Below are 144,179 nucleotides of genomic sequence, written 5' to 3'. Positions count from 1 at the left end.
TATTTACATGGCTTATAAATCATTCCAACTGCAGCCAACTCTGAATAAGTTTCAAGTGCCTATTAGCATGGCCACTAATACTGGGATGTCATGAAGTTAGTTAGGGCAAAAACGTTTAATCTAATTTAGGGGCTCAATTTATGGAGTGACAAAGGTGTATTACTTCTAAAGGAGGTTATACTGCTCCTGCTTTGACCCTTATTTTGATCCAAACCTTTACTTATGGTGTCAGCAATTTTGCCACTGAGTAGTGTGAGCTGCAGAAGTTCTGGGGATCACAATAGGGTTAGGGGACATGTCAGAGACCCATGACATGGCTGCTCCTGCCTTAAACCAAGATTCATATTGCTAAGATAATAATAGGAATCTTGGTTAAGATTCCTTGGTTAAGATTGGCTAAGGTGGATAAACAGACACCCAAATCTTGTCAGTGGGAGTAAGAAAGCCAATTGTTTCCTTAGACTTTAATTTATATAAATGCTCGTGATGTTTCAAGTTTTACAGAATGCCAGAATTATCTAATGCCAACAGCAGCATACCCATGGTCTTTGGGGCTTACTTCATTATTTCAATTTTGTTCAATTCAAATTAACACAGAAAGGGCCAGACATGACAAAATGGAAGCTATACGTTTCTGAAAAGGAGTAAAGAATACATATGGGTAATAGGAAATACTTGAAAGTTTAGAGCAAATAAAGAATGGTCTGTAGGAAAGGGGAAAACAAGAGTTTCTCTGTACTAATGGCAGAACATTAGTCAGGGTTGTGAGGTTTCTGGATTAACAGAAAGGCATACAATACCTTCTGGGTTTAAACTGATTATGGGTATTTGAGTTTTTCAGCTACAGTGGGGAACTTATAAAACAAAAACGCTCAAGCCTTGTCCAGTGGCCATCTGGAAATTTGTTTTGGGTTATGACTTCATCTCCCAACTCAATGCTCCCACTAAAAAGCAATTATAATCTCCCTTAAAAGGAATATGCCTGGGATAGAGCTTCTTTGACTGACTCTATTTGATAGCATAGTTTTTCAATGTATTTCAATGTACCCGGTTTCCCCAAAAATAAGACATCCTTTGATAATATTTAAACGCAGAGCTGGAAATTGCGTAAGACGGCAAGAGGAGCCCCGTCTTGCTCCACGTACCCCAAAATAATAAGACCTCCCCGAAAATAAGGCCAAGAGCTTATTTCAGGGTTCAAAAAAAATATAATTTTCGGGGAAATACGGTATTATACAAGATTGGTTCCATTGTATACCATCTCACTTATGAATATTTTTCCCAGTACTTTCCCTGATTTCTACCCTATCTATTTCTATCTGACTTTAATTTTAGAAAACAGAGCAAGAGAATATGACAGAACAAAAAGTCACCCTTCGGGGTGGATTTCCATCAGTACGCTGATGACACTCAGCTGTACATTTCCACCCTGGGCCACCCCAATGATGCCCTTGAAGTGATGACCTGGTGCCTGGAGGCCGTACGGATCTGGATGGGGAGAAACAAGCTCAGGCTCAACCCCTCCAAGACCAAGTGGCTGTGGTTTCCGACATCCCATCATAGTCAGTTGGTTCCATCACTGACTATAGGGGGTGAGACTTTGGCCCCCTCAGAGAGGGTTCGCAACTTGGGTGTCCTCCTGGACTGTCAGCTGTCTTTAGAAGACCATCTGACAGCTGTGGCCAGGGGGGCTTTTTATCAGGTTCGCCTGATCCACCAGTTGCGCCCCTTTCTGGACTGGGACACCTTGCGCACAGTCACTCACGCCCTCATCACTTCCCGTCTGGACTACTGTAATGCTGTCTACATGGGGCTCCCCTTGAAGAGCACCCGGAAGCTCCAGCTGGTCCAGAATGCAGCCGCGCGGGTGATTATGGCGGCGACTCGGTGCTCCCATGTAACACCGCTCCTGCGCGAGCTGCACTGGCTCCCAGTGGTTTTCTGGGTGCGATTCAAGGTGTTGGTCGCTACCTTTAAAGCGTTCTATGGCATAGGACCTGGATATTTACGAGACCGCCTTCTGCCTCCAATAGCCTCCTACCGACCAGTACGCTCCCACAGAGAGGGTCTCCTCAGGGTGCCGTCAGTTAGACAGTGTCGACTGGTGACCCCCAGGAGGAGAGCCTTCTCTGTGGGAGTAACTGCCCTCTGGAACGAGCTGCCCCCGGAGATTCGTCGGATTTCCGACCTCTGTACCTTCCGCCGCACCCTTAAAACGCTATTATTCCATCAAGCAGGGCTGGCCTAAAATATTATTTTAATGGGTTATTGTATTTTAGATGATTGGCCAAACTATCTAATAATTTTAAATTGTTTTTAACCTTTATATTGTTGCTTTTTATCTTGGCTGTAAACCGCCCTGAGTCCCTTTGGGAGAAGGGCGGTATAAAATTATAGATAGATAGATAGATAGATAGATAGATAGATAGATAGATAGATAGATAGATAGATAGATAGATAGATAGATAGATAGATAGATAGATAGATAAATAAATAAATAATATATTTTTAAAGTTTCTACAGTATTTTTCATAGTTGCAGAAAAAGATACCAATGAAAACTGTGTCATAGGCTGAGAAGACAAGTTAAGGTGCTATTTCTAATGACCAGGATGCTAAGAGTTTCCCTAGGAGGCCATCTCTCTTCTGTTGTCAGCCCTTTGAGGTAGACTAGACTAGGAAATTAAAGTCAAGAATGCTAATACTATTTTTATTGGAATATTTTTGTTGTTGTTAGTTGTTGTTAGTTGCGAAGTCGTGTCCGACCCATTGCGACCCCATGGACAGCATTCCTCCAGACCTTCCTGTCCTCTACCATCCTCTGGAGTCCATTTAAACTCACACCTACTGCTTCAGTGACTCCATCCAGCCACCTCGTTCTCTGTCGTCCCCTTCTTCTTTTGCCCTCAATCTTTCCCAGCATTAGGCTCTTCTCCAGTGAGTCCTTCCTTCCTTCATCAGAATTAAGGAGGGTCAAATCTGAAATGCTTCCTCAAATTACATTTCTGCCTCAGACTGAAACTTGTTTTGTCTAACTATGACCACTCTTTTCCTGTTTCTCAAGATTATTCTTGTTGCCCATTGTATCTACATCCTTACTAATTTCTACCATTAATGCCCATGCTGGACCTGTTGATGAACTGCATTAACTTGGTTAAATTTCCAACCCTTTCCCTGAACAAAGAGTTTTACCATAACATATTTCAGATGGAACACAGGGGCCAATAATTGATGTGGGTAGTTATGGAAGTTGTACATACCTGGCAACAGGGTAGCTACATTGTTGTTGTCCTCGGTCCCACAGCTAAGAAATACATCAACAGTGTCTTGGTCAGAGAGATCCAACATGTCCATCTGTTCCAGCATGTCGACATTGACCTCCATGGAAGAAATGCTACCTAGGGGAGCTGGAAAGATGTAGGAACTATCAGAGATCACACTGCATGAAGAATTCTCATAATAGCACAGGGCAAGACACAGCTTGATAATGGTTTATACCAGGCGTGAAATCCAGCAGGTTCTGGCAGGTTCTGGAGAACTGTAGCGGAAATTTTGAGTAGTTTGGAGAACCGGCAAATACCACCTCTGGCTGGCCCCCAAGTGTGGTGGGAATGGAGATTTTGCAATATCCTTCCCCCAGGAGTGGGAAGGGAATGGGGATTTTGCAGTATCCTTCCCCTGGAGTGGGGTAGGAATGGAGATTTTGCAGTATCCTTCCCCTGGAGTGGGGTGAGAATGGAGATTTTGCAGTATCCTTCCCTTGCCACGCCCACCAAGCCACACCACGCCCACCAAGCCACGCCCACAAAACTGGTAGTAAAAAAAATTGGATTTCACCACTGGTTTATACCTACGCTTATTATGGAAGAAATGGATCTCCATTTCATAGCTTGCTGCCCAAATTAATCACAAATAAATTACAAATTTACTGACTGTTCTCATACAAATAACACACAGTTTTTCCATTCAGTACCATGAAACAGGATAAGCAGCCTTTTCTGGAGCCTGGGGACTAAACTGAATTGCACAATGATGTAGAGAAAGCAAGGCTGCATCATAGCATGGACAGGACTAGTTCTTATTCTTCTAGGATTTGTATGTGATGTTTTGTTATTTTAACAGCATTGAGCCTATCTGAGGGCACATGATGTTATTTTTATAGGGATTTTTGGGCGCAAGGTGGGAAATAGCTGCCTTCCTGCTGAAAAGCAGTGGTACTACAATTGCTATAAAGTGTCACAAAAAGAGATTTGGAGTAGAACACTGGTACTTGATGATACAGGATGCCCATGTAAGGTCTATGAACATGACACTTGAACTTACGTCTCCTGTGTTCTATCTGCAGATGTGATACTGGGAAGAAGAAATCAACATCGTGCTGGAAAACTTCTTCAAAGAATCTCTGCCTTTCCCAAAGTTTAAGCTGCTGTTGTTGCATCTGCTCAGGGTCCAGCCCCCGCTGCCCATTTTCAATATCAGCTGAAATGAAATCAGAATGAAAAATTGAAATATAGAAGTGTTCTCTCCTGTTCCTTCCAGAACCAAAAATTGTCCTTAACAATATGCAGGATAGAAACACATTTCTTTAAAGAGAAATGATAATGGTTTGAAAAAAGTTTCACTTCTGTGGGGTTTTGCACAGGACAGGAAGCTGGACTAAAATTATCTCCAAGATTCTTTTACATTTTTACATACTTCAATGCATGATTCTATAGTTTTGCTTTATTATCACTTCCTGCCAAGTAGGAACAAACCCCAGTAAAGCATGTTTGGTAGTGGTGAAAATCAGAAGACTTAACACTTTGTAACTAGTATTTATTATTTTCTCTTTTCAAGCTACCTTGAGTTACATGAAGAAAGCAGACCCAACAATTTCTGAGCTGCCCAATCAGCTGGACTATTTTCTACAGAATTGTAACGTGATGCAAGATGATGCAAACTAAAGCTTATATTCAGACCAGCTAATCCTCTTCACTTTCCAAAGTCTCAAATAATTTATAATCCTTTCTAGACTGTATTCATACTGCAGCACAGTTTATAGCACAGAATTGCTTTGCGGAAAAAAAGTACTGTGTACACAGCCTTGAGCTCTTGGATGCATGGTGGTGTAAAAATGCAATGAACTTCCTATTTGTGATGTTGAGAAAGAAACATTAAAAGTTTGCCCTACTCATTACAAAGCAGGCCAGTTCTGTAAAATACACAAAATGAACCAGAAAACGACACTTATTAAATTACCTAGGCTACAGGAATCAGCAAGAAAAGCTACCTTCAAAATATTGAATTGATTGATTCCTTTTGATTCATTAAACCAAATAAAAGTTCAAAAAAATTACTTTGAAAGGATGCTGGTAAATACTGCCTCAGAAAAGGATGTATGTGAAGGCAAATTTAATCATTATCCAATATGAAACCATTTTGACATGGTGGGAATAATCTTCCTTATTTCCCATTTCAAAGGTCTTCCCCTTTTATGTAAATAAATAAGTAACAATAAATAAGTTTTGATGTTTTCTATTAATAATTATGATTTTAGGTATTTATTTATTGTTTTTATGTGCTGTAAACTGCCCAGAAGGGCTTGTTCTGTGAGATGGGCAGCTATATAAATGAGAAATAGGATAAAAAGGCAGACAAGCAAACAGACAGACAGACAGACAAGAAATGTTATATAAGAAACAAATAGCACAAGAAATAGTTTGACCCTGTGACTCCCGAGGACATGGACAGGATTCTGGGGAGGCTTAGCGCTGCCACATGTTTGTTGGATCTGTGTCCCTCCTGGTTGGTGCTGGCCTCCCGGGAAGTTACACGAGGCTGGCCCAGGGGATTATTAACGCTTCTTTGAGTGAAGGTTACTTCCCCCCCTTTTTGAAAGAGGCAGTGGTGAGGCCTCTCCACAAGAAGCCTTCCCTGGACCCGGCTACATTAGCGAATTATCGCCCAGTCTCCAACCTTCGCTTCATGGCGAAGGTTGTTGAGAGTGTGGTAGCGCGACAACTGCCCCAGTACCTGGATGAAGCCGATTATCTAGACCCGTTCCAGTCGGGCTTCAGGCCAGGGCACAGCACGGAAACGGCATTGGTTGCATTGGTTGATGATCTCTGGAGGGCTCGGGACAGGGGTTGTTCCTCTGTCCTGGTCCTATTACATCTCTCAGCGGCTTTTGATACCATCGACCATGGTATCATGCTGCGACGATTGGAGGGGTTAGGAGTGGGGGGCACCGTGTTGCGGTGGTTCTCCTCCTTCCTCTCCGACCGCACGCAGTTTGTGTTGGCAGGGGGCAGAGGTCAACCTCGAGGTGCCTTGTTTGTGGGGTGCTGCAAGGGTCAGTCCTCTCGCCTCTTCTGTTCAACATTTATGTGAAGCCGCTGAACGAGATCATCCATGGTTTCGGAGTGAGATTCCATCAGTACGCTGACGACACTCAGCTATACATCTCCACTCCGAACCACCCCAATGATGCCCTTGATGTGATGTCCCGGTGCCTGGAAGCCGTGCGGATCTGGATGGGGAGAAACAGGCTCAAACTCAAGTTTGAGCTGTGGCTTCCGGCGTCCCGGTATAGTCAGCTGGCGCCATCGCTGACTATTGGGGGTGAGATCTTGGCCCCCACAGAGAGGGCTCGCAACTTGGGTGTTCTCCTGAATGCATGGCTGTCTTTGGAGGAGCACATGACAGCCGTGGCCAGGGGAGCTTTCTATCGGGTTCACCTGATGCACCAGTTGCGTCCCTTTCTGGACCAGGATGCCCTGCGCACAGTCACTCATGCCCTCGTCACATCCCGTCTGGACTATTGCAATGCTCTCTACATGGGGCTCCCCTTGAAGAGCACTCAGAGGCTCCAGCTGGTCCAGAATGCGGCTGCGCAGGTGGTTATGGGTGCGACTCGGCGCGCCCATATAACACCCCTCCTGCGTGAGCTGCACTGGCTCTCGTTGGTCTTCCAAGTGCGATTCAAGGTGTTGGTCACCATCTTTAAAGCGCTCCATGGTTTAGGACTGGGATACATACGAGACCGCTGTGAAGTTTCTGAAAGATGCCCTAATTAATTCATGAGCCATGAGCCAAACTTCAAAAGATATACAGTCATTTATTAGGAGCACCATTTCGGCAATATTCGGATGCAGTTAGAACTAATCCCATGTAGATTTACGTTCCCCTATGACCCTGTCTCTCCCCTCCTCTCTGGCCATGTCATAAGTCACATTCTCCAATTAACCACTTTGGCTGGCTGTGAAATCCAACACCCTCCTTCTGATTGCGGTCAGGAAGAATGTATGGAATGCACTTCAGTTAGGGAAATCAATCAGCTCTATCAGTTCTCCCTCCCTCCTGCTCATGGCAACTTGAAAGCTTTGCAAATTGACAACCGCCTTCTGCCATCAACAACCTCCCACCAGCCAATACACTCCCATAGAGAGGGGCTCCTCAGGGTGCCATCGGCCAAACAATGCCAACTGGCGACACCCAGGGGGAGAGCCTTCTCTGTGGGGGCAGCAGCCCTTTGGAATGAGCTGCCCCTAGAGCTTCGTCTTAGCCCCGACTTGCATACTTTTCGCTGTGCCCTAAAGACCTTCCTGTTTCAGCAAGCCGGACTGGCCTAATATGAATTTTAAGTGGGTGTATGTGTGTTTTAATTTGAGGGCCAAATTGTATATATTTGTTTTAATTGGTTTTAAATTTTATAAATTCATGTGTTTTAATGTGGCTGTACACCGCCCTGAGTCCCCTGGGAGAAGGGCGGTATAGAAATCCAATAAACTATAAACTATAAAAATATAATTCATTTAAATGTATTATTTCAGGATAGAAGGGCCTGTATCAAGAGAAAAGGGACATATTGATAATAATAAAAAAAAAACCTTGTGGGCCACAAATATGATTTATGATAACTGTAATTTATAATCTATGACCTATCACTTTGTTGCTTGTATGTACATTGACAGCTTATGCACCGGAGACAAATTCCTTGTGTGTCTAGTCACACTTGGCCAATAAAGAATTCTATTCTATTCTATTCTAAATGTTGAATGGAGCTCACAGAAGTGAGAAGATGAATAGACAACTCTACCAATATTTTTATGCTAAACAAAGGACAAAAGCTTTGTTAAATCTTTGCCAAGAACATTAGCATACCTTCTGATGTCAGTTTAGATTTAGCAAAGCTAGTCTTAATTAGTTTTTAAGGTCATTACATTCTTAGTTTAGTGTTCTGCTTGAAGCTAAGAGTTCAGGTTCTGCTTAGTTTATGAAGTTGCAGGAAACTATTTGAGCTGTGCAAAGAGACTGTCTTGTAGTCTTAGTGGATTCACCTAATACACGGTTTGTATCAAAGTGCATCACTCTGACCAGTCACTGGACAATTTGTTTATTTTTTGAATTAAAAAACTGTCCAAAATAAATTGAAATAATGGAGCCCAATTCAGAGAGAAAATAAACCAACCTTTTGGGGTGACTTCCTTAAAAAGAAAGATGGCTAAATCTGCTTCTTTTCCATGGGATTAATATGAATGAAATCCACCCACATTTTCTTTTTTGGATCCTATAATCCCTTCATAATTTTTCTCCAGCATATACAATAATTGGTCCTTGAACACAGATAAAGATAAGCAAGTCTTTCCTTGGGTTTTTTAAAATCGATTTTAAAAAATTATTTCAAAGATGCAACTCACAAAGAGACAAAAAGAAACCAGATTCAATCAAGTAATTATAGCCCATTATAAAAAAGGCTGAATCTTGAGAAATCTCTTTCTTTTTTTTTTCCTGGGGAAAAAAATCCACATAATCAAGGAACAAAGGAACAGCTGGAATAAGAATGGCTCCTTGACCTTATCTAGGAGATTTTCCATAGCAAATATCAGATGCTTTTAAAAATTAAAGACATTTCAGCTCCTCTAGTCAACAACTGATGATGCAGGGACTGGCTAGACTGACATAAGGAAAATGTGATTACTAAGCTGGGCAGTGCCATAACCAAGGGAACAAAACAAATAGTGAAAATTGTAATTGTCTCAAGTAGAACAGTCTTTTCAATTGCCTCAGGGGAAATTTCAGCTCAACAGCAACAACTGTTAAACTTCCTGTTATGGGAGGGGGAAAAGGAAAGAGGGAGATGAGGCAGTGTCTCTCTGGTGTGGCCTATGAATTCAGCTCCAGATTTGGGGGGGGGACCCTAAATCCATTGATACCGACCAAAATGACATAATAAATATGCAATTTTGAGTTCTCCATAACTTTTCGTCAAGCAAGTCACTGAATTCAGGAGAAGTAGGAAGCTACACTCCTACCATTTGGCTACTCCTAAGAAACGCATCACCCAATGTTTTATTTGAAACTATTTTTCCCATGTATCAACTTGGCAATGGCAACCTTTTATGTTTCAAGAAGTAATTCAAGAACCTCTGCAGCTAAACTAACACAATAAAAGAAGGTATGTTAAACCACTAGATAGATATATGGCTCATGTACTATTTTAATTCACGTTCATCAGCCAACCTGTTTTTCTACCTGAGCAATTACTCAAGAGCAAATTTACCCCACATGCCACCCTTCAAATATGTTGAGATTTCGAATTCCAGAATTTCCAGCTAGCACAAGTTTCAATTAAAAAGGATTCGGTAGCAGATGATGAAAATAATGTCTCTCCTATCCTGGAGGCTTACAGTCACAACAGAATAGTCCAACCAGATGTGTTGAACCATAATTGCCAATCAGCATGTTCAAAAGCTAAGTATTATGGGAGTTTTTGTTGTTCAGTTATTCATTTACCTGCAATTTGCCCAAGCATCAAGATCTTTTCCAATGACCCTTCCCTTTCATTATAGGTGCAAAATATCTAAGCTTCAAGGTAAACAGCTCCAAACTCGATTGCAGAAAATATGATTTCAGTAACAGAGTGGTCAATGCCTGGAATGCACTACCTGACTCTGTGGTTTCATCCCAAAACCCCCCAAATTTTAACCTTAGACTGGCTACTGTTGACCTCACCCCATTTCTAAGAGGTCTGTAAGGGGCGTGCATAATAGAACCTAATATTTCTTTTTACTCTTACTCTTTTCATGTATTCAAATTATGTTTATACTTTTACCTGTTATCTTATATATGCTTGACAAATAAATAAAATAAACTAAAAATTATTGCTTTCAGTGAGCAATCTGTTTTCACTTGATCTAGTATTGAATAATTTGTTCTTTCTCCCTTCAAGGGTATTTTCTGTCATGTTTTTCATTCAACGTTTCTTACTGTGTTTCCCAAAAATTGTTAAAAACTGGGTCCTTTTGTTGGCATCATCTTTAATGGAGCTATGAATTTCATTCCAGAGTTCTTCAGGCAACTCTATTTTATCAAATCTAATCCATTTAATTAATCTTTATATTTACTGCATAATCATATACCCTTTAAATAAGTTTGACTGGGTGATTCAAAGGAAATAAAAACAAATGTCTGTGTAATATTGTACTGTAATTTCTATAGGGACATATAGAATTCTTTCTTTTTGCCTTTTCTGTGCCAGTATCCAGGATGAACACATTATTACACAATAAAAATAATTCCTACCTTCTGATTGCCAAAAACAGTTATCTTTTAGGCAGTTGGATGAAGGTATTTGCTATAAACATTGATTATTTATCAAATTTATATAGCCCCGCATATCACCCAAGTTGACTTTGGATAGCTCACAATAGATAAAAAGCAAAGGTATAAAATATATTGGATCAAATTTAGTCTAACCCCATGCCCCCTAATGACCTGACTGTCATATATGCACAGCTGGGGGTGCACATTCCCACTGATATAGTTCAGAGCATCAGTGGGAGGTGCAAGCCCTTCACAACTACAAAGGAATGATCCAGAAAAGAACCAAGATATCAAGACATCAGCAAAATAGGGGAAGGTCCACATGGTCATGACAGCTTTTGTACCCAGGTCTGCAGTATCAAAAATATTTAAGTATAGCTATTGAATACCTCTTCAGCCACTCTTCAGTGGAATACCTCTTCAGTGGTTCCTCTTTATTCCAGTAAGATCTACATGTTATTCTGGAATCCTTTATTAACAGACACAAATAGTCAGCTGCTTAACTGAGTTTTCCAATAGAAAACAGCCAGCAATTAAAACAAGAGCAAATGTTTGATGAAAAAGGATCAGATTTTGATGGCTGAGGCAATTATTTCTAAACACTGGAGGTGCACTTGTTCAATTTCCCAAAGCTTTTGGGTGGTAAGAGCTGGCATAAGCTGAGGCTTTACTTCCAAAATGGCATCCTCAGCAAGACAGTAAAAAGTCTGCAATGTGTAAATTGTCTTAGTTTTGCATTGGTTTCTGCTTTTCATGGAGTTGAAAAGCAATTTAGGTACAACGGTTTACTCTCAACACCGTTTATACTTTGAAGTCCATCATATGGATACTCCAGAAGTTCCAGAACCTCAGCTCCCACCAGCCTCAGCCACTATGGCATAGAGTGAGGAATGTTGGGAGATGCAGTTCAGGAAGGCCACAGGTTGTTAACATTATACCTGGAGACTTACTTCAACAAAACATGAAAGGAAAAGAAAAAAACCCAATGCTTGCAGAGCTCATTCTATTCTTTATCAATTGCAGCAGCAGATCCAGTCAGAATAGGTTCTGATAATAATGATGTCATCTTTCTGAGTAATGGACTCAGGGAAGTGAAAAGAAGGACTAGGGGTAACATGAGAGCAGTATGCCAATATCTCAGAGGCTGCCACAAAGAAGAGGGAGTCAAGCTATTCTCCAAAGCACCTGAAGGCAGGACAAGAAGCAATGGGTGGAAACTAATCAAGGAGAGAAGCAACCTAGAACTAAGGAGAAACTTCCTGACACTTAGAACAATTAATCAGTGGAACAACTTGCCTGCAGAAGTTGTAAATGCTCCAACACTGGAAATTTTTAGGAAGACATCTGTCTGACATAGTGTAGGGTTTCCTGCCTAAGCAGGGGGTTGGACTAGAAGACCTCCAAGGTCCCTTCCAACTCTCCTCTCCTCTCCTCTCCTCTCCTCTCCTCTCCTCTCCTCTCCTCTCCTCTCCTCTCCTCTCCTCTCCTCCCCTTCCATTCCATTCTATTCATGTCAGGACTCAACACTTTGCTCAGGTTCAAAAGATCCTTTATTGAGTACATCATATTGGCACTTAGAAAGGTGAAGCTAGCTCTAAATTATTCCCGTGCTTAGGGTTAGTTAAAAGAATGATACTTCCCCACCCCCCTTTATCTTTCAGGTCACATGGGCCAATCAGTGCAGATGTAGGTTCCCGCTCAACTTCAACAGCTGTCTGTTGACGTGACCTTGGTTCTCACACCGGCTGATAGATGTTATAGCCAGCTGAGGTACCACATTCCTGAGTCCCCCCCTGCTCTCCCCTCTCCCCCTTGAATGGCAATCAAGAAATGAAGCAGAAGTAAGCATGGCTTCAGCTGAAGTCATTTTGCATATCTGAGAACTACATATCTAATCTCTTTAAAATCATAGAGAAATGCTGAAATCAACACTGCACAAGGGAGCCCACTGCCAATTTTAAAAATTCCAAGGTGTTCCTAATATATTCACTTTAATATAATAAATATTTCGGAATCTGGGCTTGAGCTTCAAGGCTTATTGCAGACAAAGAGGAACTTTCATCCAGCTTAGATTCTGGCTGACACCATCAGCAGAAAAATATTTTTGGACACAGACACAGCCAATACGTATAAATTTTTCTGTCTTCAGGGTGTGACAATGAAAGCCAAATACACAACTCTGTGACCCTGTTTAGAGCTAGGGTGCAAATATCAATTAGCCTGTGAAAAAGTGCTCAGATCAGTCATCATTACTTAACTTAAAACATCCGCAGTCGAGATTTTCAAAGTGGAAGCTCCATGCCTTATTTGCATAATATTTCCTAAACCATGGGTTTAGAAATCATTTCCATTTATACACTTTCTAATATACATATTTTTCCTAAGGAAAAAATGTCTTTAAGGAAGAAAAGACAATTAACTGGTATTTTGATTGCTAAAGCTTACTGTAGGTGCTATCTCAGTTTGGATGTAACATTCACTATGACCTACTTCACTAAGTTGTTACAGGGATATTGTGCAAACAACGAGGGAAAGTATTGTATATAGTGCCTATGAATTATCTAATGCTAAAAGCAAATAGAACAAATATAGGTAGTCCTTGACTTAAGACTGGTCTTTTAACGACCGTTCAAAGTCCGGATGGACTTACCTGGGGGCCCAGAATCGAAGTTTTGATGATTTCCTCCCTCTCCCCCCACCCCCCCATGGATGTTCAGCAATCAGACCACATTTAGGGCTACTTGCAGCACCCCATGGTCACGTAACCTACAATTTATAACAGTTTTGCAGAAAACTGGCATTTACTTCTGATTTTTGGCAAAACCAGAGAGAACATTGGTTTGCTTAATGACCAGGGCATTTGCTTAAGGGCTGTCATGGCTACTTAATGAACACTGTATTCATTTAATGGCCACCACAAAAAAAAAGGATTGTAAAATTGGGTCAATCACGTGATTGATCTGCTTTGCAGCTGTCATGAATTACACCCATCAGGGGCAGGCTCCATTATGGGCATAACTCAAAGTCTACCTGTACAAATAAAACATTTCTAAATTCTATGAAGTATATATGATTGCTTGAATTCATACTTCTTAATAAGACATGTCAAGAAAATATTTTTGTCATTATTTCTTCAATATTTATCTATTAATTTCTCCATTAACAGCATTAAACACAAAAAACATAAAAGTTGCCCAAGGGACTAGAGCTTTCCAATGAGGACAAATTGTGACATTCTAGAAAGTAGGTGAATGAGAAGGGACATGATGGTGATTTATAAAATTATGTATGGTGTAGATAAAGTGGGCAAGGAGAAGCTATTTTCCTTTCCCAAAATGCTGGAATCAGAGGACATCCAATGAAATTGATTGGGAAAAGTTGGGATGGACAAAAGGAAATAAATTTTTACACAACACATAATTAAATGTTAGAATTCAGTACTCTGGGATGTAATGCTGGTACCCGCTTGGTTGGTTGGAGCAATTCATGGAAGTCCTGGGATCAATTACTCCTAGCCTTGATGGTAGTGGGACTGCCTCTGAAGTCCATCTGTTGGGAGACTAGTTGGCTTCCTAGTACAATTGGCTGGCCACTTGAGAACAGACTGCTAGACTAAATGGGTCAGGGGTCCAGCCAGCAATGCACTGCTTATGTTCTTATTTTCCTCGTCAGATATTCCTCCCAGCTCCCTAACATATCCACCCACAATTAGAATAGATATACTGCTTTACATACACCACCAAGTGATGATAGACACATTTAAAGCCAAAGTTAAAGGCTTTAAAATGGGATTGGTAAATTAATATTTAACAAGGGCGTTAATCTTAAAGACTCATGCCTCCAAATACTAGTTACAGGAGAAATATGATGGGAAAAGGGTGTATTTTACACCCTTTTCCCATCATAATATTTTGCTTGTAAGTATTCCAGAATTATCCAGTTGGCTATAGTGAGAAACAAAACACAAGACAAGGATGAACCTTAGCCTGAATGAGCAAGGCTATTCTTATGCTGTTGCGTTCTTCCTTTTCGAAGGTGCCGTCTTCTCTTTAAATAACCTTCACCAACTTTGGCACCCTCCAAATATGCAGATTTTAAGTCCCAGAATTTACCAGCAATCATGGCTAATGTAAAGTTACATTTTATTTTGGAGTGGGATAACTATAGCTTCTCAGATGTTAGTATGCTTCTCAGAAATTATAGTTCAACAATATCTGAAAGGTTAAAGGTTGCCTATTCTGTCTCTGATTACATTTAAATCGATATGTGCAATTTTATGTAAACTTGTTCTTTTGTTGTTATTGTTCATTTTTGTTGATTTGTTTTCTTGGTGATCTGTAACTTGCCAATCTACCCACAGTGCTCTGATAAATATTATCAGGTCTCAGTCATGAATTCATTTGACATAGAATTGAACCTTATAACTTGTCTGAATGCTGTGGTCTTTAAAAAAACAGCACTCCTTTCTTTTCAACTAAATATCCAGAGCCAACCCTTATTCTTACTGCTTGAGAATACAAGGTTTAGTTTAAGCTCAGAAAGAAAGCTTTCTAAAATTAATTGCAGTTCTCATTCCATGATGGTGGTCTAATTTAATACTGGTCACTATGCTGAGTCTCCTCTTCTCCTGGTAGAACAATTCTAATGTTTGAGCAAACACACTGTGAAACCAAGCTGAAGAAAGTGATATTAGGCATCAAGACAAAGAGAGATGGAACGGATTGGTACTGTGTAACAACATGCCACGGCTTGGACAGAATGCTTTATGTTAGAGCCTGAATCAAAAAGATGTGTTGGGATTTATTTCCCAGATAAATTAACAAACCTGCTGATAGATTCCTGATGAAGTTTCATTAGCCAGCTGGGTAGCTGGCCACAAGCATGAATTGCCATTATGTAATTCTTGGTGATAGTCAGCTGCTTTGTTGAGCAGCTGGTGGCGGGCTGGACTGCATTAAGACAGGAATTGAGGGCCAGAAATGGTGCCATCTTCTTTATCCCACCTTATATATCTTGGGCAGACAAGAAGGCAACAGGATTTAGATACAAGCTTTTTTTGCATCCTTCTCTTTGGCTTCTTTTTAGAAAAGAACAGAGCAGATGATTTTCCTTCTCTTCAGGACTGATGGGCTGTCTCACACACTGCCGGGTACTAAGATTGCCTCACTAGGATGGCATGTACCCCATGACTGTTATGTATTCATTCACAATGCTTCCTCTTGTGGGCTGCATTCTGTGTTTAAGGAGAGAAAAATACCTGCTGCTGCATTTTCTTTCCCAGGGCATTCAACCAATAGGGGCCTGCACTCATTCACAACTGGGGGTGGGGTGGACCGTGCAACAGTGCTTTCTCTTGAAATGCCTGCCCCCCACCCCACCCCCAATGCGTCTGTTACTTGGGTTCCAAAAGCACCAGCTTCCCTATTGCCTACTAATCCTTCCGGCTCTCACTCATTATGCACTGAAGTCTGGGACTGAATGTGAAAACAAGGACTGTAAGAAAGAAAGGAATCTGGAAATGAAACCTGTAGATTTGCTTCTCATTCATCTATTCATTATTTACATGAAAGGTTTTTCAAACAAAGAGAGGCTTCCCAGCAGCTGGATTAACCTTAGCATCAGGTGCTGTACCTTTCTCTGAAGGAAGAAGCATATAAGGCCTCCAAAAGATGGATTTATGTGGTTAGAAATTTTATTGTTGATGGGCAACAGATTTCTACTGAATATATTCTGCATAAGAGTTGGTATTGCATAATTTCATTTGAAATGATGTGTATTAATATCTTCTGGAGGTAATTTTAGTATATAAGTCAAGAATATTAACACTGAATGTACGGCATATTCACATCACTTAGTATCAATACATTAAAACTCTTCTATCGTATACAATAGACTCTCTTGAAAGCACTGTATTACACTTTCTAGTGGTATTTATTTAAGTTGAAATTTTTCAAGAGATTAGATAACAGTCCAGAAATTAATACTAATATAGCTTTATAATCCATTTGTCTCAGGAAATCTATAAAATGGTCCAACCCAAGAAATTTAATGTTCATTATTAGCTGCAAATTTACAATAGCAAAATACCAGGAAACCAAGAATACTTTTTGTATTTAATCATATTTAAAAGTGGTAAATTGCATCAGCTGCTAATTTAACAGAATGTTAAATGTCATTTACCAGTAATTAAAAAAAGGTTTTACTCATGTTTGTCCTTAACTTACATTAGTCAATTAATTCCTCATAGATTACCTCTATCTACACAAATGTACCTTTTGGATAGAACAATGGAATTTTGAAGTTCAACTTGACTTTCTCAGATTTTAATCTATTGCAATAATAACTACTACTAAGTTGATTACTGAAATCTGATTAAGAAGTAGGTTGTCATGGTGACAACATAGGTCTACAGCATTTATATGGACAGGATAGAGTCCATAATAGATGAAGCTGATAATTTTTTCCTTCTTTTAACAAACATTGGTTTGCCAGGGGCAAGCTATTGTAGCTGGATTTGTACATGATTATATGCACTATATTTCTTAACAGATGTTTTATTCCCAAATTATCTTGATGCTTCTGCAACTAAAATAATACAAATGGTCACATTGTGTGGGCCCAGAAAATCCTTATATCTAGAGTATAAAATTATCTAACCACAATACTGTGGCTTCTCTGAATCTCTTTTCTCAAGTCTTAGGCGCCTAAGTTCCACAACCAGAAGGGCATGAAAAGTTCATCTCAGAAACTCGACTTTGTTAATGATTCATACTGCAGCTCCCATAAAGACCCTGAATGTTTGTCTGTCTGTGTCAAGCTCCAAAAGCAAGAAAGATATGCTGAGGTTCCTCTAAGGAGTTTCCTTTATTGTTCCTCACCTTTAGGCAGAAATCTTGCCAAACTAAAGTAGACTGCTTGCACCGTTAAACATATAATCTAAGAACTCCCAGGGAGGAGCTGTCTTAACTATTTTTTCTCCCAACCAAACTATTGAAACTTTGCTGTCTTTTGCTCCTCTGGAATGTGATCCATCCATCTTGGGAATCTGGACCACATTCCACCACAGACTGTACTATAAAAGTAAAGGCCTTTTCTGATTCAAATGGATATGTTTATGTAGTGTTCTTAGAAACAAGGCAGGTAATCTTTGATTTACAATCACAATTCAGACCAGAATTTCAGTTGCTAAGAGATACAATTAAGCAAGTCATCACATGAAAGAGCCAATTTAACAACCTTTTTTTATCATGGTTGTTAAGTGAATCATGTGGCTATTAAGCAAATTCCATTGTCTTTGCTTGTTGGAAGCTGGCTGGGAAGGTCACAAATCATGATAATGTGACTGCAAAATACTGCAACTATCATAAATGCAAGCTGGTTCCAAGCACCTGATCAGGAGGTTCCAAGCACCTCATCAGGAGCCCTGGTGGCGCAGCAGACTAAAGCACTGTTATTAACATCAGCTGCCTGCAATTACTGCAAGTTCAAATCTCACCAGGCTCAAGGTTGACTCAGCCTTCCATCCTTTCAAAGGTAGGTGAAATGAGGACCCAGATTGCGGGGGCAATCAGCTGACTTTGTATAAACATATACAAAAGTATGAAGGCTATTGCTTAACCCATTGTAAGCCGCCCTGAGTCTCCGGAGAAGGGTAGCATATAAATCAAATTTAAAAAAAAAAAAACCAAAAAAAAAAAAAACCTGAATTCCTGTCATAACTTTTAACTGTTGTTAAACTAATGGTTGTATGTTGGCAACCACCTGTATGTCAATGGTTTGTCATTGCCTTTTTTCTAGTTCTTTTTTTAATTATTAATTTTTTCAATCTAGTTTACAGCTCTGGTTTATCCTAACACACTCCTGTCCCAAGTATTAACCAGATCTGTCCTTCTTTAGCTTTTTGAGATCAGCCAAAACATCTTAAATGACTTCCTCTCTCTTACGTTGCTTGGTCTACTTCATAGATTGAAATGTACTGATAAATAAAATTACTCACTATTTTGAATTAACATGGTCAAACTATGAGGCCCAACATAAAAGCTGAAGATGATTAATATGACGATTCAAATCCCATTTTAGATATGAGGTCACCAGGGGATATGATACAAGTTACTAATCTCATGGCTATTTTACATTTGATTGACTGCAAAATAAGAACAGTGAGCTATTGTACATAGTTATGAGGAAGTGTAACATAAAGATTATGAGCATGAACAAAATTCCAGAGTTGCTGAGGTCACACAGGTAAGCCACTCCAAATTCATTAATTGTTAATTCTAAATACTATTATCATTTAGATCCAGGGTTTCCAATCCTGGCAACTTTAAAACTTATGGACTTCAATTCCCAGAATTCCCCAGCCAGCCAGCCTGTGTCAATTCTTTTAATCCAGTATTTTGTTCTCTATCTTGATAAACCAATAAATCCGAAATGAGAAAGTACAGCATTATTTGCCTATGATGTTGTTCCAAGTAACAGATAATTAATGAGGTACTGCTTTTCATAGAATAATAAAGCTTGAAAAAGCCATTGAGGAAGTCTCCTATTCAACACACGAATTCAAATGAAGTATCTTCAGCAATTGTTTACCTAACATCTGGTTGCAAACATCAATTAAGAGAAGCTCACAACATCCCTTCACTAATTGGTTTTAGCATCAAACTACTTTTGCTATTGTGAAACATTTTCATAACATCAAATGGAAGAATCAGCTTTCCTGAAATTTAAACGTTGCTTTGGACTTGCATTCTGAGGAAATTTTTATTTATTTTGACTCTCCTGGTTCTTGAAAAGTACTACAATCTTCCTTTCACCTGTCTTTTCTTAAAGAGTAAGCATAGATCCTTCAACCATTCCTGGTAGGGCAGGAATCATTCATCTTTATCGCCTTAGCTTGTATTTCTTTAGTATAAATAAGGTGTTATTTTAGTAGTCTTGACTAAATCAAAACACAAAATGAGGACAGCATAGACCAGCCTTCTATAGTCTGGTGCCTTCTAAACTCATGGCCATACTAGCTGGGGAATTGAAATCTCCACACATCTGGTGGCTACCTGGTCTAGCAAGGCAACAAAACTGTTTTTTAAAATCTTCAGCAGAAATAAACTTGCAAGAAGAAAACCTGCCAAATCTGGCAATTAAAAACTGCAGAAGTGTCAGGAACAGAGGATATATTTAATCTAAGAGTTTTAGGGCAGGCTTAGATTTTACTGGGCTGTCTTGAGAGCAGGAAGTAAAGTCTTGTTTTGGACAAGACTTGTCAGAACTGTTGGATTGGATTTCAGCTGGGAGTGGTAGCTTTTGTCATTCTTTCTTGTCCAGTTAGATCCTGAATACAAAACGGCTATTGTGAGGCAGGCAGCATGAATGAAAGGAGATGGAAGAGGAGTGCTGTTACCATAGGCATACATCCAAGAGACGATGGTGGGCTTTTCTTCTTTAAGACAGGGGTCTCCAACCTTGGTAACTTTAAACCTGGAGGACTTCAACTCCCAGAATTCTTAAATTCCCAAGCTTAAAGTTACCAAGGTTGGAGACCCCTGCTTTAAGAGGCTCTTAAAAATCTTTGAGTCTCAAAATTTCCGTAAGATTAAAACATCCCGTTTGGAAGAGTTACCTCTTTACCTTTCACCAGTACATAACATCTGGAATTCTTTCCAAGCCAGATGTAAATGTTAGGTTCAATTAGAATTACTAATGGTTCATGGTTTGAACTCTCAGCCACCATATAAAACAAGGGGCTTGCACTTGTATGAAAAGGAGTTTTTTGAGCCTATTATTGCTACGCCATGATAAAACATTATGTTTACTATTAATGTGCATACAGAATTTGGTTCCCCCACACTCTGAGACATTTCTAAAATTTCATGGCTTAAAAATGGGAAATTGATAATACAGGTAGTCCTCAACTTACAACAGTTTGTTTAGTGACCGTTCAAAGTTACAACAGCACTGGAAAAAAGTGACTTATCACCATTTCTCACACTTACAACCATTTCATCATCCCCATGGTTCATGTGATCAAAACTCAGATGCTTGGCAGCTGACTCATATTTATGATGGTTGCAGTGTCCCAGGGTCATGTGATCAACTTTTGCAACCTTCTGACAAGCAAAATTAATGGAGAAGCCAGATTCACTTAACAACTACAATGATTCACTTAACAACTGTGGCAAGAAAGGTAGTAAAATGGGGCAAAACTCACATAACAAATGTTTCACTCAGCAACATAAATTTTGGGCTCAATTGTTTTATTTATTTATTTATTTGTCAACAAGTATAAGGAAAAAGTAACAGTATAGACATAGACATGGACTCATGAAAAAAATTGGCACAAATAAAAGGATATAAATAGGCAAAACATAGCCATAAACACATAGAATGATTACATATAAATGGTGACAGTAGGAAAGAGACGGTAGGCACGCTGGTGCGCTTATAATTGTAAATAAAGGACTACCTGTATTCAGTCAGGAAAATCCAGAAACTAAACAGGGTATTAAGGTTGGTTCTAGATTTTGGTTCAATAGCATGCATTTTTTGAATTAGAAAGAACATTTTCCATACTGCATGTCCTGCCTAATATTACATTGCCAGAAACGGTCAGCATCCAACAGCCAAACAGACAGCTTTGTACATGTGTTTTAAGAAGATCAGTTTTCCCAAACTGGGCAATAATTTTAAAATGTCATTGATCTAGCCCTCTTATTTGGTAACTTAGAATTTCCTAAAGGAGGGTTTAAAGTGCATATAGTCAAGGCTATGGTTTTCCCAGTTGAAATGTATGGCTGTGAAAGTTGGACCATAAGAAAGGCTGAGCGGCAAAGAATTGAGGCCTTTGAACTATGGGGCTGGAGAAGACTCCTGCGAGTCCCTTGGACTGCAAGGCGATCAAACCGGTCAGTCCTAGAGGAGATCAACCCTGAAGGCCAGATCCTGAAGATGAAACTCAAATACTTTGGCCTCCTAATGAGAAGGAAGGACTCACTGGAGAAGAGCCTAATGCTGGAAAAGATTGAGGGCAAAAGAAGAAGGGGACGACAGAGAACGAGGTTGCTGGATGAAGTCACTGAAGCAGTGAGCTTAAATGGACTCCAGAGGATGGTAGAGGACAGGAAGGCCTGGAGGAACATTGTCCATGGGGTCGTGATGGGTTGGACACAACTTCACAACTAACAACCACAACAAAAGGAGATAAAGGAAGCCTGATACTAATATTACCAAGAAAAGGCATTTCTATAGATTATTCCATCCTTTCCTTTTCAACAACAAGCATGGAGGATGTGGTGAATAAACAGGAGAGAACTAACAAATGAAACATAACATTGTCTGGATACAAATATGACTATAAATTCCATGAATGAATGAGCTAGGGAAATTGCAAAAACTTAGTTTTAAAATTTTAGTTTTTATTTCAATATTCTACATAACAATTCAACTTGATTATTATATCCACATTGCAGATAGAAACTTAACTTTAAAACTGTATGCCTGCTTAAGGGATAAACTCTAACACCATAGGCCTGCTAAAGTGCTATCTATCTTAAAAATTCATAATTCAAGTCATATTCTCACATTTTCATCTCACATCTCCAGTTTCCAGGACTGTGAGAAGTACATAGAACCACCTGAGAGTTATCCAAATTCTTCAGGCCCCAAAGATGAATTCTACATATAAATGGTATATATTTGTTCCTTTTTGTATAATTTGGTGTATTTTTGCAAGTCATGGGGGATTTTTCCTTTTCTTTTTTCCCTTTTGAGAAAGATTTGACTCCTGGTGCCTGCCTGGACAAATCCCTACAGATTTCTAAGCATCATTTTTAGAAGTGATTTGCCATCAATTTCTTCTTCCTAAGGATGAGAGGGAATGACGAGCCCAAGAACACCCAGATGGCAGAACTATAACTCAGCTTTTTATCTCCTAGTCCAGCACTTTAACCATTAGACCAACCTGGCTCTCATTTATTTCCAGTGGAAGAATGCAAAAGCTTAATCATAGCACTGAAAAACAACGATAGGTCCTCGTTTCTGTTCTTTTGGGATATAGGAGAATGCATGCTCTGACTAGTTGGTAATTCTGTACTGCAAACTCAACACATTTTGGAGGTCTTCAGATTAGTAATGCTGACCTACAGGAGCCATAAATTATTTGTCATCTGGAAGTAAATCCCACTATTAAGGTTATTCAACACATTCAACATAGCTACTTTCAGGAATGATTCTAGGTTTATTGCATGAATATCAATGGATTGTTGTTTGCTACATTTGCATGATACTATAGATAGCATTTCTATAGGTGCAGAATGCTTTAATTGTACTGCATGGAATTGCAGGTATTTGGATTAAGGGATAAATTTTCTTCAGCAAAGGATGTGATTTCCATCTACAGTAAATCTGACCTCGGACACCTTTCTTTCCCATCCATCCACCCTTCTTTTCTATACACTCCTTTTAGCTCCTGATTTAATCAAATCCACGCCACCACTGTTCCTGCAACCAAAATAAAATATTCAAGAGAGCAGCAAAAGTTGAAGAACAGGAAATCCTTTTAATACAGAGCATACTTCAATCATCTAGAGAATTAAGACAGTTCCGAAACTGAAGCAGGCAAGGATGCTGGCTTCATAGCTTGGTTCAAGCATGACAAGGAAGCTGCCTCCTTTTGTTGTCCTTGGGGTTTTTGAACATCTCTTGTCCTCCCATCAACCTCTCTAATGTGCTCCTGGTTTTATCCTTCTCGTCGTTCTATATAAAGCAACTCGTGGCCCTGTAAATAGCCAGGTCTTATGATATTGTCTCTGCTGGAGAGAGAGCTGTGGCCTGTGAAAATATTTTTAGCTTCAAGACTCAAGGGATTTGAGGGTAGGCCAATCTAGCTTTCATTATGAATTTGAGACAGTGGGAAGGGTCACAGGACAACGTTTCCCCACCTCACCCTGTTTTTCTCAAATTACCAGCTTTTTGGTCTTCCTCCCTCCTTTCCTCTTTTCCTTGCACTTCACCTCCCCGCAGTTTGAGTTATGCTTTTACTGCAGTGTCACATCCCAAAGGAAGGCTGAGAGGAGCATTCAAATGGGAGTTGTGAATGGATTTTAAACCTCCAATTTCAGGCCACTTCATCTTTCCATACATGTTATTCCTAAAACATGCTTATCCGTTATCTCCTATGGAACAGAAGGGTTTTATTTTCTTTTTCTATAAAGGAAATCTACCACCGATCTTCCAACTATTTCCAGTAATCTGCCATAGGCTAATAGATCTCACAAAAGCCAATGTTACTCAATTTCTCTTCAGAGCCTAGGGAAAAAGACTTTAAACAGAGATCAAAAGAGACTTGTTTTAGCAACCTCATCTAAAAACGAAGGCTCTTCAGCCAACCAGGGGAAAAAAAACCCAAAGCCTAGAGATAGAACTGGACATCACATTAAATGCATCTTTGCATTAAAAAAAATACATTTATATTTTTAAAGGAATTAATATTGTTAATATCAAAGGTTGATTGTAAGTGAAGGATATCTAAAGAAAAGGGAATATAGTATATTTGGGTACGAAATGATGCAAAGATAGATCTAGCTTTTCTCTTTTGCATCAAGAAAGTTGGCAGTGTAAAAAAATGGCATCAACATAAGAATCATGTAAATTCATTAGACTTAATATTGAAAGTACATTCTGAAGAAAGATTGCAGCAGAGGATGCATTTCTTAGGAATAAGAGTTTGTGCATAGCTTTTCATGGGGGTGGCAAGTATCTTGTCAGGAACATGACATCACTATCACACCAGCTCAGGCCCCATCACCCACTAGAGTTAAAAGGTCTCCTTAAGTCAGAGCAAGGGGATATCATATAAAGAGCAAAGTTGAAATTGCAGGGATGATCACACAAGAAGCCTAACTTCTTAACTGCAGGGTATTTTTTTAGAAAGGCATGGGGGAAATGGGGAGGAGGGCATACTCTGACTAAAACGAGGGGGAGGAAACGCAGAGTGGGCTTGTTGCTTTTATTATCTTGCTGTCTCATAGCAATTATCCACCACTTGCACCTTGTGAAACTACACATAAACTCCCACTGAATTTGCCTATGAGAACAATACTTTCTCTTTGCCAGGGAAAAAAAATAATAACTTTACCATTTGTGCTCTTACACTGATCACAGAGGAAGAGAGAGTTGGTGTATCGAATGTATTTTTCTCAGCCAAAACATGAACGAACGAACGCATTTATTTTTGACCATAAACACCTCTCAAATGTAAACTAAACACCTTATACAGACTTCATAGAAGGGTGGGAAGTGGGGAGCCACTGTTTAGATCTGCCGATAGGTATTTCCTGAATGCAAATCAGGAAGAGACTGGACGAGGCACAAAGTCCAAGGTTAGCAGGAGAGTATTTGTAAGCAAGAACTAATAAGCATGGGGCTTTCCAGAGACTTTGGACCAGTGGTGGGTTGCTCCCGGTTTGAACCGGTTCTATAGAACCGGTAGTAAAACTGGCGGGAGGCTCCGTCCACCAACCCTGACGTCATCAGGAAGCTTCTGTGCATGCGCGGCCCCGTTACGAACCGGTAGTAAAGGTAAGTAGAACCCACCCCTGCTTTGGACCATTCTGATGCTGGTTGGGGTTGATGTGAGTTGTAATTTCTTAAGAAGCGGGAGGGATTCTCAACAGCATCTAAATGATGTAGTCATCTATATTAGATTGAAATGGGGGGAGAAATGCAAGCCTGTGAGTCAGATTGTCTCAAGAAAGAAATGCTGTGGGCTGTTGTTGAAGTGACAAAATTCTAAGAGATGAACTGCAATTAGAGGGCAATGGTTAGAGTGGTTTCCTGCTGTTAATCAAGAGATGTGGATCCTGGGACTTGTGCCCAAGTTATTCCCCTGCTCCAGAAATGATGGTGTAGTCAAGCTACTTTCCCACAATAACTCAGGGCAAGAAATTGGGGGGGGGGGGAAGACCCGCTCTCCCATAAAAGCTCTCGCCCCCCCCTGTATGTATTATATGGAGAGAACCTGGCCCCACATCCCAGTTGGGAGCAAGGAAATCTGGGGTCTGGGGACATTAAGGGGAAACGGGCTTGCCTTACAGCCTGGCCCCCATTACTCCAGGCTAGTCTACACAACCCCTTTACACCTGCCGGCTGGCCAAGGCGGGGAGTTGTAGCACGCGAAGTCTGGAGAGGAGTCGGATCCTGGAAGGTTGAAAGGAAGCCCTATTTTCTCACCTCCATGAATTTCACCTGCCAAGCGCCTTGGGCCACCCTAGCCGGTTCTGCCCCGGCACTTCCGTTCCTCAGAAATGCCTGATAAAAGTTTCGGTGGGAAAAACGGGGGACTGGGGACTGGAGAGGGGGCGCCCACCCCTGGCTTTCCCCGGGCAAAGGACGGACTTACAGGGCAGCCTCCGGTTGTGGCCGTGATGGGCTTCGGGTCCTGACATCGCTTTCTCGGGTGGGCAAGTACGGCGCCGATTCGCCTGGCTAGTCCACGGCCTGCCCGGGCAGAAGGAAGGACGCTCTCACAGCAGACCGGCCGCCAAGACTCCCGCCGTTCCCAAGCGCCTGCTCATCTTCCCAGGGACTCCACCGGCCGTAACTCCGGCTTGTCTGGCTCCGGCAGGGCGGACTGGGACTTCGGCAAGCAGAACGTACCAAGTGGCCGGGATGCCAAAGGGGTGGAGCCGCAGATCGCGGGGCGGCGTGTGTGTGGGGTGGGGGGGAGGGGGGTGTTGCTCTTCGCGCTGATTTCCCCTCCGCCTCGTTTGGCGAGGTCGGAAGTGGAGGACGAGACGAGGAGGCTGGAGTGGCGGACTCGCCCCGTGGGGTTGTTTTTTTTTTTTTTTTAATGTATAAACGCCGTTTTTCCCAAGGCCGCTGTAGGCGTGAAAAACGGACGGGGATTAAAGGAAGAAAGGCCAGCAGTCGGAGAAGAAAAGGCTGAAGGCTGCAAAGATGGGCCGTCTGGCGGGACTCTAGGACCGATCAGCTCACTTTACCTTGCAGGGTTGTTGCTGTGGAAGGGGATGAAGGAGGAACTGTGCTCTAAATAAGCACCAAAGACAAATTCCTTGTGTGTCCAATCACACTTGGCCAGTAAAGAATTCCTATTCTATTCTATTCTATTCTATTCTATTCTATTCTATTCTATTCTATTCTATTCTATTCTATTCTATTCCATTCCATTCCATTCCATTCCATTCCATTCCATTCTATTCTATTCTATTCTATTCTATTCTATTCTATTCTATTCTATTCTATTCCATTCCATTCCATTCCATTCCATTCCATTCCATTCCATTCTATATGGGAGCCTGGAGCTCCTAGAGACATATGGAAATATGAAGAAAATGACAATAATACCGCTGACGTAGCCTCAAATGTGCCTTCAGACACCTAAATGTACCTTCGGACACCTGAAAGCCAGCAGGCTATTTCTTTCCTACCAAAGGGAATGCAGGTAGAGGGGTGTTTCTCAACCTTGGCATCTTTAAGATGGATGGGCTTCAACTCCCAGAATTCCCTAGCTGGTTGGTTCACCAGGGAATTCCAGCCAACCAAGACTGGCTGGGGAATTCTGAGAGTTGAAGTCCATCCATCTTAAAGATGCCAAGATTGAGAAACACTGATATGGAGAGTTTTGTTTTGACGGAGTCTCTTGTGGTTTCGATAAAGGAACAGGGAACTGGAAATTTCAGACTTATGCATACTAAATGGGAAGTCCCTGTGTTTTGAACTATTTTGCATTTATGTGGGGAGGTTTGATTTAACAGATTAATAGAATTGGAAGGGACCTTGCAGGTCATCTAGTCCAACCCCCTGCCCAAGAAGGAGGCCCTACATCTGCCTCTACCTAGGATTGAACTCATAACCTCCTGATTGCAAGGCAAGAGCTCCACCTCTAGGCCTCAGCAGTTGGGTGAAACAGGTGTTTCCATTCCCTTGTACCTGCAGAAGGAACCCAGGCAAGGAGGGGCAGGCAGTGCAGCAGGTATGATAAACTAAATTCCTTGCTTGTCTGGAAGTCCCTTTTCTGCAAACAATTTTGTTATTAAAAGGCCTAAGAGCACTTTATCAGATCTTTTGCTGCCATAGACTAACACAGCTCTCTTCTCACAGTTTTTCTTGTCTGATAATATTAGTGATGAATGCTTAAGGATTCAGAAAAGCGTGTGAGGTATAAAGATCAATGCTGCCACACAAAAAAAAAAGCTGCTTACGCAGCTAATAATTCTGTGAGTCCAATGTTACTTAATCCACTGGTAGTGTCTAATGTCTCCCTGGCACACAGATTTTCTCTCCGAGATATCTTGTTGCTGTGAAATGATTTGATCTGTTTTGATCTATTATTAATCAGTTGGAAGTACTCCTGCACATTGAGCACAATTAATTGATGGGATTCAGTGTGCTACTTAAGATGCAGTTGCGGCTGCTAGCTCGGACAAATTAAAGGATGATGCTATGAATGGCTATTAACCAGGATGGCTAAGAGAATCACCTTATGTGGGACAGATATCTGTGGGGGACAATCCTGCCAGATGCTACTGTATGTTTCTCTGCTGATGGATAAAATGTCACCCAAGGTGCTGAATTCCACTCTAAGCAACAAATACCTGATCTATTCACGATTTAGTATTCATTTATAGTGCATCCTGTAGTTCTTAATTAGGCAAATATTAACCAGCCCTTTATGAGCATTGAAAATAAGATGCAATAGTCTTTTTCATGTATACATTTTCTAAACCCTGACTCACCAATGCCTTAAAATTGAAGAGCAACAATATAATACTTGAACAATGGATATAATTATAATCTCCAATATCTAGGGGGAAGGAGGATCCATCACAGCTTTTTACTGATCACATTTGTCCACCTCCCCCTCCTTTGTCACTTTTGGAACCACTTTGAATGACTGACAGATGCATGTCACTACAGCATGTGTAACACCTAGGTATTGGTTCTTGATTCCTGATGCTGCCATGCAAATAAATCAGAGCATGAGAACTGCACAAAGTGTAATTCTGCTATGACAGCCAGGGCACTTCAACTCTGACTGTATAGTAGCCTTTCCAATTTTACCATTTGTTCATTCAAGTGTCTTCTTCTTCCAGAAGGTTGACTTTGAGTCTTTATTGTCTGCTTTGACTCACAGTTGACCATGGAAGAGAAGGATGTGGTAACAACCAGATCTCTTCCACATTCTATGCCATTGACCAAATCAGGCTAGTTGTTCCTTTAGAAAGGATTTATCACCTCCAGCGCAAGAGAGTGCCCTACAGACTCCTTCATCCAAGTCACCATTGAACATAACCTTGGCTTCCTCCACCAAGTGGTGTTCAACAGGAGTCTATTAACATCCATAATCACAGAGCCACTTATGGAAGGTCTTAGGGACTATGGTGAAAATATGGACCTGACTTCTCCCTCTTTCAATCTTATTCCCCCCTCCCCCCCCAAGTTTGGAATGCATACAATTCCCATCTGGAGGATATTAAATTCAAGGAGGCTGTCCTTACATTGTGTCTGCGTGTTGTTATGTATAGGCCATCTCTGCTAAACAAATAATTCCCTCAACACTGTCAAACTATTTACTAAGTCTGCACTTCTATTAACCTTCTCATCGTTCCCACCACCCATCTCCTTCCACTTATGATTGTATGACTGTAACCTTGCTACTGGTATCCTTAAGATTTATATTGACTGTTTCCCTATGACTATCATTAAGTGTTGTACCTTATGACTCTTGACGAATGTATCTTTTATGTACTCTGAGAGCGTATGCACCAAGACAAATTCCTTGTGTGTCCAATCACACTTGGCCAAAAAAGAATTCAATTCAATTCAATTCAATTCAATTCAAGTCTAGTCTAGTCTAGTCTAGTCTAGTCTAGTCTAGTCTAGTCTAGTCTAGTCTAGTCTAGTCTAGTCTAGTCTAGTCTAGTCTAGTCTTAACTGGCTTGCTTGCCTTGTCTATTCATGCATTTCTCTTCCACTTCAGGTTGCCCCTCTGATTTTAGATCAATCTTTTTTGTCTTTTCATTTGGGATCACTTGCTATTGTCCTTTTCCATACCAACTGTTTCTAACTGGGTGACAGAGGACAGGTGATTATATTGTATAGATGAAAAAGTGACAGTTTCAAGAACTCATGCTTGCACCCATGTTGGAGGAAAGATGTTAGGGAAACCTAAACGCTGTTGAACAAGAACTAGTCCACATGTCCACTGTAACTTATATATAATTTAGCAGCATGAGGAGGGTCACAGATCCCCTTCCCCAATCTTAGAACTAATAAGGTTGGAGTTATGTATGGATGGGAGATGATTTCCAAGATAGAGAAATTCTGGGCACATCTGGGTTTTACTGAATTTTCATGCATTGTTTTTGCAATCCTACTTACGCACAAGAGAGCTATGTATGGTTGTTAATGAAAGAATTATTTTTTAGAGTCAGAGCAGCAGTCATCAGCAGTGAATTGATTCACTGCCAGTTTAGAAGGTGGAATTCAAATTGGATTTTATTTAAAGCTGTCCTTCACAAAAGGAACCACATTGCCAAGTTGCCTGCACTTTTTAAATTCAGGAAGTGCTCTTGGAATAATTTGCTGAACATAATATACGGTTTTTGTCTAAGTATGTGTTCATGAAGCCCATTATTGTAGCTTTAACATTCTAGTCTCCATCCTCCAAAGTAGGAACACTCACCTCTGAGTCAAACCTTTCTCTTATTAATTTTATGGACATTTTTACATAGTTTTCTTAGCATAATATGGCAGGAGTTTGCCATCATTTTCTTCCAGGGAAGTTTTAGATTTCTCAATTTAACCTACTGCACTGCAGTGGTATATTCTGGCAGCCTACCAACCTATGCTAACCAATTAACAGTGCTAATTTTGTTTCATTTAGATCAGTGTTTCTCAGTCTTGGCAGCTTCAAGGAGTATGGACTTCAACTCCCAGAATTCCCCAGCCAGCTTCCTTGCTGGCTGGGGAATTCTGGGTGTTGAAGTCCCACATCATAAAGCTGTTGATTGCCTTTGATCTTAAAGCAGAAATATGACCCTTTACCCAACTTTCCTGTTGTAGAAATGTAATATAAATGTCATTCAAGTACTGCATCAGCTATCTGTGAGACACTTCAAGTGTTTATTTTAACAGGTTCATGAATCAAGATGTTAAATGCCAGACAGCGGGTGGACTAATCATTTTTATTACTTGACAGTTCTGTTAGAAATAAGGATGCAATCTTCCTTGCCTTATCTGTCCTGCTTTACCGTAGAGTTTCCATGGTGATTTTAATCTGAGCAACATTGCCCCCTGCTGATAAAATACCAAAGCATCCTGCATTTCGTAATAATTTCATGTTAATATTTTTAGTCTTGTAATCAGTTAAAAGAAATTCAGCTTGCTTGATAATCTCATTCCTTTCTAATCTCGTCATTCATTGCATCTGAGAACGATTTCTTTCTGTGCTTCTAAATAAGGTGCAGTGTCTAAAATGAAGAATGGGATGTCAGGACTCAATAGCACATGTGAGGCATGACTCCCAAATCTGTAGAAACATCTTTTTTTAAACAACAACAATAACAACGACACTCTACATGCCTAGGGTATGAATAATTGGTTAGCTCATTCTGCTCTAATTATGAAAGTAAACTATAATCTGAAAAAAATATTTTTGACTTTTGGTTCCAGCTGTCTCCCTATTTATTTGTTTTCCTCTCCTCTTAAACAAAGCAGGAGCTTCTTCAGAAAGATTAAATAAAAAATTTCAGGGGGAAATGCAGATAGAACACAATCTAGTAGTACCTTCTGAGTCAGAAGAAGCTAAATACAAGTTGCTGGGGAACAACTACCCAAGCATATGATCCAGGGGTGGGTTCTACTTACTACCGGTTCGCAACGGGATCGCGCTTGCGCGATCCCTTTGCTCGCACGCGCACCTTGCTTCTGTGCATGCGCAGAAGCTTCTGTGGATGTGCAGATGGCTGATGATGACATCCAGGGTGGTGGGTGGGGCCTCCCGCCAGTTTTACTACCGGTTCTTGAGAACCGGTCTGAACCGGGGGCAACCCACCATCGATGTGATCCATCCTGTTATCTGTGCTTTTGTGATTTCCTTTTAACCAGAGTGTATCCCAGAATGATTGAATGGGTGGTCCAATAGATGTCTTCTTATGCTTTTTCATACTGAACATCCTCCTTGCTCCCAAAAAACTATGATTTATGCCTGCAACTTTATTAAATTTCCTCTGGAAAGGCTAATGGTTACTGCTTAGTATTGACTCTAGCACACAGTGTTAAACTTGCGGCGTCACATTGCCGTCACATGACATATCGCAACGTTTTCCCAATTCACGGAGCTGGGATGGGCGTGGCCTGAGCATGTCGCATCCAGCCTGTGGGCCGCCAGTTTGACACCCCGCATGTCAACAGCTGAGGGTTATGTAATTGCCATCTATTATTGTACATTTTGTGCAATGATTACTTTGATAGATTTTTGAACTCTTGATTGTATGATAATTCTGTTTGTCAGTTTTTTCAATAACACTAATACCAAAACTGACTACACCTTAAAACCCATTTTTCAATATCAGAATTGAGTCCTGAAAGTAAGCAATTAAATGGCACCCTCAGGAATTCAGGATAAACATCTGGCAACTAGGCCTAGTGACTCCAGTCCCATCTTTAGGCATGAAAGGTGGCTTGGTGATCTTGGACCAGTTACTCACCTCAACCCAGCTCACCTCTCAGGGTTGTTGTTGTGGAGAAAATAGGATGGGGAAAGAATATTGTATGTGTTCACCATCTTGAGTTATTTATTAAAATAATTTAAAAGGTGGGTGAAAATAAATCAATAAATAAAACTTCCACTCTATCATATATTTCCTAGCTTTTCTCTTTGAATAGCCCCAATAAGAACAATCTGCACAAGACTGTTCTTCACATTTACAGCAAGTTCTTGACAACAGAGTACCCAGACAAGTGCTTCTAAAAATACCTCTGTATTCCAAAAAAGGTTGGAGCTGAGACTAGTGATTTAGAAGGTCTCATGAAGTCTAACTTATAGAAAAATTTCATAAGATCTTCTAAATCACCAGCCTAAGCTCCAGCCTTCTCCATAGACACTCCACATCTGAAGAACAATACACTGAGGCTGTCCTAATGTAATATGAAGCAGTTAGAGCTACTCCTTCCTTTGGAGAGCTACTGGTGCTCTCAATACCCTCGGCTATGTTGCCTCCCATCAAGAAAAATATTTGCATTTGTAGAATGATTTGGAAGGAGGTGTGATGCTGGCACTTCCTAAGCTTTGGCCCCATAAATCAGGGGTCTCCAACCTTGGCAACTTTAAGATTTGTGGACTTCAACTCCCAGAGTTCCTCTGCCAGCAAAACTGGCTAGGTTACTGCCTACTCAGCCTTAACCTAAAGCCAATCTGAGAATTCCCTTATTGGAATCTGTCTCAGCCTCTCAGAAAAACAACAACAACACCTCAGGTAATATTTCCAGTTGTTTTCCATAATCCTGCTCCTCCCACCCTTTTCTCCAGCACTTTAATTTCTCTGCCATTACTGTCATGGTTTCTGATGTCACAAAGAAATGATGTCACAGCATCTGTGCAGCTTGAACATCACTCATGGCTCCCCAAACCCAAGAGGCCCAGTAGCTTCTCAGAGCCAGAGGGAGCAATCACCTTTTCTCTCAACTATCTTGCTTATGAGCTACAGGCCCTCCTGTGAAGCTCTGGCTGAACCACCTGAAAGAAGATGAAGGCTGTTGGGAAGAAGAAAGAATGTCTTAATGTATTCCCTCTTGAGGCATTTTGAATATTATGGACCTAAGTTTCATTTGAAAGTTGATTATCATTTTAATAGCGACTCTAACAATTTCCAGTTATGGAATAATTATTTGTAACTTTGTAATACTAAGTTCTATTTGAAATATTTTATTGCATTATGGTTTTGTGCACTGATTTTGATGGGTTACGTACATTGTTCTTTTCAGAAGTAAGATTAATTAATATCAACAAGCCATAATGTTGTAAATGTGAAGAAGAGATGACCTTCCAGATGTTGCTTAACCATATATTCTGTGATTCCTCACCATTGGCCATGTTGCCTGGGGTTGATTGCAGTTTCAGTTAGCAATATTTGGAAGATCCTATGTTTCCCATCCTGGTATACAGGATTAAAACCTAAGTTATTAAATAACTAATAAAAGGAAGGAAATAACTTGTTCTTGGGGAAAAAAGCTAATGAATCATAGTATGCAAACTAATTTGCTAAAAATATCATTTTAAGGCAGAAACATTGAATTATCTTCTATAGAAGCAAAACTGAGAAAGGCCTCTTTCCACTGTTCCATCAGTGTTATATATTGACTTTAGCAATTTGCTGAACTAACAAATGATATTTGTCAATCTAACAAATGATATTGCAGCAATACTGTGTATTCCAAATCCTCAAAATCATGGTTCTTATTCAAAGAGCTTGATTATATAAATTGGATTATCAGCCAAAGGTGAAAGTCATTTGGAGACTTCAAGGGTAGAGGAGATAGCCAGAGTAGATGGTGGGTAGTATATACCATATGTCAAGATTGAAGGCCTTTCTGTCTCTACCATCCCATGCCTCAAAACTGAATGAAATTAAGCTTCATAAAAGTAAAACAGTGATTATGTGATATCCACAATTTGTAGGTCTCCCAGTTCAGGTCTAGAAGCTGTTTAGAAGAGATAGATGCTTCCAGTTGACTAAGATTTGACTGGTCGTTTCATTGATCCATAAGAAACACTTTACTGATACAGATGGTCCTTGACTTACTAAGCCCAAAATTTATGTTGCTAAGTGAGTAATTTGTTAAGTGAATTTTGTCCCATTTTATGACTTTTCTTGTCACATTTATTAAATGAATCACACTGCCGTTGTAACCTTAGTAACACGGTTGTTAAGTGAATCTGGCTTTCCCATTGACTTTGCTTGTCAGAAGGTCACAAAAGGGGATCCTGAGACCTTCTGGGACATTGCAGCCGTCCTAAATATGAACCACCTTGTCAAGCAACCGTAAATCACGTGACCACGGGGATTCTGCAATGGTCATATGTGTGAAAAATGGTCATAAGTCACTTTTTTCAATGTTGTAACTTTGAACAGTCATTAAATAAACTGCTGTAAGTCGAGGACTACCTGTATACACCTTGCCAATCATAAGAATGAGTAGTCGGTATCTCATAATGAGTATAGATTTTACTCCTCGTATATATCTATAGATAAGATGGACCACACATAAATAAATAAAATAAACCTAACTTTCAAAATTTCTCTTGGCAAACAGTTATAGATGGCACTTCCATCTTCTGCCAAGGTAATAGCAACTTATTGATGGAACTCTCCCTCTAAGGCAGCTCATATCATATCTATTTCAATGATTTTCAGATGCTAGATGAAAACATGGGATGCTTAAAGAAGCAGTCAGTGCCATTGGTCTTTAGGACATTTTTGCTAATTGTATTTCTCAAGTTTCTGCTATTTTTGCTTTTGTCACATCTTATTTTAATCAGGTTGGATCCTAATTTAGCTCTATTTTTGTCACAGACTTGCTGAAATGAGTGCAGCTACTGCCTGATATTTTTTAAGCCTATTTCTGATGTAATAATGCTTAACAAAATTTGGTGAATTTGGTGTCTTAATATTTCCAATGAGTTAGTCCTGTCTGTAATTTCTTCCACATGCAAGATTCGCACTGATCAATTATCAGTAACATTTGCTTTTGTCTCCATGTTGCCATGGAAAATGTGTGTGTGGGATTAGCAGCTTCTGCTTTAGAGGATACATTGGAAAAGCTGATTTGCAGCATTTTCTCTGAAGCTATTTAGCAATCTGTTTCCTACTCAAAGTCCAATCACACCCCACCTCCTGGATTCCATGACTTCCCCATTCTCTCTTGCATCCAATACAAGTCTCCTAGGTCCATCACAACACTGTCAAATTAACTATTAAGACTGTAGTTCTTCTCATCCTTATTAGTACCTATCTCTTCCCACTTATGGCTATATCCATATTGCTTGCATCTTTACAACTTACTGTATATTGTTTTTATTGTTTCCTAGTATGATTTGATTGCTTATTAGTATCCTATGACTATCACTAAGTGTTGTATCTTATGATTCTTGACAAATATATTTTATTTGTTGTTTATGTACACTGAGACCATATGCACCAAAGACAAATTCCTTGTGTGTCCAATCACACTTTTCCAATCTCTTCAAAAGATGGCACTGATGATGCTCTCTTAAACAGTGGGCAGTTAGGAATGCTTTTCTTAGCTGAAAAAAGGAAATGTTGTTAGGCATACATGGGTTCAAGGTGCACATTAGTTGCTTTTGGGGCAGGGTCTTTATTGGGCAGCTGGAGGGAGTGCTGGTCAGGTATATGAGCACAGCAATTGGGATGATGGTGTAATGGCATGGAATGGTTGATGAAGATAAAAGAGACAAAGCAATGACTACATAGAAGAACCATAAATGTGCATCTAAACCATTATATTTTTAAAGATAGAGACACTTTAAGAATCTTGCATTGGAGTGTGCAGCAAAATATTTGAATCAAAAGATAGACTGAAACAAACAAGGCAAATTAAATTGTATTGAACTCAAATGAGAAGGTAAACTAAGGCCAGAGTTTCTCACCCTTGACAGTTTTAAGATGTGTAGACTTCAATTCCCAGAATTCCCTAGCCTTCATGGCCTTTGGTCTTTGGTCACAAAGCTGAGCCATCTTTCTTTATTATGTCATGTATGTTTTTACTTACAGCTCATCTCCTGTAGTTTTATCCGACATGGCATCCTTCAAATATGCTGAGGATTGCCAAAACCAGGCTGGTTCAGAAGTCTGGAGTTTTTTTCAACAGAGCACCTTGTTGGGGAAAGCCATTCTATACAGTCATTTCAGAATATTTATAAGCAATTCTATAGCAAGTTTCATTAAAGATCTAGGACTTCATTTGCACCAAATATTAAGCTTGGATATTTTGAACTCTTTCATGCTATTTTTGGGAGGGCTATATAGTTTTTTCCCTCTTACTTTTGTTCTTTAGTTTTCCTTTGTGCAGCGAAGTTATAAACATAAACAATTACATTTTTTATTCTTATGAACCTTTTTCTGATTTGCCCTTTTTTCAGGTTTATCTTTCACTTTTTCCAACAAATCATGCTCACTATAGATGTAACCTAATTTGCAGCTATAGCCCTTTGGGTTAGTTTATGTTCCAATGTATTGTGTTAGCTCAGAAACCTGATTAACTCAACAACTGTGTTAAATTTGTGGGACACTTGTTCCTTAAGGATATATGTAATGCAATATTTGTGCTCTGCATTCATAGCATGTAAGATTAGAAGGGATAACTTGGGGATCACTGAATTCAATCTCTTGCACAGTGCAAGAATCCACTTTTATATCCTAAAAGAGGCTCTTTATGACAATAGATTATCAAACTCTAAACTAGCATGTTTTAATTCATCAAATTCTCAATAACTGTGAAAAGCCCCTGTTGAGTTCCATCTAGTTTGCTTACTTAGACACATAGTTTCCACAATTCTAAAATGATTTATCTAATCCATTACTCTGGCCAGTTTCAGATCTAGTAGATTTTACATTGAGGGTGCAGATCACAACCATTTTCATTCATCTGAGTTAGTTCTTATTATATTGATATCTATTGAGGCCACTTGGTTGTGTTTCACTTCTGAAGGCCCAAGATACACCCAGCCTTGAATACTGTGGATGTTGTAATCCAAGGACTTTCTAAGCATTGCCAGCAAAAACAGTTATATTGGTGTGATAGAAAAGAAAAATGATCAATTACACAATAGTAATAATATTTGCTTTATTTATTTGCATTCTTCTCATTAAATTTAAATGTAAATAAAATAGATTAAAATTATATTTTTGCCTTGGTCAAGGTTACTTTTCAGATTACAGTTGTATGGCTTTAAAAAGTTGTACTAATATGGGGTCATTTGATATTATAGAATTAGCCTAATTTATTGGATGAGGTTGTTCTAATACTTTATTGCTATTAATCATGTGTCCTTTTCTCTTATCCCTATAACTTCCTTCCTTCTTTCTTTCCTTCCTTCCTTCCTTCCTTCCTTTCTCCCTCCCCTCTCCCCCTCCCCCCTTTCCCTTTCCCAGATCATTGATGTGACTAATGAAGTACCACAGATAAGCAATTTAGTACAAGTAATAAGCCAACTCAAAAGGGTAAGATGGCATTTCTTCCTTTCTCCCTCAAATTTAATTTAGGTTAGATAGCTGTATGATAGCTAGGAATCACAATATAGGGGAGAGCATGAATGAATGAGGGACACAACCATCCCCCCCAAAGGATTTTCAGCAGTGGTGAAATACAAATTTTTTTACTATTGGTTCTATGGGTGTGGCTTGGTGGGTGTGGTGTGGCTTGGTGGGCATGGCTTGGGTGTGGCAGGGTAAGGATACTGCAAAATCCCCATTCCCTCCCCACTCCTGGGGGAAGAATATTGCAAAATCTCCATTCTGGGGCCAGCCAGAGGTGGCATTTGCCAATTCTCCAAACTACTCAAAACTTCTGCTACCGGTTCTCCAGAACATGTCAGAACCTGTTGGATTTCACCCCTGATTTGGGGCCAGCCCACTCTGGGGCCACCCAGAGGTGGCATTTGCCGGTTCTCCGAACTACTCAAAATTTCTGCTACCGGTTCTCCAGAACATGTCAGAACCTGCTGGATTTCACCCCTGATTTTCAGGGACTACACATAACCTGTGGCCTACTCTTGGTAAAATTATGAGTCAAATCCTGAATTAGGCAGAATGGTTTGGGAAGAAGCAACTTTTATTTGTTAGATTACAAAACAAAACAAATACCTCATTTCTTCGAGGTCTTATAGGATAGCAATGACATTTATATATCGCTTCATAGTGCTTTACTCCCCTAGGAAATTCACATCACACTGACATCTGGTGAGGTAAATTGGACTGAAAGACAGTGACTGGCCCAAGGCCACCCAGTGAATGTCTGGCTAATAGCAAACCCTCCACTCCTCATCCAGGATCTTTTGTTTTTTGTTTCATAAATGTTCAGAAAGAACAATATTGATATCTGGGACATATAAATCAAGCCTACATCAAGAAGAATGTATTTGGTCTCTTCGTGATGAAGCATACTGGTGGCACACCATTCTTTGTGGCAGTGGGAACTTAATTTTGACAGCAAATCTATATAAATTGTCAGCAGCCATCTCTTCCACCTTCATAATCTGAAAAGGATGAGCATAAATTCTATGATGTGTTCTCATATCATGATAGCACTGTGTAGCATCTCCAACAGTTGTCAGATCCTGACATTCCTTGTTCACACTGTTCGTACTGTGAGTTCCACTGTGAGAATCTCAGGGCAGCCTAATAACAAAGTTTTTCATCTTTGGAAGAGAATTCTCATAAACCTGTCCACAGTATACAATTTCCTCAGAATATTTTTTTAATCTTCTTAGCTGAATATAAAACACTAGAAATAGGATTTTGCAACAACATAGTTAGGAGCAAACCTATGCACCCAATAAAAAGTGGTGTTGGATACCCTGGACTAGGAAGGCATCTCCCAACATTTTCATACTCCCTTATGGTCTCATCTCTCTCACAGTCATCAGAAAGGCATTCAACTACTACAGTCTTAACCACTACAACACACTGGCTCAGGAATGTGGTCTATTGTTAAGGAAAACATAGTTAAGATCAGAAAACAGTAGAATGCATTTGCAAATTTACCTTGTTTCTCTCTGAACTCCGGTAGATAATGAAGAAATTGGTTCTACTCAAAATGTTCAAGAGCCGAAACCGCAGAATTAAGTGGCTTTGGGAATTAGCCAACAAATACCTGAAAATGCTAGTGCTTGAAAAGCCATCAAAGAGATCCACTTCCATTTTAGGGTAAGTGAGAATAATTGAGAAATTTTTGTGCATGCATTTTGCCCAAATGAGATAAAGTTGGATCATTAAAGTGAAATGTTTTTAAAACTTGCTATCAAGAAAAGTAAAGACTCCCTTCAGTTGAGCTGATGATAGTTTTCTTGGCAATAATATGGAAATGATTTGCATTATCTTATTCTGGGAATGTTTTTTGACTTCCTATAGACCCGAGATATCCTGGTGATTTCTCATTCAAATATTATTTCATTGTTGTGACATGGTTATTTACAAGCCAATTTATTATTTGACATTATGGTGGCCACTGGGTCTCAGGGAAGGATGGGAAAAACACATGATCAATTCAAGAATTGAAAGAGAACTTCATCTGGCTCTCCCCATAGAAAGCAGTAGTCCAAAAGATTTTCCCAGTTCAGTCAGAAAGGCCATGCCACAGATTTCAAACTCATTAGTGAAAATATACTATTTTAACCAACTTGATACTATCAAAATTTAGACCAGCCAATCTGGTAAGTGCAAGTGTACTGGGATTACAGCGTAATGTTGGCCAAGTTGGCTTAGAACTGTAGTCTTAGTACTTCCAGAGGATACCAGTCTGTGGCATTACATTATTAGTAAATCCAAATATCAATTCATTGGGTGGTTCCAGAGGAACAAACCAACAATTGTTTCTTCTATATTCCGTGGTAGAAAGACAGAGCAAACCAGAATGCAGATTCATAATAATGCTTCCATTCTGCTTCTATGACAGGATGAGCGTCTCCTCTGCAGATAGTCTGAGTTCTAATGCTGATATGGTCATTGAGCCTGTCATAGATATTACTAAGGTGTCTATTGACAAAGAGGTTGAAGATGATTGTTTCCCTGAGACATCCTTGAAGGCTTCAACCTCAGGATGTTATGAAGCACTCTGCTTGAAAGGCCTCCCTCACCGGTTCCACATGCCAGCACCCAGAATGCTCTGTAGACCTTCAGCTCTGAGATGGACCAAGCCCTGCTGCACCAGATCGTGTAATGAGTCTCTGGAGCACATCATCACCATCAATTATTCAGAATGTCAGAAGTCATATTCTGTGAGCAACCAAACTTCAATTATTGTTGCCTAGGGTACAGAGTCTCTTAAAGAAACTCAGGCCTGCCTAAGAAGCCAGTTTTTGTCTAAAAGTCAAGCTTGAGTATCTTTAGAGTCTTGTCAATAGCTTCAGCACTTTACTCTGAAGCAATCAGGGAATATTTCCTGGTTGGTACAATGTCTCTATGGTGATTCCCATCCTGCTTACTCTTGAAGTGAACAAGGTTAGAGACTCAGAAATTGTATAAACAGCACGTTTCAAAGTGCTCATCTTATCTAATCGATTGAGAGGAATTGGATTCATAAAGGTAAGGGGGGGAAAGCCACAGCAATAGCTTGGGGTCTATTAGAAATGAAAACACAATGTTGTGGCCCACCAGCGGCCAGTGGAGCTGGCAGTAGAGTCAGACAGTGAGGAGGTTGGGGAGGAACATGGGTCAGTCCTGGGGGCTGGGGAAAGCTCGGACGAGGGCTATGCGTCAGAGGCAGAGGGAGATAGACAGTAGCAAGGCAGAGGAGCAGGTGGAGCCCATTCCCAGTGTGCACATGTGCAGAGCTGTCAGAAGACAAGAACAACTCAGAAAGCAGGGTCGACTTGTAAAGCCACATCTTGGAGATGATTGGCCCCTCCCATAGGAAATAAAAGAGGAGCGAACATGGAAGGGGCTTTTGCAGGAAACAATTCGTTCATTCATTTGGTCATTTAAAGAGTGGAAAGTTCTGTTTGTGACTTTAAGAGACTCTGTGCCAAGTTTTGCCTTACTCTGCATTTGGAAACAAGTTACATGGCAGCTTATCAAGTGAGATAAGGGAGCCTAGGTCAGAACACACAAAGAACAGAGTTGCTGACCCAACTGGCAACCAAAAAGGGGAATATCTTTGCCTGCTCAGATTGAGGAAGCACATTTACAATTTCATTTCTTGCAAGACCTTTTGCATGGAATTAAAACAGAGAGAGGCTATTTCTTTGGGACTGGTGGTCACAGCTAAATTTTGAGAACATCTTGTAGTCATTCTCCCACAAAGAATTACATTGGGTCAAGGCCAATTCCTCCCTCCATCAATCTCCCCTCCCACACACACACAACATTTAGCAGAAAGCGAACTGGTGGGGTCCTTCTCATTGACTTCTCTAGTTCTTTCTCAAGACCATTGCTATTGATCTCCAGACAACTCATTTCTTTTTCTTTTACCAAGTTGATTCACATCCAAACAAAACTGAAGATTGGGCTTTAAGTTACCTCCAGTTTTATTTCTTAGGAATATCTCTCAGATTTATGTGATATTGTAGGACGAAGCTTTACTCTGCAAGGTGGTAGTCTTTTACATTTTTTTAAAGTTAAAAACTAGTTGTTGTTTTTTTTAAAAAAAAAGATAAATAAAATCAGGTGGGTTTTTCTCCCCAGATTTAAAAGAAAGGCTTTGATGAACATCTTTGGGATGATTAATAGAGTGATTTTTATAGGTCTAAGTAGGTGGAACATATGTTTGCTGCAGGCAAAAGAAAAGAACAGAACAGGAGGGATTAAATTTCAACATTAATACTAGTAATAAATAGTAGCAGTGGTATAATTTTGGAACCTTGGTTTGAAAGTCTCACATGTGAGCATCCTTATTACTTTTTTTCTCTTTTAAGAAACTGGCTTGACCGGACTGACGCTCATTTCAGATGCTCTGAAGATACTGTAGTAAGAAGAATCCTGAAGAGATAGATCTATTAAGTGCCCTATTAACTCATATTCCTGCAATAAATGGGATATTGATCATCCTTCAAACACAAAACCTGTCTGGACTTGGCAAAGAACTGGGCATGCTTATTCAGGCCAAGGGAGGGGAATAATGGTTATGGGATTTGTATTCCAGATGGGTCCTTAGGTTTTGCCTATCCTGACCAATAACCAGAGGTATCTACAACACTATTTATACCCTTTCTATTGCACCACAAATAAGAGACCTGGCATCATAGCTAAATTTTTCCATTCAGTCCACAACAACTTCATCTCATCAATCTCTTATCTCAGAGACTCTAGGAGTCTCTGGAGGCTGGGGACAGCAAAAAGTGTTACATCCTGTCCAACCGGGAGTTGGGAAATGGGCTGTTTCAGGCCTCCAGAGGACCTCCGAGTGGGTAGGGAAGGCTGTTTTGGCCCTCCCCAGATGCATAGAGAGGATCTGGAGCCAGGTGAGAAAGAAAAACAGGACTTCCCCACCCCCACTCCGAGGCCCTCCCTTCTGGTGGGCCCAGAAGGCTCGAAAATCAGCTGGCCAGTGCACATATGTGCGCCGGAGCTGAGCTGGCATGGCAGGTGACATGGCTCCATGTGCCACCTGTGGCACGCGTGCCATAGGTTCGCCATCACGGGGCTAGATTCTAAGGTCTCTGATTCTATGAAAACATATTTCTCTTAGTATTCTGGTTTTGCAAAATAACTTCCTTGATCTGAAAAAGTGATATAGTTTACATATTAAATAGGCTTAGTACTCATCAGTGAGTATACAGAATAAAAATGTCTGCTCTCTAGGGTTCACTCGTGAATAAATAACCTCAGAATCCTCAATGGGCCAACATTTTAGGATATTTATACACAATAAACTCTAGTGTTTTTGTATGGCTGCCTTGTGCAATGTAATCATGGCACCAGCTGGAATGTAGAGATGATTTCAGCATCATTTACATGTAACAGAAATTATACTGGAGTGGCTAAAGGGAGCTCTTAAGCACCCCCCTCAAAAAAAATATGCCCAGAACAGGGTTGTCAGTTGGCCAGGAAAGAGCATTACTCTAATACAGCAGTCTTAACTGAATCAGGATTTAGTGATTAATCCTAATTGCCTCTATTTGTGCAACAGCGAGCCAATCAAATTTTAGCATTGTGTAGGAATGCTAAAATCTCTTAAGCTTTTGTAGGATTTTAATAGCATATTATGAGGACCAGTTTGGTATAGTGATTAAAGTCTAGAAACCTGGAGACTGTGAGTTCTAGTCCTGCCTTAGGCATTGAAGTTAGCTGGGTGACTTTGGGCCAATCACCCTCTCTCAGCCTTAGGAAGGAGGCAATGGCCAGATGCTTCTGAAATCTTGCCAAGAAAACTAAACGGTCTAGTCCAGGCAGTTGCCAGGAGTCAACATCGACTTGAAGGCACAGAACCAATATAATATAACGGCACACTTGAAAATGATACCCTGTTTTCCCCAAAATAAGACATCCCCTGATAATAAGCCCAATCGGGCTTTTGAGCGCATGGCAATAAGGCCAAACGCATATTTCAGGGTTCAAAAAAATATAAGACAGGGTCTTATTTTTGGGGAAACATGGTAGTTGAAGACTTTCTATGCATATCATGGTGGCCATAAGAAACATAAGCAGCTACAGAGCACTGATTTACTAGAATTCTGTCTAAATCTTGACTCCCCACCCATGTACCCTACCTGTTTACCTTTTCTGCTTTCCTAGACAAGTGTATACATTTCTAGCCAAAGGATTCCACTGGATCCATTCATCTAGAAACCTCTTAGAAACAAACTTGATGTTGAAGATTGGCAGTTGGGAGCCTTATTTCAAAAATTATTAGTTTATTTTAGTAAAAAACTCCAAAAGTCAGATAAAGCAAGAAACTAAAAAAGTTGTTTACAGGCACACTGGCACACCAGGGCACAAATGCTGGGAATATCTAGGACAGTGGTTCTCAACCAGTGCTCCACGGAAGAAAAGGTTGAAAACCCCTGATCTAGGATATTGTGCTCTTCCAGCCAATGACCTAGGAGTTCCTGCCTTTCTAATAGTTCGTGTCAACTTTGAATTGGATCTGGCAGAAGCCATTTTTCTATTCCTCAGTTGCCCCTCAGAGTGGAGAGGGGGAAGGAGGATGAAATACATTGCTAGACAAAACACAGAACTTTCTCATGGGAACCAAGGTCATCTCTACAGGGAGGAGTGCATGGAAATCCCGCCAATTAACCTAATTGGCCAATGTGACCTGTGACTTTTGGGGAGGGAATTATTTTCTATTTTAATTATACTGAAACCGCGGGAAACATTTAGAGTTGGTTTTCCATTTGATCATGCCAATATGATGTATCCAATAAAGAAGTTCTTAGAGGAAGACTTTAGCCTCCGAGTTCTGATTTGCTTGAGTTCATTAGTCAGGATCATGACAGTTTGATTTGATTTGTTCAAGAAGGCTGCAAGTTAGTTGGTATCACCTCTTGCCACTACCTCCTTACAAATTGAGCTGCCATTTAAAGGCAGGTACCAGATCCAGCAAACCTTCCCCAGAGCTGTGGACCATGTTACAGCTCAGCAGGATGCATGCAAAGGATGCTCTGAAGGAGACCCAATTCAATCAACACCAACATGTTTTGTGAGGATCAGAAACAGAAGACAAAAATCAGCCTTAATCTTTTGCTTTAACTGCACTGAGCATGCTGAAGTAGGGTTTCTGAGGGCTTCAAAAGCAAGAGAAATAGGAGTTAAGGCTGAATTAAGACATTTTAGTAATTAGAAATGTTCCTATAATTTGGCTAGAGGTATATCTTCTATATTACCTATTCTGATTCATAAACCTACTTAAAAGTAAACTCACGTATTCTGAAGGGGTAGATTCTGAATGGGTTTGTCTTGAACATGTGCAACCATCTCTGACTTCTTTGCCAAGCTATTGAAGTTTAGGATAAGCTGGTTAAGCAGAATTGGGGTTTTTTAGAATCATGGCTTGAAACCAGTGGTGGGATTCAAATTTTTTTACTACCGGTTCTGTGACCGTGGTTTGGTGGGTGTGGCATGACTTGATGGGTGTGGCTTGGTGGGCGTGGCAGGGGAAGGATACTGTAAAATCTCCATTCCCTTCCCACTCCAGGGGAAGGTTATTGCAAAATCCCCATTTCCTCCCAACCAGCTGGGACTTGGGAGGCAGATAATAGATGGGGGCGGGGCCAGTCAGAGATGGTATTTACTGGTTCTCCGAACTACTCAAAATTTCCGCTACTGGTTCTCCAGAACTGGTCAGAACCAGCTGAATACCACCTCTGCTTGGAATGCTAGTCAAAAATGTTATAGTATTACTAAAATACAAAAAAACAAAAAACAAAACACAGAATACAAAAATGAAACAAACTAAACAACACTACAAAGAAGTGCATAAACAAGAGAAAACCAACATGTACATAAATTGTCCCCCTTAGCTGAATACTGATAAATGCATTTCAAAGATAATAATTCCTCTCCTTGGGAAGCGGGCACACACATTTTAATTAATGTTTTGAAGAAAATAAAGATTGAGGTGAAAAGAGCGTTACAGTATTGCTAATATTAATTTAGGGCAGCTACTAATTTGTGGAATATTGGAGGCTGAATTCAGTTCCAGAGGTAACACAAGGCAATCCGAGGTGGCATTCCGCAGGTTCATCAAGTACCTTCATCAAGAATCATAAGGTACAACACTTAAATGATAGTCAGAGGGTACAAATAAGCAATCAGGAAACAATATCAGTATAAATCGTAAGGATACAAGCAACAAAGTTACAGTCATACAGTCATAAGTGGGAGGAGATGGGTGGTGGGAACGATGAGAAAATTAATAGTAATGCAGACTTAGTAAACAGTTGACAGTGTTGAGGGAATTATTTGTTTAGCAGAGTGATGGCGTTGGGGGGAAAAAACTGTCCTTGTGTCTAGTTGTTCTGGTGTGCAGTGCTCTATAGCGTCGTTTTGAGGGTAGGAGTTGAAACAGTTTATGTCCAGGATGCGAGGAGTCTGTAAAAATTTTCACAGCCCTCTTTTTGACTCGTGCAGTATACAGGTCCTCAATGGAAGGCAGCTTGGTAGCGATTGTTTTTCCTGCAGTGCTAATCTTCCTCTGAAGTCTGTCTCTGTCTTGTTGGGTGGCAGAGCCAAACCAGACAGTTCTCGAGGTGCAGATGACGGGCAGTTCTCTTGGCAGTGGGCTTGTTCTGCCCTGTCCCTCTTTTTTCTTCCCTGCCTCCTTCGACCCGCGACGTCCCCCGCCGTGTCCGTCTCGCGTGGCTGATCCGCAAAGCAGACCTGGGCAAGGTCTGCCCTGCCCTCGGCGCCAGAGAGCCCGACCTGAGCGAGGGCAGAGGCAGAGCAAGCGCGCTCCGAAGGGGAATCGTGGCACTTTTCCCACCCGCGTGGCGTGGAGGCTCCCGCGGAGTTTTGCCAGGGTCAACTCCCACCTTGACTTTCTCCTCGGGAGGTCGAGAAGCCCCTCGGGTCCTCCCCAGGGAAGAGGAATGGGAGGGCTGCCGGTGGCGGCGACCCAGTTTACCCGGAGCCCCTAAACCAGGCAGCCACAGTGGAGACAATGGCACTTCGACCCGGCACGGTCCTGCTACTCATCACTCTGGGTAAGCCCAAATCTCCTCCCGATCGCGGACGCCAGTCCAGAGGATGGGAATGGCATCCTCTGAGGGGATACGTGGGGGTGGGGGTGGGGGTGTTTGTCGAAAGGATAACGGGAACTTTTAAAAAAAAAATCCAGATATGTTAAAAGACAGTTTACTAGGCAAGATTTGATGTCATTCCTCTTTCTCTGCATCGTTAGAAGGGTTCCTCTGTTAACTTCCCGAAATTGATAAAAGACGGTAGAAGAGCCCGGGATAGTGTTAGTGATGGGCAACTTCTGACTACAAACTTAGTTAAATCCATGGCTTCGTTTCCAAGGGAAACCTTTCTAAGGAACGCTTTCAGAATTCAGTTAAGTTGGTGAGACTTTCCAAAAGCAGGGACGGCGAATTCAAGAATGATGCAAGTTTACTTTTCCGTTCATCTACTGATTCGTTTTATTCTTCGTGGCTGCTTTTTTTTCTTTTAAAATACCAAGCGCATCTTTTTCATTTTACCTTTTAAATAGCCTCGTGATAGAGCGATGTTTACGAGAGATCATACTGGCCCAGCTCTTTGTTTAGTCCCTCCTTTGGAAATCATGTATTCCAGGTCAAAATCCCTAACACTGATCTTGTCGAGCAAGTTGTATCTTACTAGGCTATGCTAGAGTTTGTTAAAGCATAGTTTATTTGAATAAACCCCACAACTGGCTCGGGTTATGTAACACCAACCATAGCTGTGACTTTTCAAATGATACCCTAATGACATTGTGGATTAATGCAATGTTTGAAGCAGAATTCTACTTAGTACTTAATTTTGGTTCTGCTTCTTGTATATGATGACCATTCATTATGTGTGTGTGTGTGTATTGCACACATATAGTTTGTGCTTCTTATTTAAGGGAAATTGGTCTTTAGATGAAGTGCCTGGAAAAAGAGGTGTGCTATTAGATGCTACATTATTTTTTTTATTTTTTATTTTAATTTGATTTATATGCCGCCCTTCTCCGGAGACTCAGGGCGGCTTACAATGTGTTAAGCAATAGCCTTCATACTTTTGTATATTTTATACAAAGTCAGCTTATTGCCCCCACAAACTGGGTCCTCATTTAACCTACCTTAGAAAGGATGGAAGGCTGAGTCAACCTTGAGCCTGGTAAGATTCAAACCTGCAGAAATTGCAGGCAGCTGTGTTAATAACAGGGTGCATTAAACCACTGTACTACCAAGGCTCTTGGTATTAAGCCCCTTTTCCATTTGCAGGGTACTTGCTCAAGTTACTGACGGCAGAAACTCAGTGTGAAAATATTTATCAAGATTTCTCTGGCTGCATCTTAAAATTAGGAGAGAACATGGCTAGATATGAAGAAGAAGCTGAAGAAGACAAAGTGAACCAGAGTCTGCTGCAAGGATTGCAGGTTGTTTGTGGGTGAGCAGCAAACCTCTAAACTGTACTGTAGGAACATCATGTCGTGATGTGTATCTTGAATATACTGCAGTTGTCCCTCTAATCTTTGAGAATAACAAAATAACAGAGTTGGAAGGGACCTTGGAGGTCTTCTAGCCCAAGCCCCTGCTCAAGCAGGAAACCTGACCTATACCATTTCAGACAAATGGTTATCCAATCTCCTTAAAAACTTCCAGTGTTGGAGCATTTATACTTCTGGAGGCAAGTTGTTCCACTGATTAATTGTTCTGTCAGGAAATTTCTCCTTAGTTCTAGGTTGCTTTGCTTATTGATTAGCTTCCATCCATATCTACAAGACCCCTCACATCCTGGACATAAATTGTTTTAACTTCTACCCTCAAAACAACACTATAGGGCACTGCACACCAGAACAACTAGACACAAGGACAGTTTTTTCCTGAATGCCATCACTCTGCTTAACAACTAATTCCCACAATTAGTCAAATTATTATTCTGTCAAATAATCTATTAAGACTGTATTACTATTATTCTTCTCTTCCTTACTAGTATCTATCTCTTCCCACTTATTACTATAATCATGTCACTTATATCTCTCAATTTATATTGTTTTTATTTGTTTCCTAGTACGATTTGATAGCTTATTAGTAACCTTGACTATCACTAAATGTTGTATCTTTTTATTCTTGATGAATATATTTTATTCTCCTTATGTACACTGAGAGCATATGCACCAAAGACAAATTCCTTGTGTGTCCAATCACACTTGGCCAATAAAGAATTCCATTCCATTCCATTCCATTCCATTCCATTCCCTACTCTACACTACACTACACTACACTATACTATTCTACCCATTGCTTCTTGTCCTGCCAACCTTCTAAATCAGAATGACTGATATCCTCTTCCCTTTTCTCCTCTGTGAATGTTTCCACTGAATATTCTCTTAATACTAATGGGAAAAGTGAAGGTTTCCACTGTCATAGTACAGTAGTTGGTCTCATGTCTATTAATTGGCTAGCAAATTGTGTTCCCCACAGAAAATGGTTCCATCTTTCTGCTTAGCCATAGGAACCACAATAACGGAAGGAGCTTTCTTTTGAAACTGGCTTGGATTTACTATGTTTTTATCCTTTATTTTAAGTGCTACCATTGGCACTTCCTCAAAGACAACCATCAATTGAAAGCAAAAGACTAATTAAAGTTAGTACCAATACAAGAGAACAAGTCTTTCATTGTTGAGAAGTGCTTGCTGTCCCTTACTGACATGTTAGAACCCTAGATTCTAAACACAATTAGAAATGTCATTTTGTAGATAGCAAAGACAAAGCCAGTTCTGCTGCCTCTTATGAAACACGCATTTGGTTTCAAGTAAAGAATGGGTACCATACTAGAATTTTAAGAAATCTGCTTCCGTGAATACAATTTGAGCCTGAGCAGTTTTGGTTGGCTACCAATTCAGTGTGCTGGCTTTCATCCTATCAGTGCCCTGATAGGTATAATATTATTAGATTTTCAGGTTTCTGACGTCCTGGTATAGTCAGCTGGTGCCATCGCTGACTATTGGGGGCGAATCATTGGCCCCCACGGAAAGGGCTCGCAACTTGGGTGTCCTCCTGGATTCACGGCTGTCTTTAGAAGAGCACTTGACAGCCGTGGCCGGGAGGATTTTTCATCAGGTTCGCCTGATCCGCCAGTTGCGTCCCTTTCTAGATCGGGACTCCTTACGCACGGTCACTCACGCCCTCGTCACTTCCCGTCTGGACTATTGTAACACTCTCTACATGGGGCTCCCCTTGAGGAGCACTCAGAGGCTCCAACTGGCGCAGAGTGCGGCCGCGCGGGTGGTGATGGGAGCGACGTGGCACTCCCATGTAAAACCTCTCCTGCGCAAGCTGCACTGGCTCCCGGTGGTCTTCCGAGTGCGCTTCAAGGTTTTGGTTATCACCTTTAGAGCGCTCCATGGCTTAGGACCTGGCTATTTACGGGACCGCCTGCTACCACCAATAGCCTCCCACCGACCAGTACGCTCCCATAGAGAGGGACTCCTCCGGGTGCCAAACAATGTCGACTGGCGGGAGAGCCTTCTCTGTGGGGGCACCTACTATCAGGAACGAGCTCCCCCCAGAGATACGGAGGATCCCGGATCTGCGTACCTTCTGTCGCGCGCTCAAGACTTTCTTGTTTCATCAGGCTGGCCTGACCTAAGTCTTTCCCCTTTTTAAATGGAAATTTTAAATTCAGCCAAATTATTTAATTCGTTTTATTCTATTTTAAATTTTGTATTTATATTGTTTTATTTTATGGCTATTCACCACCCTGAGTCCTTCGAGAGTAGGGCAGTATACAAATTCAATAAAAGAAAGCAAGATAAAAGAAAAGGTATCCAATTCTTTGATTTAAGGCAACTATAAGGGGAGGATGCTGGGAAGGAGTTCATCCTTTATCTTGTATAATTTCTCCACTCACTTTAATCCCACAACCTTCAAAGCTTCAATTAATATAGCTTTATCATTTGTTTTGTTGTGCTTGTTGAATTTCCTTGCTCTGCGATGGCCTTTGACTTTAAACTATGCATTTTCTAACTACCAATATTAACCATAATGGGTAGTGTTTTATTATCCCATTGTTCTTTGCCAGGCTTGGTTTGCCACCTTGGGCAGCTTCACAGCCAGAGGACTGAGGAGAGTACAAACACATCTGGTTGTTTATCTTTAATCTAATCAAGTGCAAGAAGAAGGCGGTAAAATAGCAAAAACATCAAGATGTTGGAAATTTAGCTTGCAGCAAGTCTGAGCAGAGAATGATTATAAGCAGACATGAGAATGGGAAGAAATAAAGGAATTGTAGAGATAAATGCCGCTCATTGAAGCTTCCAAGGTGAAATGCTGGACAGAGCAAACATTATAGACAAACTAGGAAATGTACAAAACAATTAAGGAAAAAGCCAGAAGTTCTGGAGAAACACTGTCCTGTCAAAACTGTGTGAGAAGAACTATTGAGATGGGGGAATGTAGAAACCACAATAAATTAGATTGTGATAAAGCTGATAAAAAGGCCAGATGGAAGAGGGCAAAGAAATTTTTCATGTAATAAAATGAAGGGATTAATAAAGGAAAAATAAGCATTTGGTAAAGGACAGAAGAAGGAAGGGATGCCGATGTAAAGAACATTACTGGATGTAGAATCCTAGTACTAGATGATGATGATGATGCAGATTACTGTATCGGTAGTCCTTGATTTACGACCACAAATGAACCCAACATTTCTGCTGCTCAGTGAGACATTTGTTAAATGAATTTTGCCCCATTTCATGACTTTTCTTGCCACGGTTGTTAAGTTTAAAGTTTTTAAAGTTTTTTCTTGGTGGAGTTTTTTAAAGGAACATCGGGGCTTCCGGGGAGAGTCTCACCTTCGGTTTGCGTAGGTTTTTCTTGGTGGACGTTTTAAAGGTAGCCTTGCCATGGTGATGGTGGTGGGGGATTTGGTGGCTGGGGTTTCGGCGGCGGGGGTTCGGAGCCTAGCCTCAGATTCAGTATTTATGCATAGGGGATCTGTAGCCTGTGGCAGGATTTGGTGGCGAGGGCCTAGCGATTGTCGGTGGTGGGGGTGGGGATTTGGCTTCTGCGGTGGGGATCCGTAGCCTGCGGCAGTTAAGGAATGTTAAGGTTAAGAAATGTTAAGGGAATCACTGCAGTTATTAAGGTAGTAACAAGGTTGTTAAGTGAATCTGGCTCCCCCATTGACTTGGCTTGTCAGAAGGTCGCTAAAGCTAATCACATGATCCCAGGACATTGCAACTGTCAAAAATATGAGTCAGTTGCCAAACATCCGAATTTTGATTGTGTGACCATAGGGATGCTACAGATATTTAAAGTGTGAAAAAATGATCGTAAATCACTTTTTTAAGCGCCGTTATAACTTCAAAAGGTCACTGAACAAACTGTTGTAAGTCAAGGATGTTCTGACCTAGGCTTCCTTTATCTCCTTTGACACGCTGCCAAAGACTCAATTGGCAATTATCTTGGCAAGGCCATACGGAAACACAGAATCAAAAACGGAGCTTCAAAGTACAAACCGACATCATCCACAATGTTCCTTCCTACAAAGGCCCACGTGCCTTTGCTCTTCCTTTATGTCTTATGGGAGGGGTGAATCATCTCCAAGCCTTACTCCCGAGTTGTCCCTTTTGTTTTAACTGTTCTTGCCTTCTGGCAGCTCTGCACATGTGTGCACTAGGAACAGGCTCCCCCTGTTCCTCTGCCTCTCTGATGTCCCACTCTGGAGGCTCCGGAGTCTGCACATAACTCCCAGATGGCCTGGCCCCATCTCTGCCTCTGATGCAGAGCTCTCGTCTGAGCCTTCCCCAGACTCCAGGACTGGCCCATGTTCCTCCCCAGCTTCCTCACTGTCCAACTCTGCTGCCAGCTCCGCAGGTTGCTGGCGGACCACAACAGAGGACTATCTGTATAAACACTTTCAAGAGAGCTGGTTTGAACCAGCTATAGAACCAGTGCGAACTGGGGCCAACCCACCACTGACTTAGATTTATATACTGCTTCATAGTGCTTTTACAGCCCTTTATAAGCAGTTTACAGAGTCAGCACATTGCCCCCAACAATCTGGGTTCTCATTTTATTGACCTTGGAAGGATGAAAGGCTGAGTCAACCTTGAGCCTGGTGAGATTTGAACTGCCGAACTGCAGCTAGCAGTCAGCTGAAGTAGCCTGCAGTACTGCACTCTAACCACTGCGCCACCGTGGCTCTTGGCATTGGTTTTTTAGCATTGGTTTCTTAGTTCAGTGGTCACCAACCTTTTGGACCTCAGGGATCACTAAATTCATAATTTTAAATCCCACGGACCACTAATATGCATTTTAAAAAAGATAAATAGTATTTAGTGCAATATAAAAATGCAAATAATTTTTCTGCAGACCATCAACATTTTCTCACGGACCACCAGTGGTCCACAGACCACAGGTTGGCAACCACTGTCTTAGTTTACGCTACCACTGGGGGCTAACAAATTCCAAAAAGATGTCAAAGCTATTTGTTTTTTCCTCATCTATCACACAACAGAACAAGATTTTCTAAAACTCAGTTCAATTTTCTCTGAAAAGAAAAATCAGTTACCAGAAGAACCTTCAAACTTAAACATGTAGGCCTGTTTTCATATTCAAGATGTGAAGAAATGCAAAACAGTGGTACTAAATGTAATGGGGAAATAAACCAATAGTCTGATAATGAAGCTTGACTAAAGAACCATTGAAAAACTAAAGTGGTTCATGATTCAGTGCTGAAGGAACACATTTACACACACGAACAATAAACAATATGACAATGTGCAACCTTGAGAAAAAGTGAAGATGAGAAATGTAATAAAAATTTTTCCACAGGCGAAAAAAAAAAGAACGGAGCTATTGCAGAGTACAGCTTGATGTAAAACATATAGTTAGGCTGATGCAAGGGAGAGGAATCACAGTTCCCAGTTTGAAAGATCTGCAGTACTGCCAGTTACTTGCCAAGCATGGTTTAAGATGTTGGTCTTGGCTTTGAAAGCCCAGATAACGTAGGGTACAATTATCCAAACCTGGCATGCAGGAGAAGTCCTTTTGAAAATGCCCCTATTGGATTATTTTTCTGGTTCTTGACCAAGAAGTCCTGCTCTTGTGTTGCTCCCAGTTGATAGGATGCTCAGGAGTTATATTTGCCACCAGTCTCTCAGCATTTAGAAAAAAATGTTAATCCTTTTGCGAGGTCCTTAATTGTTCATTGATTTTAGTATTGATGATTTGTTTTAAACCTTTTTATACTCTGTTTTTCCTCAATTTTGTTAGCCACCCTGAGTGTTTGCTAGCATTAGAGGATAAGTTTAAGGCAAAGAAATAAGCAAATCATTAAATAATACATGAATACTTTACTGACAAGTTTGTCCTTCCATACCCATGTTATATTGGTCACAAATTCCTAGTGGACAACACGTTTGCTGTGTTGATGGCATTTTCCTGCTCTCATGTAGTATTTTTCTTTTTTCCTCTTTGTGAGGAAGCACTCTGTTGTGTGACTCTCATAAGTCTTCTTAGTACCTATGCATCAGGAACAATTAGGGCAGGGGTGGGCTTCAAAGATTTTAGCAAGGGGTTCTCTACCTGGTTGCTGGGTGGGCGTGGCCATGGTTGGTGTGGCCCAGAGGTGGGTTTCAGCAGGTTCTGACCAGTTCTGGAGAACCGGTAGCAGAAATTTTGAGTAGTTCGGAGAACCGGTAGTAAAAATTCTGACTGGCCCCACCCACATCTATTCTCTGCCTCCCAAGTCCCAGCTGATCGGGAGGAAATGGGGATTTTGCCGTAACCTTCCCCTGGATTGGGGAGGAAATGGAGATTTTGCAGTTTCCTTCCCCTGCCACGCCCACCAAGCCACGCCCACCAAGCCACACCCACAGAACCGGTAGTAAAAATTTTTGAAACCCATCACTGGCGTCGCCTAGTTGGGCTCCTGCACCACGGCCGGGGTGGGGGGATTTTCGCCCTTCCCGGGTTCCGGAGTCTTTCCTCAAGCCTCCGGAAGGGCAAAAAAGGCCTCCCCAGGCTCTGGAGGCTCACTTCCCGAACTTCCGGTAGGCCCATTTTTTGCCCTCCCCGAACCTCTGCATACACCTTGAATTTATGGGCCACATGGGGACTCCTGGGAGGGGTGGGGTGGGGCGGGCAGGACCAGCCAGGAGTGGGATTTGGGGAGGTTCTCCAAACTGTACAGAATCTTAGCTAGAGGTTCTCCCGAACCCCTGCAAACCCTCAGCAGCCCACCCCTGAATTAGGGTTTCTGAGGGGTTCTAGCACAAAATAAGCAATGTCCTTATTGTTGCAATACAAGAGTTGAATCAGACAAAGACAAAAATCTTAGTCTTCCTTCTAAGCAGGGGTCACCAACCTTTCGGACCTGAGGGACCAGTAAATTCATAATTTTAAATCCTGTGGACCACTAATATGATCTGCCTAATGATCGGCTGGGTGGGTGTGGCAAGGTGGTCATGTGGCTGGTCATCGGCTGGGTGGGCATGGCCAATTCAATGTCACTCATGTCGAGGGGTGCCTTGCCAGCCTCTACTTGCTACTCCTTGCCTGCCTGCCCAGGCTCCTTAGGGCCCCAACATGAAGCAGTTGCTGGAGCTAAGCAGCCACCATGAGAAAGAGTTGGTAAAACAGCTCAGTTCAAATTGGATCTGACCGAGGAGTCTCACCACAAGCATCTCACTGAGGACTACAAGCATAGGCTTTCCAAGCAGAGGGAAGACCTGCAGGAGTGCAAGGCCAGGTACCAGTGCCTGGAGGCTCAGCAGGCTGAGATGGTCAGCCAGTTCCAGGCCATGAGGCAGTTCCACTGGAACGAGGCCCTCTGGCTCTTCGCCACCAGTGGCGCTTCCCTCCAGCCTTCACCCAAAGCCCCACACCAGGAGGCTGAAGCAGACCCCAAGTCGGAATTTCTGCCCCCCTCCAATCTGCACAAAAAGACCCAGAAGGGGAGACTCTCTGCAGCAACACAAATGTTCATTGCATGATCCGGCCCAGGGGCCATAGTTTGAGGAACTCTGATTTAGTGCAATATAAAAAATGCAAATAATTTTTCTGAGGACCACCAAAATTTTCTTGCGGACCACCAGTGGTCCACGGACCACCGGTTGGTGACCACTGTTCTACAGTACTGTTGTGCATCCAAGACTGGCCTCTTTTCTGAGGAAGCTTCTGCGTTTCTGTCGTCTACAATAAGAAAAGGCTCATTGGTGACAAATATGATTAGAATGAATGCTTTGGAAAGTGATCTATAATAGAATTAGTTTTGTTTTGGTGTATTTGCCTTTAGAGGGGTTGAATTGTGCAACATCTCCCAAAATTTAAAACTGACAGAGCATGTGACATAATTTGATTCCCAAACAAATAAAGTCTGTAAAAACCAGGCATTGGGAAATTGAAATTATCCAGTTGAAAGGGGAAGAGTCAAAAGAGAGAATCCCGATCCTCTGACAAATTGCCACTTCAGTCCTTACTAGTTACTCTCCTCCTTCCTTTTTAATTTTTTTAAATATGGAACCAGATAACATCCAACTGCTTTTACACTGGATTGCTTCCCCTTACTCTACCCTCCCCCCCCCACATTGCTGCAGGATTCAGAGGAAACAACCATAGAAAATCAAAGCAGAGTTTACCTTGTTTTGCACCAATCTCTCTCATTATTGTCTTAGAAGATTTCTTCTACCACATTTCTTCTATTTAATGAGTTCTTGACAGCTGGCAATCAACTAGAGGCTCTTTTAGTGTGATTTCAGGGACTTTTTAAGGGGAAAGCAATTGCTCTGGGCACCACCACATGGTGGAGGCTCCCTCCAAAGGATAATTTAATATTTGAAACCATCCAATGCTTTAATATTTTTCATGCAAGTTGGCAAAAGCTATCTTGTCAATTTTATAATGGTTTCTTATTATGCTATGGATTTCAATGTACAAAATAAAAACAAATGGAGAAAAACATTACATTGATGTAGAATATAGTAAGAATATATAGTGATGGGTTGTTTAGATAAACATTTCTCTTAAAACAGCCATATTGGTAGTTTAAAGTGGTACCAACGCTATTTCTTGCTCTCAGTCTGAAAGTTTGAACACAAAACTTCTGGAATATAGCACTATCACTAAGGCTGCTTTAGCACACCATAAAAGCACAATATATATTAAAGCACAATATATATATATATATGAAAGCACAATATAAGATTGTAAGTATATCACCAATTTGGTGTTGGGTTAAAGCATCAGACTAGAAATCAGGAGACCATGAGTTCTAATTTTCGTAAATAAACAAGGAAGGGAAGAAAAAAAAATGAACTTTGAAGGTTTGCATCGGGTGAAATCCAGCAGGTTGTGACAAGTTCTGTAGAACCGGTAGCGGAAATCTTGAGTAGTTCGGAGAACCAGCAAATACCACCTCTGGCTGGCCCCAGAGTAGGGTGGGAATGCGGATTTTGCAATATCCTTCCCCTGGAGTGTGGTGGGAATTGAGATTTTGCAGTATCCTTCCCCTGCCATGCCTACCAAGCCAAGTCAAGCCACACCCACCAAACCACACCACGTCCACCAAGCCATGCCCATAGAACCGGTAGTAAAAAAATTTGAATTTCACCACTGGTCTGCATCCACATAAACCAGAGTTTTTAAAGATTTGGCAATGTTAAGATGGATGGACTGGGAGTTGAAGACTACCCATCTGAAGTTTGAAAAATACCTAGATGAAGGGTTACCTCTGAAACCCTTCATTGCTGCCCCTATAATCCTGCCTGACTATAACTGTTAAAAATAAGTGGAAATATGTCTTGCAATTTCCAGGTAGGAAGCTTACAAAAAGTGTTTCTGAAACTCTAAAATAGGCTCTAGCTGAATAGATATGGAAAATTGCTCAATCTAAAAAAATTTAAAACCGTCAGAAAATAGCAATTGCATCATGTGGGATTCTCCTTATTTAGCTGCTTGTTTCGACTTCCCTATAATGCCCCCAAAACCATTAGAAAATTTCTCATTCTTGACTAGATAAACCTTTCCGGAGTTTATAGTCTTGTATGGCAGGCACTAAATTTCACTTTTCAGCTGCATAGTATTAAATACTCCATTAGGATTATTTTGGAGATCCTGCTGCATACTTGGAACAGTATCCTCCTGTGACCTGGAAAAGATTCTGTACAGAGGAACTATGTATTAATTATAGTCATTGTGTGTGGATAGGTTTCTTTGCTCCTCAGAGTTGACTTTCTAAAATGGTTAGAATTGAAGCAGGTCATTTATTAAAAAAAAGACCTAAAGTAGATCATAAATGCATAGACCAATTAACCAGATATTATGGATATTAGATATTATGGCAGTTCGAATACCTAGTGCCGTGTAACAGGGTGAGCTCCTGTTACTTGTCCCAGCATCTGCCAACCTAGCAGTTCGAAAGCACGTAAAAAATGCACATAGAAAAATAGGGATCACTTTTGGTGGGAAGGTAACAGTGTTCCGTGCACCTTTGGCGTTGAGTCATGCTGGACACATGACCATGGAGACATTTCTGGACAGTGCTGGCTCTTCGGCTTTGAAATGGAGATGAGCATCGCCCCCTAGAGTCGGGAATGACTAGCACATATGTGCGAGGGGAACTTTACCTTTACCTTTTATGGGTGGTGGATGGGCAGATGGATAGACAGGTTATGTTCTTCATAGATGGCCCATGTCTATCTGTGACTTTTGTGGCAAAGAACTGTGGAGTCCTTAGTCTCTCTGCATTTGATGGGATCTCAGAGAGCACCAAGGACCCCACAATTCAACCCCGAACTACAAATATTCTCTTCTATTGGTGGTAAATAACTTATTGTTTCCTTTTTCTTTTGCAGATATTGGAATGAATTTCATAATTGTGCGATGGCTACTCTTTGGGTGTGCCAGAAGGAGATGGTGACTGTCTGGGAAAAGTTGAAAAGGGAATCTAGAAAAATCAAATTTGAAGGCAATCTTTTTGACCTCTGCATCTCCAGTAACTACCAGAATTTACCCTCATCCCAGGTCCCAACCCTTTTTTTATTAGGCATCACTCTGATGCTCATTTGGTTCAATTTATGAAGGCAACAGATCTGTGATTTTGTACAAATGAACATATGCTTTTTTCCCATTAATATTTGGAAAATATTGTTTGTGGTGGTTTTTTTTTTCTTTTTTAGTGAATTTTTGATTGTGGTAACAGAATTTCCTAATATTTAATTTTTCCAGTGAGGTCAGTTGTAAATATGGTAAGCGTTCCAATTGAATTTTGACAATCAAAAGTTGTGCATGCCTTAAGGATCTCAAAATTAAATTACTAAATTACAGCTTGCATAGGAAACTGTGGCATGAGTGGAATGGTGTCACTAGTTTTTGTATCTTGACCTGCTAATTAGGGTTTGCTTTGGTAAACATTTCATTCCAACTGTTGTACTGATTTCTACATTTAAAGAACTTTTTAGCAACTTTCTTTTTGTATATAGATGTAACTTCTGTAATTAATAAATTTGCAATTTTAGGAAAGAAAATGTTGAGGAACTCAAGAGGGTAGCAAGAGGTTTTAAAATAACTGGATTCTCTCAGCAGAACATGATGGTTTTATTACCTACCTAAAATGAGCTCCCCAAAATGTCCAAAGGAAGATTACAGACTGATGATTGACTTGTTATAGAGGTATTTAAAGGAATGATTAGTCATGCAAGAGATTTACATTATATTGGTATATGACTTCAGAGCTAAAGAAGATTGACCAAAACCCTGAGGTAGCTTAAGGCCGGGGTCTCTAACCTTGGCAACTTTAAGACTTGTGGACTTCAACTCCCAGAATTCCTCAGCCAGCTCCCATTGAAGTCCATAAGTCTTAAAGTTGCCAAGGTTGGAGACCCCTGGAGCCTTAAGGAACAACCCATCTACATATGTTTGCAAGGAATAATGCTGTGATACTCTTTTTCCTCCATTCCTGACAACTAGTTTTTCCTCCTACCTGAACTTCCCCTGAATATTGCAAAATACAATGTGTATTACAGTAAATATTTCTGAAATGGAAAGAAATATTCAGTGAGAAGTAAATATCTTGCAATTTTCTAAGGAAAACTTCTGTATGGCAGGTTGGGTAAATGTTCAGAGAATCACCTGAATGAAGTATGAACATTGCTGTAAAATAACAACGGAGAATATGGAACTGACTGTTCATTGCTTCTCTGGGTATCCCTTATAACTGCCTATTCGGGTTGAGGCTTGCGGGAATTGCAGTTCAACTTTTGAAGTTCCCTACATTCCTTTGGGGGCATGGTGGCTCAGTGGCTAAGATGCTGAGCTTGTTGATCGAAAGGTCGGCAGTTTAGTGGTTCGAATCCCTAGTGCCACATAATGGGGTGAGCTCCTGTTACTTGTCCCAGCTTCTGCCAACCTAGCAGTTCGAAAGCATGTAAAAAATGCAAGTAGAAAAATAGGGACCACCTTTGGTGGAAAGATAACAGTGTTCCATGCACCTTTGGCATTTAGTCATAGTATTTTTCCGGAAAAAACAGAAAAATGGAAAAAAACAGAAAAACGGAAAAAACAGAAAAAAACCTGTTTCCCCCCCCCCAATTTTTCTGGGTTTTTTTCCAGGCCTTCCCATCTCTAGATCCAACTTGATTTTCTAATATTTGACATTCATGTAAATAGATGAAATCTTCTAAGGCTATCTTGGATATTAACATCCACACTGTAGAGAATGTCCGTATACTCCTTCCATTTTTGTTTGATCTTTGAATCATTACAGATAGTCTTCGATTTATGACCAATTATTTAATGACTGTTCAAAGTTATAGCGGCTTCAGAAAGGGTATCTGTCTATCTTAAAACATGGGAACCCCCTCCCTATGGTCACATGAACATTTGGGGTGCTTGGCAATCGGCTTGCATTTGTGACCAGCTGTAGCATCCCAGTCATGTGACTGCAATTTGCAATATTGTTGTTTCTGGCATTTTTTGCCAGTTTCCGGCAAAAAATAACCGCAAGCATTCAGAATGGATTTGCTTAATAACTGCATGATTCTTACGAACACATGGTTCACTTAATGGCCACTGTAAAAACCATTAAAAAAATTGGGTCCTGTCATGTGGATGCCTCAATTTATAACTACAATGATTTACAACTTCACTCAGGTCTAGGGTTGAAATGCTCCCGGTTCGGACCGGATCGCCCGATCCAGTAGCGATGGAGGCGGGTGGTTCGGAGAACCGGTAGCAAAAATCCCTGCCTCCCCCATGCCCAGCTGAGCAGCAATCATCAGAGGCTTTTTTTTTAACTTTTAAAAGCCTTTTTTCTACAACCTCTTTGGCCAAAAAATGCTTTTAAAAGTTAAAAAAAAAAAGCCTCTGATGATCGCGCGGCTCAGCTGGGATCATCAAAGGCTTTTAAAAAACAACAACCCTTTTTTCCTTTTAAATGCCTCTGACAATCCAAGCTGAGTTGCCTGATCGTCAGAGGTATTTAAAAGAAAAAAAGCCTCTGCCTATCAGGCAACTCAGCTGGGATAGTCAAAGCCTTTTGAAAGCATTTTTTTACAACCTCTTCGCCAAAGAGGTTGTAGAAAAAATGGTTTAAAAAAAAATTGGCCACGCCCACCGTCATATTACCACCACCACCACCATGAAGCCACGCCCACAGAACCAGTAGTAACAAATTTTAGATTTCACCACTGCTCCAGTCCCAATTTATAGTCGTGTGTTGAGAACAACTTTTGCTATCTGTACATTAGTGTCCCTTACTAGAATAATTTAAGGATGGAATTTCCTTCTGAGTTCAGGAACTTTCCACATCAATCTTTAACAACCTCTTTGACTTCATTCTATTGTTCCTGTGGTTTCCTGTCAATAAGGGCCAGGATTTTGAAGAGAATCTTGATATTCTTCTTGAGAATGATGGATATACGCTCAAGATCACATGGAAATTGACTTACATCTTGTACACGAGCAGTTTGGGATCTTCAATCCGTGTCGGACTTCACTCTTTCTTGCTATAACTAAGTCTTCTATCTCCTTGTGTCAATGATACAATTGATTTGATTCTGCTTAGTCCATCAGGTGATGTCCATACACATAGGCATGCTTTTGGTGATCTGAAGACTTGTGCCAGCAATCAAGAAATAATTTGATTAGCAGAAGCTAATTATTGTCATCATTATTAGTAGAAAGTCACTATTTTGCTTAATTTTCTAGGTTTCCTTGGCCTTATGATTAAATTCAGTTTCCTTATTATTTTCAACTCTGGCATTCCAATCTCCAATCCCAAAAAAAGCATCTTTTGCTTGTTGGTTCTGTCAATTTATGGAAAGATAGGTGGGGTCAAATCAGTTGCAAACAAACAAACCCATTTCTTTTTAACAACTTCTTCACTTTGCCTTATTTAAACATGTTCCTGAATTCCAAACACAGCCTTCGATCTTAAATAAATGTGAAACCTAGCTTTTCTTCAAAGCATATCATTAATATCACATCTGCTAAATAGATCTCAAATAATGGGGATGGAAAAACTCTCAGCACTAAGATTGTCATTGTCTGCCTAATTAGATTCTAGTCTTTAGTCAATGTTAGTCTACAGAGATTCATTGAAATGGCTGCAAATCTCCTTTGCTGCGTTAGGTATGCTATTATGATACTCCCAAAGGAAAGCGAATGCCTTGAGCGCACATGTGCTCATACGCATAAGTACTGCAGACAGATTGCATAATACCTTAGCCGACAACAGGAATTGCAGTGGCTTGCACTGCTGTCTCAAAAGAAAGCAGTGCCATCTTCTGGAAGAAGTGATGTTAATGCAGCTATAATTCAACAAATATACTGTTATGCTTATGTTAACATTGGATGAAGGCAGTGTGACTCACCTATATTTCCCAGCTACGGTGCAAGGATATTCCTTCTGCCCAAATCTATATTTAAGTACCGAATGTGGATCAGAACATGCTATTTTGGCAGAACTTCAGGGTTTCTTTATATGTTGTCAATGGATCCCACCTAAGCGCTTTGAGACATGGTTTTTAACAGGGGTGTCAAACTTGCGGCCTCACAGTAGTGTCACATGACGTATTGGGACTTTTCCCCTCTTTGCTAAACCGGGCGTGGGCGTGGCCAGTACATGATGCATCCGGCCCACGGGTCACTAGTTTGACAGCCCTGGTTTATAAAGTTCATGTTCCAAAATTATTCACCTTAAATCATTACAAGCATTAGCTTCCCAACTGTAACCGATACAAATTATTAGCATTCCCAAATATTTATATACAAAGGGAAAACTCTGGGATATATCCAAAAAAAGTAAAATTTAAAAGAAAAGAAAATAAAAAAATACAGCAACCCTGGGGTGCATTATAGATGAACCTTCCCTTCACACCCTTTCTTTTCACAGGAAGTCAATATTATTTCTGAAGGACAGAGTTTACTCAGGTTCCATTCTAAGAAGACAATTACAATGATATGCAAAACAAGTCTATCCTGACAGGAGTAGTAGTTACAAAAAGAAACCATCCTGTTTTTTTGTGCCCTGCACAACAGCTTGCAAGTTTCCTTGGTTATGAAGAGTGAATCTTCAACATAAAACATTCATTGCGGTAAACAAGAGGACTCATTTGAAACATCTCCTGTCTCGGGGTATGTGACCAGGAGGCAGTTACCTCTCTATGCCAGATTGTGAACAAGAGCGGTTCGTCCTTGTTCCCCTTTTTGAAGCCAGTAGTTTAAAAGTCTAGGCCAGGGCTCCCCAACCTTGGCAACATTAAGACTTGTGGACTTCAACTCCCAGAATTCCTCAGCCAGCTTTGCGAGAGAGCAGCTTTGCTGGCTGAGGAATTCTGGGAGTTGAAGCCCACAAGTCTTAAAGTTGCCAAGGTTGGGGACCCCTGGTCTAGGCCATGGTTTTCTAAATTGTATTACCGACTGATGACGTTCTCATTTCTACTGTCATATTAGGTGATACGATCCAGCCTGATGAATACATCATAAAACTTCAATGGAAAGTTGAAGTCTTTATTAAATAAAATAGTATTTTTTTTCCAGTCCAATAAATACAGTCACATTACTCTTTGCTATTAATAAGCTTTCTGGAATCTGAGCAGCCAAGTGAATAATGGTACTGTGCCTTTCTGCATTGTTTGATCTCCTTGATCCTTTAATTCAAAAAGTGGAAGTAAAAACAAGTATATGAAGGATAAAAGGGAACAAAGTGTCTATTGTGCAATTGTTGGGAGTTCTCTAGTCAACTGATGTTCACTATAGAGAAAGGAAATGGTGACCCATCACACTCAGTGATTGCTTCTCAAAATCAGTCCGCTTCCCATGTCTTTTATGCATTTTATCCAACACTTGAGTCTGATCACTTTGGCAAATTGGGCACGTCTGCATAGTAATACAAAATGAGTTATGTAAAAAGTATATTCACCTTGGCCTATCAAAGTACTGCAAATGTCAGTCTCCCATCTAATATACTTAAGGCCCTCGGGATTTCTTCAGTTGCATTTCCACGTTTCACAAACTAGCACCAAGATGCTGATACTGATGGAGAAACACAGTGCCCCTGACGGCCTATACACTGGATTTGGGGGCTGAATTTAATGGGATTTCTTTCAGTTCTGTCCTCATACAGAGGTATTCCCCAATCACAGCCATGAGTGCTGTGCACACAGTATGTACAAGCCACCAGGTCAAAGCTGTTGGAAAGGATCCGTTGTAAATCCAGCAGCCCAACAGGTGAAAAAAATGAACCGTGGCGGTGAAATCCAAGCACTGCTTTCCTCGTCGAATAAAATACAATAAACCGACGGCACTGCAGAAGAAAAGAAAAGAATTGTGTCAAACCTTAAGACACACCATCTTCAACATTCTGTTTTCCATATAAGCTATGCAAGGTATATCTCATGGATTTTCATTTAAATCTTAATCCAAGCTATGTGAGAAAGCCAAGAAATTAAAGGAAAATTTAGACTCCAAAGATAAACATTTTATATTCCTTTCTATTTCAGCAATTTTAGGCCCTTTAAAAAATTGGTAGCTGAAAATAAACTGAAATTTTAATATAAAAATTTCCTTATTTTTCTGTTTTATACGTATGTCTTTCTTTTTTTTTACCATAGTCTTCAAAGTCTAGAACCGTGATGGCGAACCTATGGCACGCGTGCCACAGGTGGCATGTGGAGCCATATCTGTGGGCACGCGAGTGTTGCCCTAGCTCAGCCAGCTGATTTTCGGGCCTTCCGGCCCACTGGAAGTCGTGAAATGGGCCGTTTCCGGCCTCCAGAGTGCCTCCGGGTGGGGTGGGGAGGGCTGTTTTTGCCCTCCCCAGGCTCCAAGAAAGTCTCTGGAGCGTGGGGAGGCGAAAAATGGGCCTACTGGGTCCACTGGGCCATCGTGTGCCAAAAGGGGGGGAACATGGGGGGGGCGCATGCATGTATGGGGGGTGGGGTGCATTGAATTATGGGTGTGGGCACACACACGTGCGACCCACCCCGCGCCCCCCCTGCTTTTGGCATGCGACAGCAAAAAGGTTAGCCATCACTGGTCTACAAGGATAATTATATACAAGTAGTCCTCGACTTACAACCATAACTGAGCCCAAAATTTCCATTGCTAGGTAAGGCAGTTGTTAAGTGAGTTCCCCCCCATTTTACGACCCTTTTGCCACAGTTGTTAAACAAATCACTGCAGCTGTTGAATGAATCATGTGGTCATTAAGCAAATCTAGCTTCACCCCCTTAACTTTGTCTGAAGTCGGTTGGGAAGATTACAAATTGTGATCATATGACAATGGAACAATGCAACTGTCATAAGTACATGCCAGTTGCCTGAATTCTGATCACCTGACCACAGGGTTGTTGCAACGGTCATGTGAAAAAATGGTCCTACGTAACTTTTTTTAACTATCATTGGAACTTCGAATGGTCACTAAATGAATGGTTGTGAGTTGTAGAAAATTTGGGTAATTAAAACTATGTGTTTTTCCTTTCTAAAACTGTAACTTTTAAGCACATTTTCCTTGGATATACTCCCTCTTGAAATTCTTTCCTTTTCTTCATTACACCTTAAACAACTCCAATTTCACTTTTTTTTTGCATTAGATATCACCATTATTTGGCTTATAATTTATCAACCTCAGCTTCATGTTTCTGTATGGCCCTGCTTCTATGCTTTTTCTCTAGACTCCTCTTCATGATCTCTCCGTGGGATTTGAGCAGTTCCACCAACCTGATTTCATTACATTTTATCAACTCAGTGTCGTCTCTTAGGAATTACACAGGTAGATTTTCTCCTGGACACTGTGTTTCCAGCCTGGTCTTTCAGATGTGTACCCATTGTTCTGTTGCTCAATCTGTCCACCTGGCAGTCAGATATTTTGGGCTACTCAGTTAATCATGTCAAATGCCTAATCCCAACCTTCTTTAGTTTGGCCTTCAATTTTCAGCACTGATAATCTAAATGCTTCTGTTTTTATCAAGAGGCAGCTCCCCACTCTAAAAGTGTTTGGTTTGAGGATGTCAGAAATATATAACCCAACTTACCAGGTGAGCGCATTTAGGATAAATGCCATTGTGGAAAGTCTCCCAGGAGAGGTGGCAAATCCCAAAACCTGTACAGATACAAATAAACAGTCATTGCAATAAACTTTAAACCAGCTAAGATCTACTGGCTTCAATGATACATCCTGTTAGATCAGTTCTATAGTTAAAAAGGGCACTATCTGGACAAGTAATCAAACTCATTTTAATACTGACATAATAAAGGCAGGAATTTGAAACAGTGCATGTTAACTTTTGACATACTGATGATTTCATTTATAATATATGCCAAAAAAGTACGTTAAATTTAAATGTAAATTATATGAGAAGTAATCCATTATACGTTAGCTTTCAGTATTCCTCCTAAAAATCTTCTATAAGATTTTGATTTGTCAGAATTTCTTTTTGACATACTGAAAATGAAATTACCTACCTCATAACTGAAAATCTGGTCCAGTGAAGGGTTGCTCTGTACCAGACTGTCTACTAGAGCCAACCAAAGCCCCAGACTGCTGTAATAGATTGCTTGCATGAGCATGATCTGAGAAATGATAAGAGCAGGATCCCAAACATAACTGCGGAACTGGGGAGCCATTCCTGAAGCAATAGCCCATAGGCTGCATAGAAATATATAAATAACCCACGGATGTCTTAAAACATAAAATCTCTCGTGTCACTGTCTAGAGAATGCAGAGTAATTCCATCAGCACCTGAAAGGGAAAAAAAATTGTGTCATTCCAATTAAATCCTACAAAAAGAAGGCATTCTAATGTACAACTTCTCCAAAATCCAAGAACTGTATTGCATCTTTTTCCAATTACAATACTACCAGTTTACTTACAGCTTCCTAAAGTGAGGACACTGACCCAAGTTTGGCATAGGAAAGTTATTACCATATTTTTTAAAGTACAAGACGCAACGAAGTATAAAACGCACCTTAGTTTCTGGGGAGGAAAATAAGAAAAAAGCTGATTGGCAGGTGGATTGGGCTCCCGAAATATCCCAATCAGCTGTTCCCAGAAGTGAATTTTAGCAACAGGTTCCTTGGTTGTGAGCTCTGTGCCTTGGTTTTTTTTTTTTTTTTTTTTTTTGCTTTTTTTTCTGCCTCTGGAACTTCTGAAACTCTGTTTCAGAAAAAACTTTTTTTCTGCCTCTGAAAGCCTCCGAAACAGCTTCAGAAAAAAAGCCTCTGAAACTCTGTTTGGGGGCTTCTTTTCTGAAGCTTGGTTTCTGGTGGTTTTTTCAGCCTCTGAACCTCCGTTTGAGAAGCTGGGCAGGGCTACATTCAGAGTATAAGACACACCCAGATTTTCACCCTCTTTTTTGGGGAGAAAAAGGTGCATTTTATACTCCGAAAAATACGGTAAGTTACAATAAATGAAATTTCCAGATCTGGTTATAGGTGATAAATAGAATGGAAAGAGTACACGCTCTGATTCTTATAGAGGAAGCCTTGCAGAATTACATTTGTATATATTATTCCATCCAACACTATGATTTGGGATGAAGCTCAAATACTTTGGCCACTTAATAAGAAGGAAGGACTCACTGGAGAAGAGCCTAATGCTGGGAACGATTGAGGGCAAAAGAAGAAGGGGATAACAGAGAATGAGGTGGCTAGATGGAGTCACTGAAGCAGTAGGTGTGAGCTTAAATGGACTTCAGAGGATGGTAGAGGACACAAAGGCCAGGAGGAACGTTGTCCATGGGGTCACGATGGGTCGGACACGACTTTGCAACTAACAACAACAACAACATATTCAACATGAATAAAATATCCATTAGAAAATTCAGAAGAAGAGTGGTTTCAAATGGAAGCTGTTCTTCAAACAATGGAAAAACTGACTTTCTTGACCATGAAAAAGATCCAGCAAATACAACTTTCTGCTTCCATTACTGACATTTCATTGCAAAAAAACAAAGACTGAGCACATATTAGTCATGACCCCTTCATGTCTAATATCAGTTAGTAATTCTTATTCCTCATCAGAAATTTATAAATCTATGAAACATTCATCCTAAAAGCATCATAATTTAGAGTTTAATTTGCAACCCAGTGCAATGTAAGTGGGTTTATTTCCATTTCTGCATTGACTAGTAAAGGTCTTCATTACATCTTTCTGCTATCATGTCTATTTAATTTTGTAAAATAACAACTGCATATTTGTTCAGGAATAAGTTCAGATACACTTAATGAGACTTGTAGATAAGTGTATTAAATTGCAGGCATTTTTTCTATCTACTCAAAAGTACATCCTTTGTGAAGTATTTTACTTAGCCATCTCATTCTCCTACCTATCGTAGGAGATTTCCTATGACGGCCTCACTGCTACACAGCTAGTTGTCACCTTACAACAGGTCACTTAGCGAGCATTCAAAATTACGACAGACCCCCAAAAGCTATTTATGGCCCCTTTCTGAAATCACTCTTCCCCATAGTCATATGACTACACTTCAGGTGCTTGGCAACTGGCCTGCATTTACTATTGTTTGCAAGACCTTTTGGTCACATGACTGCAATTTGTGTTTTTGCTGTAAACCGCCATTATAGTCATAAATCAACCTGTATACTTGGGTTAGAACATTGACCATCCAGCAAGTCTTTGACATGGTACTTCACAATTCATTCTCTTGGACCTTAAGCCCTTCTTTATAGAGGAAAATAGACAGTAGTTCACTCTATGTCTGTGGAATTTAATAGAAAATCAATCAATCAATCAAAATAGAGCTGGAAGGGACCTTGTAGGTCTTTTAGTTCAACCCCCTGCTCAAGCAGGAGACCCTATACCAGGGCTGTCAAACTCCCGGCCCATGGGCCGGATGCATCATGCACTGGCCATGCCCATACCCGGTTTAGTGAAAGGGGAGGAAGTCCCAATACATCATGTGACGCAGCCGTGACAACATGAGTTTGACACCCATGCCCTATACCATTTCAGACAGGTAACTGTCCAGTCTCTTCTTAAAAACCTCCAGTGATGAAGCACCCACAGCTTCTGAAGGCAAGCTATTCCAACGGTTAATTAAGCCAAATGACATTATATATCTGTTCAGAGATCAGCATTTATTAGGTCCAAGTTTTGAGACTGAACATGCACTTTGGAAGCTGCATCAGTTGGTGGCATCTCACACATTATTTTAACTGATGGATATATTTATCTGTTTGGACTGCAACCAGACTGATGTTATGTTACAATAATTGGGTTCATAAACAACAGGCAGAAAACATAGACTGCCAATCACAGTGACTGGATTTCTACATTATATTAAGCCCAAACCAATCACATGATAGTGTAACATGATGTAGAAACCCAGTCACCATTACACAAGTTAGGAAGAGAGTCAAAAGCCTGATAAGCTTCAATTCTTAGGAGCCTGGATAGCTCAGCAGACTAATGCATTGTAATTAACATCCAGCTGTCTGCAATTACTGTAAGTTCGAATCTCACCAGGCTCAAGGTTGACTCAGCCTTCCATCCTTTCTAAGGTAGGTAAAATGAGGACCCAGTTTGTGGGGGCAATAAGCTGACTTTGTATAAATATACAAAAGTATGAAGGCTATTGCTTAATGCATTGTAAGCCGCCCTGAGTCTCCGGAAAAGGGTGGCATATAAACCAAATTAAAAAAAAAAATTCTACAGTCATGGCAACCTTTTCACCATCAACATATACTAAGCTTGAAAGATGCTACGTGAAGGGCTTGCTCCACGAATTGGCTTTTAGAATAGGATGGGGTGGGGTGGGGTGGGGTGGGGTCGGATAGGATAGGATAGGATAGGATAGGATAGGATTCTTTATTGGCCAAGTGTGATTGGACACACAAGGAATTTGTCTTTGGTGCATATGCTCTCAGTGTACATAAGGAGAATAAAATACATTCATCAAGAATAAAAAGATACAACAGTGATAGTCAAGGTTACTAATAAGCTATCAAATCATACTACAAAACAAATAAAAACAATATAATTGAAAGATATAAGCAACATGGTTATAGTAATAAGTGGGAAGAGATAGATACTAGTAAGGCAGAGAAGTGTTGTGGGAATTAGTTGTTAATCAGAGTGATGGCATTTGGGGGAAAAACTGTCCTTATGTCCAGTTGTTTTGGTGTGCAGTGCCCTATAGCGTCGTTTTGAGGGTAGAAGTTGAAACAATCACAAATGATTTACTCAACTGTTTATGCAACAAACCACAAATGACTGGATTCACAAGTCACCCCTAAACCACAATTGACTGAGTTTTGACCCGGGGAGGTTTGTGAAGCCAACCAACCACAGATCTTGTGGCATGGCTCACACATGTCTGGCTGAGTTTTTTCTTTCGTGAGTTCCAAGATTCCAGTGTCTTTACAAAAAAGAAAAGGAAGGAAGGAAGGAAGGAAAGAAAGAAAAGAAAAAAGAAAGAAAGAAAGAAAGAAAGAAAGAAAGAAAGAAAGAAAGAAAGAAAGAAAGAAAGAAAGAAAAGGAAAAAAAGAAAAGAAAAAACACTCCATTGTTTTAGATCATGATGGGAGAACAGCATCCCTGCTGGTTTTCTGTCCAGGGAAGGAAACGAAAGAAAGACGCATCATCCTAAAAGAAGCCCATCTGCCACCCCCACCCCTACCCCATTCTCACGATCACTGCTCCCAATGGACGCGGCATCGAGCAGCATATCCGTCATTTCCCCTCCAAATCCTCCCGATTTACCCTTCGCATTTCTTCGATCTCTCCCTTCGACCAGACCGAGAAGCCACGACAACACAGGCTCCGCTCCGCCAGGCCCCGTCTCCGCAGCTGATTCTTTCCGTCGAACCATCGAGTCACGCGGCCTCCGGTCGCCTAGAAAGGAACACTGAGACAACCTCGTCCTTCCAAGGGGCCATGGAAACAACCCCGCGCGCCTAGAAAGGTCGCCAGTGAAAAGGAAGTGACATCGAACACAGGAACACAGTTGCGGGCCGGTGGGAGTCTATGTTGTCCCTGAGCCGTAGAGATAGAAAAGTAGAGAATACTTTTTTAAAAAAAAATCTAAATCATTGTATATTGTTCTAAGGGTGCTTTCAGAATGAAGGGAAGATACTTTGCTCTAATTCATTCATTTAATGCGGCTGAATATTTACAAACTCTCATAATACGCTGAAGCCTTAACTTTCTGTGAAACAGTCTTTGATATTTTTCAAAGAAGTGCTTTTCTTTTGAAATGAAATTTTTTGAGATGCTCATTTAAAAAAAAAAAGTGGACTGGCTTTAATTTCCAGTGTAAACATTGGACGGTGCACAGAACAGTGTTAAACGCTAGTGCTACGGTGCACTACAATGTTTAAATGTTTCCCCAAAAGTGCAGGCAGTGTTTCACTCTCTATTTCAAGCATGCAATGTTGCCTGAATCTTGGCTCCAGAGGCATCACTTCCAAGGGAACCTCTAGAGCAGGGGTCTCCAACCTTGGCAACTATAAAACTTGTGGACTTCAACTCCCAGAGTTCCTCAGCCAGAAACCTGGCTGAAGAACTCTGGGAGTTGAAGTCCACAAGTCTTAAAGTTGCTAAGATTGGAGATCCCTGCTCTAGAGTTGGTCGAGATGACCCAGCGCTGAGTCAGCCTTACTCGTTTCGTCCGTCCGTCACGTTCGCATCGTGTAATAAATAACTTCTTCGGGCCGTCGTTTTCCAATCCGAAGATGTAAAGAGAGAAAATTTAAACCTCTTCTTGATACTCGATAGGAGAGCTCAATTAATACAACCCCTGCTATGTCTTGGATTAGAATGCCCAATCTCGCCCCCATGGGGCAGCTGTGAAATTCAAAACCACTAAATAGCTGTAGGGTACAAGTTCCGCCAAGTTTAGCACTGTAGAAATGCGGTAATCTAGAAAATCTAAGCAGGATAGGACTTTTTTGGTAGTTGGATTGGAGAATATCAGGAAATCCTGAGTTGTGCCTAAAATGGGACACCCAAAAAAACTTCCCAGAATAAAAGCAGTGCCAGATAAGATAGATAGATAGATAGATAGATAGATAGATATTCTTTGTTGGCCAAGTGTGATTGGACACACAAGGAATTTGTCTTTGGTGTATATGCTCTCAGTGTACATAAAGAAAAAAAATAAAATGTATTCATCAAGAAACATAAAATGCAACACTTAGTAGGATACTAATAATCAAATCATACTAGGAAACAATAAAACAATATAAATTGTAAAGATACAAGCAACATGGTTATAGTAATAAGTGGAAAGAGATAGGCACTAGGAAGGATGAGAAGAATAATAGTAATACAATCTTAGTAAATTATTTGACAGTGTTGTGGGAAGTAGTTGTTAAGCAGAGTGATAGCATTCGCGAAAAAACTGTCCTTGTTTCTAGTTGTTCTCGTGTGCAGTGCCCTATAGTGTCGTTTTGAGGGTAGGAGTTGAAACAATTTATGTCCAGGAAGTGAGGGGTTTGTCGATACTTTCACAGCCCTCTTTTTGACCCTTGCAGTATACAGGTCCTCAATGGAAGGCAGATTGGTAGCAATTGTTTTTTCTGCAGTACTAATTATCCATTGAAGTCTATGTCTTGTTTGGTTGCAGAGTCAAACCAGGCAGTTATAGAGGTGCAGGTGACACTCAATAATTCCTCTGTAGAACTGAATCAGCAGCTCTTTGGGCAATTTGAGCTTTCTGAGATGCAACAAGTAAATAATTTAGTTGTTGCAAATAAACAATGCAGATTTGTATGTGTGGTCATCAGAAATAACTGGCCACATTCATACTTATCGTTTTACTTTAAATAGGGGCTGTTTTAATGCAGGAATACATGGGCTTGTATTGCTAATCAAATGACACTGTTCAGAAAATAACATTGAGGGTCATTTATTCAACTATAAGATTCTATGCAAATCCTTTGATTCCTATTTCAGGATTGTCTAGTACCACCCCCAATATTTTCCAACAAGTGTTGTTCTGGGCAGAGATAAAAATAACATGTTGATTGGAACACAGAACTTCTAAATATCTACAGCTGCCTTCCCTTGCTTGCTATCTTCCAGCTGCCTGGAAGCAGGAATATATCTGGAAGAAATCCAATTGGAAAAGGCTATCTGATGTTATCCTCATTGTATTTGTGAAAACAAATATGAAAATAACATCCCTTTTCTTATTAGTTCTCCATATGTTTGTTTCCGAAGTTGTTTTCCTCATTCCAGCTAACCGCATGTCATCATTCCATTATTAAGAGAAGCAAGGAAGTTTTGGAAAACATTGTGAGTTTCAAAAGGTCTACACTCACTCATTCCTAGCCAGGCTCTATGATGAAACAAAGGAAATGTAGAAAAGAAGGAAGGAGGAAGAAGTTTCAAAATCAAGAGTACTAGAAATAACTTATTAAGGTGAAATTTTCTGAATCATAAGACAGATGAATCAACCTCCTTGAGACAGACCAAAAACAACCATATGCGCTGACTGATGAAATATGTTATCAGAAAGCAAGCTTGTTTTTGCTGACCCTCGTGAAATGGGTTCAGTTCCTTCCAAAGAAGAATTAACTAAAAAGTCAATTTCTGAATCTGCAAACCTGGGTGTGTTTTCTTGGAAGCAACTGCGGGATTTATTTTTGAAGATACGAGACATTGGGTTGCAAGATTGGTGGTTTTTCTAATCTTTCTTTGAAAATTCTCAAGAAAGGAAAACAATTGCTACTGTGGTCTTGTGAAATGTGCCCTCCTTTATGAAGGACACTTCTTTGTTTGAAAGTATCCTCTACTTAAAGTGCTGTCTGATTTAAAAATAAAGCGCTACAAGAAAGAAAAGCTTTGAAGTTGCCCTTCAACAGTTAAGACTTTCCTACATGCTTTCAGCACATGAAAATGGGACATTAAGTAAAATGACATAAACGCTAAGACTAAACTGAGTCTTAGTAAGTAAGTAAATTGAGTAAGTAAAAGTAAAGTAAAATAAAACACTAAGATTAAACAAGCAGGTAGCTTATCTGGACACTGTGCTCATTCATATATCTCTTTACCTTGCTTTCAAGATAGCCTGATTACTGTTTATGATGTCCTCACATCAAGGCCTCCATCTTGGAGCCAGCTGGCTGCTGAAGCAGACTAAAACTAGATCAAGGTTGCTCAGATTGGAAAATGGAAGAAAATCTCTTATACGAACATTCTGAGTCACAAGACTGATTAGTTTTCAACGTATGCGTCAAGGAAGTCTTAACCTCACAAAACACAATATTCCCATTTCTTCACAAAAACAAAACAAATATGGGGTTGTAGGCCCACATCAGTAGCTATCTGAACTTGTAGGTTCACATCAGTAGCTCCTGCAGGAAGGGGCTGCGCTGGCAATGGCTCCCCCAGTTCAGCTGTACATGATGGGACATGCACTCACTTGGGACTCTGGAGCAGCTGTCCATAGTCTTCTCTGCCATTTTTCTTGGGCTAGCTAACAATGAATTACATTGATATCTAGCCTCTACATATTGACAATTAAGGATCCATAGGTAGGATAGGTCCTGCACTGTCTACCTTCCCTTCTTTTGGGTATCTGTAGCAGCAAGGGCCTGCAGTCTCTATCTTTAGGACATGTTTACAGCCTGACTACAACCTGTTTAGAGCAACTCTTGCTACCCATGTCAGGAGCAGTAGCAATCACTATCCTTACTGGAGAATAGAACCTTGTTCTGGAGCCCCAGCTAGGAAAAAATGCCATGAGGCATTTTTAGATCCACATTTTTAGATCCACATTTCTCTTTGAATAGAGGCTGATTATTCTGTGATGGCTGTGCAAACCGTTTGAAAAGGCATGTTTATCAAAGCCTTAATGGAAGTAATCCTTTGAGGTCATTTTATAGTACAGTCAATGGCAGGGCTGTCAAACTCCCGGCCCATGGGCCGGATGTATCATGTGCTGGCAACGCCCCCGCCTGGTTTAGCGAAGGGGAAAAAAGTTCTCGTGGCATGTGACGCTGCCGTGACAATATGAGTTCGACACCCCTGGTCAATGGCATTCAGTAGTTTTTGCATGAGCCAAGGTAACTCTTTCATGGGCATTTTTGCTAGAGACTGAAGCAAAATAACCCTCCTGCACTGGAGATGGTAAGTTAGGAGCCTCTCATTTTTTCTTAGTCAAGGCACAAAGCAGTGGTGGGTTGCTACCGGTTTGGTCTGGATCTTGTGAACTGGTAGTAACGGTGGCGGGAGGCTCCGCCCACCCACCCAGACATCATCATGGATGCTCTGTGCATGCGCATGCTCCCGTTGCGAACCGGTAGCAAAGGTAAATGGAACTCACCCAAGGCACAAAGTCAATTGTTCCATGTAATCCAAGACTAAACCCATGCAGTAGATTCTGAGATTAAACCATGGTCAGTCTTACTGAATGGAGCTCAAATTCTATTGAGAGACAAAAATGGTATAAGTAAATAGGGGACATCCAGGGGTGAAATCCAGCAGGTTCTGACAGGTTCTGGAGAACCGGTAGCGGAAATTTTGAGTAGTTTGGAGAACCGGCAAATACCATCTCTGGCTGGCCCCAGAGTGGGGTGATTTTGCAATATCCTTCCCCTGGATTGGGATGGGAATGGAGATTTTGCAGCATCCTTTCTCTGCCATGCCCAAGCTTCGTCCACCAAGCCACACCACACCCACCAAGCCACGCCCACAGAACCGGTAGTAAAAAAAATTGGATTTCACCCTTGGGGACATCCATAATGAAGGCTGACTGATATATGCAAAGTCTTGTCTGAGAATGGTTATGTCTGAGTTTAATGGAAATAATGAAGTCATATATTGCATTTGGCGCTGTGAATTCCTTTTTTTATTTTTATTGCAGAACAGCCTTTAGTCTTTCCCCCCCCCCACACCACTCTGTGCTTTATGTTTATGCATTGAAACTTACAAAAAGGAAACTAAAATAAGGCATTGTTTCCCTGTCATGATTATTTTGCAGGATTCTTGTGATCACAAAGTAAGGATTGTGAAACTGATTTTAGTGCCATTCTGAACTCTTAAGCAAAGTGGAAAATATACAGTAAATAAGTATCATCCTAAAAACATATTGCAAGGAATTCTGGAATCTTACTTTTTGAACTTGGAAAGGAACAAAGACAAATTTCTTCATCATATACTACCTCTGTCTTCTTCCATCCTTCTCTTCAGCCAACTTTAAGGTATCAAGGGGGACATTTTCATTCCTCTACCTTCAACTTGAAAATGCCTCACTAAGCTTCTTTAGGGACATGGTTGTGTAATAATCTTCTTTGTCATCCACAATTTACACCCAAGTCCAGCTAACATCAGGGTGTTCTGTTCTGATCAGATGTGCATACAGTGTGTTCTCCATATTCTCTCAAAATACAAGCTTTGCAGTTCACTTAATTCCTGTTTGTTTATGCAACCATTTTCTTCTCCAGTCATTGCCAATTTTCCTTCTTGAGCATTATGATTGGTGATGCTGGACTGACACCATACTGGATCACTTCAGAAATGTCTTAGATTTTCACTTTCTCTAGCAATCTTGTTGCCTGTTAGGGAATTTGTTGCTACATGAGCCTAACAGGCAGATTGTTTTAGAAAGAGCCTAGTCTATCTGCTAGTAGAACAATAATTGCTAGAGAAAACTCTTAAGCAGGACTTGCTGGCTTTGTAATTGAGCAGAGAAGAGACTGACAATGTAGGTGGAACATTGTGCCAGCAAACTTACCATCTGAAAAAATAGATTAAAGCACATTAAACCAGGTTTTTTTAAAGATATATTCATGATCTATGATGGACAAATCCTGCCCTGAAATATTTGTAATTTATCTTGGTGTCATGCTGCTTTGCTGTCACTAGGCGGCAAATCCTCTTAATACAGTAAATAATCTAGGCTTGGTTGGAACAATTATTTTTGAGAATTGCATAACTAATGTTAACCAAATCTATTTTTATTAAAGAATGCTCTTTAATTTTTTGGGACATCTTATTTTCAGAGATGTTTTATTTTGTATATGAACTTCTTTTCTAATATTGTTGCTGCTTTCCACAGCTTGTAGCAACATGCCTATAATTTGGATTGGTAAAAATGAGGAAATAATTTGTTCTCATGCTATTGATGAAGGGAGGAGAAAATATGACTCTTCCAACTCCTGTACAGATTACTTCATGTATTTTTTCTGATTGATTGAATCAGATCTTTTGGATGATCCACTTTAGAGCCTTGTTAAGATTGTCATGGCAGTGTGCCATGTACTATGTTATCACTTACATTTATGAGGAAAAGCTGACAACAAGATGGGGGTACAAAGAGTTAACAAACAGACAATTGTGATGGTTTGCCAAACCTTCTTTGCCCTCCCTCCCCCTGCCCGCTTGTCTTCTGTAGGAAGAAATATCCTTCTGAGTTCAGCTCCAAGTGGGGAAAAAGACACTGGAAATATGGAGACTGCTTGGAAAGATGGTTTAATGGTGGACAGGATCACATAGTTTGAGTTCCTGAACAGAAAAGGGGTGAGACGCAGTGAATCCCGGGGTTTTATGTCCTCTCTGGCTTTGAACTTCCTGGGGCCCAGAAAGAGTATCCTGATTGGTTGTCAGACTGTCAGGGGGTGGGGGGTCTTAGCTAGCCTTACTGGCTGATGTAATCTTCCCAGGTGCCATGTGGTGAGTTTCTATTGCTAGATGGGTCCTATTGTGTTAGTTTCTGGTGCTAGATGGGTCCTAATGTGTTGCAGATGATGGTCCATTGACAAAGATTGAGTTTCTGCCTCTGGCCCATTGACAAAGGGTGGGGGCAGGAAAATGGGAGCTGCTTCGTCTTTAAAACATGCTTCTCCATTTCTCATCCAGAGAAGCATAATATTCTGCCTTTTTAATATTTCCTAAAATATTTCATTCTTCTAGGAAAGGGGTGGGTGCTAACTTCCTTCATTACATTGCAGAATCTTCTGTCTGCATTTCCAATTGGCTTGAAGCCTAGATAAACCAAACAACTAGAATAACATGAGTAATGTTATTTACAATGAGATTTCTTTAGTTATGACTTAGCAGAGGAATGGACAACCTGTGGCATTCCACATATTGTTAATTTTAACTTCCAGCATCCTTACAATTTAGTCATTGGTGGAATAAGTACAAATAACACGTGTGAGCTATACATTAATCCATGTGAAATAGTGAAGACCATGCATAAATAAATCCTGAAAGAATGAAACAAGAAAATATAGGAGAATTCTGGGAGATGAGGCAAAATGTAGAAGAGGAAAATGATCTAGAGGGAAACTAAAATATTAAGCATAGTCCTGGTAAATGAAATATAGATTAACATAGTTAAAAAGTAACAGTGCATGCCACAATAAGCTTAAGGCAATAAGAGACATGGAGACAAAGCTAAAAGGAAAACAAGTATGATATAACTGTGAAATAGTTTCACTTCTTGAAATGTGTACTATCTATAAATGTGATCCTTTTGTTCATATACTTCTAACCTTTGAATGCCGTGTTGTATTCAAAAACCTGTTGAGCCCCACCTACTTCTCTCATTATCATATTCAAAGCAGAAATTATATGCAGGTCCATTACACACAGCAGGGTGCTTTCCCCAGTCAAAAAGACTGGAAATTCCTGGGCAGGTGAGGCTCACTAACATGACGAAAGGACTTTTGTCTAGGTTACTTCTGTATAGGTTGTGACCTACTTTTTTTCAGATAAATACATACCTTTTTTTTTCATTTTCATTTTCTATCTGGTTTGAGATAATCATCATCACACTGTCCCAAAATTTTATAACATTAGTGCTATAATGATGCTAACCTTATATGGGTTTGTGAAAAAAATTGTGGCTGAATTTTCACAAACTACTTTTGAATTTCTTCTTAGTTGCAAAAGTCCATTGTTATTTCATACGGGGAACAACTCTTTGAACATATCAAACATTACCAAATTGCCTGATTTGATCCCACAAATAATCTGACATTTTCTAGGTATTTGCGGCAATCCCAACAATCATTCCCCAATATCTTATAGTGACTGGGGATAATGGGGCTTTAAGTCTAAAATAAGTATTGGGCACCAGGTTGTCTTCGCCTCAGGAAATCATTAAATAAAGCCCATAACTGCTTTCGGCATTCTTCTTTTTCCTGACATGATTCTAATGCATTAAACAACCTTAGACATGTGCATAATCATATATAACAATGAACCAGAAGTCCTAATTTATACAGTGAAATGCAAGCAAGTAAAGTAGGAAAAGGTAACTTATTGTGATGTCTGAACAAGGAATCCTGTTTCTTCACTACAAAATGAGACAGGAATGTAAGGCAGCCAAATCAGGTTCAAATATCACGAATATCCATTCCTGATTAATTTTACCTAGTTGTATAAAGGGAAGAACAAATCAAGACTTCTCATTCACAACAAACCATGCCAAATATGACTTATTTTCCCAACGAGCAACCACTTCTGTTCTAGTTTTCATTTTCTTTGGCAACTGATTTATAGAAAAGAAAATTAATCAAGTCTAATAGACTCAACAATGCAATCCTTTGTGGCTTTTAGAGACCCTCTGCAGAAGATCTAATCAGAGACATGCTAAAAGCCTACTTGACTTGGAAGAGAAAGAAGAGGGTGACAAGAGAGACAAAAAGGGTGGACTCGGAGAATGCTTTTGTCTGGATCATACTCAGTGCTTGTTTCAGTTTACTCCAGAAGCATTGAGCCCCTAAGCAGGAAAAAGCTGGCTCACTCTACATGCTAGGCTAATTCCTTTCACTACAATAGGCTTTAATATGGTCTTTACAAGTCCATAAGGGGTATGCCATCTGGCCGCATGAAAGCTAGAGCAACAACTTCACCTGTGCAAAATTGAAACAAGATGTGACTCCTCCAATGGCTTGGTTTAATTTAAGCAAAACAGAATCTGTATATTTCACATAAGTGATACTGACATGAGGAACTCTAACACAGCCTCTAGAGCAGGGGTGTCAAACTTGTGGCCCATGGCTGGATGCGTCACATGCTGGCCACACCCACGCCCAGTTTAGCGAAGGGGGAAAAAGTTGCGATACGGTCATGTGACGATGCCATGACGATGTGATTTGACACCCCTGCTCTAGAGACTTACTAGAATTCCTGTCTAGTTCCTAGAATAACTGAATGGGGATAGTAAAACTGTAAGGATGGTGGCTTCCATGAAGATGGAACACAACTTATGTATATGTCAATCTCAGGGGTGAAATCCAGCAGGTCCTGACAGGTTCTGGAGAATCAGTAGCAGAAATTTTGAGCAGTTCGGAGAACTGGCACATGCCACCTCTGGCGGGCCCCAGAGTGGGATGGGAATGGAGATTTTGCAGTATCCTTCCCCCAGGAGTGGGGTGGGAATGGAGATTTTGCAGTATCCTTCCCCTGCCACGCCCACCAAGCCACACCATGTCCACCAAGCCACGCACACAGAAGCGGTAGTAAAAAAATTTGGATTTCATCACTGGTCAATCTGTACATAGTGTGAAACTCATTTATTTCAGCATACATTTCAAATAAATTTGCTCCTTTTCTTCCCGAACCTCATGCTTTCCAGATTGAATTGAATTACAACTTCCACCACTCCCAAACTAGCACAGCATTAGATTTGTAAAGACTGCTGAGAGTGCTTCTCAGGTATCTTGAAGAGTGTCCATTCCCGTATTACCCCTTCCTGAGCAAGCCTTCAAAATGGCTATTCCATGTGGATGGAAATAATTATTATGTGATCTGTCAGAGTCAATGTGGCCTATTACCAGTCGATGAACTACAGGTAATCCTCAATTTACGACTGCAATTGAGCTCAAAATTTCCATTGCTAAGTGAAACATTTGTTAAGTGAATTTTACCCCCATTTTACGACCCTTCTTGTCACAGTTGTTAAGTGAAGCACTGCAGTTGTTAGTAACACAGTTGATAAGTGAAGCTGGCTTCCGCGTTGACTTTGCTTAAAAGAAGGTCCCAAAAGGAGATCACATGACCCCAAGATACTGCAACTGTCATACCAATATGAGTCAGTTTCTAAGTGTCTGAATTTTGATCATGTGAGCATGGGAGATGCTGAAATGGTCGTAAGTGAGAAAAATGGTCATAAGTCACTTTTTTCAGTGCCGTTGCAATTTAGAATAGAATAGAATAACAGAGTTGGAAGGGACCTTGGAGCTCTTCTAGTCCAACCCTCTGCCCAGGCAGGAAACCCTACACCACTTCAGACAAATGGTTATCCAACATCTTCTTAAAAATTTCCAGTGTTGAGGCATTCACAACTTCTGGAGGCAAGTTGTTCCACTGATCAATTGTTCTAACTGTCAGGAAATTTCTCCTTAGTTCTAAATTGCTTCTCTCCTTGATTAGTTTCCACCCATTGCTTCTTGTTCTACCCTCAGGTGCTTTGAAGAATAGTTTGTGGCAACTATTCACAGGGGTTCTTTGTGGCAACCCCTGAGATATTGGAACATGGCTATCATGTCACCCCTAGTCCTTCTTTTCATCAAACTAGACATACCCAATTCCTGCAACCGTTCTTCATATGTTTTAGCCTCCAGTCCCCTAATCATCTTTGTTGCTCTTCTCTGCACTCTTCTCTGCACTTTGAACGGTCACTAAATGAACTTGAAAGTCAAGGAGTACCTGTATTATTATATTTTCAAAAAGCAGCCTTTTGAATGTATGAGAGGGATTAATGTAGTCCGTGTCATTGTTCTGCCTTACTGGGGCTAAATATTCCTTTAAATGTCCACGTGCCTTAAATTTCCTAATTGTTTTATACTATTTGTGTCAGCTTTCCCTATTCTGTTACCTTCAGAGACGGAAATGATGAGGAATGTCATCTAAGGACAATTCCACACCAGATGCTTATGTTCCCCCTGAATTGGCTTTGCATTGCTCTTAAACCATGCTGTCACTATGCTTTAGCAGATGAACCAGTTTACTTCTGGCTCAGCCGCAAAGGCATTGCTCTGAAGCTGGTTTTCATATGGAAATGTTGTCACCCTGTAGTTTAGAAGCAGACGAATTCCTGCAAGACACAGGTGACCATGACCTATCATCCATCTCTCTCTCTCTTTCTCTCTCTCTCCCTCCCTCCCTCCCCAAGTGCAGCCATGTTATGCAATTTTTCAGTGGGTTGGAACAGTTGAGGGAGGAGGGAATGGAAATTATTAATCTCAGAATTTTCATGTTCCTATTCCTACAAAAAATGAGGAACTGTGTAGAAATAGTTCAGACTCATTTCTTCCAGTGATGCCACTGACGTCTTCCTGCAGTTCTTTGGAAAGTGAGAAAGCTAAATTGTGGTCCCCACATCAGGGGTGGGATTCAGCTGGTTTGGACAGGTTTGGGTGAACCAGATGTTAATTTTAATCTGGTTGGCCAAACTGGTTGTTGCAAAGACTAGCTGACCCCTCCCACCCTTCCCCTCCCCTCCCAGGAGTCTCCACATGGCCCATTTTGGATGCTAGGTAAGTGCAGGGCCCGCATGGAGGCTCTGGGAGGGTGAAAAATGGGCCTTCCAGAAGTCCAGAAATGGGCCCTTTTCTGGCCTGCAGAGTCCAGGGGAGGCCATTTTTCCCTCCCAGAGCCTCAAGGAAAGCCTCTGGAGCCTGGGGAGGGTAAAAAACAGGCCTACCAAAGCACTGGAAGTCCGAAAACAGGCCCGTTTCTGGCTCTGGAGGGCCTCTGGAGCCTGGGAGAGGCCATTTTCACCCTCTCAGAGGCTTGAGGAAAGCCTCCAGAGCCTGGGCAGGGCAAAAACACCCCATCCTCCATGGTGCAGGAGGTCGAGTAGGCCATGCCCACCATGGCCATGCCCATCCAGCAACCAAGCAGAGAACCGGTTGCTAAAATTTCCGAATCCCACCCCTGCCCCACATCCTCAAACATTGGCCACCTAGTTTTAAAGCAGGGATGGAGAACTATGGCCCTTTTATGACCTGTTGACTTCAATTCCCAGGATTCTGGGAGTTGAAGTCCACAAGTGATAAAGGGGCCATAGTTCCCCACCTCTGCTCTAAAGGAAGGCTACTTTGACAGCTTCACATCTTTTCCCTAGACCCTCTAGCAATGGTGTTCAGAACAGGTATGAAATTAGTAATAGTTTCGGTTTCTCCCACTTGTTCTGCAAGTTGTTACTGCAGAAGAACAGCTGCAACAACACAGGATGAGCAATGTTTTGGGTTTCTTGTTACTGAAAGGTCCATCATCAGTGAAGTTGTTTTCAAACATCTTTGGGGGGTTGAGAAGTGGACTAGTAACTGTGCCTAACATACAGTTTATAGAGGACATTACTTTTCTTTGGAAACATCTGGGGTGCATCAGGTTGAGGAAGCCTTCCTTAATACATGAAGCGTATGGAACTGGGTTATTTAAGTTTCTATTTCAAACTTTTATACTCTTATTATTCTATTTGTAATTATTTAGGAAATTAATTCTGATGCCAAGGTTTATAAACAGGAATACCTCCAAGGCAGTGTGGGATAAGAAATTGAATATTCTTCTGTGTGAAGGGAAAAGGAAGGTCCAGCAATAATCTTTTTCAGAAATTTCCCAGCTTTCAGGAAGGTGAATAATAATTTTAAAAATCCTGCTTCTCTGTGCATAAGGAGAGGTTTGATACAGTTGTTTGCAAGATTAATTTGTTTTATTAGGATTTTTTCCACTTGGCTTATGTCACATTCTACAGCTTCCCTTTTCCTTTTGTCAGTTTGAATGTGACACAACTGGGCTGTTTCTGAGCTTTCTAAACATGATTAGTTATTTAGCTAGAAAGAAGGAAAATCCCACTTGGGTGGCTGTTGACTTTTCCAGGCAACGAGACTGGCAAAGGCCATTTCAGATAATTTGATTGTGATGTAATCAACCATTATGTTTGGGAAAGTCCCAGCTCAGCTGTTCAGCCTGCTCTGCAAAGAACCACAAAACCACAGAATTTCCCCTTATAGCAGAAATTTTAAGCAATTAGTTTCCATTTTCGAGCTATCTCCTGAGCACTTCAGAGAGCTGAAATTCTGAGAATCTGTCTCTGGGGTGCATCTTCATTAAGACAAGTGGATGTTCACATGATGGCATGCGATGGTGTACAAGAAATGGATATTGCTCCAAAGCCACGTGGAGTCATTTAAATCCAGTTGTACAATTGCTGGGCCCACCCCTGACTTGAACTCCCAGATTTCAATTGCACAATGGCCAAACAATGATGCAGTTACTCATTTTTAGGTTGACAACAAACCCCCCTTTGTGCTAAAACAGAACAAGATTAATATGTTTTCACAAGCAAGAAACTTTCTCCCTCTATTCTCCACTTACCCGGAAATCTTTTCTGTCCAATACATTTTTTTTTTGCATCTTCACTCCACTTATTCCTTGTGTGATACACACCCTGTGGCCTGCTACCTAATCCTGTACCCCAGAATGATTTTTGATTGTTTGCCAAGAAATATGATTTATTCCTTATATTTCACTTTTCTTCTTTGTAGTAGGCATGGGAGCAGTGGCGGTGGGAGGCTCCGCCCACCCACCTGGATGTCATCATAGATGCTCTGTGCATGCGCAGAAGCGCTGCGCACAAGTGAAGCGCGCAAGCATGCTCACAGTTCCGAACCGGTAGCGAAGGTAAGTGGAACCCACTACTGAATGGGAGGACTTATTTATTTTTTAATTATTATTTATTTATTTATTTGTCAAGCATATATAACATAACAGGTAAAAGTATAAACATAATTGGAATATATGAAGAGTAAAAGTAAAAAGGAATATTAGGACAGGGACGGTAGGCACACTGGTGCACTTATGCAATATATCTATATATCTATATCTATATCTATATCTATATCTATATATATTTCACTATAAGATGTTATTATTACAGTTTATAGGTTTATAATGGTACAGAAATGCCACTTCTAAGGCTGGTGAGGTCAAGAACTGGTTCTGATCCTCTGCTCGAAATCTACATGTTCATCCCTCAAAGTTGGGGAACTGATTACATGATGCCAAAAGTTCTATGGGATGAAGCTACTGCATACTATTAGTACAGTAGCAGAATTGCAGAAAACTATTGCTCATTGTTATGTGTTTTGGTTTTTGTTGGACAAGGTAGTGGATGTTTTTTATTTCCATCTTCTGAACAGAAGGCCAGATCCTTTTGTAATTCCTGTGGGCTTAAAAAAAACAAGTTAAAGAAAATGCAGAGCACGGGTTTTTAAATTCTTTCCAATCCCTTTACCAGCAGTGGTCATAAGAGGCCTCCCTCCCCCTCCCCGGTGCAATAAAGTAGTGTATTGTGTTTGCATTTTTTGTTTTCCTCTTGTGCTACATCTCTCTGTGCTTGAGTATTATGTGCGCACTGGGAAGCATAGAGCAAGCTGGATGTGTTTTGTCCTAGATCATATGACCAGGAAAAGGATCCTTAGGATAGGGGCATTCGGCAGCCTTTCCTAATGAAAATCTGGGATTCTTTTTCTGGACTGTTTTTCCTACAACCCCAAAGCAGTTCTAACACATATTTTGCCAGCTTCTCCCACCATACCACATTTACTGTAATCTCATTCTTTTCCATTTGGGGAGAGTCATCTCACAGCTGGTGAGTTGGATGGCATTTTGAGCCCCTTTGCATAGTTTTAACGTACTGTTGTTTTGGAAATAATAAAAAAGAACACTTGATACAGATTCACATATTTTAAATCCAAAGTATTAAGGTTTTTTTCACCTAACACTAGTGTTTTGCAAATAATAGCACTTGACTTCTAGACAGTGGTGGAATTCAAATTTTTTTACTACCAGTTCTGTGGGTGTGGCTTGGTGGGTGTGGTGTGGCTTGGTGGATGTGGCAGGGGAAGGATACTGCAAAATCTCCATTCCCACCCCACTCCAGGGGAAGGCTACTGCAAAATTCCAGTTCCCTTCCCACTCCTGGGAGAAGGATATTGTAAAATCTCCATTCCCATCCCACTCTGGGGACAGCCAGAGGTGGTATTTGCCGATTCTCTGAACTACCTAAAATTTCTGCTACCGGTTCTCCAGAACCTGTCAGAACCTGCTGAATTTCACTCCTGCTCAACAGTAGTAACTGAGAGAAGGATCTAGGTGTCCTGGTGGATGACCACTTAAGTATGAGCAAGCAGTGGCGGCAGCTGCCAAAAATGCCAACACAGTTTTAAGCTACATCAACAGAGGGATAGCTTCAAGATCACCCCTGCTTCTAGAGGAACCAAACATTGTGTTAGATTGGCTTTTGACTTTAATCTAGCAAAGTTCTTACAGGATAGACAAGTGAAGGTCATTGTCTTTTTGGGGAAGGCAAAATTTTCAATGGTGCGTGTAAAACTGCATTTGAACGGTGCCAAAGGTTAAAACTATATGTTGGGGAAAATACTTATTAAAAAGCATATGTTACTATTTTGAAGAAGTAGTAGCTGTAGGATCTGATCAAAAATTTACTCCCAATTTGATCTGAAGGCTCACACTTTATCCTTTGGACTATTATTTGTCCATGTAGGTGCACTTTACTATTAAAAATCTCTCCATGGTCTCTTAGGTGTTGGTAATTGAGAGGGGAGTTTTCAGCAGTAATTGGCATAACTGGGATCGACATTCACAAGAAAAAATATATAGGGTCCTTTCTTCAAAACTATAACAAGTTGGGAAGGTTAAGCACACTTTAAAAATGTTTATTGTAACAGGTTTGGCAGAATTGATATAATTTCTAGATTCCTAATGCTTGTTTTGAAAAAAGGCAGGTGAACCAAAGTTATTTTCCTTTGTTTTACCTTTCAAACATTAATTATAGGTGGTTTGAGCAGAAGAATTCCTATTATATATTACTCTAATGGAATTCCTGGTATGAACTGTGCTTTTAAAATCTGATTTAGGGCAGATAGCCTTGGAAAAAAAAGCAGTTTTCACACCTTTCTCCTGACTGCATGCTATTCACAGCAACAATACCAAACAAACCTTGACTATGATTATAAAAATCGTATTTTATAGATATAGACAAAGTTTCTTCAATATTGTATAGAAAATTAAAGTTATCAATGTTGCACAGATAACTTTGAAGAATTATTTTTATTTAATTGGAAAATGATATTCATATTCTTAATTTAAAAATATTATGCCACATGCAAGAATCAGTGTAATTTGAAAAGTTTCAACTTAAAAATTAGAGATGAAAACCTTCAGTGTTTGTTCAGGAAATGAACAAACTGAATTCATGCAAATCTCTTAAGGCTGGAAAACCCATCAGCACATCAGTTGATTTTCCTACTTCATGTATTACTCACTGGCCTCAAGTCAGTGATCTTTTTCTTTCTTTTTTATCACTTTGTTTAGGCGCGAGAAACCAAGATCTTTGCATTTTTCAACCTGAAAGTTCAAACTAAGTACCGAAATTCAAAATGCCCTGGCTGATAAGAAGAAGTAACAATTAAAGTCCTGCAATCCAACACTACAGAGGGAGTTCAGCAAAGATAGCAAAAACGATCTTCTAAGTTTGTAGATTTCTTCATTGTCATATATGACTATATGAGACTATCCATTGTTGTGTTTTGTTCTCTGAATCCAACAGCTATTTTACTACAGGTAGTCCTCAACTTAACAACCATTCATTTAGTGACTGTTCAAAGTTACAAGACACTGAAAAAAGTTACTTATGGCCTTTTGTCATACTTATGACCATCGCAGCATCCCCATGGTTACGTGATCAAAATTTGGATGCTTGGCAACTGGCATGTATTTATGTCATGGGATCATGGGATCACTTTTTGCAAACCTCTGATAAGCAAAGTCAATGTGGCAAGAAATGGAACAAAACTAATTTAACAATGGTCTTGCTTGGCAACAAAAATTTTGGGCACAGTTGTGGTCATAAGTTGAGGACTACCTATACTCCCCCACCACCCCCCACGTATGTAGGCACTAGATACCATCTTCATAAAACTCCAGATTATCTCAGGAGGAAAATAACCATGTATTAAGATTAATCATACTGAGAATGTTCAGACATGGTAAACACTGGATGTTTCATTCTTAAGAGAACAATTCCAGGCTCCTATGGACTCTCACTTTCTCTTCCCTACTCTTTGCAAAGAAGAGATGGGGAACATTTGCTTCCACATTTGATTAACACCCAAGCTCGGAATGAAATGTAATGATGCATGGTCAATAAAATTAACCCTGGTTGTCATTTTACCTGATGCAGCAAATTGCAATTTCCTGGGGAAATAAAGCTAATACTAAGGATAAATATTATGGCATCTGAATGAAGGCAAAGACAGTGGGATTTAGTTTTGTCTATGCTGCCTAGCAGCAGCTCTTCAAAGTTTCAGCTAGAAATCCTTTTGGCTTAAATATATTAAGGCAGTCTCCAAGAACCTTGGATATATCCCCAATAGATCTCCAAAAAATATTATATTATAATTTTTAATGTGCCAGAAAATTATTCAATAGATGACTAAATGATACTAATCCTCATTATCCATGCATTCTGCTTCTGCAGATTTGCTTATATGTGTCTATAAAAGTGTAATCCATTTATCATGAAACACAGACTCAAAATGGTTCTATGCAGCCATGCAGAATAGGGAAAAGTGTATGAGAGCCTTCCTGCACAGAGTCAACATGATCTAGACTTTTTTCTGTCCCATCTCATACTAAATAAAAACAAGGTGGGGGCTGGTGATAGTGAGCATTTTTCTCCTGCTTCTATCAGTCTTCATACTGTCTAACCACTTCTTTGGGTCCCTCCTTAATAGCTGTTTCATACCATCCTAAGGTCATCCTAAATTCTTTTTACGTTGACTCACTTTGTTTTGGAATGTGGCTGCTGAGATATTTTTCTTGGTCCATAAAAAAATGCAATTTTACTAGAAATTCCAGGTGTTACACAAAAATATGCCACCAAAGCACTGTAAATTATCCAATACCCAGTACATGTGTAAGGTGAAATACAAACATGAATTGAAGTGATACAAACATATAGAACCATATAGAAAATATGAAAAGATAATATAATGTTCATTTGATGATGATTTTGTATTTAGAATAGCTTTTAAACATTAACCTGCTGAATTAGAATATTTCATATTGCTATCTTCTTGATATTTTAATGCCCTTTGTATTTATATCTGCTTTTTTTCTTCCAATGATGCATTTTTAATGTTGATTTGATTATTAGGTATTTTAGTAAAGGAATAGGATTTAAATAACCAGTAAAATGAAATGAAAATACACTGTATCTATTTTGAGATAACTCAAAGGGGATTTTTTTTTTTATGTAAAGTATTCTTGTAAGAGATGCTTTGAACAATTTTATTAGCTGTCTTGTGGTTTTACCCTTTGCCAAAGGAAGGTCACATCTTTTGAAAAGAAAATAAATGTTAACATCTACCCAGGGCATCTGGGTTGGGGAAGGGAACTTTGAAAAAAATCAAAATGGCCTCCACAAGTGAATCATTGAAAGCCTCACGATTTCTTACATGCATGTAAGAAGGGATGAAATTTCTATTGCATGGTTGTGTCTGCCATCTTGGCTTTTTTGGTTCTTGGTATTTACCTCTTTTTAAAAAATAACAATGTCTCATGTTAACAACTGTTACTCTATTTTTTGTGATAATTTATTACATTTATATCCTGCCACAGGAAGAATTATTCTTGGAATGATGGAATTCATATTACCTACTTTTCCTTACTGGCAAAATATGAAAATATGACACTTGTTGCTATTTGAATTCATAGATCTGAATTAGATTTAATGTTATGTAGTGCTCTGAGTCTCAAAGCAGTATAAAAAAATACATACTAATGTTTTTGAAGAATGTGTCCCTCATTTTCTTAAGTAATCAAAACATTGTAATATAAATGTAGATTTTCTCATGATGTATTGATGTTAGTTATTAACACCATTTACTGTATATCCCACGTTTCTTCCTCAAAGTGGTACACAGCTCACTTTTTCTATTTTTCTTACAACATACATTTTGTAAAATAAGTAGAATTAAGAGAGATGTTTGGTCCAGGCTGGATTTTAACTTAGACTTCTCATTCACACTCCAATACCTTATTTGTCTCACCGCACTGGCCTCAAAGGGCAAATATCTTTTCATATATCAATTAAACTATATTTCAGAGAAAAGGAAAGAATGGAGTATAACTTTGTAATCAGAATTTATTTTAGTAAAATACTGACAGAAATAAATCCCTGCTGGTAGTAGTGATTGAGTTAATCAACACTTTTCAGTCAATTGTTTTTGTGAGAAAATTTCCTAAAATTTTCCACCAGTAAGAATCAAGAAACTTTAAATCTATTCCTCCCCCATCTCCCAATTTTTATCTATATTTTCTTAACAGATAAAAAAATGTATAATTTACTAACGATATTGAACAAATGGACATTTGTATGATATAAAGGGATATTTTTCTACAATAAAAACACTTTTTATTTTGTGATATAGTTGTGGTAGATGGATAATGCATCCTTTCCTTTGTAAATCGGTTTAAATCTAAATTTTTGGTAGCTTGCCTCTGGGGAATTTATTTTCAACAATATGAAGTACTCCCTATGAGTTAAGAGATTTGTTAATCGAGGGAACACTTTTGCATTTACAGGCTACTGAAAGTTGCTGTAAATCCTCTCAGAAGGAACAGTTATTTGAGAATAAACCGATGGACAAAATATAGTATTAGCAATCAGGATTACAGTTCATGAGTGTTTACAGTATATTTATTTGTTGCAAGGACACCAGCTGCCAAGAGACCCTGCTACAAAAACATCATGCAAATTAGAAGTACAAAGATCACCAGAACTATATGTTTCAGTTTAGAGAGGTGAAAAAAGAAAGAAAGAAAGAAAATGGAATAGCTACAAAACACAGGTTATTAACCCTTTTGTGCCATGGAGCCTCTGAGAGTCTGGTAAAATCCATTAACCCCTTCTCAGAAGATTTTAAGTGCATAAAATAAAGTCCATAGTTCTAGAGTGTATGACAAAGAAAACAAGATTCAAAAACAAGAAAAGCTAAATCTCAGATAGGGGTTAGCGACAATATAAATAGTCCTTGTTTAACATCCACTTGTTAGACGTTATGAATGAGGATATTTATGATGGGTCCTTATAGTTGCAACCATTGCAGTATCCCCACAATCACATGACCACAATTTGGGAGCTCAACATCCAGGTTGCAATTACACCCCAGTATCCTACCACCTTCATTGCTGGCTTCTAACAAACAAAGTCAATGGGGAAGCTGACAGGAAGTTGCAAATGGCAATTATGTGACTGTGGGATGCTGCAATCATTTGGGATTTGCCTAACAATGGCAACTGGGATTGCCAGAATTGTGGGCATATGGTGGTACAGTCATGTAACATTGTGCCTTTATGACCGCATTGCTTAGCAACAAGAGTTCCAGGTCTCAATTATCATTGTTAGTGAGGACTACCTGTAATATAATTTTTTTCCATCCTAGTTTATGGAGTCCTGGAAAAACATCCCTTATACTATCCTGCTCACTCATACACCCATGTAATGATGGTTTAGTAGATTTATTAATATTCCCCAGCAATTCACCAAAAATTCAGGTCTGTCCCAATTAAGTCCAGCCAAAAGTAGACCAATGCTAGTCCACAGAGCAATGGCCAATGAGTCAACAAGGCACTTGAAGTTTCCCAAACAAAACAAATCCACCAGGCAAAATTAAATCCACAATATAAGAGGATTCACAAGGCAGTTCATAAGACGTGATCCAAAGTCAGTGTCAATCCAAAGCAAGGCAGGAATTATAACAACCAGGAAACATGCAGCTAGGGAATGAATTTATTGTTCTCAGCATCAGCTCCAACTGTCTGTTGTGCTAAATAGCCAGCTTCTGAGGGACAAGGCTACTTGTGAGTAAACAGCTGATTTTTGCTGCCTTTTCTCTGCCTTATATACCCAGTTTCCCCCAAAATAAGACCTCCCTTGATAATAAACACAATCTGGCTTTTGAGCACAATAAGGCCAAGTGCTTATTCAGGGTTCAAAAAAATGTAAGACAGGGTCTTATTTTCGGGGAAACATGATATTCTTGGATCAAGGGCAGAAGGCAGTTCCTCCTCCTCATCACTAACTGGCTGCAACTATATGCTTTCCTCATCTGAAGCCTCAGGGCTGTCCACCTGCAGCTGTGCTTCAGCCGAATCACTCTCAGATGGCTCTTTGGAGCCATTGACCAACTCCATTCCTGATATGCCTGGGACTGCTTCATCCGCCTCTGAACTCATGCCTGGAGAGGTATCTGGGGACAGGTCTGGGGGAGTCATCACATCCCTAGACCCTGATCAAGACTACTTATCACAAGGCATGTAGTTAGGAGATGGGCCAAAAGTCTTTTCCTACTGCCGAATGGAAGTGCTCACTATTTATCCTTGATTCAGAAAAAAACTAGACCAGAACAAAACTGATATTCCTATTGCTGTCTTGTCACTGGCTTGATTTCAAGTCCCTGCCATCACTGGCTTCCTTCCAAGTAATGGATGACCAAGACCGCCAGATTTTGTACACTTGAGCCTGTCCTTGGACAGTGTCAAAATAAGAAGGAAAGAACAGTACAATTCAGATTCTTCAATCACAGGCTTGGGATGAGCCCCAGGCATATAATTTTGGTGCATGCTCATGTAGAGGTCAGGTGAAGAAACCAATGTACATTCATATACCCCAGTTTTAAGCAAACATATGGCTGCATACATAGGTTTCTGTAGGAAAGGAATGTGATGTGAAAATAATGGAATGTGAATCACAACACAAATATCACTACTTGTGTTATGATGTCATTGCGTGCACATTGTCATTTTCCTGCCACTGTTGTTTATTGCACACATCTATGAAACCATGAGTGTTTGCCCAGGTTTTAGTTATTTAAAAGCAAGGCTTCTATATAAATCAGGACAATCATAAAACACATACATAAAATAACTCCCTGCTGCTATTTAATGACTGTCAGGATTTTGGCAGCCCAGATACGGTTTGGCTTTGTCTCTGAAATCCTGTAGCTTCATGAATTCCCTAGAACTCCTATACAGTTCCGGCACAAGCTATTCAAATGACAAGCCACCCACATGACTGGCTTGTCCTTCCATATGAAGGAAATAAAGATGAATCATCGCTGCCCACCATCTATGTGCTTTCTTTGGCATCAAAGCATCAACTGCTCCTTTAACAGGCTTTAAGACACATTTCCCCAGGGTTCAGCTTATAGCAATTTTAGATGCAAAAGTCAGAGTAGTGTAACACCTTCAGAAATTTCTCAGAGCCAGAATAGTACACTGACAAAGACTTATCGTTCATAACCGTAGACCTCACCCTATTCCTAAGAGGTCTGTAAAGGGGTGTGCATAAGCACACTAGCGTGCCTACCGTCCCTGTCCTACTGCCCCAATTATTCGTATTAATTTCTTATGTTTATATTTATACCTGTTTATAACTTATATGTTTATATGTAATTTTTATACTTATATTTATTTTCTCATACATGCTTGACAAATAAATAAATAATAATAATAACTAAAATCTTTGTGCAATTGCAGTGTTCTTTAGAAGTAAGCAACACATGTCTTTGAAAATATTATTTTCCCATACAAACAAGTCAGAAGATAAAATCTGTTGTAATAGTGTTTTGGTTCTGTCCTGAGAAAATTTGTACTTTTTAAACTTGTTAGTTATTAACTGATTTGCAAGCCATCTTTGAACTTTTATCAAAAGCAACTGCATATATTACACACTTAAAACAAGTAACAGGAAATAATTTAATGGAATTAATTATTTTTGAAACATGAAAGACAAAGGTATGAGACGCTCAGTAAAAATTGTTTTATAACATTATCCTAAGTGTGCTTATCTAAGTGCAATTCTTACTATATTTAATTCCAATAAATGGGCATATATTTGTATTCATTTTTTAAATGAGTTTAAATTTATTCTATACAAGTCTTCTTAAGAGTAATTTTTATTCTGGATTTCAATGGCAGTTACTTTTAAATACAGGACTGAATTCTGAATCTGCTTTTTCTACAAAAGAAAAAAAGAATATTTTCCATTAAGGCTTAAAGATGATTTTGTTCTTATGCATTGGAAGTGAACCTCTCACATAATCTCTTTAGAATTTTAAAAATCAACTGGGCTAATACAAGAAATGAAATGTGCATTAAGTTTTGCCTCGAAAGTAGGGACTATTCATAACATATGTATTATTTATTCAGTAAACCCACATTGAAGTTCATTTGGCAGATTATGAGTGATAATTAAAACAGTCAAATGGCTTAAAAAGAAAAGCAGAATACCACACAAGAAAAAATAAATAAAAATGAAGTTAGATAAAACACTGGTCTTTGAAACAGCCACATTCTCCCCTTTGTGTCTAATATTTTGGATTCCTTATTTGACATGATCTTTTATTATCAATGATCAACAATGTTAACTCTGGGGTTCTGATAAGAAACAGGTCACCGCGAATAGAGAAGCATTCCAGCCCATCTATACCGGGGATTAACAACTTGCCCTCGAAGGGCCTCCGGCCAGTATTACCACCTGCCAGAGACCTTACTGAAAGGCCGTACTGAAAGGTACAACAAGATGGCTGCCGAGAAATCGGCAGGTCAGATCCTGGGTAGGTGGGGATGTCAATGCTGAAACCACACTGTTCAAAGGTACTTCAAGGGGGTTGGTGATGAGTGTGGTGCCACCTTCCAGCTGTGGCCTCTCTTGGGGATTGGACCCCTCAAGACACTCAGTACTGGCCCCGGATTTGTCCAGGGCAGGGATCTGAAAGGGTCCCTGTCCGAAATGGCGCAGGTCAAGGCATAACTTGGGTCTGCGTGGGTTTCTCCTGCCACCCCGGCGGGTCACCAGGAGGGACCCAGTACCCAGCATAGGCTGGGTACCTTTAAAAAACCCCCAATGTTAACTCTAATAATTTATTTGGAAGTTGTTGACTACAGATATCCTTAATTTTTGGCCCAGTGGATACACTGGACTTTTAAGACCATAGGATGGAGACACTCACAAAGTTATGATCATGGACACCACCAATTACAAAAAGCATTCATATTTTAGAACAGTGTTTCTCAATCTTGGCAATTTTAAGATGTGTGGACTTCAACTCCCAAAATGGATGTTGGGATGTGGGATCATGGATGTTTGCTAGGGAATTCTGGGAATTGAAATCCATACACCTTAAAGTTTCCAAGGCTGAGAAGCACTGTTAGAAGGGAATCAAAGCATTTACAGCCATCCAAATTACGATTTAAAAAAAATTGTAAAAATAAAATCCTAGAATCTATGTAGGTCCAAAAACAGTGCAGAAGATACAAGGTATACTTTAGGCTGGTGCCATGTCAGCTTTTCAGTCATTTTTCTAAATTAAAAAAACTCTTTAAAAATTTGGAGCAGGAGGGAGCTTGAGGGGCGTCAAGGAATTTTTGTGTGAAAAACAATGATTTCTGCCTCATTCCACCCCATTTCCCTATGGGCAGATTTGAAGTTCTGAGGTGGCTTTGCCTTTCCAGAAGTGTATAGTTGGCACTGGAAATAGAATGGTTCATACATGGCCCATTCCTCCATTGGAACCATCTCCTGTTCTTGAAATGTAACTAATCTAAAATGTCAGACTGGCCTTTCCAGGTGCAAAAGAAAACATTCCAATAGATTGTTTTGGAGACAAACCACTAAATTTTGTGTCTCTGTGTGTATATCCTAAATGGAAACATTCACAGAATGGATGAAGATAGTAAGTTACAGAAAATATCCACAGCATGGCTTCTTAGAATGAAAGGGCTGATAACATTATTTTGCCGGCCTATTTGCCGGCCAAATGTCTCTTCCACAGAAATACATTAGGGATTCTTTTCCCCCTGGATTTATCTTTTAGAATAGAATAGAATAACAGAGTTGGAAGGGACCTTGGAGGTCTTCTAGTCCAACCCCCTGCTTAGGCAGGAAACCCTACACCACTTCAGACAAATGGTTATCCAACATCTTCTTTAAAACTTCCAGTGTTGGAGCATTCACAACTTCTGGAGGCAAGTTATTCCACTGATTAACTGTTCTAACTGTCAGGTCTTTCTCCGGTCTTCAACCAGATCCAGTCCATTCTTTAACATGACCTCCACGCATTCATTTGGTCCTTTTCTGCTCAGTTTTGAGGTTATCCTGCTGATGAGACAGGACAAAAGGACAGCCTTGAATCTCTTTGACAATTACTTTTCAACATTCCTTTGAGTTGGGAAGAATAAAAAGATAAGAAAAGCTTCTAAATTAATATCTACACCCTTAATACACATAGTTCTTGACTTACAACCATTTGTTTAGTGACCATTTGAAATTACAACAGCACTGAAAAAAAGTGACCTTTTTCACACTTAAAGACCGTTGATCATCCTCAGTGTCACGTGATCAAAATTTAGATGCTTGGCAATTGACTCATGTTTATAACAAGTAGCAGGGTCCAGCAGTGTACATTCCGACCAGCAAAGTCAATGAAGAAGCCAGATTCACTTAACCATGTTACTAACTTAACAACGATTCACTTAACAACTGTGCAAGAAAAATGGTAAAATGAGGAAAAATCCACTTTACAATTGTCTCGCTTAACAACAGAAATTTTGACCTCCATTGTGGTCATAGGTTGAGGACTACCTGTATCAGCTCCAGTTTGGGTCACTTACCATACTTTTCGGAGTATAAGATGCACTTTTTTCCCCCCTAAAAGAGGGTGGAAATGTCAGTGTGTCTTATACACCAAATACAACCATTTTTGGCCTACTGAAGCCCCGTCCCGCGCATCCTGTTTTTGCCAAAAACAGGCCGTTTTTTTGCAAAAACAGGATGCGCAGAGAGTTTGGAAGGCCTGCAGAGCAGGGGTGAAATGCTCCCGGTTCAGACTGGATCCCTGCCCCCCCATGCCCAGCTGAGCTGCGCAATCATCAGAGGCTTTTAAAAAAAATTTAAAAGCATTTTCTCTACAACCTCTTCGGCAGAAAAAAATGCTTTTAAAAGTAAAAAAAAAGCCTCTGATGATCGCACGGCTCAGATGGGATTGTCAGAGGCTTTTAAAAGCATTTTTTCTACTTCGGCCAAAGAGGTTGTAGAAAAAATGCTTTTAAAAGCCTCTGACAATCCCAGCTGAGTTGCCTGATGGCAGAGGCTTTTAAAAGCATTTTTTTTTACAACCTCTTCGGCCAAAGAGATTGTAGAAAAAATGTTTTTAAAAGAAAAAAAAAGCCACTGACGATCAGGCAACTCAGCTGGGATTGCCAGAGGCTTTTAAAAGCATTTTTTTTACAACCTCTTCAGCCAAAGAGGTTGTAGAAAAATGGTTTTAACAGTAAAAAAAAAAAAAAAAAGTTGGCCACACCCACACAGTCACATTAACCCCCCCACCAAGCCACGCCCACAGAACCGGTAGTAACAAATTTTACATTTCACCACTGCTGCAGAGTGGGCGTTTTTGCTCTCCCCAGCCCCCAGGAGCACTCTGTAGGCCTCCCAAACACTCTGCACACCCCATTTTTGGTCTCCCAAACCCCCCACGTGACACGTTTTTGCCCTCTCCAGCCCCCAGGAGCACTCTGCAGGCCTCCCAAACCCTCTGCGCATACCAAACGCAGAGGGTTTGGGAGGCCTGCAGAGTGCTCCTGGGGGCTGGGGAGGGCAAAAACTTTCAAAATCTTGGTGCGTCTTATACTCCGGTGCATTTTACAGTCCAAAAAATATGGTAATCAGAAGGCAGAGGCTAAGCATGGAACAACTGATAGCATTCCCACATAGTGCCCAACTGCTAGGGATGCATTGGGTACTTTTTTTCCCCCCTGGACTGTTTTTTTTTCTCCCCAAGTTCTGCCAGATTCAGACCATTTTTGAACTTAATGTTTCTTTACCTAGTTTCTTCTACTACACCAAATTTGCTTCCATCCAGGTTTCAGAGAGTTATCCACCCAAAACATAAAATCCCAAGCATCTTTACATAATTTCTTCCTACAATTTATTGGCTTAAGAAGCAATAAAAAAAAGGATGGCTCATAGAAATAAAGAGGACAAGTAAGAATGAAGGCGATGGCATTTCTCCAATATTCTGTGCAATAACGATTTACTGTATTTCTGTTGAGACATGTGGCCCCTAAAGAGCTTTGGAAGGAGCAAAGATATAGCTGGGAAAAGTGAGGCTCCTTGGGAGGAATTGGAAGATGCTGCATTTGGCAGAAATGTGGATCCGTGTTTCTTCAGCTACTGTAAATCCATGATCGGTGGCAACGCATAGATTTCAGATTTCAATGTAATTCAGGACTATTTGCTTGGCAATTTAAGCTTGTTTTTGATCAAAAGTTGGTTTCCAACCCCCGAGAGAAATTTGGCCCTCAAGAACTGCTAGCTGTGGAAGTATTTGTGATGAAACAGCAGGGAAGACACTTATGCCAAAGACCAACCTTAGTTTGCTTTTCTTCATATATCTGCAATAAAATCCAGCATTTCTGCCAACTGATTTCACATCCAGAAACAGAGCTGGGTCCTCGCCCAGAACCTTTGCTTCTTTCCCCTACTCTACTTGTAAAAGTTGCTCTTGGCACATTTCTTTCATGAGGGACCCAAGCACACATGTATCTCTGAGGAAAAAAAGGCATTCCAAATCTAAACATTTTTCCAAGCTCCCTTGAAGTTTGTCTCTTCTTCTTCTCTTCTCTTCTCTTCTCTTCTCTTCTCTTCTCTCCTCTCCTCTCCTCTCCTCTCCTCTCCTCTCTCCTCTCTTCCCTTCCCTTCCCTTCTCTTACTAGAGCTGCTTATAGTGCAGCTTTTTGGGTCAGGATAAAGCAAGGCCTCTTGATAGAAAGGCCATGTCTCTGTGGGCAGAGAAAGAGACGTTGGCAGAATTTAGCTGGTTTTCCTGCTGGCAGATGATGCTGTGTGGAGGGGAAAGAACTGTAGGGAAGCCACAAACTGCTGCCCAAAACTGTATCACAATATGTTATGCTAGGATAGCAACATTGCCTAAGCTAGTTGCTAAATCATGGGGAAGAAGGGCTGTGAGGGCAAGATAATTTATATAGTTATGCAGGTAGTTCTTAATTTACAACTGTAATTGGACTGCAAGTTCCATCACGGTTCTTAAGTGAGGTACGCCCAATTTTACTACCTTTTTTCTCTTCAGTTGTTAAGTGAATCATGCGGTTGCTAAACAAATCCATCTTCACACATTGCTTGTTGGAGGCCCGTGGGAAGGTCACAAATGATGATCATGTGACCTTGGCATGTGGCAACAGTGGGAAGTGTGAGGACTGGTGGTAAATCACTTTTTTCAGTGCTGTCATAACTTCAAAGAGTCGTCTAAACAGATGGTCATAAGTGGAGGACTTAAATTTCAACTCAAGAATGTAAGAAAAGCCTATTAGTGGGCTTTAACAACTGTAATGATTCCCTTAACAAATAAGGCAAGAAAAGCTGTAAAATGGGGCAAGGTTCAATTAACAAATTTCTCACTTAGCAACATCAATTTTGGGCCCAATTGTGGTTGTAAGTTGAGGACTACCTGTACTTTGTAGGGTAGTTTTGCTCAAGCCTTCAACAAGGCAAGGCATCCTTTTGAAAAGCCACATGGCTTTAACTATATTTAATTTTTAATTACATCCAGTTTTTAATCCCTTCTCAACCCAGTTGGAATGGGGCACCAGGACACTACAGGTAGTCCTCAGCTTATGACCAGAGTTGGGACCAGCATTTCCACTTGTAAGCAAGGTGGTTGTTAAGAAAGTTGTGCCCGGACTTCCTGTTTGCTGCTGGCCGCCGCCAGACGTTCCTTTGGGATCGTCAGCTTCCACTGCCTGTCAGAGCCGCCTTCACAACGGAACGGCGGCTCGAAAAAACTCCGTTCCCATGAGGAAACGGAGATAGAGCCGGCAGGGGTGGGTAGAACTCTCTGCAGAGTCCCAAAAGTTTTTTTTTTACTTTTGGGATGGAGCGGATGAGATGCCCCATATCCCCAGCCGTTGCTCCGGGCTTTGGGAGACCTCTGCTAATGCAGAGCCAGGCGTCAAAAGCAAGCCTGCGAATTTGACAGATTACTCAAAGAAAATGTGAGCTGGACCTGTAATACTGAAGCGCAAGTATTTTACTTATCTTTTAAAAATTACTTAAGAGAATAGAGGAAGAGAAAGAGGAAAAAAGTTTCTTTTTAAAATGGCGTCTGCCGCGGCTGGAGAAGAGTTTGAGAGGGAAAGTTCTTCCGTTTTTTATTATTACAATGTAGCGGAATAAATACCACTGGCTACATTTGTAGACAAAACTCCGCTCCTGTTTTTGTTTTTCTCTTTTTTCCCTGGAGGCTTGAGTGTTGCTGGCTGGAAGTCTTTTGTCTTGTTTTTTTTTTTTTCTTCTTCTAACAAAGCCTGCTTAGGCGGAAACATGGCACTGAGGCTTGTGAAGTCAGACAAACAAATAGGTGGGGGGGATTCCCCCACCAAGAATTTAAAGCAATATGTTTTAACTCTTCAGTCCCAGAAACCTGATTTTAATATAATAGAATTTCTCTTAGAGGAGATTGAAAGAAGGGATGAGATTGTGAATCAGCAACTTGAAAAATTTAAGCAGGAAACTAAGGAATTGGTGAAATCCAAGTTTGACTTTTTGCAGCAAAAAATTTTAAAATTGCCAGAATTCATGATTCGGTTGGATACAAATATTAATTTACTAGAGTCAAAAATGGATGAAATTCAAGATAAATTGGACAATAGAATTCAAAAAATTGAAAATGATTTGTTAAATATTCAGGATTATAGTTCAGAAGAAAAATTTAAAATGGATGCTGACCAAAAGTCTGGTAATGTAGAATATCTGGAACAGAGGATTCAAAAAGAGGTTCTAAAGATACAATATAATTTCACAGAATATGCAATAAGACTTAGAGGTTTGCAGGAAAATAACAGAGATGACTTAAGGAAAATATCTTCTGAATTTCTAGCTGGGATTTTAAAGATTCAACCTGAGGAAGTGTTTTGTAGGATTGACAGAGCTTATCGAATAAACTCTTGGACTGCCAAGCAAAGGCAATTGCCTAGAGATGTGGTAATCTATTTTTCAGATAAAGAAATTAGGAATAAAATTGTGCAAAATTCCTTCAATTCTAATTTGCAATTGTATGGAAGAAAGATTTGGATTTACAAGGAACTCCCACCTAAGATACTAATGGAAAGGAAGAAATTTGGCTTTCTGGTGTCTGAGTTAAAAAGGAGAAATATTCAATTCCGGTGGGACGTCCCAGTTGGTATTATATTGAGATATCAAGGAGAAAGATACCAGTTAAATACTGTTGAAAGGGCGGAAGAATTTTATCAAAATAGGTTGAAAATGAATTTAACGTCTTCAGATATAATACAGGATAAGCAGAAGGAGCTGGAACTAAAGACAGAGACTGTACCAGATAAATTGCCTTTGGATTTATCGGATACCCCAGCTGGATTATCTACAAATTTGAGAGAAGTGCCATCTGATTTTAATGTGATGACTTATCAAGGCAAGGACAAGCATGGAAACCAATTAGAGGATATACAAGGGATAAAAAAGAAATGCGAGACACAAAAAATTAGGATGGAGGTCAAACCCACAAAAAAAAGAAAACAAAAAAAGAAATAGGTTGTACAAAAATAGAAATTTCTAACCCAAGCAACAGTGAAGCCAGTGATTTTAAAATATGAATGATTATGTGAAAACATAGAGGAGGCGACATATTGGTCAATATCATCCTGAGGATAGTGGCAGATCTCTGCATTGCCGTAATTTTGGGACATGGAAAGAGCCTCAAATTGATGGTTTTGAATTATCTATTTTGAAACTTCTTTTTGTGTTGATAAATATATTATAATTATCTTGAATTATAAGGCAAGAGAATCACATTGGGACATGCAGAAGATCGGGTTGTTACCCAATACGATGATGGAAATTAATAATCCTGATGAAACCCACAATTATTATTATATGGAATACAATTATAATGTCACTCGGGTGGTTGTTTTTACTTTTATATATATAAGAAGATGTTTACTACTGATGGGGGCAGATATGATTGGAGATCTTGAATAAACTGTTGCATCCGCAAGCTATGTCACCCTATTATGGATGTTGGTTTTAACAATCCAGTGGAAAGACTTCAAGAAGATATTATATGGACTATAAATTTAAAGTTATTGTCTTTTCTTTTTTTATTTAGATATAATGGAATATATATATATATATATTTTTAAGTAGTGTGGGCAGTGAATTAAAGATATCAAGAATTGTTGTGTATGGTAAATTTGTAAGACAGTGGGTGAATAAGCTAGCTACAGACTGATTAGTTTAAGAAAAGGGATTTTTAAGTGATACATTTAGGGGAGTGGAGGAAATGGATAGAGTGGAATAAATGTTAAATTAGATTTTATGGGGAGCCCGCTTTGAAATGTTATTAAAGTAGGACTTATTGTATAGTTTTAAAGTGGAAGGTGGTTTTGAATTGTTGCAATAATGCATAGATATAAAACACTATTATGCTAAATTAGAGTTATTTTATAATAGTTATAGTATAATGTGTTTGTTTTTTTTTGTTTTGTTTTTTTTTCTCTTCTTCTTCTCTGAAATGTATGGATAAAGGGGGATTTATAATATTTTTAGTAAGTAAAGGTCAGTATTTTGAGGAGGGAGTAAGTAATCTGTTATGAATTAGGGTTTTTTTTTGTTACGAAGAAGTCACAGGGGGGGAAGGGTGGGGAGGGGGGGTTAGGGAGGGGGGGGAGGGGGGGGAAAAAGGGGGAAAAATTTGTATTTGAAAACCTTTTCAATAAAAAAAAAAAAAAAAAAAAAAAGAAAGTTGTGCCCAATTTTATGACCTTTTTTGCCATGGTTGTTAGGCGAATCACTGCAGTTGTTAAGCGAATGTGCTTCCCCATTTGCTTGTCAGAAGCCAGCTGGGTAAATCACAACGACGATCACATGACCCCAGGACACTGCAACGGTTGTAAATATTTGCCAGTTGTCAAGCACTTGAATTTTGATAACAACTGTGGGGATGCTGGGACAGTTGTGAGCACAAGAATTGTTCATTACTTTTTTCAATGCTGTTATAACTCAAATGGTCACTAAATCAGGGGTGAAATCCAGCAGGTTCTAACAGGTTCTAGAGAACCAGTAATGGAAAGTTTGAGTAGTTTGGAGAACCGGTAAATACCACCTCTGACTGGTCCCAGAGTGGGGTGGGAATGGAGATTTTGCAGTATCCTTCCCCTGCCACGCCCACCACGCCATGTCCGCCACGCCACACCATGCCCACCAAGCCACACCCACAGAACTGATAGTAAAAAAATTTGAATTTCACCACTGCACTAAACAAATGGTTGTAATTTGAGGACTACCTGTAATCTGCATCTTTAAGCCCCCAAATTTCACACCTTGCCTATTTACAGAGAGAGAGAGAGAGATTAACACCATGTCGACTCTCAGACAGCAGAGATAGTTAAAAAATGAACCAGAAATGAGATAAGTTTCAGTTCTCTGTGGCTAGAGACACAGCATTGGGTGATCAGCTTTGTAAAACTATTTGTTGCAAGTAATGTGGAAGATGAAGAGGTAGGTGATGTTAGGTATGTGGAACCTTTCACCCTCCAGATCACAGTGATTTATAACTTCCAGGAGTGAAGAATGCCTGAAAATGTAGTTCAGAAGATCCAACAAACCACATTCTCCATCACTAAGCTGCTAGACTGGCCTGCAAACTACAGTCTAGAAATATTTTCAACTTCTGCCATTACTTCTTCATATGGCCTCATGGAAATCCCCCGTTCTCTCCTCTAGGCCTGGTGTGAATCTTTGAAAGCAATGCTGCCAAAAGCATCTTCCAAACCTAATTACAGTCAGTAACCTTCCACAACCTACAAATCTACAGGAACCATTTGCACTTCAGTTTGAGACGCATACAAGACAGATTCATCCCCAACAGCCTGCGCTTGTCTTCAACAGTGAAGGGACACTGGGCAGAAAACATCCTGCAGCCAAGAAGGCTCTCCACACACATTTGCACTATTCAGCTAACCCTGAGGACACAGATAAACCTCCTAGTGGCCTCAAGGACTCTCTGAAAGAATGCAAATGACCAGCAGCCTGCAAGGAATATAAATCCTTCCATTCCCTATCATCCAGTCAGAGCCAAAGCAGCTTCTTGGATGAAAAGTGAAACGTCTTCAAAGAAAACAAGAAAGCCCAGTTGCCTCCTGAAAAAGCACTTTTGGGACTTCCACAACCTGGCATTTTTTTAGATAACTTAAAATGGATGTTTCCAGCCAATGTGCCAAAAAGTAGACTAGCTGGGTACTCAGGGAGCAGCATCTCCAATGCATCTAGAGCAGGATTTCCTAAACTATGAGCTGTATCTCCTTTGGGGAGTGCAGAAAGATTCTGGAGAAGAGCTCCTGTTGCTAAAATAAATTCACTTTTCCAAGTTTTATTGTATTTTCTTCATTCTTTACTTGTCTTCATGTTGGTGTTTTTATGAACCCCTGATCTACAGGGAGACCAGGCCCTGGCAGTGCCCCTTATTTCCCCAGCATTTTGAAAGAAGTCCATACCTAATTACTCCCCCTATTCTGCTTCTTGCAAAATTTCCCAGACAACTTGAAAGCAGCAGCTCATTGGGTAAATTACAAGAGCACAGGTAGTCCTTGACTTACAACAGTTCATTTAGTTACCATGTCACTGAAAAAAGGGACTTATGACTGTTTTTCACACTTACGACTGTCGCAGCATCCCCATGGCCATGCGATCAAAATTCAGATCCTTGGCAACTGACTCATATTTATGGCCATTGCAGGGTCTTGGGAGTCATGGGACCCCTTTTGCGCCCTTCGGCAAGCAAAATCAATGGGGAAGCCAGATTAATTTAACAACAGTGTTACTAATTTAACAACTGCAGTGATTCACTTAACGACTGTGGCAAGAAAGGTCGTAAAATGGGGGAAAAGTCACTTAACAACGTCTGGCCTAACAAGAGAAATTTTGGGCTCCACTGTAGTAAATAGATGACTACCTGTATGTCCAAGAGCGGGGCAACATCAACAACGAAGCATCCTCCATTACTCCGTGGTGTGGAAGCCGACACGTTTCTGTATCGCCCGCTGGCGGCCAGTCTCCGCGTCAGACTGAAATTGGCGGACGACCCAGACCGGCTGTTGTGAACGGCCGGGGAACAACACCGCCGTACTCGGTACGTACCTGAAAGGGAACGCGAGAGAGGGGCGGCGCGAGCAACACGAAAGGAATCGCGAAAGCAGGGAAACTTCCCGCCGTCCGCCCTTCGCAAGCGAGAGCCCCCCCTCACCCCCTTCGGCTCCTCCTCGAGAGAGAGAAAGAGGCGGGCCGCGACGGGGCCGCCTATAAGAAAGCTGAGCGCCGACGCGGGGGGGTTACATCGGACTCACCGTGGCTGATTTCGCTCCGCGCTCTTCGCCTCCTCCAGAAACGCCATGCAACTCGCTCGCCTCGCCGGCCTGTGCGCCGCTCTCCTGCTCGCCGTCAGCGTGGCAGCGGAGTCGGTGAGTGGCGTTGTCGGGGATTTGCGTGGAGGAGGAGGAGGAGGAGGAATGGGGGGGGGAGGGGAGCAGCAAAGGGTTGGCGGTGGGGTTTTTTGGGGGGGGGGTGGAAGGAGGGAAATTAGCCCGGGATTGCCCGGCCTTGATTTGTAAACCATTCTCGCTGGCGGAGTTAGGACGAAGTTGGATACCGGGCTTCGATCTTCTTCGTCCTTTTGATGGCTTTTGCGGATCAAGTAATGGGGGGAAAAGGAGATCGCCCTTTTACTCCCGGGGCCACGCCGGAGAGGGGGACCCCCGTCCCCCTTTTCCGAAGAGAAATCCACCCCTTTTTCTCAAGTAATCCTCTCTCTCTCTCTCTCTCTCTCTCCAAACGCCGGAATAGAGTGGGACGCTGGGCTAAAAGCCGGAGCGAGTCGCCCTTTCTTCGCAGGAAGTTAGGAGAGAGGGAGGGTGGGAGAGAGAGAGAGAGAGAGAGAGAGAGAGAGAGAGAGAGACGCTGCGACCCCTTTGGCCCCCCGCTTAGTAGTTTATTCTCACTCGGTCTTCTATTACTTTTAGCGCAGCGTTTGCTTAACCCGCAGCTATCTTCTCGATAGCTTTTGAGCGTATTGCCATTGGGGAAGGGGGGGGGAGAAGCTTCTCCCCCGCTTGGCAATCTCTTCCTCCGTCCTTTACGACCAGCGGGATGGTTTTCATCATCTCATTGACTGCCTGGTGGATTCCTGCCCCCCCCCCACCATCCGCCCCAAATGTTCTCAGTCTCCCAAGTACCAGCGCAGTTTGGCAAACGGCATGCCGTGTTGTTGCCTTATTTAGCACTTCCTCCAGCTCATAGCTGTGGAATGAGTAACCGCTGACCCAAAGCCTGGCTCTGTTGCAATTCTCCATCGTCACACAGAACCCATTAAGTGAAATTCCCGGGAGGCTTGACACATTAGAGATCCTGGGGTTTTCCTGTAAATCTGACCGTGATTTCTTTGCTTCTGGTTCATTCGCCTCTTTCTGCTTTTTGAGAAAAGAAAGCTGCTGCTTTGCTTCTCCTTTTTTCAGGTTATTTAGCCAAGCTGTTTTATCCTCTTTGCAAACACTCTTCAACCTTTGACCTTGCCAAACACTGGTCTTGCCTGTTGCTAACCTCTCAAATTTGGTTGGAGTGGTTAAGTTCCTGGTCTAGAAATCTGGTCTAGGAGATGGGAATTCTAGTAACACCCTAGCCAAGAAAGCCAGCTGGATGGGGGGGGCAGCCCAGTCACTCTCCCTCAGCCCAACCCACCTCACCAGGGCCCTTGTTCTGGGAGAAACAGGAGGAGGAAGTGGTACCAGACATGTTCGCTGCCAGAGTTACTTATCAAATAATTAAGGTGTGAAAAAAATCTAATAAAATTCGTTAAAGCTTTGTGTCTCCTCAGAGGAGATGGTGGGAGATTTAGTTGCAACTTGCTTTATAAGGTTATGCTGGGAGAAGATCAGAAAGCTTTGAACAGCAGCATAGAGGAATAATTCAGGCTATGTTACTTCACAACAGCCTGTACTTAGGAAATGTTTCTTATGTTTTTAGTAACTTGAGTGAGGGACGACTATGTATTTCTAGAGGGGAAGGGTGATGTTTATAAACTGGGGCTTGATGCTTAATCCCTCCCCCTTTATCTTATTTCAGATCTAGCTGTATTACTCCTTTGCCAGTTTAGTTTTTGTCCTGCTTTCTTGTCTGTCATTTGAGCCTTTGCCTGTAATTGTACTGTGATGTTCTGTGATCTTCTCCTGCAATTTGTTTTTGTTTTTGCTGGATTTGGGTATGGATTGCAGTAATCTGTAGACTTCAGAAGCATGAATATTTTAACCCTCTTGTACTTGCTGTTTACTATCCTTTGCCAGATTGTTCTTAAAAATTCTGCATTTAGTTAGTAGAACACAAACTTTCATTTCTTACTAATGGATTGGCATAGCATATTTTATTTATAAGTAGTAATAATTTGTAAACTTTTCATCGGAGGCAACATTCACTTAGCTTAAAAATGCAAAAGATATTGGCCTCAAAACTGATGAGTCAGAGAATTTCAAGATAACAAAGCATTTCTGAAATTGAACACTTTTGTTTTAAACATTCCTGCAATTTCTTAGTCAAAGGTTCTGTTGATGGTTTCCTCAGTCTTTAGCAAAATATGTAGTTACCTAGCTTTTCAGAGGGTGTCCTAAATACTAACTCACCTTAATTTTATAGAATGGCAATTCAGCATCTCCTAGAAGGCTACAGCCTTTCTGATCCTTCTTTTACAGAATACCAAATAGTTAGAATCTCTGAACTTTTTTACTAACCCAATAAGGCAATAAAATCAGCCCTCAGATTCATATAACTTTCTGCATGGATCCACTTAAAACAAGTGACAACCTCTCATGTATTTTAATATTCTCAGCAATTTAACCAGTGCTGAGGGATGTTGGGAGTGGTAATTCAGTAACATCTGGATTGTGATAGGTTACAGGTAGTCCTCAATTTAAGACCACAATTGAGCCCAAAATTTCTGTTAAGTGAGACATTTGTTAAGTGAATTTTGCCCATTTTATGACCTCTCTTACATCAGTTGTTAAGTGAATCACCGCAGTTGCTAAGCTAGTAACACAGTTGTTAAATGAAACTGGCTTCCCCATTGTTTTTGCTTGTCAAGAGGTTGCAAAAAAGTGATCATATGACCTCGGGACACAGCAATATCATAAGTATGGGCCAGTTGCCAAGCATCTGAATTTTGCTCACGTGATCATGGGGATGCTACAAAGATTGCAAGTGTGGAGAAATGGTTATAAGCCCCTTTTTTCAATGCTGCTGTAACTTTGAATGGTCACTAAATGAACTGTTGAAAGTCGAGGACTACCAGTACATAACTTTTCTATAAAAGATTGCCTTATATGGTTGAGATAAACTGAATTAAGCTGAATTGCCCAAGCTGTGAAACGTGTAGTCTATTTAGTCATTTCCTCCCTGACTTTCTGTTTTTGCTGAAAACTGTGTTCCAGATTCCTCGTGGGCTATTCACCTGACATATTTTAATAGACCTCTGATTGATTAATCTCCATGATGTGGGTTTACCTACAGTACACGTCTCTGGTTTAATGCTACTTTTTACTCTTTATTTTGCACAAATTCCTCTTAACTCTTTCTAGAAGCCCCCCCCCCACAAGGATTATAATGAAAGGGTGGTGCATGAATCATATTTTACAGTTCTGTGACAGTTGGCATTCACAAAGCCTTGCTGTGGGGAATCAGATTGTGTCGTAAATGCAGCATGCCAAGTTTTTTTCCTATCTTGGTGTTCAGGCAGTGTTAATCTAATTTCAAAAAATATAAGAATCTGGCTGAGCTTATTGTTTTGAAAAGTAGTGCAGCATTATTAATGAACAAACCGGTTTGTCCTGTCCTGCTGCCATGGATCCCTCAGGCTTGTTCTTTCTACTCTTTCCCAGTTTTATTTTCTGTCTCTCAGAATCAAATCAGCATTGTTAGCCTAAATATGTAATTTTATTTCCAATCTATAACATGTGGTTTAGGCAGGCTGAGACACAGTACAGATATACCCTCATTTTGCCAGTATGATATAACTCCCTCTTCAAAGACTGGCCATGTTAGAAGCATCTTGTAGCTTGACAAAATCAAAGAAGATTAGCTTCCTTTTACTAGCATCTCCAGAATATGTTTAGCAGTGAATGGCCAAATATTTTTTGTGGTTCTTGAGATTTTTCTATAGTTTCTAGTCGTTTAGCATGTAGGGATATGTGACAGGAGACAGAACATGCCATAAAATTAAAATATGGTTGGGCCTGTATCATCCAAAGCCATCAACTCACATCTCCAGAAGATGAGAGTGTCTTAAATCTTTTAAACACAGAGGAAAGAAATTTGAAGTGAAAAAATGTTAAGAAAAATGGATGTTTGTTTAGTTTGTGTAGGTTGCCTTAACTGGCTTCAGTCTTCGACTTCATAATATTTCCCATATAACTATTATGGCAAACGAATTGTTTAGATGTGTTCCCACTTTAATAGTAAAGTAATAGAAACAACAAATAATGAAGAAATCAGCAAGACAGTGGGATGATAAAGGCTGACCCATAGTACTATGTATACAGTATGCCTATAAAGCTATAATGTTCTGGGATCATGGTTTGAATAGGTCACAAATGGCTAAATTCACATTCTGCAAATGCAGTCACTGGATTCACACAATATATAAAAACAAAATCAAAGAACTGCAATATGATTTTATATTTGTGAACTCTGACTTCGTTGTGTTTGAAGGAACATTAGATCTTTTCAGGCATCCTTTTCCTGCCACTGGGTTATAGGTCACACATGGTTTGGGGTGAAATAAGTGGACCTAACGAACTTACTGGTAAGCATCTAAGACCCAGCTAGTAATTTAATATAAGTTGAGTAGAGCTGCTAGTTCAGGGCTGCCAAAATTGAAACACCACTAGAATTTACTGAATCCTTTGGCTGCCAAATGATTGTTCAGATTTTTGTAACCTTAATTTAGCTGCTAGCCCATTTGAATTTTATATCTAGCAACAGAAATACTATATTTTGTTGATTTTGTATTAATCTAGGGTTGAATGTAGGTAGAAAAGTTGCACAAAGTTAGGCCATTATAAAATACATTTCAGAATGTTGATATTGCGTTGTTTTGGCTCAGTTTCATTGTCAGTCCTGCCACCCTAATTATTACATTGTAAGACTTCAATATCGGTAAGATACTTTATGTCCACCTGTTCACTGCTATCACTTGAAACTGTACCACTTCACCACTTGTCAAACACCCACTGTTCTTCTAAGTGAAATACTCAGAATTCTTGAGTCTAAAAGTACGGCTGTGGTACTGTAAAACTTTATAGAGAGGGGAATGGCACCATAGAAAGTAAGTGGTTCTGGCTGAACTCTTCCTAGGAAAATTCTTGCTATTGTTGATATGCCTTGCTCTCTTGGCCTAGTATGTCACACTGGAAAGACTAAACATGAGGAAAAAGTATGACATAGTACTGTGGCATATTGATTTTGTCTACAAGTTGCTATTTGAAATGGAAGATGACTAAGTGAAAACAACTCCTGGGGGGTAAAGACAACCTCCTAGTGTTTGTTTTATGTCACATAGGAAATGGAGGAAGATATATTGCAAAATTAGTGGCAACAGTATTTAATGAAGAATACATCCTATGTTCATCTGATCTGAAACCTTTTGGGTCTTGTAGAGCAGGGAAAGCATAGTTAGGAAATATTGGTTCTGTCAACTACAGCAAGGGAATGAGGAGAGAGGACCTTGTACGGTGAACAAGCATCAAGTCAACATGCATACAGAATGCACACAAGCATGTTGAAAACTCAGCAATTCTCTATTGTTTTGTAGCTGTTGACATTGTTATGAACTAGACAGGGAAAGTAAATTTTCCCAAGAGATGTTCGACGTCCTAGCATTTGTTATTGACCATTTGGCAAATTGATTAAATTTGGAAGTAATAGAAGCCCTCAGACAGATTCTAGCAGCAATCTGCTATAGAATGTAGATCTGAGGGGACTCAAGAAATTCAGCACTTCCCAATAGAGCAGAGATAGATTGTGCAAATAATTCCAAGCAAGATGTGTCCGTAGTTACTATATAAGGTCAGATTTGAAAACATCAGTGCTCAGCATGAGAACTTAATATTAGGTTTTGTGTTCCTGTTGATATAAAGAAAATTTTATGTGGTAAACCTGTTGAACATCGACTTTTCCTTGGTCCAGAAACATAGGAGGGTTGCACTGCCAGTTTGCAGCAGAACCTATTTATGGAGGTATGAGAAGTTAGTAGAGTCTGATCATTTTCAAGGAACTGATTTATCTTAGTTTTAGTAGTTTTCTTTTTAAAAGCTTTAATGAGACTTGCCTTTTGCAAATATACTGAAACTTTAGGAGGAATGACCCTGGATATGTTCAGTTCTGAAGCAGATAAGAAATGTTTCTTTAAAAGAAAAGCTATATAATATCTTTTATATGCAGACATACATTGCAGTTCTATATACATATCTACTTGCAAGTAATCTCTGAGTTTAATTTGACTGTCTAAATAAGCGGTTATGGGAATGCGACTGTAATGTGGAGAATTATGTGAAATCTATATATTCTGATATCACTGCAATGTGCTAAGCTTTTGTAATATATTATGCACACCTTTTTACATATTTTTATGATTATATGCTAAGACTGCAATACAAATGAAATTGATTCAGTGCTATTTGCCTCTGAAAAGAACATTCTTTCTTAAACTCATTATACCCAGTAAGTCAAGCTTTCTAAACAACTTGACATTCTCAGAAGTTTAAGTCACGTATAAGATCTGCTGCCATTGCTAACTATTCTCAGAAAAATGTTGAGAGTTAGCATTTACAACTTCACTGAGAAGCAGTCCACTTAACACGCATTGTTTTTTTGTAGATACGTGTGGAAGAACATGATTTCTCTTTTCAGTCATGCCAACATATATATTTTTGCTGTAACAACCAGGTCTCCATACTGGGTAATTTCACAAGTCAACTTCTTAATTGTCCCTCATTTCCATTTCCTATAGGAAAAGCATCATTAATGTTAATACTATACCAGTAGTGCAATATATTCTATTCGATGGAGTTACGTTAGGAGAAAAGGTTAAGTCCTTGTTACAAATTCACAATCTATCAATCTTCCCCACCTTGCTCTTTGTAAATGAGACATCATGATAATTAAGCATAGCTTATGGAAACTCCTTGTTTTTTGGGAAGCAAACACACATTTATTATAATGACTACTTAAAACCCCTCAGATAAAGTGGTCATTTGCTGCGCCTTAATCAACATTCTACAGCTGGCCAAATGCTAATACTGATGTATTTCATTTAATCACTTAACAGATTTTGCTTTTAACCTTGCGTTAGGCAAAAAATAATAATTTGAGCGGGAGGGGGGGATGCACACTGATTATCTGACACAATGACCTCTGGACTCAGAAAATGGGGAACTGATGTTCACTAAAGCAGGTATCCTGAGGACCTACTGTATTAATTAATGGTTAGCCTTTCCAATCCAGTCTTGTAGTGTAATTCAGCAAAAATGTTTGTTTATCAGGGTCTCTCTTCTGAATATAGTGGAAAATTCAAAGCATTGTATGCAGAAATTTACAAAAGGTAAATATGTTAGGGACATTATTAGTGTGTATGTATATATATATATATATATTTCCTCTAGCCAGGTTTTCCCTAGGTAACCAAGATTTTTCTGCAGCCCCAGCTCAGTAGAATCACATCCACTCGATTCTGGGCTTTTTTCCTTTCTAGCAGCTAGCAAGCTCTTCCTGCTAGGTGGGAGACCTATATAGATCTATATAGATCTAGCTCGTTTGCTTTCATCAGTAGGCCACACCCACATCTTATGTATCCTCCCTGTAAAGGTATAATATCTATTTTCTTACTTCTTCGTAGGGTTTATGTGTGTTTTTCCTCTAGCCAGGTTTTCCCTACGTAAATATATATATATTTGAGACATATAGAATTTACATGTTTGACGCTGAGATGATTTTTAATTAAAAGGAAGAATCTCTGCAGTCCTACAGAAAAAGGATCTAATCGTATCTAATCAGGGGATTTGAAGGAGCTTTTTTGTGGGGACAGGAAAAGTAATATTTCTGTTAACAATACAGGCATCCTTTGGGTAAAGTAAAACTTGCAGGATTTTCAGTGAGGTATGCAGGTGGTCCTGTTTGGCCACCTTACCTGATCTAGAATCTTAAGCTGGGTCAAGCCAGGTTAGTATTTGGGTGTAAATGCACTGGAAGATTATTGCTGTAGACCAGACTAGTAAGGCAAAATGCATCCTGGAAGAAGGAAATGACAAAGTATTCTTGTATCTTGCCAAGAACACTGCACTGGATACATCTGTGTAAACACCAGAGGTTGAACTTGACTCCAAAGTAACTTAACTTTTTTTTAATGGAATGAATTATTTTTGTGGCAATATCATCATAAAAATGTCCTTTGAGACCTAGATTCCTGGTGACTGTATGGACATATTGTCTAATTTTTCTAGCCATTTCCGCCTTCTGGGATATTTTTTCAGTCTAACCTAGGGACCTGAGATTTCTTAGTGGTTGAAAAAGTCCAACATTGCTTAACTTTTCCAAGTCCTCTCCCCAAATTGGATAAATGCTGTTTTTGAGGCCATCTTGATTTAAAATGTTCATGGGAGTAAAGCAGGAAAATAATTATCTTTCTTGGCCTGAAAGTAACTTCTGCTGTTACTACTAATGCATCTATTTGCCTAATTAAATATCTTTATTTTATAGAATGGAATGAACAGTCTGTTCAGATGTTATTGAACTGGAGTTCCAAGCAACTCTGGTTAAAGTCTGGGGACTATAGTTGAGGAATTCTGGGAACTATAGTTGAAGAGCCACACATGTTTCTAATCTAACTTTAACCTTTTAAAAACATGAACTAGATTGGAATTATTACATGTAATATATTAATGTATTTAACTTTATCTATTTCCTATGGATGGTGATAGGGAGACTTACAACAGTCAAAACTGATGATTTTGCAAAGGCGATTTAACCAAAAAGGTCACAGGCTATATCTTAATTAGTTGCAAATTTAAAAAGTTATGCTAATCTTTAGACATCCTGATTAGATTAAAACAGTTAGCATGGACATCATGCAAGAATTTAGCTGTACAGACAAGCCTGGATTATCTTCGTAGTATATCTGAATATATCTGAAATATCCCAGATATAACAAGTGGGAGAATGCCACAAGTAATTAAATCAAGCTTTCTTGACACTAAAAAGTTGATCTGATAAGGCAAACTAGTTGAAAGGCATAGTTAAAAAAATAGACTAAGCATGGAGGTAGAATGCATCTTTGTGCTGAAAAGATTTATGTTAACCTCAAATCAAAAGGTAGTATATAGTCAAAATCCAAGAAGATCCAAGGCTACATATTTCTGAGTACCAGTTGTACCCTGTACACGTTTTATGCTCATGACTAATGATATTTGGTTGGGCACTATGAACTAACACATAATGCTTTGTTCTGTTCTAGCAGAGTAGCACTTAAGTTTGTAATGTTCTGCAATTTAGAATTGGTTCTTCTGCATCTCGTTTGTTAATTTAGATACCAAGCTATATACCTGGCTGGGTCCAAGTATACTGCTAATATGAGAAATCAATGTCATCTCTTTCTTTCTCTCTCTTACTTACCATGACTTTGGACTGCTTATACTAACTGGATGGTCTCCGGACCACTGCTTTATTTACCTGAAATGCTGTCTTTAGATAATTTGAATAAGGAATTCTAGCCTTTTTCCCCTCTTCGCTTGCCTATTCTGTTAACATCCATGTTCTTGTAATTCACACATTCAGAATGAATGCAAGTGCTTTCTGGAAGTCTCTAACACTGGGAAAGGTGGAAGGGAAGAAGAGAATGACCAGCAGCAAGGTGAATGATTCCAGTTACAATAGCAATGGGTACAGTATTGGAAGACCTGAAAGACCAAGTTAGGGGCAGATCATGAAGGAAATCTATGTGGACATTAGTGGTTGAAAATAACTTGAAGGCACATAATCCAAGTGTTCTACCTCTCTGAGCCCATAGGATTAGTTCCCATCAGGGTGGATTTGATTTAAATCGAGTTGATTTAAATCACAATTTAAATCATGATTTAAATCACTTGTAAAAAGGCTTGATTTAAATCAATTCGATTTAAATCATAATTTTTAAAGAGCAACTGTCATCTCTGCTACTCCTTTGACCCACTGTTGACTCACCGATAGTCCCAGTGTTGCAGAATATACAGCCTCATGCTACATAACTAAGCTCCATTTCATGCTGAATAAACTAAATTATTTATGTATCTTAAATAGAAAACTATCTTACGATAGATTTTTACCCCAAAAGTTTTTTATTAAAATAAATTCAATAAAAATCAACAAAATCTGATTTAAATCAAAAAAATCCGATTTAAATTTAAAAAATCTGATTTTTTTGATTTTTTTTAAAAAATCATTGATTTTTATCCACCCTGGTTCCCATTCAAAAGTGACTATTTTAAAACATAGTTTGTATTCTGACTAGCTGGAGGGATGGGGTGGAGGTTTTGCACAACAAGGCCTTTTGTTTGATTACCTACAGAGTTGAATCGGTGCATGACCATAACTTCAGCAGAGTCTGCTGACAGAAGGATTCTCTGAACTTCCTTAGAACTGTGGAGTCATAAGACTGAATGAAGTTATACTTCTCTTTTCTTGCTCAGTGTTCTTGTTGTAAGAGTTAAACCTTTTACCACTTTGCCCAATCCCTTAGCAAAGGGTTTTTTAAAGGAACTTCAGGAGTCAGAACAGATGTAAAGATTACAAATTTTCCAAATGGTCAGCAAGTCTCAAAGCAGCATTTTTTGTAAACGGGGGATTTGAAAACCTAATGAACTGCAGAGCACAAGATTTACTTTGGCTGAGACACCTTCTGGACCACGTAGGCTGCCAAGGGGTTATGTGGTAACTGCAGGAAGGGGGGGGGGAGAGGCTGTGGGAGTGCCAGGTTTACCCTTCAGAGCTGCCGTTAGAATTCTCTCAATAAGGTTCTGTCCAAATAACACAGTCCGTTAAGTCATGTTAGGTAAATCTGGTGAGCTTATTGCTACAGTAAAGCTGCCCTAAGCCTTGTCAATGCATCTTGGAGACCTCCAAGGCCAAAAAATACTATGTAAATTTGTTTAATTAATAAATATTAGTAGCTAAACTTTTCTCCTGCTAGTTTTGGAAGTATTTAGACAGAAGGGTTGCTGTAGTCCAGGGGTCTCCAAACTTGGCAGCTTTAAGACTTGTGGACTTTAACCGTTGAAGTCCACAAGTCTTAAAGCTGCCAAGTTTGAAGACCTCTGCTGTAGTCCCTTATAAACTGTTGGGATGAAGATATGGTAGCAGACATCTGGCTCTTAAGTTTTAGTCCTCAATTAACCTTTTCTGTATCCTGCCACTGTCAAAAACACCGGCTAATAACACATATCATGCTAAACCTAAACCATGTTACAAACTAAAGGATTTGGCTGAACCAAAACTAACACATTACGTGAGAAATTTTCTGCTTTTGGAAAAACAAACAAACCAGGGTAATGCTTTAGACTAGATTAATGGATTGCCTTAATTGTGTGTACCCACAAGAACCTCCTTAACTCTTGTTCTACTTTGATTGAAAGATTTATACTGGCAAGCAAAGTTTCTTTAATGGAAGGTAAGCCTCCAGGGAACCCTACATTTCTTTAAAACAATTTTGAAAATCAGGATGAGGTAAAATAAGGACATATGCATACTTTTTATGGAATTAAATCCCTTCTAGAGTTAGTCATTTTAATAGTTTTTGCTATTTGTGTATGTAGGTAGAGAATTTTTGCGCTTGAAATCTGGGTCAATTAAGATAGAAGTATCAATAGCTTAACCAAGAGGAAATTAGACATGATCTTGCAAGCTTGGATGAAGCAACTTTTGCATTAGGAATGATAAACATTACAACTAAAAATTTGCATAATTCCTGGCCAAATGCATTAGAATCAAAGTGGTTAGGGGATAGATCATCTGGGAGACTTATATATGATATACTTCTAGAAGAGCATTACCCTGCAAATTGAAATGGAAAAATTATTTCTTAAGTATAAGGAACTAAAAATGAACATTTTTCTCACTATTATATAATATTATGTGGGACTTTGTAATTCTTTTTGTTGGTTTCTTGTGCTATCAGCTATTATTTTCAAAACTTCCATGAGCAAATAACTCATAGAACTTTTGAAAATAAAACATGTGGACCAATTAAATATACATACTGTAGCAATAATGTTTGCCTGGCATTCTTACCTGTTGCTACGATAATGTTCAGAATCTTTTAAAAATGGCCAACATTGTTAGTATATGGTTGGTTGCCTATCTGCCAGATGTTTAGATTGGATTTGACATTTTCATATTATTATTATTATTATTATTATTATTATTATTATTATTATTATTATTATTATTATTATTATTATTTAATCTTTAGTGAGATTCACAGTCTTTGAGGTTGGTTAATAGCTCAGCAGCTCGAGTCCTAACCAAGGACCTAGGAACTGTTAGGGTATAGTCGGAGGATGTAAGCTGTTTTTTTTTATTTTTATTATTTTTATTATTATTATTATTATTATTATTATTATTATTATTATTATTATTATTATTATTATTATTATTATTATTATTATTATTATTATTATTATTATTTGGAAATTGCAATAAATAAAGAATATATGTACAGGAAAAACCTTCCAACATGGTAGTTGCTGAGTTGCTTTTACCCCAATAAGAGGGCTGCTTCTAGTCTGATTCAGAAGTGGAAGGAATTAGTTTTGCATTTCTTGCATGCCACCTTTCATACTCTTCAATTTTCTGCTCAAGGGAGCTGCAGGAAGAAGAATTGGTTGCAATCTCTCTCCCCCCCCCTTATGATATCAGAAATATTTGCTCCTAGGATCTCTGCATTCAAATCTGTACATGCTTGGAGTGTGAGAAAATTAGGAAGGAACTGAGACAAGTGTGTCTTAATCAGGCTTTTCTGCCATTTTAATCCAATCTTGCACAATCTTGTTCCATTCACCTACAGATTGGATTAAAAAATGAATAGCCCTGATAAAGACACACTTGCCTCAGTCCTTCTTAATTTTGATAAAGTCAACAGATACTTAGCAAGATAAAATACACTGGATGACAATTGTCCACCGGTTGTGTGAAGGAGGGCTTATGGTCTATGCTTGAGTTTTCTGTTTTCTCCAGTCGTTCTATTCTGCACATTCCTGGGAAATAGAACAAACATGGCCAAGCTGTATTATTGCCCACCTAAGTAAACAGTTGAATTATGTACCGTTCACAAAAGAGTGCACACGTGAGTGTGTATGACCGTGTCTGGGAGGGAGCAGGGTGTTGTTTTAGATTTAATAGGATCCATTCCTCCTGTACCTCCTATCTGAGTCAGAACAGAATCAAGAACTAGCATGTTTGAAAAATCAGGACTGGCAAGAATCATAGTGCCATTAAAGTCAATGTTTTACTGGCTTGAGAATTGTTTTTAAACCCACCTGTCATACATAAGTGCCACACCCCACCAGAGAATTTTGCATCTTCATTGGCTGTCCTTATGCAAGATCATGGATGAGGCAGTTCCCCAGGAAAGAAGCAAATTAATTCACCTCTCTTTGTCCCCTTGGCAACTTAACAAAAATGGCAGCTTTCCTAAAAGTGTCACTTGAACTGGTCAGATACTGTAAAAGATATACAGATTTGCCATACACATTTTTCTGTTTGGGATACGGAAAAAATAAATGTACTTCTGCAGGCTGCAAATTGTTAATGATACATTGATGCTTCATTTTCTAAGCTTCTTGGCTCAGAATTTTGGATGTGAAAATATGCACTTGATTGCTGTGGCTGTTTTACTTTCTTTGCCATGTACACATAAATAAGGATTAAACAGAATAATCTGAAGTTTAATTATTTGTTTTACTGAAAATGGCAGAAAATGTGACATCTGTAGTAGGAAATTCTGATCTTTGGTTTTAGACAATCCTTGGATAGATTTGAAGGTTTCAATCATAGACTTTCTTTTGCTAAAGCCACAAATAAGATTTCCCCAGAATCTAATTGCCTTCAAGATGATCTGCAAATGGGTGCTCTGAATTAGCACCAGGTCAGTCTGAAAAAGAACAAACTGGTTATTAAAGTATAATTTTTGAATGGACCCTAAACATTTCAAGTCATGAAAAAGAAGCTATTAGGTTTGCTGGCTTTCCTGAGAGCCATATCAATAAAAGTATCTTCACTCTCTGCTCTAATACTATTTTTATGCATTATTGGGCGCATTAGTTGTACAGTTAACACATCAGGATTGTAAATTTTTATATATTTCTGCAGTTTCGTTCCTAACTAACAGCTTCAAGGCTTGTTTGTGTGCTTGCACAGATTTGTGGCTGGTAGCTGAGAAGTAAATCTTTCAGCGATTTGTAGGTTAGAAAATCTGTTTCTCCACCCTTCTGCTCCTCCCTATGATGTTTACTAATCTCACTTGGCACTCAATATGGGTAAAAGCTGCTTAATGCTCAGAAAATACACTGGAACTGGATTAAATGTAGAAATGACAGACTCTAGTAGCTAAAGGATTCAGCTGGAGAGTGGATTAAGAGCCAAGCTCAAGGAGACTGTCAGAGCTGCAAGAACTCCTTTTCCCTCAAAAACCTTTCTGGCACATGTATTGTGATGAAGTCATGGTGGAGTTTAAAAAAAAAAACCAAAGCCAGCATCTATATATCACGCTAATCGTATGTTCTGAATTTAAGTAAGGCTATATATATATATATAAGTATACCATCCCTGTTCCTCTTCATAAGAATCTGAAAGCTATAGAAAAAAAATGGAATGTATAGCAACTCTGTTCTTAACTAGTTTTTTTCAATGCAGTATATATCTAGTGAATATTTCTGGTACAGAAAAAACTGATGACTGACAGCCTAATGGATCCCATGTAAAGTTGCCAGCTTATTTTACAAAAAGCAAATTTGGAGGGCTTTGTTCAAGCAAAGTAAATCATTTGAAACTTGGGGCTCTTTTTAAAGAAGAATAGCAATGTTTACATATCTACCCCCACCTTTTCCCCCCTTTGAGTTGAATATTAAGAGGACCAGATGAAGTTAATCAAACTGATTGCATATATACTGCCAATTAAATATTTACTGGATATTTACACATAAAAATATATAAAAACAACTTTTATAAAGCTGAAATTCTTGGGGGGGGGGAGGAAAGCAAGACAATAATATATATCAGAAAAGACAGCCAATATGTATTTAAATTTAAATATTAGATGTATATCCTGTCTTTCATCTGGGGGCTGCATATATCTCCTATCCTCCTACTTTCCCCTCAACAAAAAAACTGAGGTAGATTGGCCTGAGGGAATGAGTGACTGACTCAAAGTCACTCTGGGTCTCCTTCCTCCTAGTCACGTACCTTGACCACTCTACCATTGTGGCATTAAAATTCCTGAGCGCATAGAATTGTGTAATTAAAATTGCATATGGGATGTGTTTTGGAGAAAGTGTGTGGTCTATTCATACGAAATTTGTAATAAACCTTGTATTACTCATAGAAAGTACATTGTTTAATGCTCTTTATGCCTCAGCATTGTGTTTCTGAGTGAATCAGATATCCTGTTTCAAATGAAAACTTTGTTCACTTGTTTAATCTGGTTATTTAGTTGACCCTTTGGGTTTCTTGGTACAGTAAAAAAATAAGTCATTTTTTGAGTTGAGTTCAACTCTTGTTCATTTCATGGATATACTCTTTGCGGAATGTGTATATCAAAATTTGAAAGATGGTGGCAATGGCGTGATAAATCATTTTACAGATTTTGACAGCACATACATGGGACAGATGGACTCTTGTGGACATATCTGTGTGCTAAAGCACTGAACCATAAACTAATCAAACAGGCCAGATTGAGTGGCCAATATGGTAAAGGATCAGGTTAAAACTAAACAGCATACTATTTTGTCTGAATATAGCCACTGAGACTCTTATTGACCTGATTAAGAATGTTGCACAATCCCAGTCAAAATAAAACAGTGCAGGATATATGGAATGTCAGATAAGATGAAGGACTCTTTGGAAGCTAACCGAAGATCAAGAATATGTCACATGGCAAAGAGCAAAGAAATATGGCTGCCTTAACAAGGCAGATCTTGCTGTGACTAGGCCTTCATCTAGATCACGGGTGTCAAACTTGCGGCGACACATTGCCATCACATGATGCATTGTGACGTTTTCCCTCTTCATAGAGCTGGGGTGGGTGTGGCCTGTACGTGACGCATCCGGCACATGGGCCGCCAGTTTGACACCCCTGATCTGAATGGTGAAGATGCCCGACTTCAGTCAAGATTGAATAACTAGACTAAAAGTACTTTCTACTTTTTGAGGTTCCTGTGATGGGTAACCTGTAATTAAATTTCCTAAAGAGACTTTCAACATTATATTAAACAAATTGATTAATATCTAGGTATTTTAATGTATCCTTTACAAACTTGGACTTTCATATTTTCAGAAAATGAGATTTTCTTAGTAAAGAGGCTGTTAAAAGTTCAGCTGATTTTCCCTTTAATGTACCTTTTTGAAAGTGGATTTTCAGCACTTACTACACCCACAACAAAATCTGAAAAGAGTCTGAAAATTATGATTACTACTTTAAAATCCTTCTAGGAGTTGATGACAGATCTCATTAGCTGCAAGAGCATGCATGCAATTAAACCTTTTTAGTCAAGGTATTAAATATAAGTGGGAAAGAGTATTTCTAAAGCATATTTTATGCCAATATTTATATTTTTCTTTTTTTAAAGAGTTAATATTCTACATAGAGTCTATATATATATTGATAGCTTGGTGTTGATGGTCTTAACATTTGAGAAACACATTATTTTTGAATGAAGTCTTTGATTGTGTAACGTGCCCCATTTTACCACTAAAACCTATCTATACTCTTTCAGTTAAACTCCTGTAGTTGCTAATTAGAAGTCATGTGATTATATATGTCTGGTCCTTGACCTTGCTTATCCTCTGTTAATACACACACCAACTATTGTTTTCAACTCTTTTTTTGTAGTAAAATCTGTTCAGTCTTTTCAAATCTCTTATCAGCAACAGAATGACTGTTGAAGAAAAGTTGCATTGATGAGTTAATAAAGTGAATGCAGTCTGAGTTGGCATATATAGGTGTGTCCATTATGTCTGTTTTGCAAAGAGGACAAAAGTGAATCACAGTGTATGAGTTCATGAGTGACATACACAAAGAGTTCCCAATACCCCTGGCATCAGAAGCCAAAACTTGCTAGCAAAACATATCCTGTTTGCAGAGTTCTGATCATGCAAGATTTATTCAGAGCCTCTAGATCAGGGGTGTCAAACTCAAGGCCCGGGGGCAGGATCTGGCCTGCAGAGTGCTTAGATCTGGCCCATGGGGCTGCCTTGGAAACAGTGAAAGACCGGCCCTTGGTGCCTCTGTCAGCGAAAACAGAGCTCTGGAGGGCTGTGTGCGGCCCTCCCGAGCTTCTTTTTTGTTGGCAGAGGGTTGCAGGAGGCCATCACAGCCGAAAATGGAGCTCGGAAGCCCGTTTTTGCTGGCAGAGTGCTCAGGCCACCACAGGCGCTCCCAACACGAGTAATGTTGAACTGGCCACGCCCCCCCCGGCGCCCCCCCCAAGGTCAAACTCTGATGTGGCCCTCAATGAAATCGAGTTTGACACCCCTGCTCTAGATTCTGCAGCTTGGCATACCGCCATACCTTGCTGTTTTGGAATTTCTAAAGACATTTGGCAGCCTCTGTAAGTGCTACCGAGCTTGTATCAGGTACTTTGATCTAATTCTCAAAGCTGTAATTCGACACATAAACATTCTAGAAGGACATTCTAATGGATGGTGCAACCTTTGGGGCTGTGGATAGGAGAATCTGAAAGGCTCATTCTAGTCCATTTCCCATTCTGCACACTGCAAGTTGTTACTACTGCTGCTGCTAAATGAATGGATTAAATTATACTTGCCAGCAAACTCTGATACTTCTGTTCAGGCAGATGGACAACTTGTTTTCAAAAGCAAGGCCACAAGTTATCAAAGTAACAGAACTACCCACTGATTTTGGAATGGAGTCGCCTGCAATTTTAAATTGCAATGCCCCAGTCACTGCGCTATCCAAGGTTCAGTGGTATTCAGCAGGAAGTGGGCTTATCTCGTAGCACTGTAATACAGGTCCTCTCTGGTTCCTTGAAGGCAGAAGGCAAATGGGCTCTGATAAAATCATGTAGTTTGATATCTCAACCTTGGCAAAGTCACTTTGGCTTTTATGTATTGTAGAGTAGCTTATCGGTTGTTGCAATGCTAGCATTATATCTGTAGCTGTTATTAGGCCCCAGCATTGAAGCCTTTTTTTAAAAAAAAAAATTTTTTTTTCAAAGGGCAGTTGCTGAGTTTGCTTTATAAAGGGTAAATGTTCTTAATGGAACACTTAATTCAAGTGAGTTAATATTTTTTTTACAGACTAACCCCTTTGATCCTCTGTCAGCTAAATTTTCAGATTGAGGTACAAACAAATCTATCAGTTTTAACTTGAATATAATAGTCCCATTTAAAAATATTTACTATTATATTATAGGTAAAGGCCTCAGAGAAGTAAATAATTTTCTTTAAATATACCTGGCTTTAGACATTAGCATTCACAGTCTGAGGAAAAAAGTACACTTGGCTCATTTAGCAGTATACAAGTAAAATAAAAGCTGGTTGCATGATGTTTGGCAAAAAAGTGAATTAGTGACAATGCTGTAAAAAAGCCATTCCGTTTTGCCCACTGTATCAAATCTTGTTTCCATCTTTAAAATTAACTATGGAGGAATGGCAGCACAAGTACAACAAATTATACTACTGCATTCTTTCTTATTGGATCTGGGTTTTTAAACAAATTAGGTCCTGTTTCTAAAGTGATGATCTGATAATCCCAGCTTAAATCCTTGTCAACAAAGGAGTTTGAATGGCATGAATATTGCTCAATATACAGTCCCAATTAGATATATTACTAATCTTCACCTCCCTTGTGGTTTTCTGCAGAGGTACCAATGTTTCTTCCTCCCCCCACGCCCCCACCCCCCAGTAAATCTTCAATCTTCAATAATTTTCTTGTTGTTTTGGCATATATACAGCTCTCAAATACTCATGAAATTTGGTCACATGTTCTGAGTCGTCAAATCAAGCTGTTAAAGTCACAATTTTGAATGGCTCCTTGTATTGCAAACCCTTTGCTTGGACATTGGTCTTCAGTTATTCATTTCTTTCTCTCTCTCTTTTTTTTAGGTGAGAGAAACTGAGATTATGGATCCAAAACTGAACATAGAGGAATTTGCATCTGGTGACTTGCCAGATGATGAGGATGCAAGGTCAGACTTAACAATTGATTATTATGAAGATGATGAGTTTTCAGGTTCAGGAGATGAACAAGGTAGGTCTTTCTCAGAATTAATTCCTGGTCAAATTCATGTTTTGTTTTGTTTTTGCTAACTATGGTGTTTCAATATGTAAAAGACCATAGTTCATAAATCTGACGTTACATTTCAGTTTAGACTTACTGTGCTGCTGTTTACTTTGCTGAATACCATTTATCTAATAAATTTCAGATGACAGTATTGAATTTCTTGGCTTTGACCTGGGAATATGTCTATGCAAAATGGTTCCTCAGCTGGGTAGAATTCAAGAACTTTGGAGAACTTGCTGCTTCATATTTTCTAATCATTCAAATGTAACCCACCTGGTTCACATATTTAACTTGTAATGCTTCCAATACCCTTGTTTCCACATGCCCAGCAATGGGAGAGTCTCATATTGTCTGAATTTTCTAAATCACCTTTCAAGAAAAACTGCTATCCTCTGGTTAATTTGATACGTCTTTAAAACTCTTTTGGGGGGGGCATGTCTTTTGACATCCCATTGTATTATCACTTTTTTTCTGAAGATGACTTTTTTCCCTTCTCTGTTTTTTTCTTCTGTTTGCAACTAATCTACAAAGTAGTCTTGGTTCTTCCCAAATTCTCAACACAAACTCTTTTTAACAACGCATTGCCCTCATGTACACTGTGTTCTCAAGAAAAACAAACTCTGTGAAACTAGCACACTGCAAGTTGAGGCAAATCTGGTGGTTAATATGAGTCAAGGACTTCTACCACCTTCAAGAAATGGGTGTTTAAAAGAACCAGCAGATTTTCTACAAGGCAAGCCAAAATACATTTTGAATGACTTGTAATTCAGGTCTTTGTAACTGGTTGCAAGATCTAGTGAGACGGAAGTATTTGATAGAGGAGTGTGCATGATCTGGTCCAAACTAGCCAAAAGAATTTGGGAAATTAAGCTAACAATTGTTTGAAATACTGCATTTCACAATTTTAATATTAGCAAGGATTAAATATTATTTTCTTTCCTGTAGGTTATACAGATATGGAGGATAAATTGGTTTCTGCCACCAGTAGCACTATGGTAGGTATTTCCATTTGAAATTGAATTTCTGAAGCAGCTGGTCATTGGCTTTCCTACCTTTCACCATGAATGATCCACTGAAAATGAAAAATACCTTCAATGCATTAATAGTAGCATGTTCAAATCACGGAAGGTGATTTCCAGTTTTACTCTGGACTGGTTAGATTATACTTAGGAGTACTGTGTCCACTTTTGAAAAGGAAGATAGAAAAGCAAGGTGTGTGAATCATAAAAGGGATTGAAAACTAAACCATGTGAGTAAAGTTAATGGAAATAGAATGTTTCACATACAAAAGGAAAAGCAGTTTAGAGATATATAAATGTCTGTCCCATGCAAGAGGGGGAAACTTGGTTCTCAGTTAAAACAAAAGGCAGGACAAGGGACAATGCATTGAAATTAAAGAAAGAAAGAATGAAATTAAAGAATAGAAACCTAGATGGATTATTTGGAAAAATGTCCTGGCAATAAATATAGTTAAGCAATAGAATGAGTCTCCTTAGAACTTCTGAAGGTCTTTTCTAGTGCTGCAGTTGGATAGCCATGGTTTCATACAGTGTTTTTCAAAGTTGGCAATTTTAAGATATGCGAATTTCAACTTCCAGATTTCTGTAGCCAGCATCTTTCTGGGAGGTGGAGTCCACACATCTTAAAGGTGCCAGCTTTAATGGTTTAGTGGATTCTGACACAGCTGCAGTTGGCCTAGATGACCTGTAAGGCATACCTTCCGGGTATCTACCTAGTTACCTACCACAAACCTCTATCTCTTCCACTCTTAAAGTAAAAAAAAAAAAAAGGCGTGGAGAGAAACCCTTAATAGCATTATTAATGTCCATAGGTATTGTGTGACGCTAGTTGCTTACCTAACTGATTCCAAAAAGGAGCTGTCCTTTACTTTCCGATTTTTGGGCCAGTCTTCATTATATTGCCTCCAAATGTGTGATCAGCCCTAAATAGAAACACTTGGAATAAGGGGGTGGTGGGTAGTAGCAAAGTCTGGCTTTTAAAAATGCTCAACAGCACTCATTGTACTACTGCTCTCAACTGTACATTAAAGGTAGGATTGATGTTTTCTTTTCTTTACTAGGATTCCATGGACAACTCTATTCCTGACTCCAAAAAAGATGCCAAGGATGAAACTGAACCAGCTGTGATAGACAATGAGATTATTGTTCCCAAAAAATCATCTCCTGAAGGAGAAGACCTGTCTAACAAGGTCTCAATGGCCAGCACAGCCAATGGGAGCATCTTCGAGAGAACAGAAGTGCTTGCAGGTAAACCACCCTTTGAATGGATGGATAAACTTGGCTCTCCATAACTAAGGAAAAGGCCATACTTTCTGAAGCAAAGTTTTTTTTAAAATCAAGAATGTCCTGTACAGACAAATTATAATACTTCAGTGCTAATTTTAATCTTAAAGAAAAACAGAATTATTAGAGTAATGGTTTAAAATTACTTTTTCCCAGTCTCCATAGCTATTATTTTAAAAAAGAGAATGTGTATGAGGTGTTAGGACATATAAGTTGAACCTTTCTACAGAATTTGGTGTCCCATATGCATTGCTGCTTAAACCAGAAGGGGCACATTTGATTAAGCAATGTAATAAAAATTAAAGTCTTCTGATAAAGATTCCCCCCCTCCCCAAATTGATGATCCATGATCTTCACCAGGTTCAGAGAAGTGAGTTTATTGATGGAAGCTTGTCTCAGCAGGCTTTGCTGCTCTGCTGCCTCCAGAAAAGCTATTGCATCTGCATAGTAGCTTATGTTGATCGATTTCGGATACATGAACTGTTCTCTAGCAATAGGAGTACAGGTTATGCGTGCAAGACATAGGCAGACCCACATCATCCATGGATAAGTGCAGCCGTCTTGACTGCTGGATAGAGGTTTTGGAATACTGAAGATCTACCAAATCCTCCATTTCCTCTTCATTTCAGGATAATTCTGGAAAATACGAATTGCAATATAATGACTGCACAGACAGTTATCCAGTGTCTTTCCCCAGTCCCCAACATTTAATATGTTTTGCTGAATGGCTGTTCACCTAGTTTTCAAAGCTAAATAATAATTTTAAAAAAAGGATTTCTCATTTCCTGTCTGACTAGAAGCTTTCCAGGATCATTTTCCAGGCATCCACTGTTCTGCCAGAAGTGTGACGGTAGCTTTCCTGCTTTTATTTGTTTTGGTTTTTTCAGTGTAAATTCCAGTTTTATATAGTGGATGATATTTATTCAGAGTCAGAACTAAAGCAGGATAGAAAGTGGTTCCCTGTAGCTATTTCTAAAATCGGCAGTGGTGAAGTTGCACTATTGGACAGAATTTAAATATCACTGCAGAGCTGTTCAGGTTTCCATGGCATTTATTCCACCTTTCTCTTCCTTTTTTCTCTCTTCCTTCCATCCCTTCCCACTTCAGCTCTTATTGCAGGTGGAGCAGTTGGGCTCTTGTTTGCTGTCTTCCTCGTCCTGCTCCTAATCTACCGCATGAAGAAGAAGGATGAGGGCAGTTATGACCTTGGCAAGAAGCCCATCTACAAGAAAGCTCCTACAAATGAATTCTACGCCTAAGGCTTGCCAGTGCTTGATGTACCAACTCGGGAGTCAGAAATAGACTTTGTATAAAGAAAAAAAGAAAAAAAAAGCATTTGGACCATGGACAAAATGCTCTGAAACAAATACTCTTTTGGATCTAATGTCAAACTGTTGTTTGTTTTTTAAACCCTCCTTTCCAGCCCTTCCTACTAACGAATGAGGATATAAAATAAATAAAGCATTCGGAATCCCAGGATGGGGAAGGGAAACCCCACACAAAGTAGCATGTGCTTTAAATATGGAAAGGAAAATTTGTTGAATTTTATATTTGGGTGAAGGGGGTTGTATATGAAACTCTTGCATTTGGTTGCAGTGCTTCAGCTTACCTTGTTTTATAGAAAGTGTTAAGAGGACTGTCCCATAGCCTACTTAGGGATCACAAAAGATGTGACTAGTCACTGTCATCTTTTTTTTTAAACAACAACAACAACAAAGTTATTTATGAAATTTCCTACACTACATGCATCATAAATTAGTCTTGGGTCTTGAGAAAATTATTCAGTAGCTCTGCCTGTAGTTTGGGCCTTGCTGAGAGAAGCGGTTATATGTAAAGGATTCCCCTCAGATTTCCTTCTTAGGGAGCTGGTACTCAGTCACCTATAAAAGCAAATCGTTAGAGGAATATCATGTCTTCCATTTTGTAATAGGATACTTTTAGTGAAGAGGGTTTCACTAAAAATGTCAATAGCTGCCTATAAAATCCATCAAAATACTGCTTAATAATAATAATAAAATTGTTTTATAGTCATTCATAAATATTTCACTTGTAGTTCCTCCCTTCCTGTTGCTGGACATCTTTCTACCAAGATAGCATTTCAGATCAATGATTGCACAACCTGAGAATGTTTCAGCTTTCTACATTCATATCATAAATGATACTAAACAAGAGAAGAAGATATTTATGTATTTTTTTCCAAAATAAAAGCAAAGATGTGTTTGTTTTTAATAGAACTATTTATAGTTTCCAAGATGGCTGCTCTGTTTTGGGTAACTTCTTTTTATATGTAAAACACTAATATAATGAAACTCCTAATGATTGTGAAAACTATTTAAGCTTTACTCTGTGTATTATATATATATATATATCCTAGATGCAATAATCTCTGCTTAGAATTAATGTTTATGTGCAAAATTGGTTTTCTCTGAAATAAGTGTAAAGGGGGGGAGGGGTTTTTTAGCTTTGTAATATATTATCGTTACTATAGAGCTATATTTTTTCAGTAAAGTGCACAGTTTTTATAAAAATACCAGAAGGACTTTATGCAGTTTTTCTGCATGGGTGATGGGGTTACTTTCTCTGATATATGGAGTTTTGTTTTGTTTTTAATACCAGCCCATTCTGAGTGGAGCAACAACTTCACAGAGCCACAAATGGCAACTGAAAGTCACTCAGATAAACTGAGATCTGGATTTTGCTCTTGGCTTCACTTGCATGGTCAGTTGGTAACTTGGGTAGGAGGCCTTGCTTTGCGGGTGGTGGGGCTGCTTTACAAAGATAATTCAGCTAGTTTAAGAAATAGTACACAACATGGTCTGGAAGCACATGGTACGAATATTTCTTTCTCTTAGCAACTTGGTCCTTTCATGAAAACAACCAAGACATTACGATGCTAAAGCAAGCTTTTGTTCCCTTTTAGAACCTTGGCTGATGCTCTTGGCTTTCGAAGTTTTGAATGAGCATACAGCTATTTTTCCTCTTAAGGAATAGAGACGCTGATTGTACTTGGCGAAAAATGTCTTGGGGAGAATTTGCAATCCATCTATATAGCAAGCTAGGACAGATAGAAGATTTTGAATAGCCTGCCTCTTCTGTACCAGATCAGGCTGAAGTGTGAAATTGCTGCAGCTGAGCTGGTTTTCAGGTAGAGGAGGTAGCTTGGCGAAGATGCTTGCACTTAACTACTTTATATAGCATCCTATGCATTCCATTGAAGGATCATGCAAAGCTGCTGCTTCAGAACAATGACATGTGAGATGTATATTTTTATCTAAGGTTTTTACTTGGAAAACCCCTATTAATTCAAAAATCCTTTTAAGGATTTCAGTCAATGTGGTGGGATCAAACTGTATAATTTTGATGTGCGCTCCCCTTGTTTTTAGACTATTGCTTATAGGGCAGGACTTGTGACTCTTAACTTACTTAGCAGGAGCCAAAGGGAAAACAGCTTGAGTCATATAAATCCCGATATATAATCTTGATCTTTCCCTAATTTTGCACCCTTTTAAAAGCCTGATGTAATTTGTGCTTCCCTTTGCAAAACTCACGTTACTAAAAGTGGCCTGGGCAAGGCTCTATACCAATGTTTATTCATAGTTGCATAAGGACTGTTCTCCCTTTTCTGCTCTTGGCAGCAAATTCATGCTATGATGTTTAGCATGTCATTATGGGATTGCTTAAACATATGGCTAAAGTTAAGCCTATGCCAAGGGTTCTGTTTCAGCAATAGCATCGTTCTTTTTTAAATTGGGTCTGCTTCAGGAATTGTTTTTTTGGGGAGTAGGAGGCAGATACAGCATATAAACACTTTGGATTAGCATTGCTTGGAAAATATGGATCCCATGTCTGCCTTTGGTTGCTTGAATATTTCTTGTATATTTACTTTCACTGTCACTGATTTGATAAAATAAACTGGTACTTTCTAAAATTCTGTCCTCGTATAATTAAACTGAATCTTGAAGAGGTGCTAACGCTCCCCCCCCCGGCTTTCTTAGGGAAGGTTCTAAAACTTTTTCAAACTCAGCTTTTAAGATGCATGGAGTTCAACTTCTAGAATACTCAGCCAGCCGTGAGTTTGGGAAAAACTGCTCTAAATGGCCTAACTCAGTGATGGCTAACCTTTTTGCCATTGTGTGCCAGGGAGGGGGGGCGGGGGAAGTTTGCGCGCAGGCATGCCCACACCCATAATTTTATGCACCCCGCCCTGTGCATGTGTGCGCAACCCCCCTTCCCCCCTCTCCTGGCATGCGATGACCCAGTAGGCCCGTTTTTCTTTCTGACCTGGCTCCAGATCCTCTTTATGCATCTGGAGAGGGCGAAAACAGCCTTCCCTACCCCCTCGGAGGTCCTCTGGAGGCCTGAAACAGCCCATTTCCCAACTCCCGGTTGGACAGGAAGTGGCGTTTTTTGCTGTCCCCAGCCTCCAGAGCCTCTCTTTGAGCTGAGCTGGCGTGCCTACTGATATGGCTACGTGTGCCACCTGTGGCACACGTGCCACAGGTTCGCCATCACGGGCCTAACTTTTCAGTGTATACCAGTAGTTGCCTGCCTTGAAATGAAAATGATGGCTTCTATGTTTGTGGGAAGAAAATAGAAGTGCTACTTAGATGGTGACCACAAGTTGGTCTCTAGAGAAACCAGATCCATCCTTGTATAGACAGTGAAGACTTTCCTTGTGTGTTGCCAGTCATTTGCTGCATTTAAGTTATGCCTGGTTCTATAAACGATGGGTAAGACAACAAGTTTAACACTAACTTGCTTAGATTGAAGAAGCTATTTGGATGAGCAGCGAAACATTTCAAATCAGCAAGAAAAATCCAGTTGCCAAGACTCGACTTTCAGATAACATGCTAAAAGGTTCTGTTCACAAGCTGTGTCATAGGAAACATAGGAAACTATTTTATTTATAACATAGTGTTATTTGTAAGCCAAAGTATTATGGTATGTTCAACAAACTCATTGAAAGCAATGTGTGATCCCAGCTACTGTGTTCATATCATAATGTGCCATAAATAGCACAGAATGCAGTTTAATGGTGAAACCCATGCTGTGATTTCCCATTAAGGAGTAGAGAAAGACATACCTGAAACCCAAGAGTGTTGCCTTAAATTCAGTAAATTCACACGGATCTTTAATTTGAGAATAATGGAGCACTTTTATGGTTGCAATCAAGATGATTAAAAGATTACTTTTAACATGGCTTGGTGATGAGTTGAAGGAACAAAGGGCATCTGAAGTTGAAGCATGTATGTGGTGTATATCATTGATGTAACTTTGTAGGGTCTTGATGCTGTTGGATGTTACCCATTACTGATCCCCTCTTGAGTAAAATGACCCCCCTCCCCCAATCCCATTTTACAGTTCCACACATTTGCAAAGAGGTAAAATAAAAGTTGGGGACAAATAATAGGATAGCTACTGCCTTGGTGTTATGCTTGCAGGTGGCCAAAGGAGTTGCTGTAGCAAAAATCCTAATATATCTTGGATATTTTTGATTCTTTTTGTTTTGTTGCCTTCGTCTCCTGGAAACTTCCTGGACAAGTCTCTGCAGTTTTCTTGGCAAGATTTTGGAAGTGGTTTGCCATTGACTCCTTTCTTAGGAGGAGAAAGTAACTGGCTCAAATTCAGTCTGGCTTTGTGCCTAAAGCAGGACTAGAACTCAAAGTCTCCCGTTTCTAGCCTGATGTCTTTATTCACTTCACCAAGCTGGCTCTTGACTCTTGGTTACAAGCCTGTTTTTCACAGAGAAATATAGCATGGCATTAAACCACGGTTTGCATAGCAAATTACAACAGCTGAGTTCTATTTCAAATTGAGGGTGAGGGCTGTGATGGATGACAGCTGCGTGAACATCATCCAGTCCTTGAGTATGAAAAAAATGTACATGCATAAATTATATTAATATATTAGAGTGCATCAGGGCACTCTTAACTTCACCCTGTGGCCTTTTTCATGCTGGGACTTGTTGAGCTAGGAGGCACTGAGATGAGATGGGAGGGAACAATCTGGCAACCAAGTCCATTTTCCAAGGTAATGGCAGTGTTATAATGTGATTAGCATCTTGAAGCAGTCCATGAAAAGCAAAATGATATTTTCCCTCAACCAAAGTAATTAAAAATGCAAAAATATATATTTGGTGCTTTCTCTGTTAAAGATGCTGAGCTTGTCAGCTGGAAAGCTGAGAGCCGGGTTCAAGACCCGAGTGCCATGTAATGGGATGACTTCCCGTTACTTCTCCCAGCTCGTGCCCACTTAAAAATTTGAAAGCATGCGAATGCAAATAGATAAATAGGTACCACTTTAGTGGGAAGGTAACAGCATTCTATGCACCTTGGCATATAGTGATGCTGGCCACATGACCACGGAAATGTCTTCAGACTATGCTGGCTCCCTTGGCTAAGAAACAGATGAACATTGCTTTCTAGAATTGGACACAACTGGACTGGAAATTTTTACCTCTTACTAATATGCACACTTGCCACAAGCAATTGAACAAGGCTAGCACACTACATTTTTTAATGACACTTTTAGAAGAAGATGAAGCTTTACAAATAAACCCTTGTACATGGCAGATATTCTGGTTTGTGTCTTCTGGAAAGCCACGGCCTTATTTTGGAGTTCAGTGTTACCTAAAGAGACTTCCTGTTCAAAGCCAAAGAAATTGTTCCACATTCTCCTCAGACTGGGGAAGACTGAGAATATTGCTTTGTAAAGAAAGCCATGGATATTTTAAACTGCACTTGAGGGCCTTTTGGTGAGCTGAAGAGATTTCAACTTCTATTGTCCTACCACAATCAAAACTTTCCATCTCTGTTGGCAGCTTTCCAAACTGTATAAAAGTTAAGAAAACGGCATAGAAAATACTTAACATTTTGCAGGAACTTGGACTGGGAGAACACAGAAGGTTGGTCTGAATCCTCCCCAGATGTAACACATGCAGAGACATATATTTTCTTCACACTGTATCTTTGTACAATATCATCGCTTTTCCCACATTACTTTTTGGCCTTGGAAATAACACAGATTATAGTTTAACTGATTATTTTGTTTACTGATCTGGATGAATGGTACAAATAACTGAATATCGAGGTATACTTTGGACAGGCCTACCTCCAGAGGTGGGGCAGGGAACAATTGCCTCATTTCTTTTCCACCTCTTTCCACCATGCACACTTCTTGGAAATCTGCTTGCTTGTTGTTTATCTCTACGATCTAATCATGAGATATTACAATGCTGTAATTTAGTAGATTTTAATCTCTTAGCACTTGAAGTAGCAGCAGAGCGACTCTGGTGGGAAGAAAATCCACAGTGAAATTCTTTTCAGAGCAGAACATAATGCCAGATACTTGTAGATGCCATCCCTTCATTATAGTATTTCTGGCCACAATCCTAAATCAAAGGTCAGCATAATTTAATCCAGAAATGTTGGTCCCAAGAATCAGGGATACAGTGCTGTGACCAGGTAGCAGCATTTTTTGATCTGTGTTGTTGTATCATAGCAATTGTGCAGGATAAGAATTCTGATTTGATTTGGTTGTATTTCTAAGAGCAATCATCCTAACAGAACAAGAACAAGCCAAATGAGGAAACAATTCTTTTGATGAGGAATGAGTCTCAGAACATCATACTGTTAACAATAATTTAAATACCAATTAATGTATGGATATATTAGTTTCCCTGCATAGAGCTTCTACTACTCTCCCATACATTCTTTAGAAACCTCCTATGTGTTTGGCAGACATGAATGACAACCCACTAAACTGATTTGATATTTGGACTCCCTAGTCTGACTGTGGCTCTCCAGCAAGCTTGCAGGCATCTTGATGTCCCCAAATAATCCAGTCCCTCCCTTCCCAGCTTGTTTCAGCAAATGGTATAAGCTGTTCCAATATGTGCTCAAGGTCCACTCTTTGTTTTGTTCTTTGCTTCTCTGCTAATAATCCTTCCTTCCTCACTGGACAGGCTCCAGCAGTGACAGGTGTCTGGACTGATAAGACAAGGAGAGAGGGAGGGAGAGAGGGAGGGAGGGAGGGAGAGAGGGAGGGAGGGAGGGAGAGAGGGGGAGAGAAAAAAACAAGGACAACTGAAACTGCAAATCTAAGGAGTCTGGAGGTGGAGAGAAAAAATTATCTTGAGTCGCTGCAAATGCAGCCCTGATGGGGCTAAGACTGGAGAAGAAAATCTGAGTCTATGGGGCAGAGCAGCGAAAATAGGAGAGCCTGGTTTATGAGCAAGTGGAATATAGAAGCTGGTGCGGATGGCTGAAAGGGAAAGAAGCCATGGGATTACCAGGAAAGCTAAAAATTAAATTGCTAGCACCTATTACCTGGGATAGAAATAGTACTGCAGGAATGGCATTCAAATAGCACAGGACTACAATCCCAGAGAATCTTAAACAAGATAATACATTACAAATGTTGATGGGAATTGTAGTTCTGCAAATATCTATAGGTCACAGGTTTCAGCTATGCTAGGATGACAGAAAAGGGTAAGAAAAACATATATTTCTTTTTATTTTTGCTCTGCCTTCTGCTTCGTTTACTCTTTCTCCCCCTTTCAGTTGCTTCATACCACAGGTTTCCTAATTTTCATTCTATGTTTACATTCTGGTTGTTTGTTTCTTTTTTACTTCTTCTAATGCATTTCTCCTGCCTGGCCTGGCCTGGTCACTGCCCCATTTTACATCTTCTGTTGCTACTTCTTTTCCTTCCTTCCAACTCCTGTTCCAGCAAGTATAACAAGATTAAAGGGAATAAAGGGCCATGTCTCTAGAATGGGATTAGTTCTGAATAAAGAAACAAACATGCATAAGGCAAGAAAGTCTGTACTTCAGGTCACATCTCAGTTGAATTAAAATGTAAAATGTCACTTGATAGCTTTAATAAAGCTAGTTGCTGTCTCTCTCCCCTTGACGGGCCCCCTGTAATGTGGAGAATTTACTAACTTACTGGGTTGGGATAAGAATGATTTGTAGGTTGTATTATTTCCTTTAATGTGCATGCAGTTATCCCAAATGCACAAATCCCTCAAAGAATCAGCCAAAATGGTTTCTGAGTATTTGAGATTTGTGTATATTGAAAACGTTGAATATCTACAAAACAGCAAGATTTTTTGCATAGTTTAACACCCACTTGAAACATTGTTTATGGAAATTGGACATATTGGACTAAATAAATTAAGATCCATGCATATGACCACAAATCTCCAAACTGTCATTTTCTGGGGACATGTTTTTCTTCAATGCAGTTTTCTAGGAATTCAGTCATGAAAAATTATATGCTGCCGCCTTAACCACATTCTTTTCATGCTATCCCGGCCGCACATCTTCCTTTTGCCAACATAGGCAGCTTCCTATGTGTAGGAATATGGAATCTTCCCTGGAGGTGTGGTGTATACTTCGAAGAGACACTGATAGTAATTCAAGACAACGGAGAATAGCCAATTCTAAAGTGGGGAACAATTAACACAAATGAACCCTCCAACATAAAAAGTTGGATTTTTTATTTATGGCGCCCTCAGACATTTTACAAAATGAAATGTAAACATTCCTTGCATCAGAGTTGTGCAGAACCTTTTTGGTTTGCTGCACACTTTTGGAATTTGGAGCCCAGAGTGTGGGATGACAAGGGGCCAGCCAAATAGCATTTGTCAGACAGCAAAAGGTTAGATGGCTGAGGTTCTTCCTTGCCATCAATTCTAGCCTCATAAAGTTTCCTATGTCAAAGTGGTCCACCCTAATTTTACTTCTCTTTTTTTCTGGGCAGATGGCACATTTCAAAATGAGATATTGGAATGTCAACGTTTCCATTTTTTTAAAAAAATGCCCAAGGACACAAAGGCATCCTTGTAATGTGGATTAGTGCTTTGTTTGACACCTCCAAACCCTCCAGCCCATGAGTCTCCTATGGCTTCCCTACCCTTATTTCCAGTAGTACAATTCTGGCACCTTTCAGGGTAAAACAACTCCAAAAACCATTTCAAGTTCCATACGTATATTTTGTAATTTCAGCTACTGCATCCAGCCCAAAACTCACAAAAGAGTTTGAGAAATATTGGTTTGCCCACTGTGATAGTAATAAATGGTTTGCATGGGGTATTATTTTAATGGTTTAGATTTAATTTGCATTTTGGGAGGATTTGTTGCACCCTGTACCACCCAGCTCTGGATGTCAGATAATATTGTAAAAACTAAATAAATCAATAAATACTGTAATCATTCTTTAAATTTACAACTATCTTTTAGAAATAATCAAGTGGGGGAAGGGTTCTTGGTGGGGAGCATGGCCCATCCTTATAAGCACCACATCAAAGATCCCCAGCAAAGCATATAAAGTGGCGTATCAGTTCCAACCATCCTGTTACAGATTAACAAAAGAGGGTTTGCGCAATAAGGAGTAAAAGGAAATGAATTGACAATGGCAGGATGAACTTGCAGTATGTCCTGGAAAACTTTGAAACTGGTGGGAATATTGGCCTTTGAGTGACAAGAAAGAGGGAAATATACATGAGCAATTCCAGCATTCCTGCTACAACTACCTATACCAGAGTATCCGGCAAGACATTTGTTGTTTTGCTTTTAGGAAAAGCTGCTTAAGAAGGGGTAAATATGTTGACCTTGGAGTTTATGAAGCACTAAGACAAACTGCCTCTAATTTTCCTCATTACTCCTTTGCTTCCTCCTCCTCCCCCTCCCCCTCCTCCCTCCCTTATTTTCTATGAATGTTGCTGGGAGGCCTGAAAGCATTCTTGGAAATGAAGATGATGCTAGAAGTTGAGACTTTGCCTTAGAACATGATAGTTTTCTTCTTGTCATTTGTCAACTGCTGTCAAAATATTGGTACTTTTATTCACTACATTGAATTATCCTTTGCCTATAATTGTGGTCCATAAATGTAGGGTACAAGCCGGGAATACAATATTGCCAATAATACCTAAGAAGAACAGCACTACTTCTTGTGACTTGTTAATACAGACTAAAACTGTATTAAACTTCTTTACAGTCATATCAATAGTTGATTCATACTCTAGACCAGTCTAGACTCTTGATCAAACTGTTGATTCATTGAATGCCGTGTAAAAGGGCATAAGACATTCACTTTCAGATATGAAGCCTGAATTGCTTTCAAATCAAGTGAGAGAAAGAAAGAATAAGATATAAATCTATTTCATCTTTTCCTTCATGTGAACTGTACTCCCCAAATTTAATTCATGATATCCATGTATATATACCCGTGATGGCGAACCTATGGCATGCGTGCCACAGGTGGCACGCAGCACCCTCTCTGTGGGCACACGAGCCGTCGCCCCAGTTCAGCTTCACTGCGCATATGCACGCGCCTCCTGCCGGCCAGCTGGTTTTTGGGTTTCTGCCACACATGCGTGGGGTGGGCACGCATGCACAGGGGATCCAGGCACGTGCAGGGGGCATGTGCGCATGAGCAGGGGTGGGCGCATGCAGGTGGCCTCGCATGCATGCACGGGATCATGGCGCATGTGCGGGGGCTGGGGCGCATGCATGGGGGCCACACGTGCACTGCATTTTGGGGGTTCGGGTGCGCTTTGGATACTTGGTCCGGAAAAGATTAGCCATCACTGATATATAGTATCTTCAATAACTGGTTCATATATTACAATAAGCTCATGAAGGTCAATTAAAGAACCAGTGGTTGCTTGCAGATTTCATACCAAACTCAGGGGTAGTATTAACTTACCTTCGTTACTTCCACGCATATGCAGAGCTTCAAAAACAGGACATCATGACATCTGGCAGGTGGGTGGAGTCTCCCACAGTCGCCGTTAATGGTTTGCCCGAACTGGATAGAACCGACTGAATACCACCACTGACCAAACTTGTTTAATTTTATTCATTGTGGGTATATAAGGCTTGATATTTTGGGCAAACCAGCCCACTTAGCTGTTTATGGTTCGATGTATTACAAAAACATAGAAAATGGATTGATTCAGAAATCAGGTTAAGCTGCATTTGGCTCCCAATTGACTGCAGAAGTAGATCATAATTTTTGTGTTGCTTTTTCTTCATCTTTTACAGGAATTGGCCAAAATATTCACCTGCTAACCTTAGAGTGCCACTATGAAAGAATTGTGCTGTAACAATCAATGTAAAAAAAGTGATCCGTTAATTCTAGTATAAATATATGTCAAAAAGTAAATATAAAACATTCAGCTGGCAATAGCCCACACATTTCCGCTTCACTGCTTCTATAAAACCTGTATCCCACAAGAAGTTTCTGGCTCCCCACAATTGTTTGCCAAGGGCCACTTGCTATGTGAAGAACCAGCTGAAATCTAATCTGCCCTAAAAGTCCCCCTGACTAATTCACCCCTACTTTTTCCTCCTTAGAAATCTTTAGTTTTCTTCTTTTTCAGCTGTGCTCCTGGAGTAAAAAGTAAATAGGAAAAAGCTCTGAAATATGACCCATCACAAGGTAAAAAGAATGGTTTCCAGGCAGACTGTTACAAATTACATGTTTGTTTACCTCCTGGCTTGCTAGAGAGAGGAAAAGGGCCAACAAACACTTCTTTGCTCTCTGAACAGAGCAAATGGTTCAACCCCCTCTTCCAAGGTTACTAAACGACAATCCTGGTATTTTTCCACCTTGCCAGCCCAAATGAGCAAATTTTTACAAAGGCTAAAGTTTGCTAGCATCACCAGCTCTGACTCTTAGTTTTCAGCCAAATCCAAGCTCATCTGGTACCTCTTTCCACCATCCATGGTTAGCAGTTTTGGGGTAGTGGGCTCAGAGAGAATGGTGGGGCAGGGATTAATGCAGTCCCTTAAACTATGGCTTTGATTGAATCCTTTCATCTGCAACTATCTTTAAGACTTGCAAAGTTATACAAAAACTGACCTGTTAGACAAAAGCATCTAGTTCCATGTTATAAAGACACTGGGGATTGGAACTAGGTCTTTGGGAACATAAGAATTTAACTCAGGGGCCATCAAAAACTCACTGTAAGCACTGGCTATCAGAAGCTCTCTTGAGTTTCATGCATAAGATGTTCTCGTCCTAGCTGGAAATGGCAATGGGTTCACATTGGATCTCCTATCTCCAGAGCTGGTTCTGGAGCTGGTTCTTCTATCTCTAGAGCTGGTTCTTGCCTCCAGAAGTTGTGGATGCTTCAACACTGGAAGTTTTTAAGAAGAGATTGGACAACCACTTGTCTGAAATGGTATAGGTCAGTGATGGCTAACCTTTTTGCTGTCACGTGCCAAAAGTGGGGGGAGCACGGGGGGGGGGGTCATGCATGTGTGTGCCCACACCCATAATTCAATGTGCCCCGCCCCCCCGTTTTTGGCAAGTGATGGCACGGTAGGCCTAGAAGGCCTGTTTTTCGCTCTCCTCAAGCTCCAAAGCCTTTCTAGGAGCCTGGGAAGGGTGAAAACAGCCTTCCCCACTCCCCCGGAGGCCCTCCAGAGACCTGAAACGGCCCGTTTCCCAACTTCCAGTGGGCCCAGAAGGCCTGAAAATCAGCTGGCCGGCATGCACATGCACGCCAGAGCTGAGCTAGGGCAACGCTCGGGTACCCACTGATATGGCTCTGCATGCCACCTGTGGCACGCATGCCATAGGTTCACCATCACGGGTATAGGTTTTCCTGCCTGAGCAGGGGGCTCGACTAGAAGACCTCCAACTCTGTTATTCTCCTCAGTTGAGTAGAGTCAGTGCAGTTACATGTCTGTTGTTGGATCTTTAATGATGTAGCTAGGTTGAATTTGGAAATTTAGCTACATTTTAAAAGGCTGAAGTGAAATACAGTACGTAGATTGAAAGGCACTAAAAGAATTGCATGACCATCACAAGCCATGAGACCAGTTTGAAAAAATACAACATGGCCTTGCTAAGTGGAATCTCTCTACATCAGTGGTCCCAGGAGTGAAATCCAGCAGGTTCTGACAGGTTCTGGAGAACTGGTAGTGGAAATTTTGAGCAATTTGGAGAACCGGTAGTGGAAATTTTGAGTAGTTCGGAGAACCAGCAAATGCCACCTCTGGCTGGCCCCAGAGTGGGGTGGGAATGGAGATTTTGTAATATCCTTTTCCCAGGAGTGGGGAGGGAGTGGGGATTTTACAGTATCTTTTCCCTGCCACACCCACCAAGCTACACCACACCACGCCCACAGAACCGGTAGTTAAAAAATTTGGGTTTCACCATTGAGTGGCCCCCAGCCTTTCCCATTTTGCAGATTGGCGGCTGCGGCAGCAGTGGCTGTGAGAGGGGATTGTTCCATCTGAGTGATGGATGCACACGGTCAGCTCCATTTGCATTAGTGCGTGCACATGCCACTTGTACAAATGGAGCTTCATCAGTGTGCATGCCCGCCCAAAACATGTGCTTGCCCATCGCTTGTGTGGTGCAGTTCCGAACAGCCACGGCCCAGTACTGAGCCACAGCCCAGGGATTCAGGATCCCTGCTCTGCATTAAGAAATACTCTCAAAGATCAGTTTCTAAATGATTAATATAGCATGAATTCTGTGATGTCTCTATGGATGGTGTAACTGGTGGCACAGCCTGAAATAGCCTCATAAACAACATGGCTCAAACTATAATTTGCTTTGAAGGAAGAAGAACTTCCAGAATAAAACTGACCCTTTCAATTAAATAAAACCAACTGTGATCATTTTAAATAGCTTTTTGGAAAGACATATTTACCTAGAAATTACATATTTTTAAAATATACTGGTTTAAAAATAAAGCCATACAAATTGCCCTGTACTAGATACATATTAATTGCCTCATGCCATTGTTGTATTCATAGTCAAGCATGGTGCTTTTTTTTCCTCCTGTGCATTCGTGTTTATGAAATTACTGGAGAAATATTCAAAAGAAAAGGAAGAGGTTCGGTGATTAAATAAGATTCTCAATGGTAAAGGTTGTACTTTAATGGTCCGTTGGATTCTTAGCAATAAAAATTACAGAAAAAGGGAAATATTTCCGCAGTACAAATTGTGTATTCATCTCATCTTTGTCATTTGCACATACTGCAGTATTACATATTAGAAGACTTGTCCAGTTTACAAACCCTTGATTGTATTGGAGAATGTTATTTCTACAGTGGCTGAGTTCAAGAACTTTCCGAGTTTGGCTTGTTTAGCTGTAACTCTTTAATGCAGACTTCCCAACTTGGCAAGATATGGGACTCTCAAAATCCCCAGCTGGTATGGTCAAAATACAATGGTGTTGCCTACTCATACACACCAATGGCACTGTAGTGGTAAGCTCTTTCTAGGGCTGTGCTAACCATAGCAAAGCTTTAATTATGGAGGGCAGGTATAGACTGTGTTTTAAAAGGATGTAATGATACGGTTTGCTTCATGGCAGTATGGGCAGCAGTTGCTAGGATCTCTGGATGTTTTTCTCACCATCTGAGGGTGAAGTAGGACTTGAGAGCAGTGGTGAAATCCAAATTTTTTTACTACCGGTTCTGTGGGCGTGGCTTGGTGGGCATGGTGTGGCTTGGTGGGCATGGCAGGGGAAAGATTCTGCAAAATCTCTGGGGCCAGCCAGTTGTCCGAACTGCTCAAAATTTCCGCTACCAGTTCTCTAGAACCTATCAGAACCTGCTGGATTTCACCCCTGCTTGAGAGTGATGGGAAAGTGGGGAAAAAGTCACGTAGGAAAACTAGCACAGGTCAGAATGACTATGTGAATATGCTTGCTTACTGGAGACAAGTCTTCCAATGACTTAGGTGTGGATACCTCACCGTTTTCAGCTGCAAAGGCCTCCTGCAACCTTCTGCCAGCGAAAACGAAGCTTGGGAGAGTTGTCCTCCAGAGCTCCATTTTTGCCGGCAGAGTGCTCAGGCCACCACAGGTGTCCCTGGCACGAGTGATGTCGAGCTGGCCAAACCCACCCCAGCCCCCTGAGGTCAAACACAACCCTGATGTAGCCCTCAGTGAAATTGAGTTTGACACCCCTGCTCTAGAGCAACTGGCATTTGTGTCATTGCAACATCAGTTGCATTGGAAAGAGCCACAGTAAGAGCAGCCAGGAGTATTTCATCAGTGGGTTAATATGAGGAGAATAAGAATTGCGACTCAAATGCAATAGGTGGATTTAAAAACATTCTTGCAGTTACAGATGCCACAGTGGTTCCCTTGTTAGAAACTAGTTTGCTTTTCCCTTGCGGCATATATTTATTTTTGGTTCAGACATAAACAGTTGATTTTCTAAAACATGATTTGGAAGTCTGAGAGTTTGTCAGAGTTACCGTTACCTCTTGTTTTTTTCCATTGCTGCCTGATCTAATTTTAATCATAATTAGCACAAATGGAAAACTGTGATTAAATTCAAATCATGGATGCATCATCTCCTTCCAATCTTAGTTTCAAATACTGTACTGCATTTAAGCAAACTGCTGAATGCAGTTTACCAATTCAGATGTCATGTTAAGCTACTGTATACTGTATTGGAGAAAACCAGGCCGTAAAAAAAACTTTCATTAAAGAACAAGGAATGTGTGAATGAATCTATAGATTCACAATGAAACTGCTGGTATGGTTAAATTGTTCAGAGAGTATATTTCCTGCTAGCAAAAATCATGGTTCAAAAAATTGATAAGGATGATGATTATGTGCCATCAAGTTGTTACTCTTAGTGGAAATACAAATGATTAACTAAGAGAATGACTCAAATAGTGACTTTTTTTTTACTGCATTTACGAAAGAGTTTTGCTAAAGCCTCAAAGGAGTATTTAGGATAGAAAAAAAAAAAAACCCTGAAAAGAGATCATCAA

General features: G+C 40.0%; 5 protein-coding genes, 2 long non-coding RNA genes and 1 pseudogene across 10 annotated transcripts in view; 3 read left to right on the top strand and 5 right to left on the bottom strand.

Moving 5' to 3' along the window:
* DBNDD2 (dysbindin domain containing 2) overlaps window positions 1-26,207 on the bottom strand; it is a 31,799-nt gene extending 5,592 nt beyond the window's left edge. The window contains exons 1-3 of the mRNA XM_034413901.3: window positions 25,975-26,207; window positions 4,323-4,478; window positions 3,260-3,406 (exon numbers count right to left, since the gene is read on the bottom strand). Coding sequence (XP_034269792.1) covers window positions 3,260-3,406; window positions 4,323-4,478; window positions 25,975-26,020 — 349 coding nt within the window. The 5' untranslated portion in view covers window positions 26,021-26,207. The remainder of the gene's footprint in view (window positions 1-3,259; window positions 3,407-4,322; window positions 4,479-25,974) is intronic.
* Window positions 26,208-33,229: 7,022 nt separating this feature from the next.
* Window positions 33,230-42,392, top strand: TP53TG5 (TP53 target 5). Of its 3 annotated transcripts, XM_060689562.2 has the most exons (6): window positions 33,341-33,379; window positions 34,911-34,940; window positions 37,769-37,837; window positions 39,405-39,541; window positions 40,290-40,611; window positions 42,247-42,392. In XM_060689562.2, the coding sequence occupies exons 2-6, from the start codon at window positions 34,917-34,919 to the stop codon at window positions 42,256-42,258; spliced, it is 564 nt and encodes a 187-aa protein (XP_060545545.1). In that variant the 5' UTR covers window positions 33,341-33,379; window positions 34,911-34,916; the 3' UTR covers window positions 42,259-42,392. The 3 variants fall into 3 exon arrangements, with proteins under 3 accessions (XP_060545544.1, XP_060545545.1, XP_060545543.1); XM_060689561.2 differs by lacking the exon at window positions 34,911-34,940 and having other exon boundaries at window positions 33,230-33,379; XM_060689560.2 differs by lacking the exon at window positions 34,911-34,940 and having other exon boundaries at window positions 33,351-33,431.
* LOC117663549 (large ribosomal subunit protein eL20 pseudogene) lies at window positions 38,735-39,367 on the bottom strand (annotated as a pseudogene).
* A 4,037-nt stretch (window positions 42,393-46,429) lies between the features above and the next one.
* On the top strand, window positions 46,430-61,346 carry LOC117664361 (neuritin-like). Its single transcript, XM_034415280.3, has 3 exons — window positions 46,430-46,974; window positions 48,217-48,382; window positions 58,797-61,346. The coding sequence occupies exons 1-3, from the start codon at window positions 46,932-46,934 to the stop codon at window positions 59,020-59,022; spliced, it is 435 nt and encodes a 144-aa protein (XP_034271171.1). The 5' UTR covers window positions 46,430-46,931; the 3' UTR covers window positions 59,023-61,346.
* Window positions 61,347-63,937: 2,591 nt separating this feature from the next.
* Window positions 63,938-75,824, bottom strand: SYS1 (SYS1 golgi trafficking protein). 2 transcript variants are annotated; one of them, XM_087889161.1, is made up of 5 exons: window positions 75,729-75,824; window positions 71,162-71,434; window positions 66,907-67,183; window positions 66,477-66,544; window positions 63,938-64,747 (listed from the first exon to the last, which is right to left on the bottom strand). In XM_087889161.1, the coding sequence occupies exons 3-5, from the start codon at window positions 67,066-67,068 to the stop codon at window positions 64,507-64,509; spliced, it is 471 nt and encodes a 156-aa protein (XP_087745287.1). In that variant the 5' UTR covers window positions 67,069-67,183; window positions 71,162-71,434; window positions 75,729-75,824; the 3' UTR covers window positions 63,938-64,506. The 2 variants fall into 2 exon arrangements, with proteins under 2 accessions (XP_087745287.1, XP_060545631.1); XM_060689648.2 differs by lacking the exon at window positions 75,729-75,824 and adding an exon at window positions 68,023-68,212 and having other exon boundaries at window positions 71,162-71,417.
* Window positions 75,825-94,190: 18,366 nt separating this feature from the next.
* LOC117663622 (uncharacterized) lies at window positions 94,191-105,990 on the bottom strand. The gene is made up of 2 exons (XR_004590760.2): window positions 105,493-105,990; window positions 94,191-96,608 (listed from the first exon to the last, which is right to left on the bottom strand). It is a non-coding gene; the product is annotated as an uncharacterized LOC117663622 (long non-coding RNA).
* Window positions 105,862-131,349, top strand: SDC4 (syndecan 4). Its single transcript, XM_034413898.3, has 5 exons — window positions 105,862-105,997; window positions 124,941-125,085; window positions 126,064-126,113; window positions 127,199-127,385; window positions 128,529-131,349. The coding sequence occupies exons 1-5, from the start codon at window positions 105,929-105,931 to the stop codon at window positions 128,678-128,680; spliced, it is 603 nt and encodes a 200-aa protein (XP_034269789.1). The 5' UTR covers window positions 105,862-105,928; the 3' UTR covers window positions 128,681-131,349.
* Window positions 127,783-135,360, bottom strand: LOC117663623 (uncharacterized). The gene is made up of 2 exons (XR_004590761.3): window positions 134,532-135,360; window positions 127,783-128,057 (listed from the first exon to the last, which is right to left on the bottom strand). It is a non-coding gene; the product is annotated as an uncharacterized LOC117663623 (long non-coding RNA).
* Window positions 135,361-144,179: the final 8,819 nt, after the last annotated feature.

The sequence above is a fragment of the Pantherophis guttatus genome, chromosome 3 (assembly GCF_059756535.1).
Source record: "Pantherophis guttatus breed Tessera chromosome 3, ASM5975653v1, whole genome shotgun sequence".
Lineage (NCBI taxonomy): Eukaryota > Metazoa > Chordata > Lepidosauria > Squamata > Colubridae > Pantherophis > Pantherophis guttatus.
Note: the sequence above shows the minus strand (reverse complement) of the source record. Positions and strands in the feature narration are given on the sequence as shown.

Excerpts from the sequence above, each read along its gene's own strand:
- LOC117664361 (XM_034415280.3), top strand. The coding sequence starts at position 46,932 with ATGGCACTTCGACCCGGCACGGTCCTGCTACTCATCACTCTGG. Across the intron at positions 46,975-48,216 it reads CCTGCTACTCATCACTCTGG|GGTACTTGCTCAAGTTACTG; the intron begins GTAAGCCCAAAT and ends TTCCATTTGCAG. Across the intron at positions 48,383-58,796 it reads GGATTGCAGGTTGTTTGTGG|ATATTGGAATGAATTTCATA; the intron begins GTGAGCAGCAAA and ends TTTCTTTTGCAG.
- TP53TG5 (XM_060689560.2), top strand. The coding sequence starts at position 33,378 with ATGTATTCCCTCTTGAGGCATTTTGAATATTATGGACCTAAGTTTCAT. Across the intron at positions 33,432-37,768 it reads GACCTAAGTTTCATTTGAAA|ATCATTGATGTGACTAATGA; the intron begins GTTGATTATCAT and ends TCCCTTTCCCAG. Across the intron at positions 37,838-39,404 it reads TAATAAGCCAACTCAAAAGG|ATAATGAAGAAATTGGTTCT; the intron begins GTAAGATGGCAT and ends GAACTCCGGTAG.
- SYS1 (XM_087889161.1), bottom strand. The coding sequence starts at position 67,068 with ATGGCTCCCCAGTTCCGCAGTTATGTTTGGGATCCTGCTCTTATCATT. Across the intron at positions 66,545-66,906 it reads ACCAGATTTTCAGTTATGAG|GTTTTGGGATTTGCCACCTC; the intron begins GTAGGTAATTTC and ends GTATCTGTACAG. Across the intron at positions 64,748-66,476 it reads ATCCTAAATGCGCTCACCTG|TGCCGTCGGTTTATTGTATT; the intron begins GTAAGTTGGGTT and ends TTTCTTCTGCAG.
- SDC4 (XM_034413898.3), top strand. The coding sequence starts at position 105,929 with ATGCAACTCGCTCGCCTCGCCGGCCTGTGCGCCGCTCTCCTGCTCGCC. Across the intron at positions 105,998-124,940 it reads TCAGCGTGGCAGCGGAGTCG|GTGAGAGAAACTGAGATTAT; the intron begins GTGAGTGGCGTT and ends TCTTTTTTTTAG. Across the intron at positions 125,086-126,063 it reads AGGTTCAGGAGATGAACAAG|GTTATACAGATATGGAGGAT; the intron begins GTAGGTCTTTCT and ends TCTTTCCTGTAG.